We start from the raw sequence: 126,855 nt of genomic DNA, 5'->3' as shown, positions 1-126,855 counted from the left end.
TGCTCCAGACTCGGCTTAAAGCCATTGTTGTCATATAGCAACCGAGCGTCTCTAGCCAATTTCAGCTGCACAAGCTCCAAAATAACTAATCAGGCGATATTTAACTCCTAATAAGACTGTAGAGACATGTCTATAGGTAGCAGTATACAGCACTATGTTTAACTCCTAATAAGACTGTAGAGACATGTCTATAGGTAGCAGTATACAGCACTATGTTTAACTCCTAATAAGACTGTAGAGACATGTCTATAGGTAGCAGTATACAGCACTATGTTTAACTCCTAATAAGACTGTAGAGACATGCCTATAGGTAGCAGTATACAGCACTATGTTTAACTCCTAATAAGACTGTAGCAACATGTCTATAGGTAGCAGTATACAGCACTATGTTTAACTCCTAATAAGACTGTAGCAACATGTCTATAGGTAGCAGTATACAGCACTATGTTTAACTCCTAATAAGACTGTAGAGACATGTCTATAGGTAGCAGTATACAGCACTATGTTTAACTCCTAATAAGACTGTAGAGACATGTCTATAGGTAGCAGTATACAGTGCTATGTGTACCACTTCTTCATTTGGTTACAACAAAGACAAAAGTGCTTAAAATTCTAGAAAACCACAATGTTTACTACGTGTGATGCACGACGTAGCCATCTTTGAAAGTGAACTCTGGGTCCTCTGAGTTCAGACGACTTGACGAGTCGTATATATACGACCTCGGTGGCGTTCTTTTTGCAACTTCCGGTTCGTAACTCCGGAAAACAACTCGTAAATCGACTTTGGTGGACAAAAAGAACGCACCATTACGCACCATGAGAGCTTTGAGAGGGAACAAAAGCAGAGAGGTTGATAAAAGGTTGAAATGGAGGGGTGAAGGGAGAGAAATGAAAAAGAAGGTGAAAGGCGGCAGGGAGGAATGCACAGAAAGATATCAAACTCCATGAGGTTTCACACATCTGATACCATAGGTGAACTCGTTTCACCTGGGACGATTCTATCGGAGCTTTAGGGTGGCTAGGGGTGCTTTAAATGTTATTCTACTGTTTTTACTGTGCATTTTAATAAGAAAGTCTTAGGAAGACACCAACATTTATAAGAAAAAATACTTTAATGCTGAGCCAAAGGGCCATTACTACAAAGGTGAGGTGGTATTACAAATTGGATATGTTTCCACGGAAAAGCAGACATTTCCCAAATGCAGTATTAATAACTTTTGAAAATTATAGCTTTATGCAATTTTGACTAATGGCTGACGAGCGCTATTTTCTGAAAAAATGGCTCTGAATCTTTTTAGCCAACATTACTGTCTTTTGGAGGCTGAAGCGGGTTCTGTTTTTTTGTGATTCGCAATTTATTTTTTTTACATCATTTTTTGGGCTTTTCCGCCTTTATTTGATAGGACAGCTAGGTGAGAAAGAGAGGGGGGGAAGACATGCAGGAAATCGTCCCAGGTCGGATTCAAACCCTGGGCCTCTGCGTCGAGGCATAAACCTCTCAGTATATGTCCGCCCACTCTACCCACTGACCCAACCTGGCCACAATTTTTATTCACCACCCACCCAGACAAAAATCAAGAAAAGATGACACAGTTACTACAATATTCCAGACCATTCAACAAAATAGTAGCAAAGTAGACAATTAACCATAAACCTGGCCAACAATTTGGTACTTTTAAGACCCTGTGGCAGTGGCGATTTTTGACCCTTTTTAGGGGGGCTCTAGCCCCCATTCAATTTCATCTCAGCCCCCCTAAAAATTATAATAATAAAAACAAATTAATTTTATTTGTATTTTTATTTTTTAAATCAATTTTAGTGCTTCAAGTTAGAGTTTGTGAACTTGTCTGTTAGTGACAGAGGACTAACAATGACAGGTTCAAAGAATATATATATATATATATATATATATATATATATATATATATATATATATATATATATATATATATATATATATATATATATAATATCCTGTGTGGCTGTCGCCGATACTATGCATCTGTAACCCCATCAAGGAAAGTTTTATTTTCTATTTATTTATTGTTTACACCTCATTATCATTTCATTTGATTCTGGTAGTCCATAATGGGACTTTTGTATTTTTTTCATATGTTCAATATTTTGCATTTATTTTGCAAGTTATAATATTAAATTCATACATCCATTGTTATCCGGTGAAATTACTGATTGAGCAGGTGGGGTTAACACTTTTGCAAGGCACTTTATCCATGTCACATTCTCATTAGGGGCTGAGCCCCCCTAAAGGTCTGATCCTAGAATCACCCCTGGCCTGCGGGTACCCTGATTGTCTTCATACGCAGCAGCATTACTGCACAGAGAGTATCGTCCATCTACCCTCACACACACACGTACTGTATGAACCAATCACTCAGAAGAGATTTAATTGCAGTAATACCTCAATCATGAATGTTTTATACAGTGCAAAAGCCACGCTGTCCCCGCTGTTTTCGGACAAACGATGAAATCTATCAGATGTCAGATGAGGCCTTGAGGAAATCTGTACACTTTTCTTGAAGGAAAGGATCTGCGATTGGAAGCCGCCTGGATTGTTATCTGCTCTGTGATCACCCACATAAGCCCCACGTGGTTCTTTTTTAATGGGCAGAACTGGATCATTTCTGTTGGTGTAAACAGAGGAGTGGGTTGTGCATTAAAAAACTTTCATCTCTGTCGCTCACTGGGCTGTGAGTCACTGTGTCTGAGTCACATATTCTCAGCACGGCCGTGATCAAAAACAACAGACGTGCCTCCCCAGTGTCACATTTCTCAGAAATCAGCACACCGATCTTTGTATTTTGTTATAAATAGTCTGGAAGGTTACAATTAATGTGTGACATAAATATGCAGATGGGAGTGTTTGCTAACTGCAAGTAGGCTAAACCCTAGCAACACCTTTATGTCTCCACTATCTGTACAATGTGTACAGTTTTTCAGTGCTGTATATATTCTCTGACCCCATAGTTTGATATGTGGTGATTCATATATTACACTACTTTTGTGAACGTAAGACTTTAGTTAAAGCTACATTGTGTAAGAATTTCTCCCATCTAGCGGTGAAATTGTATGCGTCAACCAACTGAATATTACCAAAGAATTTCTAATAAGGGTTACGATCGGACGAAAGAGCCACATTTAGCCGTCTAGCTCCATAGAGTCCCATTCATTTTGCACTGGACCGCAATCACCCCTAGTGGAACTCTGGTGGAACTGCAAACAAATTCGGTACAATGGGGCTGAATAGGGAGTGGAAAGGCTTTCCATAGACCGGCTTTGATATTACTTTCTAGCCCTTCCTCCTACGGTGGCCGAACCCGAAATTAGCTCTTACTATCTCCATCGTTTCCATGCAGCTGTTCTAGCCACTCCAATATTAACTTTGGTCTTGTTGCTTTGCCTGTCGCGTTGTCGTTTTAATTCTCTTTTCCGCTTCCCTGGCGAGTAGTCTCCCGGCTGGCATTCATGACGGTGCCACTGAGTGTAAGAGGGCGAAATGCGGAGGTATGTCCCTCTTTGGCTAATGTATTTTGTATTTTGATTCCGAATGGCAGATTCTACGCGTACGAGAATACTTTGATTAGGTGGAAGTATTTACATATGAACGAGCACATATTTGTGAAAGAACAGTTTTTTTTTTTGCTAAGAATCAACTCACAAAATGACACAATGTAGGTTTAAGTCATTTCGAGCAACAAAATAATGTGTCCACATGAGTAAAGGTTTGTTATCATCATTCCACAAAAAAAAACAAAATTAACTTTTCAGCTTCAGGGCCTAATTATCTTATTACACATTGCTCTCGGACAAATTCCAGTCCCACTATACAGAAAGCCGAGTTTGTTCTGAACATTTTGATATACAACACATGGGGATCAGGTTATATGGAAATACCCTTAAAAGGAGAATTCATGAATTTATGTAAAAATCGAGAAAAATGTCCTTAGACCTCAGAGGGTTAACCCTTGTGTTGTGTTGTTTTTTTTCTAACCAAAATTCCCAAATATAACATGGATGTATGTTGTATGGAACCCATAACAACGTTCTTTGCAGGTAAAATTAATGATTACATTCACTGAATTTTGGGTGTTCTTTTTCAATTTTAATAACATTTGTTTTAAAACCACATCCTGATAAACTAAACCAGTCTGTGATCCACTCAACATCCTCTGATCTTAACTATTAGTCAAAATAATTCATAATTTCTGCCTTTTTCACACAAAAATTAGGTATAATGTCATATAAATTAGGTTTATTGACCATGAATTTTAAACAAAATGTTGAAAAAAGTGACAAAAACATTTTAAAAAAAGTGTCAAAAGCATAAAAAAGAGTCAAGAATGCTGAAAAAAAGCAACAAAAATAAATTTCACTTTTGACCTGGATGGACAACAAGTTCATGGTTGAAGGGAAGACAACACAAGGGTCAAACACTGATTGATAGGAATATGCAACATAAAATCACAAAACTGAAATACCAAGATTTCTGACACCCAGAAAGCCACTTCAAGACCAGGTAATAGCTCAGGACCCACGTTAAAGTCATCAGTGTGTCCGTTTGTCATTTCATTTTGCAAGCTTTTAATTAAATAAGCACAAAGCAGTTGACACAGAGTAAGGCGAGAGCTGACAGGAGGTCAACAGAAAGCAACAGGCAGTATTACCTGACGTTGGGAAACGTGAAATCAAACAGTGCACCCATGTGGCAGAACACAACACAGGCATGGAGATTTAAGGGTGAGTTGTTATTTTTTTTCCTTATATCCTCAATCGACTGTAAAATCCACATTTTAAAGCTATTAAAACATTACTTCCCGGGGCATCTTTGTCACCTTTTTCACCCTTGATGAGTTTGCATTTAATGAAATAGTTGCCTTTTCCCCACTTAGACATTATGTCCACACTACCGATGATTATTTATCTAAAATCTAAGTGTGAAGATATTTTGTTAAAGCACCAATTGTCAATCCCTCTGACTCTCCCCTCTCACTCCCCCCTCAAGCTATGTTGGAAACTGTTCCCTATCTTTTAAATAATGCACTGTATGGTGTGTTTGCCATTTTGTAGTGGTGTTCAAATTCTCCCCTATTAATTGCATTCCCGATATATACCACTATAAATTACCCACAATGCACAGCTAATTTGAGTGTGCATACTGAATGATTCTGAATGGCAGATTATAATACTTTGATTAGTTGGTGGGAGTAATTACACATGAACAAGCACATATTTGTGAAAGAACAAAGGTTTTTTTGCTAAGAATCAACAACAAAAAATGACACAATGTAGATTTAACTAATTTTAAGCAGCAAAATAATGTGTCCACATGAGTAAAAGTTTGTTTTCATCTTCACGAGATTTGAAGAATTACACACACAAAAAAAATATAAATTACTTTTCAGCTTCAGGTCCTAATTATCTCTTTAAAGCAAATTTGACCCATTTTCAAAGTTGTATATTTTAACCAAAATGCCCAAATATAACATGGATTCGTGGATGTATGTTGTATGGAACCCATAACAACGTTCTTTCAAAGTAAAATTAATGATTACATTACACAGCACAGCTAATTTGAGTGTGCATACGATGTACCCTACGTTTTAGTTCCGTATACCACAATGCAATCCGGTCGTGGTTTCCCGGTGGAGAAGAAGAAACAGCTGCCCCCGCAAAAACTGAAAAGGAAAACTGGAGCGGGCTTTCGTTTTGAAACATTGAAAATGTAACATGCAACATATAGAGTATAAAGTACAACCTTTAATATTCTCCTGAGTGCTCGGTTTGTTTAAGGGAAGTATCAGAAGTATTTCTGTTTCCGTTTGTGTACATGATGCTGGGCGCTCCGTCACACAACTAACCGGCACATCTACTGACGCAACGATATTTTCAGCGAGTGTCCGAAATCTCATTTGTGTCAGGGAACGACCAGGAGACAGACTGGAGTAGTTAAACAGAGCTTTATTTCAATGATCCAACTACAGGTAAGGTGAACGTGGATGAACTAGACATACGCGAGTGGCCAGAGCGTCGTGTAGAAACGAGACTAGACAAAGTGCACGTGTGTCTGTGCTGCTTATGTAGGTGGTTGTTGATTAGCTGCAGGTGGTGAACTGAGGATGTGGCTTGATGAGGTGGGGGTGTGTGTAATTAGGACTGAGGGGACTGGGAGCGTCTGATCTGCGTGAGTGACGAGGAGTATGAATCAATGGGAGGAGTGTGTGCTGGAGAATGAGAGAGAGAGAGAGAGAGGAGTGAGTGCTGGTGACGGTGGGACCCTGACCATTTGGTCGTTCCTTATATAGTTCACTATTTAATAGTCTCGCATTGCCAGACCTTCCTCCACAGCTCTGCGGAGGAAGGTCTGGCTAGTCCACACAGTGTTGAATGGGAGAAAAAAGCATGCTCTGGTTTTGTTAGGAAAATTATGATTGTTTTTGTTATTATCAAACAGTTTGCATAGAACGATATTATACTGAGTACTCTAAACAAGATAACATGGAGCCACTGCGTGTCCTTGTGTGAGCACGGTGTGATGCTGAGGAAAGAACATGCCCTCCCTGACTGAAGATAACAACTGACGACTTCGGCTCTGACCAGATGAAGGAGACAACATTGACTTTGTGTTATCGCTGCATATCATTAATTATAAAAATCCGATGTAGAGGGCTTCTCATCAGATATTTCTGTACTATGAGTAGTGCTGCAAACGGCTCCTTGTGTCCGCAAGTAAAAATGAATTTTGAGAGACTCTTCGGTGTTTCTGTCTATTTTTCATAATGTAATTATCCTAACAGGTTTATTGGCATTTCTTTAAACCAATCACAATCGTCTTGGGTCGTGCTCAGGGCCGGACCATAGACAGTATATAATGGACCAATAGACCCCGTTGCTCTGGACGGAGACCAGTGAAGGCTATTAGAAGCACTTTTCCGGTGATGGCCAGCTTTACTGCGCTGCCTCCAACTGAGAGAATGTGACGTGAGCAACGTGTCTGAAAGTTGGAAGTCTTCTGGTAGCTGTGCCATGAGAAATCTCAATCATTCCCAATCTTACAGATATGGAGAGTGTAGGTGGATGTAAGGAGATAACATGGGCACAGGCTAATTATTGCTAACTCTCAACTGCATTTGATACAGTCGACCACAACATATTACTTGACTGATTGGAAAACTGGGTTGGTCTTTCTGGCTCAGTACTAAAGTGGTTTGAATCCTATTTAAAGAATAGGGACTACTTTGTGTCTATAGGTAATTATACATCTGAGCATACAAATATGACGTGTGGAGTTCCCCAAGGCTCAGTTCTGGGGCCTCTTCTGTTCAACATCTACATGCTTCCACTGGCTCAGATTATGGAAAACAACAAAATAAGTTACCATAGTTATGCGGATGACACACAAATTTACTGAATATGTGCATTGAACAAATTAACGACTGGATGTGCCATAACTTTCTTAAATTAAATGAAGAAAAAACTGAGGTGGTTGTTTTTGGAGCAAAAGAGGAACGATTAAAGGTCAGCACTCAGCTTCAAACAACAATGTTAAAAACAACAGACAAAGCCAGAAATCTTGGTGTAGTCATGGACTCAGACCTGAATTTTAAAAGTCACATTAAGACAATTACAAAATCAGCCTATTATCACCTTAAAAATATATCAAGGGTTAAAGGACTTATGTCTCAGCAGGATTTGGAAAAACTTGTCCATGCTTTTATCCAGTACTGAAGTCTTTACACTGGCTTCCAGTGCCTCAAAGAATTGATTTCAAAATACTTTTGCTGGTTTACAAATCACTAAATGGTTTAGGGCCAAAATACATTACTGATCTGCTACTACACTATGACCCACCCAGACCTCTCAGGTGGTCTGGGACAGGTCTACTTGTTGTTCCCAGAGTCAGAACTAAACAAGGGGAAGCAGCGTTCAGTTTTTATGCTCCACATATCTGGAACAAACTCCCAGAAAACTGTAGGTCCGCTGCAACTCTGAGTTCTTTTAAATCCAGGCTGAAGACATATCTTTTTAATGTTGCCTTTCTTTAAATAACCTATTTTTAACTGCTCTTTCTTTAAAATTCTTATACTGCACTGTAGATTTCATTCTTGTCTTTTAATGATCTTAAATTGTTGTTAATTGTTTTAATGCTTTGAAATTGTTTTTAATTGTTTTCTAACTGTTTTTAATGTTTCATGTCTCATGTAAAGCACTTTGAATTGCCTTGTTGCTGAAATGTGCTATACAAATAAAGCTGCCTTGCCTTGCCTAACTAACATGCTAGTTAACATTAGTAATTAAACCTAAACATCTCATGTAAGTCGAAACAGCCTGCAAGCTTCTCCTGTACTATACGGTAATTCCTCTACTATGCGACAGTAAGTCACTTGGTTATGACACAATCGTTAGCTTATATTTACAAAAGCGTCTGCTACGGAGCCATAACGTGAGGTACAAGGTAATGGAGCCTTTTATACATTGTCGTGTTTCTTTGGAACTAAACAACGGACAAATAGAGTCTTCAAACATTTCTGATGTAAAGTTATTTGTAGTCAAGTGACGTAAAAAAAAAATGGCGGTCAGCGGAATGCTAATAGGAGGTGATGGCCAGTTAGCAACAAAATGGCGCCATGATGGCTCGAGTTCTGAAGCGAAGCTTAACCCCTTGGGCCGGACGGAGCCACGGTGCCTCTGCTAAATAGCCTCGGGAAGGAACTTGTTTTGGTGGAACATATGGATGTTCAAAAGTAGTTTTAGTCGTGCAACAGAAAACTCTGATCGGACAGATAGTCTAGCTAGCTGTCTGGATTTACCCTGCAGAGATCTGAGGAGCAGTTAACCATAGTCCTCACAAATCCAACGGAGGTTAGAACGCCAACACAAAGACAGAGGAAGGGGACGGACATCCGGCGGAAATTCAGGTGGCACCGGAACAATCCCTGAAATGAAACATTGATATATACTAAATATTTTTTAATAATATAGGGAATATGAGGAACAGTTTCGAGCAGTCTCTCTGCCTGCTCTGTGAATGCTCCCCCCTCCCCTCTTACCCCACGAGCCCAAGTGCAACCGCACTGCCTTCACTGTCTTTACAGTGTAGCAGTAGCATTATTATTGTCTCATAAGGACAGAAATTACTTCCTAGGGGCAGTTTATTTTGCAGTCATAGGCGTAGATTTTGGGGGGGGGATGCAGGGGATTTGTCCCCCCCAAAATTTAGAAGACGTAGATTTGTCCCCCTCAAAAAATATAAAAGACAACCCACTCTCCAAAAGACGTAAAAAGAACCATTCAGGGGGCTCAAAACATGAACGGAAAAAAAGAACAGTGTCTACATTGCTACATTGGGGGGTTGAATAACCAGACAGGAGGGTGAAAAATAAAGATAGATTTATGTAGATTTAAACTTTGGAGCTTCTGGCTTTAACAAGGTCTTATTCTCTGACAGATTTGTTGTTGAGATGTACGTTTCCTTAACAAAAACCATCCCAAAACACGTGTGATGTTTGGAATAGACCTGCAGAAAACTTTGAACAATGGTCTACAGTATGATAATAATTTCCTTTACATATATAAAGACATTTGCACTATAAATTGATACCAGAATGCCCATAAAAAGTTATGTGTTGAAACAAAACCTACGCCGTTGGTTGCAGTTATAATGTGCTACTAACCAGTGGTGTAGACTAATGTATTTTGGGTATACCTACTCTATAAATATATGGACCACAATGGACATGTATCAAAGTGGGTTGTCAATTTGAAAGTTAAGCAAAAGGTTTAATAAACGACATGATGAAAACGATAAGACAAAAAACAAATGTTATACTGCAGCTGACAGCGGACTGAAATCATGCTTCCCCTTGTGAGGGTCACAGATTTGCAGCCCTGAAATAACCTCTGTTTCAGAATTATGTTCCTTTAGGATTGTGGGTGTTTCCTTGAATGGAAACTGTCCCAGGTTAAGGACACACCTCTGATTTCAGGCTTACTCCAGGTCACAGACAAAAGGTTGTTTATCATGGTAGTGCCGATTTTATTCAATTTTACAGAGATATGCATTTCCTTTGTTCTAATCAAGTCTGGCCCAGCAGGGAGTGGCTCCCCAAAAGGTAGAAGCAACAGTTACCTTTCTTGTGGGGACAATGAGTCTTCAGTATGCTAAATGACAGACAAGACCTGATGATTCTTTAGAAGCTTGAGAAGGTGTGAGCCAGACAAATGCTAATTAGTGTAGTTATTTGATTAGATCTAGCTACAGGCTACATAAAACCAAAAGTAGCCTACATTGTTTTCGAAACATAAGCATGGTTTTAACTTTTTTATCTTCAACAGTGTCCTCCCTCAGGGAAATTTTGAGCGTCAAAGACTTCATTTCCCGCATTCTGATACACTTTAATGCACCAATTTACGGTGGAAATACCTTTATTTAGCCTATGTGAAGCAGAAAAACAGATGACAATTCAAAATATATCAAACATATAATGGAAAGTAGTATGTTGTTACATGTCACTGTGCATTTTTAAGTGGATATATGGAAATCCTGGAGCTTTCTTAGTGGGTATAGCCTAGGCCTACTGCGTATACCTGCGTATCACGTACGTATAGACTACCCGGCCAGTGTAGCGCTTATCAGTTCAATTTCTAAGCACAAACGGACATTTGGAAAAACAGAAAAATGGGTTCAAATATCCAATTTTTCACCATGACAAATCAAAAAATTGGATCTTTAACTTGTTTTTCCAATTTTCTGTTTTTATTCAGAGGATCAGAAATTTTGAAAATTACAAAATTGCATCTGGGCTCCAATTTATGGAATGCCGTTTTATTCAGAATTAAATAAATGAATGAATACATAAATAAATGAATAAATACATGAATAAATAAATAAATATGCCTTTGAAATACATCATGAAATCAATGAGGCAATAAATACAGAAATAATGAAATACATTTAATTATTTCATGGTACTTTTATTTCATAAGTCCACTTTTTTTTTATTTTATAGGCGGAACAAGGGAGAGAATACAATTGCATTGTTATTATTATTATTATATTTGAATAATTGTAGCTCAGACGCAATTTTGTAATTTTCTAAATTTCCGATCCTCTGAATAAAAACAGAAATTGGAAAAACAGTTTAAAGATCACATTTTTTTATTTGTCAAGGCGGGGGAAAAAAATGAAAAATTTGATATTGGAACCCATTTTTCTGTTTTTCCAAATGTCCGTTTGTGCTTAGAAAATTGAACTGATAAGCGTTACACTGACCCTACACCACTAACGTTAATTACACACCGACCGTCTGATAATTGCAGGCTGCTGTCACTTTAAAACATGACGCAATTCCACTAGCTAGTGCCCCACTTGGTTGGGCGAGCAGCAGCGGCAGTCTGCACTCAGGAGCAGGGAGCGGGGCTTGTCACTGCCTACGGCTCGGCCCGGGGACGTCGGTGCTTCGCTGGGCCCATCTCTCCGCCCTCAACATGGAGTTTTTAATGGGGAATCCGTTCAGCACGCCGGTGGGGCAGCGTATCGGTGAGCTGTTTTTACAACCGCCACAAATCGATACATTGTAATAACCAAATGCTTCAGTCAGGCTCAGTCACCTTTGCTGGAGTAATTACGCCGCCGACACTCACATTTCTGTCGAGCTGCTTCTATTATTTTTTATTATAATTGGTTTAAATGCACGAGCAAACAGGTATATCACGTCAATACGTTACACTATTAAATCTAAGGTGAATTTATTAAGACTGACAGAGGAGCGATAAATATAGTTTGATTGACGCGTCCGCTGAACAATGATTGGACCGGGGCGGGGTTTAGATGCTGTGAAGCTCCAACTGATTGGTTGTTATTGTGTCTGTTCTGTTAAACCTGCCAATAGCTGGGCGGGACCGAAAGTGGGCCAGATCCTACTGACCCAAATTAGATGCACGTTGTTTCAACTGTAGCTTAATGACTCACTGCACCTGTGTGTTCGGTGACCGATTTGAATAGAGAGCTAACGTTAGTCATTTAAATAAATAGATAAGCACATTAAAATATAGTTAGTAGATACTGTATTACTTATTATACAAGCTGTAGGCTACATCTTAACATAAATGATAAATACACATATGTGCTTATTACACAGATCAGACAAAGTGTACTGTGAGCCAGCTATAAGATTGTACTCCTGAGTAAACGTTAGTTACCAGCTAACGCTAGCGGTAGCTAACTAGCTAGGCGAGGCTCAAAGTTTAAAATGAAAACATAGTAAGCACCCAAAGCAAGTTCACGGCTATTTTAATGTACATAGAAAAACAGTGTAACGTTACTGTAGCAACTGTGAAGTGTTTTCTTTGTTATGCTAAGAAGAAAGTATTATTATATGGTCAGAAACATGTGCTAAGCATTAATACAATCATGTTATTAATGGTCATAAAGGCAAGCTATAAGATGTATACCGAAATAAACTGTAATTACTATGCTAAACCATTCATTTTACTCTAGTCTGCAGATTTATACTATTCAACATTGTATATTAATTTATTTTCAACAGAAAATGCAACCGGCTCCAGCCTGGAAGCTGGAGCAGAAGACTGGGCCCTCAACATGGAGATCTGCGACATGATCAACAGCTCTGAGGAAGGGTGTGTGTGTGTGTGTGTGTCTGTGTTATCTGTCAACATCAGGAACAAATCAGTCCTCTGGAGGTTACATGCCTCTCTGACTGTTGAAAATCCTCTGATTACAGACCCAGAGACGCAGTCAGAGCCTTAAAGAAAAGGATTGTGGGGAACAAGAACTTCAAGGAGGTTATGCTGGCGCTCACTGTGAGTCTCGTTCCCGCGTCACGGTTAACGCTAGAACGGATACAGCTACGACAGTTAAGTTTAGGCCCCAAAACGACTAGTTGAATTTAGGAAAAAAGATCGTGGTTTGGATTAAAACACTCCCGAGGAACAAACACGCATTTCCTGGGTTTAAGTATCCTTATTTAAAGAAACAGTTCGCACATCCAAAAATTCCCCTGTGCAGGTGTGTTGGAAAATATCATCAACATGGGAAAAATCCCGCACTTCGCACTTGCTATAGCATCACCGTTTCTTTACAGTATAACATTTTGGTCCCTCCGGACCTTCATCTAGAGCATGGGTGTCAAACTCAATTTCACTAAGGGCCACACTAGAAAATGAGAATCACATAAAGTGCCAGACATGTTTAGTTTATTGACATGCTTTTATTTAATTGAAAGTAAAAAAATGTTGACTGTATTGTTGCATGTCTCATGCAGCTTTGTCACTTACAGTTTGGTTGACAAAAGTCAGCAAAAAAGTTCCTTCATAGAGTTTTAGCAAATTTCTGAATGTTAGATAAACGTACAGGTTTCCAGCCTGAGCTGCAGGGAGAAATCAATCAGTCTTAGTTAACCCATGTTTCCATGGGTTAAAGTATCAAAATGATATTACTAGATTAGATTTTGCGACAATTTGCATAACTTCGGGTCATAGCTGTATCCCTTCTAGCCACAGCCCTTCATCACCCTCATGCTCCGCCATCACCCTGTTGACATTGTATACTTTCTTTGTCACATAGTATATTTAGCCTTTTTCCTGCTGATTGTCCACGTCTGCTTCTCACGCTAGGTGCTGGAGACGTGTGTGAAGAACTGCGGCTACAGGTTTCACGTCCTGGTGACGACGCGGGATTTTGTAGAGGGGGTTCTGGTCCGGGCGATAATCCCGAGAAACAACCCTCCATTAGTGCTGCACGACAGAGTGCTCAGCATCGTACAGGTGAGAAATAAAAGAGAGCCACGTTACATGTTTGGCAACACAGAGGCAGCATTGGATAAAAATAGAGAATTGTTGTCATGTCAGTCTTGGCGTGGTCACGTTGCTCAAATGTCTGGTTGTAATTTGTGGTTTTCTCTCGTCAAGGCGTGGGCTGATGCATTCCGTAGCTCTCCCGACCTGACGGGCGTGGTGTCCGTGTACGAAGACCTGCGACGGAAGGGACTTGAGTTCCCCATGACAGAGCTGGACGGTTACTCACCTGTCCAAGCCCCCCAAAAGGTACAGGCTTTGCTGGTGCACTCACTGCTGATATTTGGGTTTGAGCTGCAACGATTAATCGATTAGTTGTGAACTGTTAAATTAATCGACAGCTATTTTGATAATCGATTTGAGTAGTTTGAGTAGTTTTTTAAGAAAATATTCTCTGATTCCAGCTTGTGAAATGTGAATATGCTCTAGTTTCTTCTCTCCTCTGTGACAGTAAACTGAAGATCTTTGAGTTGTGGACAAAACGAGACATTTGAGGACGTCATCTTGGACTTTGGGAAACACTGATCCACATTTTAGAGACCAAACAACTAATCGATTAATCGAGAAAATAATGGACAGATGAATCCGCAATATAAATAAAATAATCGTTAGTTGCAGCCCTAATTATAATAATATAATTATAATATTCTGTATATGTGCTGTGTGTCTGATATTTTGCTGCTGCAACACCGTAATTTCCCATTTTTTTGGGATCAATACAAATCTATCTATCTATCTAATTTGGGTGCTATCATCTTTTGGTCATTCTTCTTTCGGGTCATTTCTGTGCCTTTGCTTGGCAGACTTTGCCTGGGAACGGGCCTGCTGTCACTACTCTCCCTGCTGTGCTCCTCTCTTCCAAACCTCCGCTCATCCCACCCCAGACTTCTGAGCTAAAACTGGCCCTAGAGGGAAACAATGCCTTCACTCCCAGCCAGGTGATGGCCTTGCTACACTAGAGACAATGTTTTAGTGTTTAATCACACGGTTTTCACATAAATCACTGGTCTTTTTCCATTTTGGCAAAAAAAAAAAAAATGCTGTTTCACAACTCCTGTTTGTCTCCAACAATCCTGTTTCGCCTTTTGCAAGGAGTTATTATGGCTGTATTTATTCAGGACATTGATTTTTTTTTTTTTTCAGATAAAAAAGCTGAAGACAGAGCTGGGTGTGGTGCGAACCAACCTGACTATGATGTCAGACATGATGAGTCAGCTGGATCCCGTCACGGTAAAACAAGCCGACATGGAGCTGCTGGAGGTATAACGCAACATCAACAGAAACTGGTTTTAGAGAGCTCAACAGTGACCGCCCACTTTTGGAACGGCTCTGGTTTCGGAAGGGATTTTCCTCATTCAAAGGGTCTTATCTTAATCTTCTTTTGCCCATGGGCGTGCTGTTCTTACAGGGAGGTGTGCTCAGGTGCATTCTGGGTGTGCTGGTCTTACAGGGAGGTGTGTTCAGGTGCATTCTGGTCGTGCTGGTCTTACAGGGAGGTGTGTTCAGGGGCATTCTTGGAGTATTGCTATCTTGGAACCTGGTCTAAAGTCAATAACGCAGCATTTCATTGTTATTTTAACAGAGCATTAGTAAAATGCTCCTAGGCTCGTGCACAGCACGCGCACACTATGCTTGTTACAAACACAGGGATGCACAGCAGCACACACACACACACACACACACACACACACACACACACACACAGCAGCACACACGCATGCAGAAGATTACAAATAAAAATATTACGGTGCAAATCCTCCATCATAATAGCAATGCTCCAAGGTCCAAACGCGCCTGGCATTTAAAGGGAATGGGAGATGATCTCTGATTGGTTGATTGTATGTTACGCCCAAAACACACCTCTGATTAATGAAGACACTAAGGACAACCCTTTAGAACCAGGCGCCCGGCACACAGACCCTTTTTACGCCGTCAAACTCGCAAAAGTGGATTTGGACACGCCCTAAACGCACCTGCACCAGGCGCTCCACACCGTGCGCTTAGATCGTTAAAATAGGGCCCTTTATCTCTATTGACATTTTAGAAAATGCTTATATGAAGAGTTTTGAGCCTGGAATCAAGCCAACCAGCTACGAGATGAATCGCAACCATAAAACATTTGATTCGGCTCACCAGCTGTTCACGGGTGAGGTAAACATTTCCATGGTAACAGTGAGCTCCACCTGTTATGCTTAGGATTGTGGGTAGTAAAACATGTTTTTGTTAAAGTGCTCATATTATGCTCATTGTCAGGTTCATAATTGTATTTAGAGGTTATATCAGAATAGGTTTACATGGTTTTAATTTTCAAAAAACACCATATTTTTGTTGTACTGCACATTACTGCAGCTCCTCTTTTCACCCTGTGTGTTGAGCTCTCTGTTTTAGCTACAGAGTGAGACATCTCACTTCTGTTCCATCTTTTTTGGGAGTCGCACATGCTCAGTAGCTAAGTAAGGACTACTAGCCAGTCAGAAGCAGAGCATGAGGGCGTGTCCTGACAGTACCTAGGTAAAGACTACTAGCCAGTCAGAAGCAGAGCATGAGGGCGTGTCCTGACAGTACCTAGGTAAGGACTACTAGCCAGTCAGAAGCAGAGTATGAGGGCGTGCCATGCTAGCAGCTAGGCGAGCATTATAACGTGTGTTCCAAAGTGACCACGTTGGTCTCTGAAGTAAAGGCTGGACTACAATAGAGCTGTTTGGAGCAGTTGGTGAACAGTGTTTTCAGTTGGAGGTGGTAAGTCCCTTTGGGGGGGGGGGACTTTGGGCTTTTTCACTTTGTAAACCGATAACATGCACAAAAAAAAAAGATATATAAAACAATAAAGGAAAGGGGAAAAGCCAAAAAGCATAATATGAGCATTTTAAAACAAAGTTGATTTCATACGGACTTGTGGCTTCTACTGGAACATAACCCATCTGTTCACAATCTCGTAGCTCGTGGTCTACCTCGGATGGTTTAGACATTATGGTTAAAAATCAAAAGCCTTACGGAGAAAATGAATGGGATTCTTCACTTCTGGAACCCCACTGTTGAGCTTTATTAATGTGAAGTATCTCATTCCCTTCTAGTCATGTTGAGTAACGGTGCGTTGCCCTTACCTGATCTAGTACTTTATTTATTTTGTGTTGCATCCGCCCCCTCAATCCCCCCGCCCACGCATTCTTTGTCTGATTGTGTCATTAGCAGTTATACACAGTGTGTAAGGAAATGCAAGACAGGATAGTGAAGATCGTCCCCAGACTCAGTGAGGAGAGGCTGATTGAAGAGTTGCTGGCAGCGAACGATGAGATGAACACCGCCTTCACGCGCTACCACAGGTTAACAATATTTATTCTTCTTATACTGTCTTATTTCATCTTATTTTGATCAGCGAATCAAAACCTGTTAAACCTGTCTCATGTTCCTAATTTTTGTATAATGTGTCATACTGTGGGTGGAGGCTTACATGGGTTTCTGATTCTTTAATTGTATTTTGCAAATCGTAAGCACTTTTTGCTAAATGCTTATAAAGTCCTATATAAATAAATTGTTATTAATAATGAGAAAATTTAAAAGGATTGTAATATTTTAACCGGTTGTATTTTGCCATTTGATGATATTATTTTGTTCTGGTGTTTATAGGTTTGAAAGACGAATACCAAATGGTCAAAACTCCACAGAGAAGGTAAAGAACACGGCAGTATTATTTGATTATTTGGTTGTTATTCCTAGGTAACTCAGCACTCCTAATGCTATGATATAATTGAGTCGTGGACTTTGACTTTTCGTCCCTCAGAATCACACATACGTCAACCTAGCAGACCTCGACTTGACACCAGAGTCCGTCAGCCAATCAGGGATCGCGTCAGTTACCAACGACAGCTCGTACAGCCTCTCAAAAGCTGACAGTTTGTCCAGTCAGATGGCGAGACTTAGTGAGTACCTCAGTCTTCATACATACGCCACATGTTCAGCGTACGTGTGCGTCTACGTATCCTATGCACTGGTAGCTTAACGCTGTTCTTCTCGCAGGTACAAGTGAATCCGACGACCCGTTGTCACAAAACTTCAACATCTCAACTCAACAGAGACCAAGGTACAGAAAGACCTTATGATCTTTAATTTGTAAAAGTTAAAGATAGTATTTGTTAGAATAATTATATTATCAAGAATAGACAGAGACCACTGAAGAGATATTAAATATCATTTTACTTGAGAACCCAACAAGGAGGCCTTCTCCGGCACTACAGAATAGTACAGACAATGACCTAACGAAAAGCTCTCTGCAGCTGCTTTTTATAATAAATGTAATAAATCATGATACACAGTAGATGTCGTCAATTGTTATCTTGTCAGAGTCGATGACATCTCCCCTATCTGGTCTGGGAGGGCATGTATGCCCTCAGGAACACACCGTGCTTTAGACAAGGACTCTCGTTTAGAGTATTCAGTATAATATTATTCTATGCAAACAGTTTAATAATAACAAGAGAGGAAGTATGTAAATCAAAATTTCTCTAACAGTATTTTTGGTATCAACTAAAACAGTGATTCCCATTGAGAGTAGGTTACATCAGTACTCATACTTAGAGTAGTCTATATCAGTGGTTCCCAACCTGGGGTCCGGGCACCCTTTAGGGGGGCGTCAAAGATCACAGGGGGTGCACAAGTCTTTATCTGGTTTGAGGTTGAGGTAAAAAAAAAAATATTTGCACATGTTAAACAAATTATGATAATACACTAGAATATATAATGTATACAAACGTCGGTATAAAAACTATATATTTTTGTTCTCGCTTAAAATTGGAGACAGGCTACTTAGTAGGCCAAACCTCCGGGACCTCTTAACCTGGGACCCTTGCTGTCATCAGGTCAGCTGCTAGCTGCTAGCTGCTATCATCCTCATCTTTCCTGCCGCCACGGCATCACTATTTTATGAATGAAACATGGCGGAGAAACGTAAAAAGTCCTGATAACTGATCTGTATCAAAAAAGAAAGTAAGGCTCCATCTCGACAGTTACCTCAACTTTGGTTTCAACTTTGGTACTCAGCTTTTCTTAGACATAAGTAGGGGGGGCGCCAAGGAAAAAAGGTTGGGAACCACTGGTCTATATCTACGATGTTCCACTTCCGGTATTGTTCAGGTGCCACCGGAAATTCTGCCGGATGTCCCTATTTTTCATTCCGATGTCCGTCCCCTTCCTCTGTCTCTGTGTTGGCGTTCTAACCTCCGGTGGATTTGTGAGGACTATGGTTACCTGCTCCTCAGATCTCTGCAGGGTAAATCCAGACATCTAGCTAGACTATCTGCCCAATCTGAGTTTCCTGTTGCACGACTAAAACTACTTTTGAACGTCCACATGTTCCACCAAAACAAGTTCCTTCCTGAGACTATTTAGCAGAGGCACCGCAGCTTTCCTGGGTGCTTAGCACCGCCCAAGGCAATTGTGATTAGGGCTGGGCAACGTCCGGTGCCAATTTTGATACCTCAGTTTCAATGCCGGTTCTTTAACGATACTTTTTTCGATACCATATGTTTTAAAATCCATTTCAACATCAACAAAAATCCATTAAACACAAAACTTTTATTTCCCACCTTAACTGTGAATCAAAACAGTTATCAAAATTAAAAAAATTCTGGTAACATTGCTCACTCAGAGTAACATTAATAAAACTGGTTGTGCTTTTGGATAGGGGTGACAGGACCACATACTCACGACCTGGCCAAGAAAAGCATAAGCGTGCAGGACAACATACAGTTTCACATTCAATACAATACAAGAATACAGAATACAAAAGGCTGCATCAAGTGCAGATTAAGTGAGCATTACAAAGCTGGTGCAAAGTTAGGTGTAAGTAAGACGGTGGATATGCGAAAGTGATATGATAATAGCAATACAATATACATGAACAGACAGTCTATAACACTGCTGAGATGTAGTGAAGAGTCAAACAAAATGAAACAAGAACGGTTAGAGTAAATTATGATCTAGTTAGTGTTGTTGAATCAGTAATAACGCAATATATATGAATAGGCAGTCTATGTAAATGCTGAAATGTAGAAGAGTTGATATACAGTTAGTGCAAATTGTGGTCTGGTTGGTGATATAGTTCAGAAATAACACAGTTAACCAGAATAGACAGTCTATGTAGAGATTGAATGTAGTGAAAATTCAATATACAATTAGTGGACTAGGTAGTGATGTAGATCAGAAATAACACGATATGCATGGATGGACAAAATCTATAAAATGGTGAGTCAATATACAGTTGGTGCAAAGTGTGGTCTAGATGATGATGTAGGTCAGTAATATTACAATATACATGAATAGACAGAATATATAAATGCTGAGATGTAGTAAAGAGTCAATATACAGCTAGTGCAGAATATGGTGTACAAAAATTGTAATGACAACAAAGGTTGGAGGAATGACAGTTGAGCATACCTGGGCCGATGAATAGTGCAAAAGGGCGTAAACAGAATATGATAGCAATGCAGGTGAAGATGTGCATCTCTGCAAATATAAAAATGGTACATGACTGAGGTAAGAGATTGCAGTAATGCGATAGGGGGGTGGACATGAACATGAACATATTATAAATAATAAATAAATAAACAAATGACATTGTGTACAGGCTAATATTGAACTAACTAAAATGCAAAGGAATGTAAACAAAGACTTTTTAGTGCAAACTGAATAATGACACAAACCTTTAACACTAAACTTGGTGACTGCCCTGTCAACATTGAACTAATGGAGAACTAACTTAAGTGCAAAGCAATGTCAATGAGTTGCCTTGTTGCTGAAAGGTGCTGTAGAAGTAAAGTTGCCTTGCCTTCTAACCTCAGCCTGTCAGTCAGTCCCCAGGGCACAGAAACCACCCTTGTGCCTGCTTGTCTCAGAGGAAGTGTAACGTCAACAGCACCGCGACCGCTTTTGCCTCTCCATTAATATCCTATCACAGGAAACGCTGTCTGAGTGAAGTTTTGAAAAATTGTAACCACACTTGAAACCGCTTTACCGGCATCGCCGTGACTTCAACAGAACTGCAGAGCCGACGTAGTTTGCTCGCGTTTTTCTTTCCGAGCTTGGCCCGCGTCCTACAGGTATTAAGATATTTCTGTCCGAGCCCGACCCCGACACAGTTAAAATCAAATTTTTTTCCCATACTAATGACACATGTACGTTTGTTTGTGTGAAAGCTTTTATTAAGAACTGTAGGAAGGCATTCAGAAATGTCAACAGATGAGCTCATCATTGCACACGGGGCAACAAGCGCACGTTAACACAGGCGCACACCTACATAATAAGCTGTTTTAAATTTAAAATGTTAAATGCCTTATCTCGCTGATGTGACCGAGCCCGACCTGAACCCCAACATCATTTCTAAATATCTGACCAAACCCGGCCCGTTGGGTCCTGTCGAGTTCTGACGGGCTCGGTTCGGGTATCCATCCTCTAGTCCGCACCTGTGTGTGTGTGTGTGTGTGTGTGTGTGTGTGTGTGTGTGTGTGTGTGTGTGTCGGAGCTCTGCCTCTCTGTTAATATGCAGAGAGGAGAGATAAGCTTACGTGCTCAGACGCTGTTGGAACCAAAATTTGGCACGAAAGATAGATAATTTTTTGATACTCATAGGATCGGAGTATTTCTTTCAGTGCCATAAAAGTATCGACGTTCGGTGCCCAGCCCTAGATGTGATTGGTTTAAATGCCAAGCACCTATCCCGGAATGCTGTGTGGACTAGCCAGACCCTCCTCGGCAGCGCTGTGGAGGAAGTTCTGGCATTGCGAGACTCAAATTAGAGTAACTTCCTGTATCTGTGTCACCACTTTGGGAGACTAGCGGCAGGTCCAACTGGAGAAGTGAACGTGAACACAGATTATGAGTGATTATTCCGCCTCATAGTCACCAAAGTAGATATTGGAGCCATTTTTCACAAGCCACATGTCTCCAGAAAATTCTTAAACTAAAAGGGAATTCGTTTTTTTAGACGGACACATCAGAAGGAAATGTTTGAGACCTGTTTCTGTCTCAGGACCGAAGTCTCGCCAGATCTGGCAACACAGAGAAGCTAACGTCAGCTAATGTTTGTGAAGGCCCTAACAAAACTCATTTTTTTCATGTTAAATATGGTTTTTAGCTGTGTAAATATCTAAAATATAAATATATTATACAAAATATAACTTTTCATCCATCCACACGATGTTAACTGCACTTACAAACGAGGCCACGCCCATTTAGGAGACAGGAAGTGTGTGCGCTATCTTTAGTTGTAGAGAATCTTTGGTTAAAGTTAATTAATAAACAGTTGGAATAGGTGGATAAAAGTAATAAATAAATGGTTAAAATGTCCAGCTTCTGCCACTCCCATTGGTATGTTAGCCATATAAATGCAAACATGACCAAACCAAACTTCACACTGCCAGTTCAATTATAGGAACAAATTATTGCAACACTATCCACTTTTATATGATCAATAATGTTAAATAACAGATAGAAAAGGTTGGGAACCATCGAACTAAAGAGAAGCCTGTGTGAATAACAAAGCTAATTCTGCTGATTTATTGCATCATAATGTTACAAAAACAATCTCACGCAGAGCACTCATGCAGCTTTTTCTCAGGAATGGCATTTGCAAATACGTTGATCTTTGTTTTTGAAGTTTGATCGCTCATTCCCTCTAATTCCTTTTCAAGACAGGTGCCAGTATTTCATTGTGTTAAACTGAAATGATTGGCTTACATGGCAGTTAACGAATGTACAAATGTTGTGTTCCAGCGAGCAGAGTGACGGTGCAGTGGACGGCCTGGCTCAGGCTCAGCACAGCAGACTACACAACGCTGTAACGGTGAGCAGAGATCCCGTATAACCAGGTTTTACACAGTGGAGCAGCTTTAGTCACAAGATGTATCGTCTGAGAGGAGCTTTTTCTTGTCTGTGACGTGACCTTCGGGACCTCTGGAGAAATTCAGCGTGGAAATTGCCAATTTGGCTCAGGAAACGTTTCTAGCTTTTGCAATGAAAACCCCAATGCCTTGTATCATGCTGTATGCCTCACATGCAGTGACGGACTGGCCATCTGGAATAGAGAGGTGAAGTCCCTCCCCTTCCGTTAGACCTCATGGGACCTTCATTCAGAAACAATATGAACGGTAGTGAACGGGGAGAGGCAAATTATTTTTTGATCCCGTTTGAATTTAGCCATGGATTACAAATATGATGTTCGTCAATTTAAAGGAGAGTTTTTCAACCGAAGAAAGTCTCAGTTAGCCGTAGCTTTGTCATATGACCGCTCAGTGAACCACATCTCCCGTCTCACGCAATTTACGTCACCTAGCTTGATGCTCAACTTGCTCGCTCGGTCGGAAGGCAGAGTTCCTAATTTCCAAGCTAGGTTATTGCCAAAAACAGGGCCGGTGTGTTGCAAATGCCAGGGCCGTTTTATTTTATTTTTTTATCCCAGGCCGTCACACCAACCTCAAGTCAAACAGGTTTTATGTGCAACAAAGTAACAAGCTCACTGTGGAGATATTAGGGGTGTCACGATTTAAATCAAAATGAGCTTTCAGTTCTGAAATCAGAAGAGTATTTTTTTCTCTCTCCACCACCGCCTACTTGCGCATGTAGGCGGTCAATCAATTGAAATTGATTTGAATATAAAAGGCAACAATTAAAAAAAAAAAGAGTGACAGTTACAGCTTTCTACTGATATTTTCTTTCAACTAACACAAAGTGTCTTTCGCGATGTGGTTATTGCGGCAGTTGATATGGCGGTGACGTTAGAAAATCAATATTTTGTGCAGCCCTACTGTTTATACTAATCATGTGACTTCTTACCTATGCGTATTGACCATGTGATCACTTGCCCATGAGTTATAAGAGACAGCCCAAAAGCGACCATTTTGTACTTGCCTTGATGAAGGCCTTATTGGCTGAAACGTGTAGGCATGATTTATTGACTTTATAGCCAAGAAGATATCAAAGGCTTCTTAAAACTTTACCCTCTCGATTGCTTGAGTTTCCTTTCAACCTTTTCAAACTCATACTGTTGTTGCAAAGAACCCTTCTGCCATCTGGTGGCTGCTGGTGACTGTGGCATCAACTGTTAAAAATCGAGGATTTGGAGAGTGGTGATTGAGTAAATGTGTTTGTTGCTTTTGTCTCCACAACTGTTTCCCTCTTAAATGAACTCTCTGTCTGTGCGTGAAGGACGACAGCCCGGCCTCCACCCGCAGCTCCTCACCAAAGTTAGATTGGATGATTAAAAGGGGAATGGTGCGTCTGTGTCCACAATGTGTCCTGGTTTGACATCGAATCATCACCCCCCCCACACCCTCTGTCTCTCAGTTTTGTCGTGCGGTTGCAATATACTTTTGCTGTGGTCTGGATTGCTTGTGTTTGGGTCACTTTTTGGCTTCAGGTATTGAGCTACAACGCAATGGTTTGCATGTTTTTATTTGCAGTGAGGACAATAAGATGTTTTTGGAGCATGACAATGTTTGGGTTGCACTGTCCTGATATGCTCCATCATTGTCATACCTGTCATGCTCTGCTTCCCTACGTGCTTGTTCCTTGTGTGTGTTTTTTTTTTTCCTTATGGTTTGGTAGTTACATTGTCATGTTATATAAAGTTTAACCAGCACTTCATATTTTCTTTCATAGATTCCTATCAACCAGTCCACTGTAATGGATGATATTGAGAAATGGCTGGAGTTGGATGACGAGGTAAATGGCTGAATTCCTACATTTTACTCAAAATTGATTTGATTTTACTGCAATTTTTTTCCCCGTTTATTTCTTTTACACTAAAAGACAATTCTGGTTCTTTTCAACACTTAAAGGGTAACTGGTATTTTTCTGGACCCTATTTCCCATGTTTGTGTGTCTAAGTGACTTATGGGAACAACATTTTATGAAATTAGTCCAGTATTAAGCAAGACCGCTGCAGTCGGCAGTGGCTAAACAAGCTGCAAAGTAACCCTATAGGGCACGTGTGTCAAACTCAAGGCCCGGGGGCCAAATCCGCATTTCAATTTAGGTTCACAGCAAATTTTGGCCAGACTAGTTGTGCACCACACCAAAACAATCAGGAAACCGTTTTTCCTACTGTAATTATGCGATACTGCCGTGCAGAATTTGACAGATTTGCCGAGTGAATCAGAATTCCCCCAGAAGCAGAGAGTTTTTTAATATTCGGGCTGTGAAACAGGTTGTTGTGAGTAATTTACTTTTTTTGTTAAATAAAAGCATGTCAATAAACTCAACATGTCTGGCCCTTATTGTGATTGTCATTTCCAGTGTGGCCCCTAGTGAAATTGAGTTTGACACCCCTTCTATAGGGCATTTGTGCGCCGCCAAATCCGTCTGTTAGCCTCCACTAAAAGTTCTGTTGTTGCCGCTGACAGGCTCAGATTATTATTCTAAGTGTCTGACAACATTATGGAAAGGATCCCTACAGAGATAGACCTTTTATTGAAGGCTAAGATCCTTTTTGTTTAACCAGAAACAGCCCTGAAATCGCCATCACCAAACTCACCAGACTCCATGTTTGTCCATGTATGTCTCTTCTGTCTGTGACACAGTATGATGACTTTGAGGATTCAGACGGTGTGACCAGTGAAGGTGAGGCTCTCCACACTGTTCAAACTTTTCAAAATGAGACACATTTATCAACCATTGTTTTATTTGGCATTCATGTACACCTGCAGCATCGGAGGAGTTATTGTGATCAGTGTTTCTTTTAGGATTTTTTTTTAGCAGTGGGGGCAGGTCTGAACCCCCCGCATGAAACAGAGCTGACACTTTGCTGCAACACACACAAATATATTTATTCACCTCTAGTCACACACACAATAAGGCATATTCTCAGTTGTGATTGAACTGTATTTGTTGAGTTACTATATAGGCCAACTTTGATCTTGACATATAGGCTAAGCATTCTGTAGCAAATACCAATAAACCCCACTATTAATGACATTTTCTTAATGCAGTGTCACTACTTCAGCATGTAAATAATGCACCTCAAATACAAATGTGAGCAATCGCTATTCTATCGTATCAACAGCCACGTGCAATTTAGCTCGCAGGTGAAGAACACAAACAACGAAAATCACCAGTTAACTTAATTTAAATTTGCAAGACCAGGCTTAAATGAACTGACAAGAGAAGTTAGACCAATTACAGTTCTCAAGGACGCACACACACCATCTCAACTGGCTCATCATCCGGTCAGCGTCTCTTTTTCCTTTCTCCCTTTTTTTGCCGAGTGTCCGCGCTATTCTCCGACATGCACTCTAACAATGCAGCCCTATTTCTGATACTGTTGGGGGGCCGCCACAGTCAAATCAGCATAGAGGAAACACTGGTGATAATAGATAGATAATCGAAGCGTGATCCCACCTAATCCTGCTTCCCTCCCTCTGCAGAGTTTGACAGGTTTTTGGCAGAAAGAGCGAAAGCAGCCGAGCGTCTGCCATCGGTGAGAGCTTCCCTGCAGGATCCCAACCACTCCGAGTCTTAAGCTACACCTGGTACCTGCCAAACTAACAGCACTCCCCAAGTTCTGGCGCCATCGGCTGACAAATGTAGGGATTTCTTTTAGACCAACGGAAGATTGGCACATTTGACGTGGGAATTACATCCCATATCTGGGGAAGGACGTCTTAGTTGTGTATACTGCTCTTTACTGCGGAGACTTCTTCTTGATTTTTTACTGATAATAATGCTAGTCGATGAAGGGCAGAGGTTTTTACTTGCCGTTGTTATGAGGGTTTGTCCATGTGTGGAATGCAAACATTTGCACATTTTATATGGTTACATTCCTGCTGTTAGAAAAAAAGAGAGAGAGGATATTGTTACAGGAAAACCACTTTTACAACATAGGTTATGTATTATATTGCTGTGATATAAATATATATTGTAAGACATGACGATGGGTTACAAAAGAAACATCCCCGTCAAAGAAGCAAACGCTGTTAACTTGTATGTAAGAGAAGCTCGGCTGTAACAAAATAGTTTGATGCCTCACATCTCTGAACGATGGTTTTTCCATCCAACATTCCCGTGTGAAGATGTTTGTTTAACAGGAAGTCATGACAGACCGCTGTCATCTAATAAACTGAAACTATTAACTGGAAGCCCTGCTGTTGTGCATTAAGCTTTCTTACTCTATAATCCAATTCATGGCTTTGCAGGTTTGGGTCTTTGCAGATCTTTTCTAATTCCTGTCTGTTGTTGATTGAGGTTGACTTGTAGCTTTGCTCCTGAACGTGTCATTCTACTGGAAACATGTTGCTGTGCAGGGTTTACTTAATGACAGCCAGAGGGACAGACAGTCACATTTTGTACATACTTAGGCCTCTTTCACACTGGCTGCGTGGTGTGTCCGTTTTTATTTTGGCTCCCATGGTAACAGGTTAGAGCTTGCACACTGCCTGCGGGACACGCATGTCTCAGGCGTGGCTCGGTTCGCGCCGAAAACTTTTGCATGCTAGAAATAGAATCAACGCCTATTTTTCACGCAACACGCAAGCGTGTTGGAAGAGTTTCCAGGCAACATAGAATAGGAAAGATGTTTACATATCATTTTGACACAAATACATATTAATAAATGACATTTTGATGTTTGAAAGTCTCGAGGTTTTGACATAAATGCAGATATATATGTAATTTAAAAAAAAATATATATATATATATCGATTTTCAAATATTGCACCTGTCAATACAGAAGGAAATATTCTGGAGCCTATTTTGCCGTCAATACTGCCAACGTTGTCTTTTCTGTAATCAGATCAGTATATATTTATGTTTATGTTTATGGGAAACATCCATGTGTCCAGACAAGGCTAGCAGCAGCAGCAGCGCCAAGTCAGACACCTTTCTGGTGTGGAAAGACGTAGAAAACGCCACGCAGCTGACACGCAACTTAAACGCCACGCTCACACCACGCAGCCAGTGTGAAAGAGGCCTTACTTTCCCATATATATGTTATTGTGCTGAAACACAAGCATTGTTGTTACCAATCAATTTAACATCAAATTATCAATATGTAGAGTACAGTTCCATGTTTTTAAGAGTCGCAATTCAATTCAGCTTTACTTCAGACACCCATCAGTATAAAATATGTAGAACACAACACAAACGAGACAAAAACGTTCAAAGGTATCTATACATCTTGTTTCATCCTGTTAGGGAACGATCCAAACATGATTGTCTTGCGCTTCGTGTCCTATCATCTGCTGGCTCTGACCTCTTTTAGCGGATTCTGAAAGCAGTGGCGACGTTCCGATTGGTGTAAAGGTTTAATGAGACACACAAGGATATTTATCGAACAATCCCTCTGTTTACTTAGACTACGTGAGAGTAGAAAGATAAAAGAGTAGGCCTACAGCAGGATTGGTCCAAGGTAGGTTCACACATACATCTTTAGGAAGGAAAACAACAATTTATGATAAATACAAACCGATAAGAGAGGCTTTGTTCAGAGTTTTTACAGAATGGAATGTAACAACACCTGTATTCACATCTCTCCATAGAATATATATATATATATATATATATATATATATATATATATATATATATATATCTATCCGCAGTGTAAATTGAATAGACAAAGCAAGGCAATTCATTTCACAGAGGTTAACCAGGGTCAGTTAGTGAGTGTGTGTGTGTGTATATGTATGTGTGTGTATATGTGGTATGGTTATGACAACCAAGCACAAGAAATGTGCTTTTGTAGCCTAGTTGGAAAACAATGTGCTAGTCATTTCTCTGCAGACCAAAAACATTCTGCCTCATTCATAACACCAAACATTGTCACATAGAATGACACATTGTCACATTTGGTTTTGTATTACCTGGTTTTTATCGGATAGTATTTATAGGGAAGAAAAATAATTAATTAATTCATTTTTAAACTCATATATATATATATATATATATATATATATATATATATATATATATATATATATACACATATCTGAAAAGATATACAGCATTGCTATAGTAAACTCTGAAATTTGATTGGATAAAAACAATCCACCTCACAAGTGCCCAGGTCTCTGATTGGCTCACCGCACATACGCCTACCTGCTATGTTACGTGACGCAGCTACGCCTTCGGGCTTACGTTCTGCCTTCTTGCACATTTGGTTTGACCATTGGGTTTGACACCTCAAACACGCGCTACTCCACACCGTCATGTCTCTCGGAAAAGTTGCCCGGAGTTTGGTGAAACCAGCCCGGGGTGTCGTGTGGTCCTCGGCCTCGGCGTTGAACCGGAGCTACGGCGCTGTCGCGGAAGCCAGAGCGGTGCTAGACAGCGAGCTCGACGGTATCCGAGCCGCGGGGACGTGGAAAGCGGAGAGGGTCATTACGTCAAAGCAGGGACCTCATATCAACGTGGACGGCAGCCGTAGCAGTGAGTGGTAACGTCAGTAGTTTAAAGTTGTAGCTTTCATAAGACCCAATTGCCCATAAACGCACCATGGGGTACACATTCTGGATAGAAATGTAGTTTCTAACTTAGTCGTTAGACGGTTGTAGGTTTTTCACAACCTGCACAAAACCAACGCCTTCTTTTCTTTTCCAAAACTGTTACATTATAGATGTTTTATAGGGTCTTTTACGTATTTTTACGTAAAGAATATTTCTATTCTCTGTTTATGTTCTTGACTGTTGCAGTTGGCATGCTGCCCCAGTGTTATCTTGATGAACTTGAGTCCAACTATAGTTAACTAAAGTCATGTAACGGTTTAAATGACTGAAGGACACACCTGCTCATTTCATGTTTCGCACTATTGAGTTGCTTTACAGGGCTCACTTTTACAAACATGTACAGAAAATCAACACACAACCTTTTAACAACGTACGATTCAAGCTAATCTTTAGGGCTGTGGCTCGATTGAAGAAATTCTTAGTCGACTAACACTCACTCAATTGTATCGACTAATAGATTAGTTGATTTAATCAACAGATCTGTAAATCTGCAAAAGCACCACTTTAATTATTGTGTTTACCAGAGATGTGCTCGTACGTTTCTTGGAAATAAGTCATTCAGTATGAAAAAAGCATAAAACATGACTAATGGACTAAAGAAATCTAAGTTGACTAAGACCAAAGCGACCGATTAGTCGACTAATTGACTAAGAGGGAGCAGCCCTACTAATCTCAAATAGGTCAGAACAATTTGGGTCTTAAAATGGTTTATAACATCAACAGTAAGCTTTTATGTACTTAGCTTTCATTTGCAAAAGTAAGCATACATTGTCAAATTGCAGCAGCTAATCTGTTCAGGATGAACCTTTCCCTGATTTATGAATGGTCCACTGACTTTAGGCAGTGGCCCCTCGTGTGAAACTGGCTCTGTTCAATCCATCTGAATGTCAACGCCTCAGTCCCATGCTTTGTGTTCTCTGACTCACTCTTTTGTCCTGATATGTTGGCTTTATTGTCTCGCCTTTTTGGCAAAAAAACTAAAAGACAGACACAATTTGAGTTGCTCACAGATTGTTATTGTTTTTTTTCTGATTTGTATGACTGGGCAATATATAAATATTATATCTATATCATGACATGAGACTAGATATCGTCTTAGATTTTGGATATCGTAAAATCGTAATATATTAAGTGTTGTCGTTTTCCTGGTTTTGAAGGCTGCATTAGAGTAAAGTGATGTAGTTTTCTGAACTCAACAGACTGTTCTAGCTGTTGTATTGGCCTTTACACACTTTGTCATTAAATCAACATTTCTGATGATTATTTATCAAAAATCTCATTGTGTAAATAAAATTTTGTTAAAGCACCAATTGTCAATCCTACAATATCGTCGCAATATCGACACCAAGGTATTTGGTAAAGAATATCGTGATATTTTATTTTCTCCATATCGCCCAGCCCTACTGATTTGAATTGTACTATGACCTTTTTTTTTACCTTTTGGTTTCCTGCTTTCCATCTAAACGCTGACTTTGTCTCTCTCAGGCATTTTGAATTTCTGTGCCAACAACTACCTGGGACTGTCCAGCCACCCAGAGGTGGTGCAGGCGGGGATAGATGCTCTGAAGTCATATGGTGCTGGGTTGAGCTCTGTCAGATTCATCTGTGGCACACAGGTACGACGGCTATATCAGCAGTTAAAGGAGAATCCTAGTCGATTTCAACACGTAGCTCTGTTGGTTGTAAATTTGGAGTGCTGTCAGTAGCGAGAAAAACCAAAACAATCTGTGCTGCCTATGCCATGTTATCCTCCTGCTACCGTTTTAAAGGTGCTTTTAGCCTCTTAACATGTTCGAAATGTCATTACAAGTGCCCACCCATGTGAAGTGATTCCTTCTGAGTGAAGATAGTGAATCTGACTGCAGTAGATAGATGAAAGAAATGCATAAAAGTTGTGCTTATTCAGCTCTGTTTAGTTCTGGTGTTTTGAAAATCGACTTAAATCGGAAAATAATTTTTTTTTTTTAAACCAGCCCGAGCACAAACACATGGAAAACAACATCATAAATGTTGTTGAATTGCAGCTAAATCTCACTCTGTGTACATAGGATCTACACAAAAATCTGGAGCAGAAGCTAGCAGAGTTCCATGAGAGGGAGGACTGCATCCTCTATGCTAGCTGTTTTGATGCTAACGCTGGACTGTTTGAGGTATGTCGTCCTGTTTTACACTCTACTGTCTCCATCCGGGGAAAGCCTGGGACTAGAACAGAAAGATCTCTCCTGCTGGGAGCAGTGAAGTATCCTATTACTCTTACACACAGGTTCTGTTGGGCCCGGATGATGCAGTGCTGTCTGATGAGCTAAACCACGCCTCCATCATCGATGGGATCCGACTGTGTAGAGCAAAGAGGCTGCGCTACAAACACATGGACCTCAGCGATCTGGAGAACAAGCTCAAAGAGTCTCAGGTGGGTGGGTTTTTCAGGACAGCATGGAAACAAACATTATGTCTGTGCATTTAATATTCATGCCATGGATAAAATGTCTTAGTAGTTGAACGTATGATAAGTGAGTGATATTCTGTGAGTGACCAAATATTCAAATGTACAGTGTGCGTTGACTATTTCCTTCATAAAACTGTTGGGTTCTTTGCGTAACCTAGACTGACTTTTGCCTGGTAAGTGTTAGCTTTAGTCTCAGTCTTTTAGCATATGTCAGCGTGTTCGTTTGTTGAGAAGAAGGTAAAAAAAGTCACTCCAACTTCAGATAAAAAAAATCTACAACTTCTCTCCTTCTGTTCAAGATTTATTTCCAAGCAATAAGGCAGAAAAGGGTCCAGGAATACACAGCTGTGGGCAACAGTTTGCTTTGTTCTGAAAACTCTGCAAAATGTGACCCGAATCCTTTGTCTAGACAGTTTAAATACTATTCTACTCCGGCGCGTTCTTCTCTTATTGGTCCCGGCAGGTGTCAGGTCTTTTTTGTACGTCCAATGGCTTTTTCAGACGTCTCCTGAGGAGAGGGATTCTTCTTGAAACATGATAAGCCTAGTTTTTAAATGTTGCATTAAATGTGTCAAAACTGGTTAAAAGTTCAAACTAAAAGCAAAGATATGATGTATGTTCCTTTTTTAAATCTTTGACTGGCATGTTTATCATCTGTCAAGGAGCTTCCCTGATCTTCGCACCTCTCCCAGTCGCACATCCTCTTTCTGGCCAAAGGGCTGGCAAAAAGTAGCCAAGTTCAATAGTTCAAATGGCGTCCTCTTCTGGAACTTTTCAGAAGGGAAAGCTACTGGGGGAAGGCGCTCTGATTTCTTTCTATGCTCTGTGTTAACCTTTTGTCCGTGTACTATGAGTACACTGAAGTCAAATTGAAACGTTCCATTAAATAGAAAGAAAGTCATTATTGATTGCATTTACTCAGGTCCTTGGTGTGACTTGTTTTGTTGAACTTAGGCACATGTTAACTTTTATTTTTTCTTCACACATAACATCACGTATGTAGCCATCAAGTGCATATTTAGGACCCTTTTACAATGCCAACGAATGGTGCCGGTACCTAGAGTTCCGCGTTTACCCTTCGGTCAATTCCCACTGGATGACTCGCTTCACAAGGGGTTGAAAATCACAACTTTCCCTCTTTAGCGTTTAGCGCAGTGCCATTGCAACCATAAACAACGCTGGCTTGGCCGCCTCATCCTCCCGAGCTCCATCCTCTCGTCAAAAATCGCCACGCACGGTTGCAAAAAACCAACACGGTGACCCTTGTCTTGCCAAACGCAATACTTAAAAACAGCAGTCCACAAACCACAAATGTCACGGATGCTACGTCCAGTCTTTTTACAGTCTGTGGTGTGTGCACTTTGTGGAAAAAAACTGATATTGATAAGACATAATGCTCCCCGCAACTGTCCTCATCTGAGACACGTAACGGATGTGATGGACAGAAGAGGTCACACGGGTCAGTCTCACAGCATGTTGGTTTCAGTTTCACTGTTCATTAAACCCCTATCGCCGTGGTGACGGGGTCAGATTAGGGTGACAGTAGTGATCGGACTGCGTGCGCTCCACTGACCATCAGGACTCTGTTTGGTCCTCCTCAGTCGTCTCGTATGCGCCTGGTGGTGACAGATGGGGTCTTCTCGATGGACGGAGACGTGGCTCCCCTGACAGGAATCTGTGACCTGGCGGAACAGTACGGAGCCATGGTGTTTATAGACGAATGCCACGCCACCGGTTTCCTGGGGCCCCGGGGCAGGTGGGTAAGATCCCGATTAACGCAAAAATGCAAAAAGATGCATTTCTTTTTGCTTTCTAATTCATGTTTTATTTGTAGCATACCATTAGATGAACATGCTTGTCAGCTTCGATATATTTGGTATGCCATTCCGATGTGTAGACATCTGTAATGACCAGTGTTGTAGCTCTCCAGATCGGTCTAGGTCTCAGATAAAGAGGACTTGGGATTTTATTTCAAGTCCTCATTGACAACACTTGTCAATGGAGAGAGGCCAGACTCTCTGTACAAAAATGTACCAGAGTCTGGTAGGACCAGGCTAGTGGACCAGAGTCTGGTAGGACCAGGCTAATAGACCAGAGTCTGGTAGGACCAGGCTAATCGACCAGAGTCTGGTAGGACCAGGCTAGTGTACCAGAGTCTGCTAGGACCAGGCCAATACACCAGAGTCTAGTAGGACCAGGCTAATAGACCAGAGTCTGGTAGGACCAGGCTAATAGACCAGAGTCTGGTAGGACCAGGCTAGTGTACCAGTGTCTGCTAGGACAAGGATAATGGACCAGACTCTGGTAGGACCAGGCTAATGGACCAGAGTCTGGTAGGACCAGGCTAGTGTACCAGAGTCTGGTAGGACCAGGCTAATAGACCAGAGTCTGGTAGGACCAGGCTAGTGCACCAGAGTCTGGTAGGACCAGGCTAGTGCACCAGAGTCTGGTGGGACCAGGCTAATAGACCAGAGTCTGGTAGGACCAGGCTAGTGTACCAGAGTCTGGTAGGACCAGGCTAATAGACCAGAGTCTGGTAGGACCAGGCTAATAGATCAGAGTCTGGTAGGACCAGGCTAATAGACCAGAGTCTGGTAGGACCAGGCTAGTGTACCAGAGTCTGGTAGGACCAGGCTAATGTACTAAAGTCTGGTAGGACCAGGCTAATAGACCAGAGTCTGGTGGGACCAGGCTAGTGTACCAGAGTCTGGTGGGACCAGGCTAATAGACCAGAGTCTGGTGGGACCAGGCTAGTGTACCAGAGTCTGGTGGGACCAGGCTAATAGACCAGAGTCTGGTGGGACCAGGCTAGTGTACCAGAGTCTGGTGGGGCCTTTCTCGTGATACACTCAAGGCAACAAAAGAGGTGATGAAGACAAATTTTAATTTGTTTTCTGTGGGTGTTTTTTTTTATGGGAATGTGGATCTTTCATGTCAATTTGAGGAGTGCCTTCGGTTAGCATTTTCCACCTTATATCGTGTAATGCAGTGTGGGATTTGCACTGGTCTGGTCTTGACGCTTTCTAGTTTTAGGTGGTTTTGACTACAACGCTGATAATTACAACTGTCAATGTATTGTAATAACAATTTAGTTTGATTGCATTATGAGGTGAGTAACTAATGGTGCTTCTCGCTGTGATTTTCAGAGGAACGGACGAGCTCCTGGGAGTGATGGACAGAGTTCACATTGTAAACTCCACCCTGGGGAAAGCTCTGGGAGGAGCTGCTGGTATGTCCCCGTCTGGCCTGTGACTTTGATCAGTTTTGCCTGTTTGTTGCTGCTCCTCACACATAGAGCTTTAAAGCTGCTCTAATGTTTTTTGGCCACTCCAGAGATACAAGGTCCTACAAGAGATACAAGGTCCTACAAGATGAAAACACACCTCCTGGCATATTATTGTCTTATAACGTTGTTATTAGGGCTGCAACTAACAATTCATTTTATTATTAATCTGCTGATTAGTTTCTCAATGAATCGACTGGTCTATAAAATGTCAGAAAATAGTGACAAATTTCCATTCCGGTTTCTTAAAGTCCAAGGGGATGTCTTTTAAATGTCTTGTGTGGTCCAAAAACTAAAGATATTCAGTTTAATATGGTATAAAACAGAAAATTTAAGAACTAACTAAATTACTTTTCTCAGTCAAAGCAAACAATCTAATGGTTGTAGTTGTTCCTCTGTGGACTTCTTCAGCAAGTTTTGTCTTTAAACTTTTTGCGTTTTATTTATTTATAATCTGCTCTAGCTTTTCCAACGTTTCAGACACAAAAAATTGTCCAAAATGCATATTTTTTGAAAAACCTAAATACAATAACGCACAAACCGAGGGGGAAAACACTGGAAATTACTTTAACGATTAATCGATTATCAAAATAATTGGAGATGATTTTTTTTTTTTTATGTTGATCGACAAGTTGCAGCTCTAGTTGTTATCGGGAACGTGAAACAAGCAAATAGTCGTTCCATTTACCTCGGAAGCCGGAGCTGAGAATGAGGTCACACCCGAGTTGAATGCGTTCCATTTACAAGTCAGATTTTTATTGTTTTCATTAGCTCTAGCCTCGTTAGCCATTGTTAGCAATGCCAGTTGATAATAACACATTACGCAGATGGTTTTAACAAAAAACAGCGTAACAACATGTCCACAAAAGATGGACAGAACTGTGCGTACGACTGTTTTTAGTGAGACACAAATAAGACAGAAGTGCTAATAAACTGTATGTTACTACAGCTTTCACTACTGTTGATGCCCGGGGAAGCCATGTTGGATTTTTAGCTCGGGGTACTCGGTGGTTGTCCGAGTTCCCGACCTCGGAAAAATCCGACTTCCGAGTACAACTGGAACGCCCTAAAGTGTCCCTACCTGTTGTATTTGTCCTTCAACAAAGCGCCATTATGTTACCAATCCTCAGGACGTCCCGTCCACTTTCTCTTTCAGGTGGCTACACGGTTGGCCCTAAGCCTCTCATCGACCTGCTGAGGCAGCGCTCGCGGCCCTACCTGTTCTCCAACTCCCTCCCCCCCCCGGTGGTGGGCTGCGCCATGCGGGCGGTGGAGCTGCTGCTCGCCTCCAGTGAGATTTCACAGAGCATGACAGCCAAAACCATGAGGTGCGTTTGATCTAAGGTGGGGCGGGGTTACCTGCGTTCATGTATTCGTGTGAGTCCAGATAGCCCATTTACTAGCTTCTCTGTTTTTTTACCTAAAGCTGACTTACTTTTCTGAAAGTCAGTGTATTTTATTACTAGGGTTGGGTCTGTTTTGATTTGAACAATCAATGGTTCTTATCTATTCTCAATTCCTGTTTCTTTGGGGGGTGGAGTTGAAAGAGTTGTTTTTATTTGGATTCAATGGTGATTTACAGTTTCACTGGGCTTTTTTTCAGTCAGTCAGTCAAGTTTATTTGTATTAGGGGTGTAAGAAAAAGATTAGGTAGATTGGTTTTGTCCCACTCCGCCCCTGCTTGACATTTCCAACCAGTTTGATACTAAGCCAAACACTGAACCGGTATACCCAATGTTACCACTAGATGTCCCACTTGACTCAGCCGCTCCCGATAGAGACTGATGAGAGAGATTCTAATGAGATGATAACTCAGTGGCGGTAATGCACCTCTAAGACCATGACTTTGTCCTGCAGTGTTCGTCTCTCATCTCATAGAACAATATCAATAAATATCAATATCAGTATTTCAGAATACAAATCTTAGAATGATGAAACATTTCTCACATTGACACAATTACAAAACTGAGCAGAATAGTCAGTATTGCGGTGCAATATAAACAAAAGGGCAGAAGATACAATGAAAGCCATAACAAAAAAACGACAAAAAAGAATAAATAAATAATAAAAAAAAAAGGAAAATAAATACAATGAAAATGGTAATTCTTTCATTCCTGTCTGGGGTCAGATAAACACTCATCAAACATGGAGAGCATTTTTCGATTTAATCTATTTGGAAGAATCAAACTTTTTTCAGGAAGGTTGTGAAACGTGGAATAGCTTTTAAGGAATTTGCATTTGTGTGAAAAATAATTAATTATACAATAATAATTACTTTTATTTATATAACGCCTTTCATGAAACCCACGGACCCTTTACCGATTTACTGTGGCTCAGCTTAGGGAGGTTGTAGGCCGTGGTGAACAGGTGGTCTTTTTTAAAAATGTCTAGGGATGGGCGCCTGGGTAGCTCCCCTGGTAGAGCGCGTGCCCATATACAGAGGTATACTCCTTGAAGCAGCTGCCGCAGGTTCGACTCCCCTCTCTCTCTCTCTCCACCCACTGCAAATCCACACCTTTTGCTTTGACTTTGTACGTATTCTTGCCACCGAATCCAATCAATATCCAACATGTGAAAAATGCCTGAGTTTGAACACACCATAAAGAAATAATCGGACGGAGTCCTGCAGTTTAATTTTTTTTATATTCATATCGAATTGATATTTTAAGATCATTTAGCTCATAATTCTGAGCCAGAACTTCCCGTATTTGGAAGTAGTTTGGGGAAAAATGAGGTGTAGAAGGGTTGTACAATACAGCTGATATATCGGTGCGTCAGAACTAGCACTAATGCCCTCTGGCAAAACAGATGGGCCTTTATGTTTTATTTTTTAGGTTTTATATAATATAATGTACAACGTATACTGCTTATGGAAATGACACCGCAAACACCCAGGAGGACTAACTGTAGAAATGTCTTTGTTCAGTTATTAAATGAGCTAATATTTGCACTGTCGGCACGGTTAGGCTAGGTATGAAAGGAAATAAAGGTGTCTGGCATTTTGTTTCATAACCTTGTTCTCACACACACATGCTGCCTTCAGGCCACATTATGCAAGTGTGAGCTACACTCTAGACAAAACATTAATATTAAACAAATAGAAGATATAATTTTGCGAGTCTTCCTGAATAAGTTTTTGAGAAAACACATCTGTGAAATCTGCCTTCAAGTATGGTCAGAAATGTCAAGATCGATAAACGATCTGACAGAATATTATTCATTTTGACTTATAAAGTGCACTAATGCGACATTAGGGGGTTTAATAACACAACAGGACGTCACGCAAATCATTTCAGAGACACTTGCGCCGCCGGGGCACTTTCTCTGGGCTGAATGGGCCCTTACGTTGCTATCCTTCTGTAATGATTACTGTAATTTTTACTGTAAACATTTTTCTTTCTCTGCTATCCATTAAGGTTCAGGAACAAGATGACGCAGGCTGGCTTCACCATCGCAGGCTCAGCTCACCCAATCTGCCCTGTGATGCTGGGCGACGCGCGGCTGGCCTCCCTGATGGCCGACGACATGCTGAAGCTAGGTGAGACCGCCGTGGAAACCTGACCCACTGGGCTGGGAACTTCTGAACCAGCTCATCTGGGAATACGTTCTAAAATGTGGCATTGTTTGCGCCTAGCCTTTTCATCCAGCTGTACTCTACATTGTGTCCTGATGAAGGTAATCAGGGCTCAAAATGAACACCAGCCAAATGCAAAAATATACAAATGGCTGGTAGATTTCCTTCAAAACACCAGCCAAAAAAGTAATGTTAAACTATTCAGTGGCTGGTAAAATGGGAACATTCACTAGCCATTTGGCTGGTGGACAAAAAAGTTAATTTTGCACCTTGAAGGTAATAGATTAACTTTAAAACCTGGCTCATGTAGTTCGGTTGAATCGCACTAGAGTGCCCTAACGCTCTCTCTGGGAAGTATCAGATGCTAAAGCCTAGTTCAGTCTCTCTCTCTCTCTCTCTCTCTCTCTCTCTCTCTCTCTCTCTCTCTCTCTCTCTCTCTCTCTCTCTCTCTGGGAAGTATCCAAAAGTGTGGCAGGCCCACCGACCTCCAAAAGGAGACAGTCCTGAGACAAAACATTCCCTTATCAGACAGCTTTCTACACTCCTTCAAACATAGTTGTACATCAACAGGTTTTGGTTATTAGAGACTGGCCGAATATTGTCGTTCCCTGACCTGTGACCTATGAATGACCTGATCTTGTCTAACATTCCCTTTAGTCTCATCATACCACAACATGGCCTTTCTGTAAATTCCACCACAGTCAGTTGTGATTTCAGTAGGAGTTAGATTTTTAAGTGGCATGTGGCAGCTGGAAGTGGCATGTTTTTCACCGTAAGACATAAAATATAACTTATAACGTTAAAATATAACTTAGTTCTTCACCGTAACATCTAAAATATAACTTATAACGTTAAAATATAACTTAGTTCTTCACCGTAACATCTAAAATATAACTTATAACGTTAAAATATAACTTACAACGTAACATTTCGTTAAAAAATACGTGCCACTTTCTGAAGCCGCGAGGCTATGTCTAATCGCGAGGCTACGTGACATGCGGGTTGCGTTCAAGAAAACAAGAAACGGTTGGGATTAGGAAAAGAAGAATGGGGTTAGGTTAGGGTTTACGAAAAGAACAACTGGTTGGGTTAAGGAAAAGAATAACAGGGTTAGGGTTAGGAAAACAACAAACGTGAAAAGGAAATATCAATTGCAGGGTACAAAGTCAAACGCGGGACTCGACCCATTCTCTCCTGGGTGAAAGTCCTGTGTTGTACCTCCATCCTCCACCCTGACCAACGTACCTAAACGGATTTTCGCCCTTTCATACTACTCGCTACGGCGTCAATTCATACGCAATTGCAATTGGTATACCTAAGTACCGGAAATACATGCCACTGGCACGTGCCACATGCCGCTTAAAAATCTAACTCCCTCTCTGTGATTTTTGCAATCTGCGATGCGGCAGAGCAGCAAACTGTGGCAGCTTGCAGCGTTTCTCTCGCTAGGAGTAGACAGCAGTCAAGCTCGCCGTCACTCGCATCTCCGTGGTCAAACCAGCCGCCGCTAAAGTTGGAGACAGCAGACGTAGTCACGTCACTGTCAAAACAATCTCTTGATTATTTGAATTAAATGAGCTGGTGTGTTACAGAACGTTTTTGCGTGATTGTAGTGATGCATTTTGGTACGATTGGATTTTTTTCGGTGTGAAATGAAACCGTACCAAGGGGGAAACTATAAACTAGTTTACAATATCATCAACTGACTAACTATAGGTATGAAAACACCCTTAATCACAGTTACAGTAAGTGCAGGGTTGAACTTTGACAGATTCACAGTTGACTAGTACAGTGCCTGTTCAAAACATGCCTGTTTTGGAATGGGCTGATTGCTTGGCCTGCTGTATTGCTGCTTGCAGCTTTCTCCAGAACCATTGTACTCCGAAATAACTTACAGAGGGACCCCAAAGCACTTAATAGGCCACTGTCGGCCTATTACACTACTGACTTACTGTGTACTTGTACTTCAGAGGAAAACATTTACCTCACAGAGAACGTTGCAGATTCAGATTCTACTCACAAAATACCACAATTAAAATATATTGCAATAAACTATCCAGCATTATATTGGAGTTGAAAATCTCCACCTTGAAGGACATAGTAGTAGTAGTAGTAGTAGTTCTACTAGAACATAGGGTCAGTTTCAGCAAATACGATAGAAAGTTAGTTTTATAAGTCTTACCTACTGCACCTTTTAAGTATTTGCATATAGGGTAAGCAGCAATGAGTTTTGGCAGATGATCAGTTTTTGGCCAGACACCTGCAGCTAGTGAAACCTCCAATCAATGAGCCTTGTAGGGATTCAGCAACTCCCTTGGATGTATTAAGAGAACTCTGCGCATGCGTGGGGACACACGCACAGAGACATCCCGATTTATAGATAGATTTGAATAAACCTTCTTGACTTTGTTGACTCTGTTCTTTCTCTCTTCTCGTCTCTTCCCTCCACAGGAGTGTATGTGATTGGATTCTCCTTCCCAGTCGTACCAAAAGGCAAAGCCAGGATCCGCGTTCAGATTTCGGCCGCCCACACAAACGAAGACATCGACCACTGCGTTGACTCTTTCATTCAGACGGGCAGACAGCACGGGGTCATCTCCTGAAAAAGGACAAATAAGCTGGAGTCAGAAAGATCCAGCAACCAGTACGAGTTACTGAACAACGATGAAGCGCTTGCTCTTACAGATTGTGGCGCCTGTTACTCAAGGCCTATGAATGGCGATGATGGAAATATTAGTTACATTTGTAGGTCAACAGAAGTTAATGTTATTTTTGTCTTTGCTTAGCTGAATAAAGCAAATTTGCCAACATGTAAAGGTGTTTGCATTTTAAGAAAAAGGGTTGTTCATTTCATTTATCCCACAAAAAGATTATATGAAACAATTATATTCTATTGAATCTTTTTATCTGTTGACAGATGTGTTTATTTAAGGTTAATTTTGGTATTTCTCAACCTGCAAAATGAATTTGAACCATCTTAATCATAAAAATATTTAGGAGTAATTATGGTAATTTTAAACCTGGACCCTATTTTCCATGCATTGCTGTCTAAGTAACTAATTGGAACAAAAATCTTTAATATTGGTTCATTAATGAGTGAGAACGCTCTAACCGGCAACCGTGAACCGGGTTGCAAATTGTCCGTTTCCGTCCACTAAAAGTTCTGTTTCTGCCGCTGACTGACTCAGATTATTAGTGAGTGTCTGACAACATTATGGGATGGATCTCTACAGAGATATACCTTTTAGTTAAAGAGTAAGATCCTTTTAGTTTAACATGAAACAGCCCCAAAATCACCATCACCAAACTCCACCAGACTCCATGTAAATAATCAGGACTTTTAGTGTGTATAGAGCCAGCATATCTCCACCAGACTCCATGTAAATAATCAGGACTTTTAGCGTGTATAGAGCCAGCATATCTCCACCAGACTCCATGTAAATAATCAGGACTTTTAGCGTGTATAGAGCCAGCATATCTCCACCAGACTCCATGTAAATAATCAGGACTTTTAGCGTGTATAGAGCCAGCATATCTCCACCAGACTCCATGTAAATAATCAGGACTTTTAGCGTGTATAGAGCAAGCATATCTCCACATGTAAATGGGTGAATTAAGGGTTTATTTCAACCAAACCAGAGTGGTGATTGATGTTGGAACAGTGGAAAGATGAACCAAGACGGCTTTTTGATAGTTTGATTTTGTTTCTGTGGACTTTGAATGAAGTGTGTGTTACGATGATAAAATTATTAATTTATATGGAGTCTGGTGAGTTTGGCAAATGTGATTTCGGGGCTGTTTCATGGTACTCCACAGCGCTGTAGATCTGGTATGCGAGATTACATGACAACAAACAAGTATCTAAAACTGACCTAGTTGAATATCATTTTTATTGAAACTATGCCCATTATTGTAAATACAGATTTAATCTAAATCTTGGCAAGAAAGAAAGCTCCCTTACGAAACTGTGAAAAGATATATTAAAAGGGGTAACAGTGTTTATTTTTTTCAACTGCCATTGCTTTAATTTTTTAAACAGTAAATACACTTTATAAAAAATACTATGAAGCATTCTATGAAAAATATATTCACATTTGAAAAAAATGTAGCAAGGCACATCCTGAGCAATGCCTTTTTAGTTCAAACAAAAGGTGATTTTCAAAGTTTTTGCAGTAGTTTAACGTGTTAAACATGTGTTTAATGTCCTATTCATGGTTCTTTGTGGCACGTTGTTGCTGATAGTCCACATGCTCCCTCCTCCTCCTGCTGCTGTTGTCTTTTTCGCGCCACCAGTCCTCACAAACTCCACCTTTATCCTGAAGACACGCCTCCGCAAAGCCGCTTCGACCAACAGCAACAGGCGGTGCCGGCTTCCAGCCAATCAGAGCACAGAAGAGGGGCGTTGCGAGACGCGAGTCGCGGGAAACAGACAGGAAGCGGTTCAGTTTTTGCCGCGGAACAGACTCTCCGAGCAGCTTTGTCTCTGGCGCTTTACGTCCAGCGTGTTTCTCTTTTAAAATTTAGAAAGAACTAGTCCACGGTTTCAGCTTTTCTTTCGCGCCTTGTTGTTCAGCGACCTGTTTGGTTCAACATGTCTGGCTTCGACGACCCGGGAGTGTATTACAGCGACAGCTTCGGAGGCGGAGAGGGACATGGCGTGGACGAAGGCGGACATAAGAGGATCCAGATCAAGAAACGGTTCCGCGAGTTCCTCCGGCAGTTCCGAGTGGGGACCGACCGCACCGGCTTCACCTATAAATACAGGCGAGTTAATGACAAAAGCACAGGAGCTGGGTTAAAAATGATTAAAGTTGTTAGAGGCGGGGGGTGGGTGAATCCTATTAACTAACGTTACACTGATAACAAAACAATATTGGTGTTTAAATGTCATAAACACCGACACCAATATTAAAGGATCATTCAACTAAGTTTACATGTGAAGGTTATTCATCATGAGATGTAACTACTCAGCCTGTATAAACAGTTTGTATTAAGTCTTAAGTGGATCTGGAGGAGCATTTCTTTTGTTAAAGTCTGAAAAAAATCAAATCAAAAGTCATCTCAGTTTGGCCCTGTGACTTAGAAAAAAATCCCAAGAAGGTCTGTTATACAGTGTGGAGTATAGGTATAAAAGCAGTGCAGGGATCTGAGGGAAGAAGTTGAGTTGCATTGTGGGTAGAAAAATGTCCTTGTCCCCCAACTCAGAGATTCAGAGGCAGAAAAAATTAAATGTTATGCCTTTCTTGCGTGCAAAATGTACGTCAACGATTAATGGATTATTCAAAATAGTTGGTTGTGATTTTTCTGTCGATTGATTGGCTAATCGATCAGTCGACTAATCGTTGCACTTTTAATTGTGGAAAATGTTGGATCCAGCATTTCTGGAGCTCAAAGAGTCATGATATTTTCACTCCATGTCTTTTATGAGTCTTTCGTTTTAAATAAGCGTAGCAGTAAATCAGTGGACGGGTTACTAACCAGCCGCTCCATCAAAGTAGCTACTTGTATATAACGGCATTGGCAGGTTTGGTTCATTAAATCAACCTGCAAATGCCTGCTTAACTTGTTTTGACTTAATATTAACTATGCCTTCCAAAATCTTTTGTTTTATTGTTTAACAGTCAGTGAACTAATATAGCTTCTGCATTTGATCTGATTCTATAACCTGACTCCTCCAGATGGATCGCTTCGCATTTGCTGGGCATATCCATCTGGGAACTTTCCGTTGGAGAACTTTTGGGAAGAGGCAAAAATCCTGGATAGCTGATTGGATAAACCATCTGTCTATCACCACCTATAGCCTATAAATCAACCAGTCAGATCAAACTCTTTCCTAAACCAAAGTCGGGAGAAGAGCAAAAACATGTTTTCCCATATTCTGACTAGAATCGGAGTATGACCACGTCAGGCTACCTGTTATGACCACGCTATTCATGGTTTTTCTTTTCTTTTTGAACCAGGGATGATCTGAAGAGACACTACACCCTGGGGGAGTACTGGGTGGAGGTGGAGATGGAGGACCTGGCCAGCTTTGACGAGGATCTGTCCGACTGTCTCTACAAGGTGCCGTCTGACAACCTGCCGCTGGTGAGTCTGAAACGGAAACACCGTGCCGTGGATCCCGAACCTCCACCCACAGCTTTTAACACTTGTTGTCTTCCAGTTCAGATAAGATATAGTGTTGTCCCCGAAAGGAAATGCTCTCATATACATTAGACAGGTCCCTATATAATACTCTCATATACATTAGACAGGTCCCTATATAGTAATGCTCTCATAAACATTAGACAGAACCCTATATATAGTAATACTCTCATATACATTAGACAGGTCCCTATATAGTAATACTCTCATATACATTAGACAGGTCCCTATATAATTCTCTCATATACATTAGACAGGTCCCTATATAATACTCTCATATACATTAGACAGGTCCCTATATAGTAATACTCTCATATACATTAGACAGGTCCCTATATAATTCTCTCATATACATTAGACAGGTCCCTATATAGTAATACTCTCATATACATTTGACAGGTCCCTATATAATTCTCTCATATACATTAGACAGGTCCCTATATAGTAATGCTTTCATAAACATTAGACAGAACCCTATATATAGTAATACTCTCATATACATTAGACAGGTCCCTATATAGTAATGCTCTCATAAACATTAGACAGAACCCTATATATAGTAATACTCTCATATACATTAGACAGGTCCCTATATAGTAATACTCTCATATACATTAGACAGGTACCTATATAATAATTACTGTAACTCCTCCTTTCATTGTCTTTTATTTTTTAATGGAACAACCCTTTATGTATTGCACAAAATGACATAATGCACAACTAGGGCTGGGCAATATGGAGAAAATCAAATATCACAATATTTTTGCCCAAATACCTCTATCGATACCGCAACGATATTGCAGTGTTGACTATTGGTGCTTTCTCAAAATATTTACACAATGAGATTTTTGATAATCATCAGTAATGTGGATATAATGACTAAGTGGGTAAAGGCAAATAATAGAACAGTTACAGCAGTCTGGTAAGTTCAGAAAAGTACATCACTTTACTGTAATGCAGCCTTTAAAACCAGGAAAAGACCCTTATGTCATATTACTATATCCAAAATCTAAGACGATATCAGTATAATATCGATATATTGCCCAGCTCTATGCACAACCCAAATAGCCTACATATTGCACAACTAACATATTGCACAACCCCAGTTGACCATGGAGGTTTTTGTTTTTCTGAGTAAAAAATGTAAAATTAAAACTTTTTTTATCAATGTTCTGGGGGTGCCTTTTCTGACCTTTTTTCAACATTGTTTTATCATTTTTCTTCAAGTGCTTTTTAAAATTGAATAAAACGCCAATAAAAGTAGTGACCTGATCATTTACTTTACTCGTGGAAAGCGTTTAGTGAAAATTTAGTTTTTGAGAATTTGGTTGAAAGAAAACCCAAATTTCTGATAAAGAAACTTTAAAAAAAAAAAAAAAAAAAAAAAAGGGTCAGATTAGTAGGGCTGCCACCTCTTAGTCGACTAATCGGTGGTTTTGGTCTTAGTCGACTAAGATTTCTTTAGTCGATTAGTCATTTTTTATGCATATTTATGCTTAATTACTAATTTCCAAGAAACTCATGAGCACATTTATGGTAAACACAAGATTTAAAGTGGTGCTTTTGCAGGATTAATTGTGGAGAAACTCAGTTTTACAGATGGTTAATTAACTACATTTACATTGTGCTTTTCTAGTCTTAACCACCTCTCAAAGCTCACAGCTCTGTCAATTAAATCAACTAATCGATTAGTCGACAAAATCCTATAAGTGTTAGTCGACTAAGAATGTCTTTAGTCGAGGACAGCCCTATAGATTAGAGCCGAGGGTTAACCAGACCCGTTTTGGGGCCCTGGGGTTGGGCCAGTTTCACGCAGCCTTAGTTGCCATGACGCCCCCCTCTGACAGTTTGGTCTGATTCACAGCTGGAGGAAGCGGCCAAGGAGGTTGCCGACGAGGTGACCCGGCCCCGGCCTGCAGGGGAGGAGACGGTCCAGGACGTCCAGGTCATGCTGAAGAGCGACGCACATCACGCTTCCATCCGTGGCCTCAAGGTACCTACACCCCCGGGTCTCGCACCCCTTTCCCACTGGCCAAAAAAAAAAAAAAAACAAACCCACAGACATGTGGCTTTCGTCTGCAGTGGGAACGGTTACATGAACAATATCTCGTATGAAGATAGATTGAGAAAATGAAGTTACCAGAGGTGATATGATTCAGGTGTGTAAGCTTGGACAGGCAATATCTGCTGTAACAGCTGAGCCTATCTTTCAGTTTTGGAGCAATAGAAATGAGACACGAGGGAATTCTTTAAAACTTTACCCTAGAACAAACTCGAGGCCCGCGGGCAAAATCTGGCCCCTCGCAGATTATGATCCGGCCCACATATCAATTTAGGTTCACAATACACTTTGGTTAGCCTAGTTTTTTTTTTTTTTTTTTTTGGACAATTTGTAACTTTCTCTAACATGGTTGTTACTCCAAGTTTTTGTCACTTTTTTTTTTTTGATGTTTACGGGCGCTTTTTTTCTACGATGGCTGAGGAACTTTTTCCTGACTTCTTTAGGACTTTGTGTCAACCAAACTGTAAGAGAGAAGACTATATGACACATGCAATAATACAGTCAAAGATCTTTGACTTTTTTGTTTAAATAAAAGCATATCAATGAAGTAAACATGTCTGGCCATTGATGTGATTCTTATTTTCCAGTTTGACACCCCTACCCTAGAACATGCCTGTCTGAAAAGAGAGAATTTTTTTTTTCACACTCCTCATAGAGGATTTTATATCCTGTACCAGAATTTTCAGTAAATTAACAATCGGTGTTCACTCCCAGGACCAACATTGCCTCGGTACGCACGGGTATTTCCCTTTCCAGATCCGATCAGGAGCGAGGGAAACGCGAGGAGACCCTTTTCCCGGCGCGATGCTAAGATGTGCGTGTCGGTACTTTCTGTCATCTCGGCCACCAGTTCCGCCCGCCTACCTACGTAGCTCTTTGTGTCTTGTACCCCTTTCCCATTGGTCCAAAAACCCACATACACCCACAAACCTCTGACTTTTGTTCGTCAATAGGTATGAGAATAAAGATAATGGAACATTGACTAGAAATGGTAGTTGTAGTAGTTCAGGGCACTACAGGGTGTAGCAGGGCATAGCTCAACCTAGCAGGGCACTACAGGGTGTAGCAGGGCATAGCTCGATGTAGCAGGGCACTACAGGGTGTAGCAGGGCATAGCTCGATGTAACAGGGCACTACAGGGTGTAGCAGGACATAGCTCAACGTAGCAGGGCACTACAGGGTGTAGCAGGACATAGCTCGACGTAGCAGGGCACTAAAGGGTGTAGCAGGGCATAGCTCGATGTAGCAGGGCACTACAGGGTGTAGCAGGGCATAGCTCGATGTAGCAGGGCACTACAGGGTGTAGCAGGGCATAGCTCGATGTAGCAGGGCACTACAGGGTGTAGCAGGGCATAGCTTGATGTAGCAGGGCACTACAGGGTGTAGCAGGGCATAGCTCAACGTAGCAGGGCACTACAGGGTGTAGCAGGGCATAGCTCGATGTAGCAGGGCACTACAGGGTGTAGGAGGGCATAGCTCGATGTAGCAGGGCACTACAGGGTGTAGGAGGGCATAGCTCGATGTAGCAGGGTACTACAGGGTGTAGGAGGGCATAGCTCGATGTAGCAGGGCACTACAGGGTGTAGGAGGGCATAGGGCAGCAGGGCACTACAGGGTGTAGCAGGGCATAGCTCGACGTAGCAGGGCACTACAGGGTGTAGCAGGACATAGCTCGACGTAGCAGGGCACTACAGGGTGTAGCAGGGCATAGCTCGACGTAGCAGGGCACTACAGGGTGTAGCAGGGCATAGCTCGACGTAGCAGGGCACTACAGGGTGTAGCAGGGCATAGCTCGATGTAGCAGGGCACTACAGGGTGTAGCAGGGCATAGCTCGATGTAGCAGGGCACTACAGAGTGTAACTGGGCATTACAGGGCACTACAGGATGTAGCAAGACATAGCTCGACGTAGCAGGGCACTACAGGGTGTAACTGGGCATTACAGGGCACTACAGGATGTAGCAAGACATAGCTCGACGTAGCAGGGCACTACAGGGTGTAACTGGGCATTACAGGGCACTGCAGGGTGTAACAGGGCATTACAGGGCACTACAGGGTGTTACAGGGTGTTGTAGGACATAGCAGAGCACCACAGGGCGTAGCAGGGCGTGGAGCAGGACTACGGCGACAGCTGCAACCATGATTTAGGTGCCACCCTAATCCGAGGAAAACTGCTGTGTGAAAAAAAAATCTTCTCCATAGTTATCATTGCCTGAACACTTTTTTTTTTTTTTTTTTTTTTTTCGTTTTCTGTCCCATTTGTAGTCGGAGCAGGTGTCTCGTATGGTGAAGGTGAGCGGCATCATCATCTCGGCCACGGCGGTGAGGGCCAAGGCCACCAAGGTGTGTCTGCAGTGTCGCGGCTGTCGCGGGGTCATCAACAACATCCCTCTGCCCCCGGGCCTGCAGGGCTACGCTCTGCCACGCAAGTGCAACTCGTGAGTACGGCGTCCGAGACGCCAACGGGAATCCTCCGTTACTCCTGTCCCGGCCGGGGCCTACGCTGGTGGTTTTGCCTTTTGAGATGTCATTTCTCTGAGCGTCTTCAAATGCTTCCTCCTTAAAATCAGTACAACCTAGGCCAACAGGTTATGCAAGTCAATAAACCATATCAATTAGTAAAAGTATTCAAATTGTGTCATTCGTTTAAAAAAAAAAAAAAAAAAAAAGAAAAAGTTTAAATATCAGACATGTTTTCATCACATTTGACTAAATAAACCCACAAAACATATTGTCCAAAGTTTTCTAAATGTAGAAACGTGAACAAAATATTCCTTGTTACACTTTTTAGTTTAAAAAAAATAAATATATACTCAATTTTATGAGCAGAGTGTAAAAGCGTTTTGATTCAGTTTCATCTGCAGTAGAACGGTGTCACGCGGTTCGGTACTGAACGCCACGTGAAGGAGTGGCGTCGTCTCGAGCGTGCATAAGCACGGCAATGACCTTAGCTTTCTGCTGCAAAAAGAACGAATGCTCTAGCCGTAACGTTTTTTTATTTTTATTATTTCAGACCGATTTGATCCGGATCATGTGAGTAACAACCTTCCGCGGGTTCGTTCTCTAAGAGTTTAGGATAATTGTGTCCCTGGTTTAAGTTTTATTCCCACCATCCGTTGTAGAAATATTTCTGTAATGTAGATGTGTTAATCTCAGTATTAAAGTTGTATTTCCTGTATAATGTATAGACTTGGGACACACAGACAGCTTAAGCTTTGATTACCTTCAGTTCAGGTGTGTGTGTGTGTGTGTGTGTGTGTGTGTGTGTGTGTTTATTTAAAAGGATCCCCATTAGCTGCCGCCAAGACGACAGCTAGTCTTCCTGGGGTCCAAACAATACATACAAAACGTGTATGTGAGTAATTACAATCACAATTACTCACAAAAATATCATATTAATACACATAAAAGAACAAGAAAAAATAACAATACAAAAAGTACTGATTAGAATAATGGTAAAATAATACAAAACAACATAGCACATGATACAACCACTCTCAGCCAATCCAGACGATATTATGATGTTGAAAACAAATACAGTCTTAGTCTTTTTTTTAAAACCAGTTTTTCCCCTTGATTTCCCAAACCGTGTGTGTGTGTGTGTGTGTGTGTGTGTGTGTGTGTGTGTGGGTGTGGGTGTGGGTGTGTGTGTGTGTGGTGTGTGTGTGGGTGTGTGTGAGAAATCTGGCCCGCGACAGAGGATGACTCCATCAAGGAAGAAGATAAAAAGATTAGGAATATGGTCAGACGGGGTGCACAAACTGAGTGGACCTGAACCCTGTATATTTTTGTCTGCGGCCAGGGAAACTTAGGGTCTTTTTTTTGTGTACCCACACCTGTGTTTTAACTTAAATGCTGGACTTCAGTAAACTTGCTTAACTGAACTCTTCGTCTCAGGTTGATCCTTGCGTCCTGGTGAGCTTAAGTCCGATGAAAAAAGGCGTGGGAATTAATAAATTGGAGTCAGATTTGACTTATTTTAGAGACAATTCCCTACACCGTCCAACAACCTCTTTTTATTTATTTTTTCTCTTCTCAGTGAGAATGCCGGTGCCAAGTGTCCCGTGGACCCCTACTTCATCATCCCAGACCGCTGCGTTTGCGTCGACTTCCAGACCCTCCGCCTGCAGGAATCTCCCGACGCCGTTCCTCACGGAGAGATGCCCCGCCACCTGCAGCTCTACTGCGATCGGTAAGGAGCGCACGCTCAAGGGACCGCTTTGAATTCATCTATTTTACAGTATAGGATCGTCGGCTCAGACCTCTCCTTCCTTCTCCTCCTCCTCCAGGTATCTGTGTGACCGTGTTGTCCCGGGCAACAGGGTGACCATCATGGGCATCTACTCCATCAAAAAGATGGCGGCCTTGAAGGCCAAAGGCAATGAGAAAAGTGCCGGCGTGGGCATTCGTGCGTCCTACCTGCGAGTGGTTGGCATCCAGCTGGACACCGAAGGGGCAGGTAAAGAGGAACTTCTGAATCTTCACTGGCCTCATGATTCAATTGGATTATTATTATGCTGTCAACGATTCGATATCGCGATTCATGCACCACCTCCTCAAATTTATTATATATTGCTACACGTGGTTTTCATCAACCATTTCCAGCAGTCGGATGTATCTGCTGTTAAAAAGACACTTCCTGAATGTAGCGGAGTCTGAACACAGAAGACAACAGACAAAAGGCAAAAACAGAAAAAGCGGCAAACTGAAAATCAACTAGCAATATCGGTAGGCAATAATCGATTGGCTGTCACTGCATCGATGCAGAATCATCCACCTCCGCATCGCAATGCATCGATGCAATGACTAATTTCAACACCTCTCATAAAAATACTCAGGATTCAGTTTTTACGCTCGTAAACGTGGAACTCGCCGGACCTCTCTCTGTACTTTTGAAAAAGAAATGAAAGCCTTGTTGTGTCCCAGGTCGCGGGGCCACTGGATCGGTCTCTCCGCTGGAAGAGGAGGAACTCCGAGCGCTGGCTGCTTCTCCGAACGTCTACGCCTCTCTGGCCCGCTCCGTCGCTCCCTCCATCTACGGCAGCGAAGACCTGAAGAAGGCCATCACCTGTCTGCTGTTTGGGGGTTCGAGGAAGAGGTGAGGCTGCCGTTCCAATCGGCACGGTTTGGTGTAAACCTTGTTCTTTTCAGACCAAAGACTTGTGACAAAACTAGACAGTTTTAGAACGCTGCAGGGAAAAGTTATCGCATTCTGAACCCGCTCGGCTCAAGCGTCGCCGCGACTCAGCTGGTCCGGTCTCCCAGAGGCTGGATTTGCAACGTAAGAGACGTCTCCTGTTTCCTGTTTCAACAGCCAATCGGAATCCGCTTTATTGGCCAGGTTTGCGTAAACGGACAAGGAATTTGGCTCCGATTCATCTTTGCTCTCAAAGTACAACCCTCACTTAAAGGAAAACTCCGGGCAATTTTTACGTTAATCTTGATTGCTATATGTATAGGAGTACTGCCGATAGCCAAAAAAACGAGCCGAATCGGTGCTAGCAGCTAATGCCGAGAGCTCCCACTCAGCTAAAAGGGCAGTTATGGGGGCATAAGATAAAGAGTGCCTTTGTGCCTCTTAACAGACACAAAATGCAATTAAAATGTCTGTGCAACATGAACAGGGCCATTACATGACAACAAGATGCATTTAGCAACTTAGCCATTGTTTAAATTCACCTACCCTCTTAGCTGCTAGCTGCCGTCTGGGATGAGTGAGTGTGTTCAGCCAGGCTCCGGTAATCATCATCACGCAGCAGTTCCATGTGTATTTGTAGCATATATATCCATTTTGTGTGCTGTCGTTGGTGAATATGAGTCTCTGTAGTGGCGAATTGTGTGGTAGTTTCCTTAGCCAGGCTAGCACCCCCGACCGGCATCCTTCTACTTCCTCCCCGCCTGCCTCACCTGCCGAGGCCGACGACAATCCAACAAGCGCCCACTGGTCTGGTGGAGGTCTTCCAGAAGACCTTTAAAGCCTTCGCGGCGAGAAAATTTAATTTTATTTCACCCTCACAGGTAATTGGCACTGTAGTGGTTATGACCATATTAGTAACTATGTAACTACATGGAAACGGACCAAATTATGTTTATGCCCTGTACAGTAAAATAATGTTTTAGACTGCTAGCTGTAGTCTCGCGCTGAAGTCCCGTGTGAATTCAGCTGTAGCGTGAAAAAGGTAAATGGCACCAACACTGCAGGTTGGAGGAGCGTAGTGTGTGATAAGTGACGATCGGAGGTGTTCACAAGGGAAGAAGCTTAGAGTCACGTAACTATGGAGAATACAGAAGATATTGAACACATGGAAGAGGCTTTTGAGTTTTTAGTTACATAGTCACTAATATGGTCATAACCACTACAGTGCTCAATCACCTATTTGCGCATTTGGAACCTATGATCAGATTTGAAACCAATAAAGAAACGATTCTACTGGAATCGTAATTTTTGAAACGATTCCGAGTAGGAATTGGTTCTCGATGCCCAGCCCTAGTCTCGACTGGACTTTACGTGTTCAGTAATGCTTTGGTTTGGAGGCGACCTCTAGCTCCCCCAGTAAGAGCGTGCGCCACATGTAGGCTGAGTCCTTTGCAGCGGCCCGGGTTTGAGTCCGACCTGCGGCCCTTTGCTGCGTGTCATCCCCCATCTCTCTCCCACCTTTCCTGTCTGTCCACTGTCATTAGCTGCTTTCTGACCGGAGGGATTTTTGCAGTTCCTAGAACATAACATTCCTAAAACCCTTTTTTTCTCTTGTGTTCTGACTAGACCAATTTGGGGATTTTTAAGTTCCTCTGACCGCAGTTCCTGTAACTCTTTCAGCTCCTACTTCAGGGCAGGGTCTTTTCTCTGTTCCCCTTTCCAGAATAGTGGTGGTTAGATGGCTGTGATTGTAATAACAAACAGTCCAGTTCCTATATGGCCACTGGGCCAGTGTGAATGCAAATGGCAAAACCAGTTTTTGGTAGGGCTGGACATCGAGAACCGATTCCTAATCGGAATAGTTTCAAAAATTAAGATTCCATCGCAATAGTTTCTGTATTGGAATCGTTTGGAGGATTTGGTTTCAAATCCGATCATCACTTCCCAATTTAACATGCGCAAGTTTTGGTTTCCGTAGTAGCCAGGTGCTTGTTGTGTTGCAGCCATGGAGCTCAGTAAGCAGTGCTCTAGTGTGGCTTTATTTTACGTTGAAAAAGCCCCGTCAAACTGCAACCCACCGTTGAATCAAAATAAAACTTTCCTCTTATTTGTTAAAGTAGGCATGTGACCCGTTTCAACTCCACCACTCAAAGAATCGGAATCGAGAATCGATGAGAACTGGAATCGAAAGGAAGAATCGTAATTGTTAAAATCCAAACGATGCCCAACCCTAGTTTTGGGGGAAGAGTAGTTAGTAGAACTGTTTAGAAGTGGACTGTTCCTAGATCTACGTTCCTGTAACTACTTGGTTGAAAAGCAGCTAGTCTCTAATAAAGGGGGAAAAATGCCCCAAAAATGAATCTTTAAAATAAAAAAGTAATGTTTTTGTGTCGTGTCCTTTCAGGCTGCCCGACGGTCTCACTCGGAGAGGCGACATCAACCTGCTGATGCTGGGAGATCCCGGCACCGCCAAGTCTCAGCTGCTCAAGTTTGTGGAGCGATGCTCGCCCATCGGGGTAGTTATCCCTTCTCCCCCCCACCCCCCCACTTCATCCGTCAGTGTTCTGCCAGCGCGTGGATTGGCCCCTGACGCTCTTATGTTTCCGTGTCCCGCCAGGTTTACACGTCGGGGAAAGGCAGCAGCGCGGCCGGTCTCACCGCCTCCGTGCTGAGGGACCCCAACACTCGCGGCTTCATCATGGAGGGGGGGGCCATGGTGCTGGCCGACGGCGGGGTCGTATGCATCGATGAGTTTGACAAGGTAAAAAAAACAACAAAATCTTGTGTAACAGCAGGAGGAAGTTTAACTTAACCCTCGTGTTGTCTTCCCGTCAACCTGCAACTTTTAGTTTTTCTGGCTCAAAATTTTAAACTAAAATTGGTCGACACTTTCCTCCTTTTCCCAAAGTTTATGTCACTTTTTTTCCCAATTTTTTTTGTCACTTTTTCCGATGTTTTAGCGCTTTTTTTTTTTTTTTTCTTTTGACGTTTTCTTTTTTTAATTACATTTTTAATTTTAATATTTATTTTGACATTTTGTCCATTTCTTTACTTTTATTTTAATCTTTTTTTTATTTTATTTTTTGTATCTTTTTCAAAATGCTATAAAATCGAATAAAACTCCCAATTTCAATCAAAGTAGTGAACTGATCATTTATTTTACGGAACCATCCACGTTATTTTTAAAATATTTTTGACCATGTAGCTGAAAGAAACCCACATTTTCTGATATAGAAACTTTTTGAAAACGGGTAAGATTTTCCCAGAGGTCACCAGGAGGGCTAATGTGTGTCCCAGGATTAAACAACAAAACTACTTTTGTTATTCAGATGAGAGAGGACGACAGAGTGGCCATTCATGAAGCCATGGAGCAGCAGACCATCTCCATCGCCAAGGTAACAACCCAATGTCCTTTTTGAAGAGAGAGTTGGGAAATCTTTATATGCAGAAATTCTACAGCTAGTACATGACCAAGGTGCTTGTGCGTTGAGTGCGAGTAATTCTACACTTCAAAACGTCAAGACCACCCCTGTTTAATGTACCGAGAAGTAAACGGAGCCAATTAACGCCTTGACTCCCCCGCAGGCCGGCATCACCACCACCCTAAACTCTCGCTGCTCGGTGCTGGCTGCGGCTAACTCCGTGTTTGGCCGCTGGGACGACACCAAGGGGGAGGACAACATCGACTTCATGCCCACCATCTTGTCCCGTTTCGACATGATCTTCATCATCAAAGACCACCACGACCATCAGAGAGACATGGTGAGAAGCTGGAACATGTGGTTGTTATGGCTGGAAGTTTGCTACTTTAAATCCTTTCAAGCTGCGGCAACATTATAGTTATAGGTTTACAAAGTGAAAAAGCCCAAAGTCCTACTGTCAGGGCATGCCCTCATACTCTGCTTCTGACTGGCTAGTAGTCCTTACCTAGGTACTGTCAGGGCACGCCCTCATACTCTGCTTCTGACTGGCTAGTAGTCCTTACCTAGGTACTGTCAGGGCACGCCCTCATACTCTGCTTCTGACTGGCTAGTAGTCCTTACCTAGCTACTGAGCATGTGCGACTCCCAACAAAGATGGAACAGAAGTGAAATGCCTCACTCTGTAGCTAAAACCGAGAGCTCAACACACATGGTTTTTAAACCATGTAAACCTATTCTGATATAACCGAATACAATTATGAACCTGAAGATGAGCATAATACGAGCACTTTAAACCAATCACCAATTGGGCGGGGCTAAGTGCCGGATGCAATCACGGTGCTTCTGCAAAAAGCTTCAGGAAGGAACTGGTTTTAGTGGTTCATGTATACGTTCAAAAGTAGTTTTAGTCGTGCAACAGAAAACTCCGACTGGACAGATAGTCTAGCTAGCTGTCTGCATTGAACCTGCAGATATAGTCTGCGGCAACATGCTGTTTAACGCTCCTGTCTGTTTGCAGACGCTGGCTCGTCACGTGATGAACGTTCACCTGAGCGCTCGGACGCAGACCGAAGGAGTCGAGGGCGATATTCCACTGGCCACCTTCAAGAAGTACATCGCCTACGCCAGAACGTGAGTCTCGTCTGAACTTGTATTCCCGACTACAGAAAAAGCTAGATCTTCTCCCTGTTAGGTTATTCCCACTTTTATTGGACTCATTCATGTTTTAATGTTTGTTCTGGATGTGTGCCTGCAGTAAATGCGGCCCGCGGCTGTCTGCGGCGGCTGCGGAGAAGCTGAAGAACCGATACGTGGTGATGAGGAGCGGCGCAAGGGAGCACGAAAGGGAGAGCGACAAAAGGCCCTCCATCCCCATCACTGTCAGGTACATCTATAGGCTGCATTTCACAGCTATACACAAGCAGTGAAAAATATGTTCACTAAATGAAGAAAAAAAAACTTAAGACCTTCAAGAAAAACTAAACTGAAAGTATATTGCCAGGTGAAAAACGCCTTTATAAAAATTAACGTTAAACATTTCAGATTTAGCTGTAATTTTTCACTACTAAAAAAGGAGACGCCATGAGTTTCCGTCAACTCTCATTGTGACTTGAACCACAGACAGGGTTCATACATTTTTGAAAATACCAGGAAAAGTTATGGAATTTGAAAAATGCAAATTCCAGGCCTGGAAAGGTTTTAGAAAAGTCTTGGAATTTTCACAGCATAATAATATGTGATTAGTAAATGTATTTTCACGTCGTCTTAACTTCAACGTTATATTCGGGGCGCAATATTATGAATACCGCTATGAACCACATACATTATCATTCATTTTATAGTTAAACCTCTGAGGGTCAACTTTAACACGGAGTTGTATTCTTATTGTAGAATGTCAACTGACATTTTCAGGAACATATAGTCATGGAAATTTGCCGAAAAGTATTGGTTAAAATGTGTATGAACCCTGCACAGAAAGTGGACAGACTTGATGATGGCGCTGTGCCGTAACTGCTTCACATCGGACACTAAAGTAGCGCAAAGATTAAACATTAAACATCACAGCTATTCTCCAACAATGTACAGTGCTCAGCAGAAGTTTATGAACCCATGCTAAAGTTGACAAAAAAGAGGAATCAAAAAATCATCTTTTGGAAATTAATCTTATGTATTTTAAGGAAGAACATTTATTTATTAACGATACATTATTCATTCACAAAGAAAATTGGTGTCCTTAAAGGTTGGATTTTTCCTTTTTTTTTTTTTTATTAAGGCATTAAGATCAATTTCCAAAAGATGATTTTATTTTTTTCATTCCTCTTCTTAGTCAACTTCAGCATGGGTGTATTGACTTATGCTGAGCACTGTACTTTGTACGTATATGTAGCTACATACTAGGAAAATATGCCATAACGTTGTTGAATATCTCCGTGATGATAATACTTGCCATAAATCTAAACGGATGTTAAAGTGTACTCAGTTTAGCATTTTTGCTGCTTTCAGTATTCTGGGAAAATACAACAAATGGCTTGGTGAATTTAAAACAAATGAAAGGAAATCATTCCCCATGTTCTTTTTCTGAACTGAACACTGAATTGAATATAAAAGGCAGCACTAAAAACAGAATGACATTTTAAAGTGCAGTTTTCTACTGATATTTTCTTTCATTCGCAATGTTTTATAGCACCAGTTGATCAATCAGTGACGATTAAAAAAACAATGTATTACCAAACAAACTCCTTCTACTGTAAAACTAAATTTATAAAAACTAAACCTTTCTGAAAAACTAGCAAACACTCCGAAAACCGACAAACTACAATGAAATCCAAAAGTCAAAATTAAAATAGAAACTCCTCTACGAGTTTAGCGAGACATCATAGTTTCAATGAAGACAGAATCAGGAGTGCTTTTTACGTTGCATTTAAATATAGCGGACACTTTTATCCAAAGCGACTTCCAAAAGTGTATTTAACCATGAAGGGACAAACTCAGAACAGCAAGAATCCCAGAAGTACATTTTAGTCTTTGTTAGGTGAAGGAGAGAAACTTAAATTAATTCAGAAGGTGAACAGTTTTTATTTCTCAGATTAATAGGGAAAATGGGTGTAAGAATATTGTATCTCAACAGTTTGAGTTTATTTTATTTATAAGACTAAAAAGCTCAGAAAGCTTGTGGAAAACTAATTGAAAATACAAAACCTTAAGATCCTTGTCAGTGCAGTACATTTTTTATTTATTTTTTTTAACTCCCACCTTTTTGATATTTGAGTGCCCTTCTCTGGTAACGGTTTGATGTCTGGGCTCCTTCAGGCAGCTGGAGGCCGTTGTGCGGATCGCCGAGTCCCTCGCCAAGATGAAGCTGCAGGCCGTGGCCGGAGAGGAAGAGGTGGACGAGTCCCTCCGACTCTTCCAGGTTTCCACGCTAGACGCGGCGCTGTCGGGCAGCCTTTCAGGTGTGTGTGTGTGTGTGTGTGTGTGTGTGTGTGTGTGTGTGTGTGTGTCGATGTGCAGTATCTGTGACTGGAGTGATCGGACATATTTTTAAATTTGTAAAGTGAAACTACATAAACTTGGAAAAAAACGCGAAAACCACATAAAATAGCATGGTCCCTTACAAACTCAATTAGCAGTAGGCTACAATTGACGGAGATATTGCTGGATAAACCTCAGGGTTACATGTAATATATGTACATACATGTAGTGCACTAATATCTGTAAATAAGCAATAAAACTTATGCAACAGAATTATTATTTTACATATACGTAGAAACTGCTTTGTTACCGTTGGGTTAGGCCCCTTGGCAAGTCCTGAAGCCAGTTTTTATGCAACATACAGGCAACCTACATGGCCCCTTTTTTTAAATGTGTCTGCTGTGAAGTGAAACTACATAAACGAGTAGTGGTGGTGTTGTCAGGCGGCAGGGTTGAAATATTCATAACAATTGTACATTTTGTGATAAAATCAACACATTTTTAGAAAGGCTTAAAACCTTTCTTTTTAAGAGGTTTTTGTAGACTGTTTTTTTCTTTTTTTTTATGCTTCTGTTTTGCTTTACAAATGTTTTAATATTACATTTAATGCAGATGTTACAGTACCAGTCAAAAGTTTGGAAACACTTTCTCATTGGATTCAATGGGAGAATGTGTCAAACATTTTGACTGGTACTGTAGGTTTAAATGTGAGGAAAAGATGCAGATGTCAAGGTGCTGCAGATTTGCCCGGGGGCTGCCAAAGAGGCGCTAAATATGCCTGAATGTTGCATAAAACAGATTTTATGACTCTGGATGATTGCCAAGGTGTGTTTAAGCCCATTAGATCTAATGTCAGAAGACTGATTTTCCCTCTTTATTTTTTAAGGGCGCTTTTTAAAAGCTTTTTAACTTGAAAAAAACAAACATGAAAACCACATAAAATAGCATGGTCCCTTACAAACTTCATTAGCAGTTGGCAGGGGCGTAGCACCAAATTCTGGGTCCTATAGAAAGGCAGTTTCTATGGACCCCTCCCCACATCCACAGCTATTAATTTCTTTTTGGGCCCTCCTCACATGAGGGCCCTGGGTACTCAGTCCTCAGTCCCCTTTTTCCCCCCCAGTCCGACACCCCTGGCAGTAGGCAACAATTGAGATATCGCTGGAAAACTTCAGGGTTACATAATGTATGTACATGCATGTAGTGCACTAATATCTGTATATAAGCAATACAACTTATGCAACAGAACTCGTTATTTTACATATACGCAGAAACCGCCGTTCAGTTAGGCCCTTTGGCAAGTCATGAAGCCAGTTTTTATGCAACATACAGGCATGTTTAGTGCCTTTTTTTTTTTTTTTTTTTTTTTTTTTTTTTTCTTTCAAGGGGCCAAATTTGCAGTGCCCTGGTATCTTAATATTGTCATCACATATAAACCTAGATCTGTCATATTTTTTTTTCTTCACAAAATGCATAATTATTTTTAGGGCTGTCGCTCGATAAAAAAATGTAATCGAATTAATTACACACTCTGTGATTAATTAGTCGAAATTAATCGCATACATAATTAACGGTGCCTGAACCGATACTTTTTAAGAAAGTAAGAAAAGGAAAAAAGAAGGGTACTAAACAGTCGGTGACATTAAAGAAGGGCTTGTTTATTGCTAAGGCCATATGGTCAAAATTAAATGATTTGATAATAATCTAGAACAATAACTTATTTCACTAGTAAATTGCTGTTGAACGACAAAAACAACCACCAGATGGGAAAAGGACATTTACGATAACTTCAAATGCACCACGAGGCATTAGTTTACCAGCTTCATTGAACGCACCGTCTGTGTTGTTTTTCCGACGGCAGCTGCAGATTGTTAGCCTAGAAATCTAGACCATATGTCAATGATCTCGACGCTAGTGGCAGCTGGCTTGTCAGGCTAGCAGATTGTTACATACCGGCGTTGAATCCTCTACAGTAAAACACAGTCAAATATTACACACAGCGTTAGCTGTCAGCATTTTAACAGTGTTTAATCCAGCTACTAACTAGCGGTAGGCTAACGTTAGCTGCTGTCGAGTATAGTGTTAACTAGCGTCGCGTGCAGCGGTGTTTGTTGCCTGTATCGTCCGTCTCAGAGCATCAGAGAGAAGAGCAGACATATCAGGGGCACCAGATTTCGGTAGCCAGGGTTGGCAGGAAGAAGTAACAAGTAGCTAAATGTTCCAATCAATGATCCAGGCAGCACCTTCTCGTCTCCCTCCTTCATTTTACAGTCCAATGGGGGCTAGAACGGCTGCGGGTCAAACGTCAATATGGAATGGATTAATCTGCGTTATTTTTTTTAACACATTATTTTTCACAGATTAATTAATCGAAATTAACGCGTTATTTTGACAGCCCTAATTATTATAGTTGGCTAAAAGTAGCATTAGGGGCTAAAATTGTTGTCTAAAAGTAGCGTTAGTAGCTGAAATTGTTAGCTAAAAGTAGCATCAGTGGCTGAAATTGTTAGCTGAAAGTAGCATTAGTAGCTAAAGTGGTTAGCTAAAAGTAGCGTTAGTAGCTGAAATGGTTAGCTAAAAGTAACATTAGTGGATAATTGGTTAGCTAAAAGTAGTGTTAGTAGCTGGATTGGTTAGCTAAAAGTAGCGTTAGTGGCTAAAATGGTGGTTAGCTAAAAGTAGCGTTAGTGGCTGGATTGGTTAGCTAAAAGTAGCGCTTGTAGCTAAATAGGTTAGCTAAAAGTAGCGCTTGTAGCTAAATAGGTTAGCTAAAAGTAGCGTTAGTAGCTGAAATGGTTAGCTAAAAGTAACATTAGTGGATAAATGGTTAGCTAAAAGAAGTGAATACATGGTTGAAACCTCCAGCTTCATCTCTCGTGGCTGTAGTATGAATGAAAACTTAACCAAACTAACCTTAATACTGCGAGGGTCAGTTGTACTAAAAAGAAATACTGTAACAATATCCATTGATGATTGTGTTAAATAAAACATCCAGTTGAAAATGAACACATTTGGAACCTGATGTGGGCCATACTGACAGGACATGTCTTTAAACTGGACACAGAGCAATAACTCAATATTATGAGGTTTTTTTAAAACCCCTTTTTCAAACCCATTTTGTCTCTAGGAGTGGAGGGCTTCACCTCCCAGGAGGACCAGGAAATGATCTCGCGCGTTGAGAAGCAGATGAAGAGACGCTTCGCTATCGGCTCGCAGGTGTCTGAGCACAGCATCGTCCAAGACTTCACCAAACAGGTCAGTCCGATCAAGTCAAAGCGGGGTTTCACGATGAAACGAGCCCTGTGCTTATTTAGTCTTTATAGTAGTCACTTTGTCCCTGTTTTATTTTTGACCCGTATGGTCATTCAATCTGAGAATGAACAGGCATTATTTCCCCCTCATGTTATATAGAAATACAGTGGTGCTCATAAGTTTACAAAAAAAAATCCAACCTTTAAGGACACCATTTTTCTTTGTGAATGAATAATGTATCGTACATAAATAAATGTTCTTCCTTAAAATACAGGGGGCATAAGTCAGTCCACCCCTATGTTAAATTCCCATAGAGACAGGCAGATTATTATTTTTAAAGGCCAGTTATTTCATAGATCCAGGATACTATGCATCCTGATAAAGTTCCCTTGGCCTTTGGAATTAAAATTTAAAAAAATTAAAATTTAGAGATTGGCATGGAGTATGGTGAAGGGTATGTGATGATGATGATGTGGGGGTATGGTGAAGGGTATGTGATGATGTGGGGGTATGGTGAAGGGTATGTAATGATGTGGGGGTATGGTGAAGGGTATGTGATGATGATGTGGGGGTATGGTGAAGGGTATGTGATGATGATGTGGGGGTATGGTGAAGGGTATGTGATGATGATGTGGGGGTATGGTGAAGGGTATGTGATGATGATGTGGGGGTATGGTGAAGGGTATGTGATGATGATGTGGGGGTATGGTGAAGGGTATGTGATGATGTGGGGGTATTTTAATTCCAAAGGCCAAGGGAACTTTATCAGGATGGTCTATCTCTGTAGGGATCCTTTCCATAATGTTGTCAGACACTTAAAATATTAATCGGAGTCTGTCAGCGGCAAAACGAGCACTTTTGTGTATGTAAATACAAGCTGGTCAGTTGCCCTATTAACGAACATTGGGCCTCATTCACCAACCGTTCTTACAAAGAAATGTGTTCTTAAACCCTTCTTACACACTTTTTATTATATCCAAAGGTTAATGAGTAATCGTGTTAAATAATCGTGATTTCAATATTGACCAAAATAATCGTGATTATTATTTTTTCCATAATCGAGCAGCCCTAGTGTCGCCAACAACTTCCTAAATCGACTTGATTCTGATTCACAAGGTCTCGATTTGATTCAATATCTCAATTAGATATATTTTTGTTACAATACCAATTTATCTTGGCTATGAAAGATTATCAGGGAGCTAATGCTGTAAATTGTGCAAGGAACACTCTAACCTCCTGCATTATAAAAAAAAAAAAAAATATATATATATATATATATCTATATCTCTCTCTCTCTCTCTCTCTCAATGTTAAGAATTGACCCCAAAGCTGTTGCATAGACACAGAAAAAGTGCTTTTTCCCAAAATTTCACCTGATTTAGGAGCATTATTTAGCGTGACGTGGATTCCGTAGATGGTCTAGTTTCATATGATGGCAACATCTTCACTCTAGCTTTAAAACGGAGTCTTAAAAGAGCATGTCAGGCATTTGTGCGTTGATATTGCATATGATGTATATATTTTTATTTTTTAGAGCCAGCCGTAGCCACAGCCAGTAATCTCTCTGTATTCTCCCGTGTTTGCAGAAGTATCCAGAGCACGCCATCTACAAAGTCCTCCAGCTGATGTTGAGGCGCGGCGAGCTGCAGCACCGCATGCAGAGGAAAGTGCTCTACAGAGTCAAGTAGAGCAAACCGCGCTCGCAATACGTTTCCTCGTTGTTGTTGTTGATGTAAATAGTTTTGGTCTGCCTGTCTGGGCTTTTTTTGTCCCTCGGTCGTGGAAACTGTTGGGATTGACTCAAGCTACATTTACAGTACACTGCTACGGTTTGGTTTACAAACTCCGATCTTTTGCCATGTTTCCACTTCTCATTCCCCCTGCTCCGGCGTTTCAGAGCCCCCTCAACTAGGGTTGGGCATCATTTTGGATTTTAACTATTCTGATTCTTCCTTTCGATTCCGGTTCTTATCGATTCTTTGACGGGTGGAGTTGAAACGGGTCACGTGCCTATTTTCACAAATAAGTTTTATTTTGATTCAGTGGTGGTGTGCAGTTTTACAACTTTTTCAACGTAAAATCAAGCCGGACTAGAGCGCTGCTTACTGAGGTCAACTGAAACCAAATCCTCCAAACGATCCCAATAAAACGATTGTACTGGAATCGTAATTTTTGAACAGATTTTAAGTAGTAATCTGTTTTCGATGCCCAACCGTACCCTCAACCGGAGACATTTTGGAAACCCTTCTGACCCGTTTTTTGGTTTGGAGTCTGCGGCGTTGTGTTGCAATCTCAATGGCCGCCAACGGAGGCCTATGGACACACCCCCAATATACCAGAAAGTTGATGAGATATTTTGGTTTGGGTGTTTGTTTAAACGGAGATTAGTTCTTCTCCTGGAGATAAAAACACTCGGTGCACAGAGATCACTTTTGTCTCCAAACTCCGCTGAAATATGAAGCATGGTAATGTGAATGTAGCCTCAGTAAGATCTGGATTTTCTTTTTTTTTTTTTTTTTTTTTTGCAGAATGTATACTAAAACGATAAACTGTCCCATAAACATGTTAAGTTTCTGCATGATGTGTAAAGAATTAAAGTATGTGAAATCACTTTTGTTTTCAGATCTTTTTATTCAACACAAGTCAAGTTTTTTTTTTTTTGTGCGTTTACAGATTGTTTTTATGAAGTTCATAAAAATGACAAGTGGAGAATCACGTTCCAGCTGTGATTTGATAGTTCATAGACGAGACACAAACGTCAGCGTTGATTTTTGATTTGATCTCGAACAATCGACGGCATGTTGTGAAAGAAGAAAAGGGAAACCAAACCAGATAAAAACACACAAACGTCGACACATCTATCCCATTTCACCAAAGAACACAGACAGAGCGGTTATGGATTTCCATAAATTGTGAAAAGTGATGAGTCAGATGCTATATGTGCATAACAAATGACTAAAGTAAAGTCTAAAAGGCGTAGATGCCCATTCCAATCGTGGTCAGTGCCACACATAATCCCACGGTGAACTGCATGATGGGGGTTGATGGAAACAAGCCAGTTTTGACCACGTTGCCCTCTGATTGGTCCGCTGTTTCTGTGGAGACGCTCAACATTTTCTGCAAGTCATCAAAAACCTGGAAGAGAGGGAAAGGCATAAACCTGTATCAGCCTGTCGACAGATTCGGTTCCTCTTTCATTCTGGACACTTTTTAGTCCCATGAGTCACTGACAAGACATGGACGCAGTCAGGAGTTACTGAACTTGATTATTTAATTTAAGGGTTAGGTATTTTTTTACTCATAGATTTTTGGAAAGATGTTGCACTTACTGAACAGTTGAACTAATCATTAGTTAAATCACCTCCAACTGTGAAATTTCCCTTCATACTTTTCTACTTTCCCGTTGAATTCCCCTTTACCCTCCTGTTTTTTGAGGGGCATTTATGCCTTTATTGGATATGAAAGCTGAGATATGAAAGGGGAGAGAGTGAGGGGGGGAGACATGCAGGAACACAGGTCGGACTCGAACCCTGGACCACGGATGTGCGCCCTCCCTACCAACTGAGCTAACCGGCCACGTCCTCTGAGTCAAATCTGAGCCATTTTCAAAAAGTTTCTCTATCAGAAATGTGGGTTTCTTTTAACCAAATTTTCAACAAAAAAGTCACGTGGATGGTTCGCTGCGACGCTCTTCACAAGTCAAAGAAATGATCCGTTCACTTCTTTCATTGAATTTGGATCTTTTATTCAATTTAATAAAAGAACGTTGGAAAAAAAAAGTGTCAAAAATGTCGGAAAAACATTTCAATAAATCCGATTGACTGCGCAGCCCCGGCGCTCCTCCTCTCCTTTGCTCCTTCTCTCCTCTTCTCTCCTCTCCTTCGCTACTTCTCTCCTCTCCTCTCCTTCGCTACTTCTCTCCTTCGCTCCTTCTCTCCTCCTCTTCTCTCCTTCGCTCCTTCTCTCCTCCTCTCCTCCTCTTCTCTCCTTCGCTCCTTCTCTCCTCTCCTCCTCTTCTCTCCTTCGCTCCTTCTCTCCTCTCCTCCTCTCCTCTCCTTCACTCCTTCTCTCCTCCTCTCCTCTCCTTCGCTCCTCCTCTCCTCTCCTTCGCTCCTTCTCTCCTCTCCTTCGCTCCTTCTCTCCTCTCCTCACCTTCGCTCCTCCTCTCCTCTCCTTCTCTCCTCTTCTCTCCTTCGCTCCTTCTCTCCTCTCCTTCTCTCCTCTCCTCACCTTCGCTCCTTCTCTCCTCTCCTCTCCTTCGCTCCTTCTCTCCTCTCCTTCTCTCCTCTCCTCTCCTTTGCTCCTTCTCTCCTCTCCTTCTCTCCTTCTCTCCTCACCTGGATGTTGAACTCGAAGGCGGCGACGGCCTCCTCCAGCAGCGCCGCCCTCTCGTCTGCCGTCAGCTCCACGCTGTTCATGCGGCTCCTGTACAGCTGCTTGAAGCGGTGGGGGCTGCTCACTCCGGGGAAGGAGAAGAACGAAAGCCCGTCGGAGGTGCTCAGCCCCAGAGACTTCTGGGTAATCTTCCCCAGCACTTGACCCCCTGATAGGTCGCCAAGGTAGCGAGTGTAGGCGTGGGGCAACAGCAGCTCTGGGCTCTCCTCGCCAATCTGAAAAATAGACACACGTCCGGCTGTTATTTCACAACATCTGCCCTGCAGATACAGCGTATCGCCACACAAACAAAACCTATGCTGCATCAATTCACTTTTTAGATTTTTGGGGTTTGGCCGAATACCGAACCCACTGGTTAAGATTCTGTCAAATCCAATACTGAATCCTCCTCGCATCCTCGCTCCATGAACCCAGTAAACACATGAATGAAGTAAACAGTGACTGTCCTTCCTTTGCTGTACCTGAAGTTGTTGCATTCTGGCTGCTGTCTGGAGATTCCTTCGTGCACAACTCGTATTCTTTCGGATGTTTCAGACCAGATGTTGTAACAGCGGCCATGTTGTGTATAGTTTAGGGTCCTCGCCACCACCAGACCAATCGGCATTGAACAGATTGAACATGTAGCTGGACTTGAATGGCCTTCTTTTGACTGAAAGTACTGTCAAACAACTTTTTCTGCTCACCAGTTCCATGTCCACGTTCTCACAGCCTGCTGCATTGAACGCTCCACCTACGTAAACACCTTCCCGTAATCAACGGCGCCGTCATTACGGCGACCAGCGTAGCGGGCGGGGTGCCAGCGTAGGGTTCGGTTCGCTGGGAAAACATTCTAAGATTCGGCAGAAACCAAACCTCGTCAAAAAGCCCAATATTCAGCCGAATCCGAACTTTAGGGGTGGCAGTAGCTCTGTCAGTAGGGCGTTGGGTTGGGAACTGGAGGGTCACTGGTTCAAGTCCCCATATAGACTAAAGTATGGTGGTGGACTGGTAGCTGGAGAGGTGCCAGTTCACCTCCTGGGTAGGCACTGCCAAGGAACTCTTGAGAAAGGCACCGAACCCCCAACTGCTGGGGGTGCTTTTCCATGGGCAGCCCCCCACTCTGACATCTCCCAATCTAGTCAGAATCTGAGTCTGTTACTGCTCCATTTGGCTGTGATTACGGGGCATGTTTCAACCGAAGCAGGAAAGAAAATGCTTCTGCAACCAATCAGAGCAACGGATAGACCTACATCCAATCAGAGCAACAGATAGACCTACAACCAATCAGAACCTGCGAGTCAAAGGAAGGCTTCGACAGAGCAAAGGCAGAGGCGACAGTTTCCGTGTCGTGCCGACAGGTGTCTATGGTGGCGATGTGTATCCATACGTGATCGCAGTTCTCTGTACCGCGCTGTCGATATCTTCTATAACAGACGCGATGGCCATCTTTGTTGTAAACAAATTCAACCCAAGCGCTCTTTGGTGACGTGGTTGATTCCGTTACTGTTGATCATCTGTCCATCATCGTATAAAGCCCACCCCCTGACAATCTGATTGGTCCAAACAGCTCTCTTTGGAGCATAGTTGCTCCACGACGGATCAAGACCCAACTTCCCAACCTCAAATGTTGTGGGCGGGGCTAAGTTCGGCTGGCATCCAGGCTAACCTTCAACCTGAGCAGAGCTCTAATCAGCCAGAATAAGTGAAATCACCCGTGTGGGTGTTCAGAGACGTTAACTTCTACCAACCCTAACTCTAAGTCTGGTAAGATACTTGTACTTTTACTCAAGTATTGCTTTCAAAGACTTTATACAGGACCGCTCTCCACTCACCTTTCGTAGTCTCTGTTCGTATCGGAGTGTGGCTGCGGGAACAACGACCTTCTTCCTCCAATCCGAGCCGAAGAAATGCTCCAGATCTTTTTCTAACGTTTCCAGACGGGCGAGTTCCTGCGGGAAGTATATCGGTGCAACAGCTGGATGGGAGGAATTCCTGTCCATCTCCTCTTCTAGCGCTTTGTAGATCATGTAGAGGGAACACAACAGGGCCTGACGGAAGCATGAAGGTTATTAGTATTATTTCATTTTTTTTATTCAATGCTTTTTAATACAAAACAGGCAATTTAATATCTGTTAATTCTCTCAAATTTTACAAATAATTCCAAGCACCATACAAATAAAATAACAAAAATAACAAAAATGATAAATAAAACGATAAGAAAACCATATGTGCCCTGCTACGTCCTGCTATGCCCTGCAGTGCCCTGCTACGCCATGAACTACTACAATTACTGTTTCTAGTCCTAGTCCCGTTATCTTTATTGTGACTATTATTGCCACTGTTCATCACACCCCCAACCAGCACCGTCAGACACCGCCTACCAAGAGCCTGGGTCTGTCCCAGGTTTCTCCCTAAAAGGGAGTTTTTCCTCACCACTGTCGCGCTAAATGCATGCTCTTGGTAGCCTAGAAATCTAGACCACCCTAGAGGCAGCAAATGTAATTTGCAGCCATGGTCAGTCTAGCAACTCTCCGTTGGCTTGCGAACTGGAAAAGCCAAATTCTAGCCGGGCCAATCACATCGTGTATACAGTCGGTGGGCGGGGCTTAACATAATGACAACAGAGTTGCGACGGTTCTGAATTCCCTGCTACTTGAAAACAAAGGAGATGGTCTTTGGAATCGGATTTTGGGCGCGACTCTGGAAGACTTGGAGTTCAGCTTTTCTTTGAGAAGAAGAACAAAGAACGGCACTGAAGTCATTCTTAAAAAAGGAAGATGTGTTGGGAGTTTAAAATTTAATCTATCAACTAGCGTTGCTCTGGTTGGTTGTAGTGCTATCCTATTGGTGCAGAGGGAATTTGAAAGACAATTTATAGTTGATCCCGCCCCTCGGATTGAGCCCTGCCAATGGTGAGTTCCCAGACCCAACATCTGGATGTGGGTCTGGCTTGTCAGGGTATGCTCTTGGGGGAGTACCTGGAATTGTTGGGTTTCTGTAAATTATAGAGTAGGTCTAGACCACACTCTATCTGTTAAGTGTCTTGAGATAACTCTTGTTATGATTTGATACTATAAATTAAATTGAATTGAATTGAAAGTGAATTGAACATGATGCAATAAAAAACGAAGAATATCAAATAAATCAATACATTAAAATAAGCTTACACATTCAGTAAAATGTAAGCATTTTAGGGAGCTTTGATCAATATATACTTCAAATAATCCAACAAGTCTCAAGGCACTTCTTTTTTTTCCACCTTTTATAAAAACTGTTTTATAAAAAAAGTTTATAAATGAGACACAAACGTCAGCGTTGACTTAAATTTGATCTCAAACAATCAACAATGTTGTGAAAGAAGAAAAGAGAAACAAAACCAGATACAAAACAAAAACACAAACGTCGACAAATGTATCCCATTTCACAAAAGAACAGAGAAAGGTTACGGATTTCCATAAATTGTGAAAAGTGATGAGTCAAATGCTAAATGTGCATATAAATGACAAAAGTAAAGTCTAAAAGGATTGCATGAACAAAAATATGCTGTTTTTTAAAAATTAAACCTTGTAAACCTATTCTGATATAACCTCTAAATACAATTATGAACCTGAAAATGAGCATAATATGGGCACTTTAATTTTTTAAAAAGCAAGCATGAGCATAAAGATCCACTTTTTTTCAGGCCTTTTTAAACATGGAACAGAGAGGTTTGATTGCTTCTTTCTTTTGAGCCCATACATGTGTTAAATAATGAGTTAGTTACAACGAACTGTACTTGTACGAGTCTACCTTGTACTGCGGCAGGGTGATCTGTCCCCTCTGGTAACTCAGCATCAGCTGGGTGTTTTCAGCGCGGACGTGACTGTGCTGAGTGACGGCTTTCATCTGCTCTGATAAATCCCTGAGCGCCAGAACACACACACACACACAAAAAAACAAGGACAAGATGAGTAGACGGCAACACGCACACCACATGCCTGGTCTCCCTTTGTGGTGCAGGGAATTAAATCCTCAGAAGATCCAGTTCAAAAAGAAAGGGAATGGAATTCCGGCACGCACATACAATTCTTAACCCTCCTGTTGTCTTCCCGTCGACATTTACTCTTTGTCCTTCTGGGTCTAAATTGAAAAGGATTTTTATTTTGGGCTTTTTCCAACCTTTTAGTATGCTTTTGATGCGGTTTTAAACATTTTTGTCGCTTTTTTTTTAAATTCATGGTCAACAAACCTAATTTAAATGACATTATACCTAATTTTTGAGTTAAAAAGGCAGAAATGATGTGACCGGTTGGCTCAGTTGGTAGAGCGGGCGCACGTGTGCAGAGGGTTATTCCTGGACGCAGAAGGTCCATGGTTCGACGGCATGTCTTCTCCCCTTTCATAGTGAATTTATTGGATATTCTTATCCAATAAAGGCAGAAATGCCAAAAATAAATAAATAAAAAGCAGAAATTATGAATTATTTTGACTAATAGTTAAAGTCAGAGGGTGTTGAGTGGATAATCACAGACTGGTTTATGTTCAAGTTTAGTCAGGATACTGTTTTAAAACCCTTTTTGAAATGCTGTAAAATTGAATAAAACACCCAAAATTCAATGGAAGAAATTTTAAATTTTACGTGCGAAGAATGTTGTATGACTTCCATACAACGCACATATGCATCCAAGTTATGTTTGGGCAATTTGGATGAAAGAAACCCGTAATTCTGATATAAAAAACTTTGAAAACGGGTCAAATTGGACAACACAAAATTCTTAATAATCACATAAGTACACACAGCACAACGTGGTGACATTTCATTTCTGCATTCTTAACCCACCCTATTATTAGAAGCAGTGGGCAGCTATTTTATACAGCATCCGGGGAGCAACTTAGGGTTCTGTGTCTTTCTCAGGAACACTTTGGCATTTGGCCCAGAGGAGCCTAGGATCGAACCGCCAACCTTGTGGTTATGGGTACCACTCTACCTCCGAGCCACAAGCCACCGCACACTCTCCCCTACGCATTTCCTAAGTGTGTGCGGGAGTTTTCTTTTCTTTTCTTTTTTAAATAGAACACAAAAAGGACACAATATCAGAAGGAACTACTGTATAAAAGGATAAAAATCCTAAAAAAAACAACAACATTTAACTTTAAAATCAAACAGTTCAGTCAATAAATTATAAATTATCACACCTGCCAATGTCCCCTGCAGTGTCATTTTTCCTTGCACTCTTCATGGTCTCCATCTACGCAGACTATAACGAATGTTTTAATGGTTAAATGAAAACACTTTCAATATGAATAACAATGCATTTAACAAATTTTCACCTTTTATATTTTACAGACAAGTTCTTATTTACAATGGCAGCCTGACAAGAGACAAAGCCACTTAGGGGAAGGGAGAAGGAGGTCAAATAAAATGAATATAACTTGACACACCTGTGGTAAGCTGAAGCGACGCCAGTCGTTCCCGTGAGAGTGGTCCCGTCCGCTGAGTAAACGCTCCTCTGTGTTCTCACGGCTCGCTGCTGCCTCTTTTATACAGCCCTGACGTGCGCTCTAGCTGCTGAGTCAAAGTGAAGTGGGAAGTGTGACTGCTGACTCACGTTACATAACCCACTGCTGCCGAGGCTTAAACATGACTGAGCAGATGTTTGAACATGATGGGGGAAATCTGAAAAACATGATAAGGCAGAAATCGAAAGCTCAAGTTCCTTTAGAGCCAGGTGTTCTGGCTCGTTCTGGTTAAAGGAAAAAAAAAAAAAAAAAAAAGTGATTTGATTTATTAGACAGTAACAGAAATAAATGCATAACAAGATACCATCACAGTGACATTGTACATTTATCAGAACTGTCGAGGATAACACAAGAAAGTTACAAACTTATTTCCATTGTGGTCCAAAGGGGAAATTCAGATACGCTTCTGACGTACAACGGTAGTTTTATGGATCTAAAGAAGGCCTGAGGGCCGAACCGTTGTCAGAATAAATAAATGGAGAAATGCACATGGAGCCAGAGTGTGTGACACTTTCACCTCTCAGTGATCAGCAGCACCTCACGACAGCTTTGGGCGTTATAATCACGTGTCAAACTCAAGGCCCGCGGGCCAACTGCGGCCCCTCGCAAATTTTGATCCGGCCCGCATAACAATTTAGGTTCGAAACCAAAAAAATTGTAATGACTCGATTTTGCCTACTTCGAGACCCCCACACGTGCACGTCGGCTAACCTACTTTAAAAAATGGAATCAGAATGCATTGTTTTGCTTGATTTTCTTAATTCTATGACGGCAAAGGAACTTTTTTTGGTATTTATGTGGGCCAAATGTGAAAGTATGTGAAACAGTAGCAATAAAACTGTCACTTTTTTTATTAATAAAAGCACGTCATTAAACTATACATGTCATGGCCCTTGGTGTGATTCTCACTTTCCAGTGTGGCCCCTTAGTGATAGTTTGACACCCTTGCTCTATATTAATAATAATAATGTGTACTTTATTAATCCCACAAGGGTAATATTACAATGTTTTCACTCTGTTGTTATCACACACAGGCCTGAATTACACTCACATGGTCAGTACCTATAAATGCACTAATGGAGAGATGTCAGAGTGGGGGGGCTGCCCATGATAAGGCGCCCCGAGCAGTTCGGGGTTCGGTGCCTTGCAAGAAATGTTTTTATACATTAGAGTGAAAGAAAAATGAAAATTCTGTTCCTATTTTTCTCTCTGTTTGAATTTGCTGTTTAAGAAGGTGCTGACACGCTGAATATTATGCTTCACTATGAGGAAGCCACAATAAAGTCAGTAATAACATTTTTGTATACTTTTACTCCTAAAAAAAACAAGTGCATTTAATATAAAAATCACTTTTCATACTTAAGTACAGTAAATATCATAAGACCTTTACTAGTAATATTCTGAAAGGTGACTAACTTCTAGCTATTAAAGTCATTTTCTGGTAAGAAAGTAATGTTGCTTTCAAGTACTTTATACAAGACTGACCAAAACCCCTCCATGTGGGGTGTCTAACTGCGTGTCAATCACTGCTCATGCACATGCATTCATTCTCCGTTGTGGGGGGAGGGGCTTAGGAGATCGTTTTGGGCTTTGGCGATGTTCAAATTTTTGGGCTAAGTCCTGGATCTTCACAATCCTACCTACAGCACCTTTAAGAGGGCACTGGCCACCCTTGAATCCTTGAGCCGCCACTGTGCAGTATTCTCAGTAGTTGTAGAAGTATTCAGATCTTTAAAGCAAGTAAAACTGGAAAAAAATCATTGTTAAAAAAAAAAACAGTACAAGTACAAGTAAAAAACAATCTTAAACAAACATTCAGAGGAACAATAGAAAGATTTTCCAGGTACATGCACATTCCTCATGCTCACCCAACGTCCTCTACCTGATGGTGATTAAAAGGCTTTTATCAGCAAGATACGAGCAATCGTTTGTTTAAATCGTTCAAGTAAAACATTAGATAAGTGCAAATTATGTATTGAGAATACCCTGCAATTGTGCTGAGTAATAGGCTGTGAAAAGGCCTGCTAGGCATCCTGACAACAATTAAAGTTTAAGAAAAGGCAAGATTTTGTGAAGACGATGTGTGAAATCGGTGTGCTCGCTGCTGAAAGTCAGCTCTTGAAACATTTGAAATAGTTGAAATACTGAAACATTTGTAGGTGAAGTGCTAATCGAATCACAAATGGTTTAAGTTTAGTTTAAAGTTGGACAAACACTATTCACCCTCTGTCTCCACTACTACGTTTTCATTTTGAAGCAGCGTTTTGCCCCCCGCACTGCCCCCTGGTGGTTGAAACGGGTAATTGCATTGTTTCAAAAATGAGTGGAATAAAGGTGCTTTTCCATTACATGGTACCTACTCGCCTCGCCTCGACTCTACTCGACTCTACTCGCCTCGACTCGCTGTGCGTCCGTTTTCCATTGCAGATTTTAGTATCGCCTCTGCGTGGCTGGTCGTCATAGCGACTGCCGTGGGCGTGGCTTAGTAGCTGGCTTTTCCCATTGACATATCCCCGCATATCCCCGACTCATTTCCTGGTTCTCCGTCTCCGTAAACAACTTGATATCAAAGAGATAGTTAACGTTTACGGCTCCAGATTTCCCACCGTGGTCACATATATATGACTCTAGAGCCGCTACTCGCTTTGTTTCTCTCACATATATATGACTCTAGAGTCACTACTCGCTTTGTTTCTCTCACATATATATGACTCTAGAGTCGCTACTCGCTTTGTTTCTCTCACATATATATGACTCTAGAGTCACTACTCGCTTTGTTTCTCTCACATATATATGACTCTAGAGTCACTACTCGCTTTGTTTCTCTCACATATATATGACTCTAGAGTCACTACTCGCTTTGTTTCTCTCACATATATATGACTCTAGAGTCGCTACTCACTGCGGAGATAATTGCCGTCACACTCTCACTTCTCCCTCGCTCACTAGCTCCCCACACACACACATACGGCGAGTCGACGACACACACATCACACATGCACACACCAGCGCACCAGTATAACCATCAGGCCACTTGTATGCTACGGAGAAAGCTCTGCGTGGAGCCTCCGGCAGCAAAAAAACACTGCTGGCTAAACTATTTAAAAATGCCGTCTGTCGCTAGCAATGCAGTGATCTGTGACGCCTTTTTCCGACCAATCAGCAGCCTGCAGGGTTTCACGTCACCTTCTTGGCTCGCCTCAGCTCGCTTGGAACCTCGACTGAGCAGGTACTAAAAAAAGTACCTGTTAGCAGGTACCAGGTACTTTTTTTCGTAATGGAAAACCAAAAAAGGCGAGTAGAGTCGAGGCGAGTCGAGCAGGTACCATGTAATGGAAAAGCACCATGTCCGTCCAGACCCCGGAGCTTTCAAATCAAAACGGGGGTGTTTCCAAATGTTAAAGTTATAGGGGCTCGTCAGTTCAACCCTTGTGTTATTTTCCCGTTGACCATGCAATTTTTTTTTTCTGGGTCAAAATTTTAAATAAAAACTTTTTTTTCAACATTTGTTGTTCTTTTTTGATGTTCTTGTTCTTTTTTTCCCAGTTTTTTTGTCACTTTTTTCCAATGTTCTTTTGTCATTTTTAGTATGAGGGCGTGACCCACGTTGGTCTCTGAAGTAAAGGCTGGACTACAATAGAGCTGTTTGGAGCAGTTGAGATGGTAAGTCCCTTTGGGGGGGGACTTTGGGCTTTTTCACTTTGTAAACGTATAACATGCACAAAAAAAAAGATATATAACACAATAAAGGAAAGGGGAAAAGCATAATATAAGCACTTTAAGTAAAAGTAGTAATACCACAAAGTAGAAATACTTTGTTACAAGTAAAAGTCCTGCACTCAAAACTTTACTCAAGTAAAAAAGAAAAAGTATTAGCATCGAAAACTAAACAAACTCTTTATGCAGAATGGCCGATGGCCATTTCCGAGTTATTGATGTCAAATTTTTGAATTGTAATCTATAATTTGATAGATCAATGCACGTATGATTTCAATCGTGCAGCTGGTAAAGGTGGAGCACATTATAATACTCAAGTAAAGTACCTCAAAATTGTACAGTACTTGAGTAAATGTACTTTACACCACTGGTTTATACACATAACTCATCACAACTGGTCAGATACTAGGGTTTGTTCTGTTCTATTCTATTCTATTTTATTCTATATTTTATAATCACGCCCCCTTATGCAAGCAGCTCTAGTGTGTGTTATCCAGGGGGAAGTGGGTGGGTTCTAGCCTACTGGTGAATTGCGCTTTAAGATGCAAAAGTGTAATCATGTAGCAGCCTCGACAGGTTTGATAGCCTACATGCTAAACTACAGATGCTGCGCTCGAGGGAACGACTAATATAAAAAGGTAACGTATGTTTACATGTTGGTAATGCAATTAGCCGACCTCACATCTGGTTCAGCGGGCGATGGCAGCCGCCGCATCCCCACGAGAGTACTGCAGCTTCGGCTGGAGAGTTCGTGGAGAGCCGGGGGATTCTTTCCCTGCGCCTCCCGCTGCTTCTTAGCACGTTTGCATTTATATTTCTATTTCATATCGCTAAATAAGCGGATTGGCTACATGTAACTAGTTTAACGCCATAATGATGTTAGACTGAATCTGTATATGTTCCAGAGTAGCGAGCCACAAATGTAGTCGATGTTGCCAGTTGCCTAGGCTAATCATGGCCCCCTTTCCCATGCAGGCTACAAATGAAGTCAATGATACAAGTAGTAAAATCATAGGCTATTAAAAAAAAAACAACGAACGACTCTCTATGATTTTTAAAATATATGACTGAATTAATGTAGAATTATTTTCACCACAATGGTCCCAATGGTACCACATCCATCCAAATGCATATTTGGATTTTTTGTTTTTTTCAGCGCCACCAGTGTTTTTTTAAAAAAGCCCCGAGTTTTTAAAATAACTTCAACTTTGTGTCATTTCCCCTCAGTCTCTCTGACTGGACAGGCAAATAAGTGAAGGGAAAGTTCTGTTACTGGGGAAATATCACCTTCGTTTTAAGATTAGTAAAGCTGTTTTAAGCCAAATTCCTACCCTACCCTTTTAAGTTATGAAACTTAACCCTTGTGTTGTCTTGAATCTTGACGTTTTTTGCTTTCTACAACGTTTTAAATTGTTGAATTGTCCCATTTTTTTCTCATATAAAACAAAAATTGAAAACTGGCCAATGTGACCCGAAGTCAACACAAGGGTTAAATATAGTAACATCAGACAATTTTTTTTGCCTCTTTTTGGTTGGCAGAAGTGAGAATTAGTCCCCAATATTAGTTGTGTTCAGGTTTCAGAATGAAGAAGACAGTTGGAGAACAGTTAGATCTAAAACACGATGTGGGGCTCTTGAGGATGATTTTTTTCCCTTGGTAACCATAATGTCTTTCCCAAATGATTTACAGATTTTTATGTATTCTGTTATCAAATGGCTTGAAAAAAAAGTGCATATAAACTTAACACAAAAAGTGAGGAAATTTGCGATTGGCAGATTATTTCTCTGTGGTAACAATGCTTTTTGGCAATACATATTATACCGTTGAAAAGCCTGTTTAGTTCCCTTACAAATGGTGACCCATTATTAAGGAACATTTGTGGGATGAGCAGCTGATTATGTGGGTTGCGCTCATAAAAAATGTGCCAAATCTTCTCTGCCAATGCCAAACAGCTTATTCTGCCATTGACTCGTTTGTTCAAAATAGTTGGCGATTAATTTAGTAGTTGACAACTAATCGATTAATCTTTGCAGCTCTAAAAAGTACCACGTTGCCTCATGTTCTGTCCAACAGGTTATGGATTCAAACCTTCCTTGTTTTATCCTCTTCATCTTGGTTGGCTGTGTCAAATGCTCTTCTGAATACCACCCACACAACGGCACCCGCCACTATGATTACTGCGTGCTCGGAGCCGGGCCTGCAGGACTGCAGATGGGATATTTCCTCTCCAAGGCTAAAAGAGACTACATCATCTTGGAGAGGAACTCAGGACCGGGCAGCTTCTTTAACAAGTAGGAAACTTTATGAAAGCATGTCATATGGTAATAGTCTCACATTTCCAGCTCTAGCTCCACAGCGCTGTGGAGTAACGTTAGCTTTTTGTCTCATCTGGGGTCTGATAAACAGTAAATTCATCAAAGTTAGTGTCCACAATGCTATTTTCCAATAAACTGTAGCTGTCATATTTCAAGGGACCTGCGTGAGTGCGGATTTCATGTCGCGGCTTCCGTCGCTGTTTGTCACTTTGCCTAAGATTGAGTGACAAGTAGTACTCGCCCTGTTGTTTATTTGGTTGCCATGACTTGGCGAGTGATGTCACTGTTCCAGTTGCTCACCCTAAAGGGGAGAGAGAGCGGACCACAGTTGGCTTGAGTTCAGTAGAGCAGACGGCACTGCAGAGTTGTGTAATTACGACTTTATGACTTTTCATAAACAGCTGAAAGAGCGGCGGTGTGCGGTGTACATAGTGAAGACCCTGTTATGCATCTGCCCCATTTCTGATACCGTGGCGGCAGAAATTTTACCGTGGCGGGCTGCCGCTGTAATATCAACATAGAGGAAACACTGGTAACGCAAGCTATTTAAATTAGCTGATACATGGTTAAACCTCATTGGCTCTTACTAGTGTATCTCCGTGTGTACTTCGTCCACAGCAATCCCACCAATTGCTCCCAAAACGTCCCAGTTAGAAATGAAATGCCGGAAACATTCTTTCAAAATCTTCACAATCATTCAATGAAAGAGCCAAGCAGGCCTGCCTTATTGCACGATCCTTCAAAACTTTCAGTGTGTAGCTTGCTAGTCGTTTCCTGTAGCGATGGGATTTTCAGAAAGGCAAAACACAGAGAGTAGAGGGCGAGGGGCAAAGCCTGACATTGCGCTGTCAGCTTTATCCTGGAAATCTACTTCCATTAATTCAGACTACAGTTTATGAAATGAGACAACTGTACCTGTCTATCCTCCTGAATCACCTTTGACACATGCCTTCTCTGCTCTGTTTTGTGTGTCAAGGTATCCCAGGCACAGGAAGCTCATTAGTATTAACAAGATCCACACAGGAAGGCAGAACCGAGAATTCAACTTGCGCCATGATTGGAACTCGCTGCTGAGCGACAAACCTGACCTGCTGCTCAAGAGAGTGAGCAGTGAGTTTTACCCGCCAGCTGATGCCTTCCCGCTCTATCTGTCCACGTTTGTGAAGGAGCTCGGGCTGAAGGTCCGGTATGGTGTGGACATCGGAAGGATCAGGGCAGTGCAGTCAGCCACTGGCAGAAGATACATCCTGACTGATCAACATGTGTCGGACTACACATGCAGGTAGTTTGCGTCACTGAGGCTACATTTACAATACTACCTTTTTGGTTTTTAAGGATCGTTTGTAGCCAAAAAACAATCTCCGTGCACACAAGAGTTTTAGCTCCAGTAATAATATAATAATAATAATAATAGATTTTATTTGTAATGTGCTTTACATTTGGAGCAAATCTCAAAGTGCTACAGTTAAGATCATAAAAGCATGGTAAAAACATCAATATAAAATGCAGGGTTAGTTAAAACTCAAAAGTTCTCCTAAAAAGAAATGTTTTTAGTCCTTTTTTAAAAGTCTCAATAGTTTGGGGTTCCCTCAGATGGTCGGGGAGGGCATTCCAGATCCGAGGAGCAGCAGAACAGAAAGCCCGATCACTCGTGGTGCTGAGCTTAGTCCTGGGGAGAAGGAGGCAATTTGAGTTTGTTGAACGGAGGGATTGAGTTGTACAATGGCAAAAAGACGAGGGATTTGGACCGACAACGAGGCAGAACTGTTACTGAAAGTAACACGTGGCTACAAGGCAACAACGTTGTTTCCAAAGGTTTGTGCTAGTCCAGAATACAAAGCAACCCTGGAGTTTTCAAACCAAAACTGGGGCAGCAGTGTTTGCAAATTTCTCCGTTTTAGGGGCTCGGAAGGAGGCGTAAACGTAAAGAAAGCTGTTCGTTTTTAAACCAAAGCATAGTAGTGTATATGTAGGCTAAACCTGAAAGGAAAATGTAACATTTGTTTGGATTTTGGACTGCATCGTGTTGTACTTCTGTCCTCTCTCCCTCAGCGTCCTTCTGGTAGCCACAGGTTTGTGGGTTCCTCACAAGGTAGAGTTTGTCGGTTCTGACCTGGTTGAAGGCTATGAGTCCATCTCCACTAATCCTGAGGACTACAAGGACCAGTCCGTACTGATTCTGGGCAAGGGCAACTCAGCTTTTGAAACAGCCCAGAGCATCTTGGGAAGAGCAAGTCATGTGCACATGATCAGTTCCAGCCCTGTTCGACTCGCTTGGCAAACACATTATGTTGGAGATCTCAGGTAGCGCTAAACATTCATTTCTTCCCTTATCTTTTCGGTCTTTATGATTTTGCTTTACTGGTACATTGGTGGTTCCAAACCAGATGTAGCCTCCACAGTGGATATTTACAATATTCTTTGCATACAATTGAATTGTCAGTGTTAAGGTCGTGTTGGTCATGTCTGTGTGGCAGAGGCTACTTACTTGAAATCCGTTACTTTTTTAGCTAACTATTTCAACTGTGTATCCATTACTTTTAGCTAACTCTTTGAACTTTTATCCATTACTTTAAGCTAACTTTTTAAACATTTATCCATTACTTTTAGCTATTTACACTGTTTATCTATTACTTTTAGCTAACTGTTAATCCATTACTTTTATCTATTTCAGAATTCACCACAAGTGACCTACTTTATTTTTTTTTCAGAGCTGTGAATAATGAGCTCATAGACACATATCAGCTGAAGTCCCTTGATGGGTTGTTGGAGGCACACCTGGATAAAATAGTTATCGCTCAACGAAAGGAGCAAGGCAGGACGAGGTTAGGTGAAAAGAAGAAAGAGAAGAAGGGACAGTTGTACGTGACTTTAAAGAAGTTCTTACAACATCAGAAACCGAAGAACAGCTCTGATGTGACAGGAGAAGAACTGCCAGGATATTACATCGACAACTTCTCTTTGCGGAAGCCCTACGACCGGGTGATTCGATGCCTTGGATTCCGATTCAACTTCAGCGTATTTGACAGGTATAGACTTACGAAACATGGTAGGCTTATAAAACTCAACAGTGACCGCCCACTTTTTTAAACGGCTCTTGTTCCAGAAGTGACTTTTCCCCGTTCAATATCTCCATTGACATTTCAGAAAATGCTTACATAAAGAGTTTTAAGCATGTAACTGAGCCAACCAGCTACGAGATGAATCATGACCATAAAACATTTGATTCTGGGAAAAGAACAATGGGATTTTTACTTCTGGAACCACACTGTTAGACTATATTGTACTGTGTCAACATCCATACATTAATGTAATGCCCCTCTCTTGTATCATATTACTATGTTTAAAAAGTCCAAGCTGTTTTATTTATATAATGTTCCATCTCCCTAGCTCTGCCTGCCCACCGAAAAGTGACAATGCCAAAGGGCGGTTACCGAAGGTGACAGCCTGGTATGAAGGGAAGAACACTCCTGGCTTGTTTGTGCTGGGAACTGCTGCTCACTCCAGAGACTACCGCTCGTCTGCTGGCGGCTTTGTCCATGGGTTCCGGTACACAGGTGAAAGGCCGACAGATGTTTGTTATTTTGTGCCATTTTAAAACGAACAGGCATAATTTGTTCATAGCACCCTTTCTGCCATAGCTATCACATCTTGGTATGTTTCCAAATGCAGGACATGTAGTCAATAGACCGAATCACCATGACGTGGCGCTAACACTTTTGGGTAGACAAATGGCCGTAGATTTGAATTGCGGAGATATGTGAAATCTTCAGAATATTTCTGTTGTAATTTTCTGCCGTAACTGTTAAGTTTAAAGATATATATAGTTAAAGACTGAGGCCTGACCTATCTATTGTCTCGGCTGTGCTTATTTTCTGTACTGTGTTGCCTTGCTAGCATCTGGTGTTAAACCAATCCTAGTGTTACAAACGCCAACATCTCACCGCCGGTTGGACTGACTGCTATTTTTGGTGGTGTCATTTTCTTTAGTCTGTGGCCCAACAGGTAAATTAGCTCTCTAAGTTAGCCAAAGTGTTGACGTATGAAAGCATCAAACATGCATTTTAGATGAATGAGACGAGAGAATATTCAGTTGATCCTTGTCCCCGTTTGCTCAACGCTGATAAATTGTATGTACGTGACGCAGGGGTTTTCTACCTGGAAGTTATTAATTAATGTCCTCTGACATGGGTGAATGCTCGGTTTTGGTGCTGCTGGACCTTAGCGCAGCTTTTGATACAGTGGATCACAACATCTTGCTTGAAAGACCTAAGTACTGGGTTGGTATCTCAGGGAGCACCCTAAATTGGTTCACCTATCTTTCAGATAGAAATGTTTCTGTGTCACGTGGTCTCTATTGTTCAGAAACTGCTGTCCTTTCCTATGGGGTGCTTTAGGGTTCTGTGTTAGGTCCGATTTTATTTGCATTGTATATGCTTCCCCTGGGACATATAATTAGCCAATTTGGAGATATCCGTTATCACTTCTATGCAGATGACATCCAGCTGAATGCCTCTTTTACCACGGAAGAGACTGACAAAGTGTTGGAATTGCTTAAATGTTAGACTTCCATCAAGGATGGGTTGGCAAACAACTTCCTACAGCTTAATGAAGATAAGACCAAAGTCCTTATTGTTGCACCGGACGTTACAGCTTCCAAGTTTATTCAGCTTTTGGTGTTATATTTGAAAATAATATGTATTTTGATCAACATATCAAATCAATGACCCACACATGTTTCTTTTCAATTAAGAAAGTAACTTAGAGCAGTTGTTTCTCATTCTGAGCTTGAGATGATCATTTATGGTTAAATACACTGTATTGATTTTCTGCCACAGTGCGTGCTGTACATCGTGTACTTGAACAACGTTACCATAGTAACCCGTGGCCATCGACAAAACTGTTGACAACGCAGCTGCAGTCCTGGATTCTGAAGCGGGTCGGCGAGGCTTCTGGGCCATACCAAATGTTTGAGGTGCTTGGGGACGTTATACTTCTCCGAGGGTAAGCAGATATTAGTTTGATATCACCAGTAATAGTTGGCCACTGGCCACGAGGTATTAGACGCCCAAACCAATTACTAATGCTAACAAGCAGTGCCTGAATCGACAGATAATGTATGAATTGCAATAGTCTCGCATTGCCAGATCTATCTCCACAGCGCTGTGGAGGAAGGTCTGGCTACACCACAGATACATTCTGGGATAGGAGAAAAAAAATGCTCTGGGTTGTTTGCATTTCTTTAAACCAATCACATTCTTCTTGCTAAGCTCTGGACACAGCGACGGTGGCTCTGCTAAATAGTCTCAGGAAGGAACTAGTTTTGGTGAAACATTTGCACCCCGCATAAAAAACGCCACGTACAATATTAAATTAAGTTAACTTGTTACACAATACAGCAACGTGAGCTATTTAAATTAGCTGATCCATGGTTAAACCTCATTTGCTCTTACCAGTGTATTGCCGTGTAACTTTGTCCACAGCAATCCCTAAAACGTCCCAGTTAGAGAGGAAACGCCGTAAACATATTCTTAGTAACTCTTTACAATCATTCCCCAAAAGAACCAAGCAGACCTGTCTTGTTGCACGATTTTCTTCAAAACTTGCCATTTTCAGCGTCAACCTTGCTAGCTCAAAGTTATTTGTTGTTTAAAGTAGGGCTTTGACTCCGAACTTCGTTATTCGAATATCATTTGAATATTTAAAAAAATAATGATATTCAAATGAATATTAGGCAGTCCTATTAAAGCTCCGAACTTCCTGTGGAAAGCATGCTGTTTGTGTTTAATCCAGGGTCTGACTTTTAATAAAAAGTCATGGCAGTGTGTTTTTCTTCTGAAAATATAATTGCCTGCCTATTGACATTGACTGATAAACTGCACTCTGGTGGACAGAACATATCCAACTTAAGTTTGATACGAATATAAGTCTTACTGTAGGCATTTAATGGTCAAAATATTATTAATAAATATTTGAATATTAATAAACAAACGAACTTCGAATATGATTTTTGGGCAAAAGTCAAAGCCCTAGTTTAAAGTAGCGAAGGTATTTTGAGAACGGCAACACACAGAGAGCGGAATGAGCTTTATCCTGGTAATGAATGTATTTAGTATCACTCCCTGTGTATACTGATTACATAGAATGCTGCTCTCCATAGACATAAAATCACCAAATTATGTTGCTGGAAATTACATTGCCTGACCTTTTCCACAGTAAACAGATGTACTGTACAGTGTAGTCCATTTTTTTTTTAAGCTCATCATATTTTGTTCCTTCCTTCTCTCCTTGACTCGAAGCTCTCACTGTGAATATGTGGAAGAGTTTACACTCCAGGCTTTGCCTCAGTTCTCCAATCTCTCGGGCCACGAGGTCTCAGACCATGGACTGATCGTTCTAGTCATGCAGTACGGGAAGAAGAAGATAGATTATCTGGGGCCGGAAAGGACTGAAGGAGACTGGACCAAAGCATGGAAATCCAACTTTCTGCACCCTGTTTTATACTACTATGACACACTTCCTACTGGTGAGTAGAAATACTGTCCCATTTAAAACGTGTACCTTTTAGGAGTAAACTGACTGCAGTTTTGCCAGGAAAACAAACTTGGATTGAAGGTTAATGGTTAATGTTTGTTTTCCCCAGAGGAAGAAATGAAGCTCCGTCCCTCTGGCTGGGCTTTACCGAGGCCCAAGGCAATTCATCACATGGTCGAGGACTTCCTCGCTGAATGGGATAGTCCCATATCTCACATCCAGCCTTTGCGGCGCTTCTTGGAGCACTGTGTCCAGACTGACCTCAGGGCCTTCTATGCGGGTAAAGCTGTGTGTTTTGTGCTGCATATACTATTTTTAAAATATGAATTTCACACTAATTTCTGTATTAATACAAAAAAAAAAATGTATTACACAAATGGGCCATTTATGTGACACTCCCAGCGCTGCACAACCCTGCTGCAGATAGCCAGATCGCCTGATCTATTGTGAATGATGCTTCCAAGCAACAAAGTGGACCAAGAAACTCAAGATACAGTACATTAGTTATAGTCTATATCCACGACGTTCCACCTTTGTGATTGCTCCCGTGCCACCGGAAATTCCGCCAGATGTCCCTCTTTTTCGGGCCAGATGTCCGTCCCCTTCCTCTGTCTTTGTGTTGGCGTTCTAACCTCCGGTGGATTTGTGAGGACTATGGTTAACTGCTCCTCAGATCTCTGCAGGGTAAATCCAGACAGCTAGCTAGACTATCTGTCCAATCAGAGTTTTCTGTTGCACGACTAAAACTACTTTTGAACGTCCACATGTTCCACCAAAACAAGTTCCTTCCTGAGACTATTTTGCAGAGGCACCGTGCCTCCGTCCAGCGCCTAGCAGACGATTGTGATTGGTTTAAAAAAATGCCAATAAACCAGAGCATGTTTTGTCCCATCCCGGAATGCTGTGTGGACTAGCCAGACCTTCCTCTGCAGTGCTGTGGAAGAAGGTCTGGCAATGCGAGACTACATTAGTTGTGACTAACCAGCTCGTATTACACAGTATTCTAGGAAATCCTAGAACAGCAGATTTTAGTGTGACTCATTCCTGTGTTTTCTCATGTTTTTTAGAATCATGTTTCCGCTCAGCCCTTACCCACCGAAAGCCGCCGCTGTTTTGTCAGCAAGGATACTTGAAGCGTCGGGGTGTCGCTCACAGCAAACAGCCGTGGCAGCACATTCATGACGCTGGAGTGATGCCTACTGAGCAAGATGCAGGCACATCCGTGGCTGACCCCGCATTCCCCAACTGCCTGGCACAAGCTGGAGCCTCCAAGTCCTCAGGACTGAAACTTGACTCCTGATTGTTCTTCTCAAGCGTTTTAAAGCCATGCCTATGATGCTGTTTAGGTTCCTCAAACTTGCTACCTCCTGCACCCATAATTCCCTCCTCAAAACCAAATATTTTGACAGAATACTATAACCTAAAAGTAAGACAATTTCTTCTTACAAACCCTCGTCACCAGATGTGAATGTCTAATGGTACGTGTCCACAGTGGCGTTTTTTGACTGTAGGGATCGCCCCCGCTTTCCAGGATGGGCTCTTGATGGGCTTGCGACGGGCTGTTATCAATTTCTCTTCAATGACGAGCAAAGAAAACAACCAACGACAACCACAATGGCTGAACCTGATTGGATGATTGCTTTACTCGTGGGCTGTCTGTTCCCGAAATCCTCAAAACAGACCAACATGGCGGCTCGTTTGGAAACTTTGCTTATTTTGCGAAAATAGTTCATCAAAATGTGTTTCTGAAAACATTTTATGCGAGAAAGCTGCAGTTGATGAATAAGTCTTCATTTTAGACGGTGACTTTAAAAATAATTCTGAGTTTTTGAGAGGCGAGAGTCAAGCTGGATGCCCCTGATTGGCATAAAGTTGCCTGGACCTTAACTTTATGCTAATGAGCATGAAACACTACCAGAATTCATTGCACGGCTGCTTACACAGACAATGAATGGCACAACCAAAGAGTTATTTTCCTTTCTTTATTTTGATAATGTTTAAATGTCCAAAGAAGTAAAATTATCCAGTAATTCACAAGAAATAATCAAAGATTATTGGAAAGTCTAAAAAAAAGAAAAAAAGAAGCATAACTTTGTCTATTTCCTCCTTTTTAGTAATTATATCGCAGCCCCTCTAGCTTCATCATCATCCTGCAACCTCCTGGGGACCCACTGTTTATCATTGGAGAGGCACTTTGTCCTTTGAATGTTCCTTGAATGTCATTCCTCACAAAATATGTCTATACATTATAATATGTCATTTTTATATCATGGAAATCTAGAATATATGAAGCTGTATAGGTGGTGGGTGGGTGTGTCAAAAATGATTATGCATTTTACACGATGTTACGTGATGAAACATACATTAAAGAGGAAATTCAGCCTGTTTTTTAATTCAAATACTTGTGTTTTGTGGCCTATTGTTGATTTTTCACGGTGCGCATGCGCGGCTCAACTGGTTCAGCACGGGGGCTGTTTGATTGGCTGCCCGGTTGCGTAGCTCCTATTGGACAGGAGCTAATGAACAACACGGAATCTGATTGGTCGTCATTGCACTGGGAGCTGTTGACTGTACAATGAGTGTGCATTTTACTACTTTTTTACCCGATAATGAAAAAGTGAAATAGTGGACATTTTGGTGCTGTAAAGGAAGTGTCTTCAACTGTTGAAATAGCGCATATTACTCAGGATACAAAGGCTTTAATGGGGGGAGTTTCTGCGTTGACGTGCCGTGCAATGGCCCCATGGCGTCGCTGACGGCGCAGCTGTCATATTCAAAGCTGCCCAACGTTAAAGGCGACTTTATTTCCTTTATGCTTTGGCGGTAGTACCGTAGTAAGGAACGTAGTATAAACACAACATACATATGTCACGATAAAGCATGGACGGGTGGAGCCCAATCGTTGCATCAGCCTCGGATAACGACCGCTCCAGCTCCGAGGGGGAGTACATGGTGGAGCCTGGACCCGAAGACGAAACCCGGGAGGTGTTGGACAGAGAGCAGCGGGCTAGCCTGGAGAGGATGGACCCGGGTGGCACCGCTGCTGTGGGGTTCGGGATAAGTGGGACCGGCGAGGGCAAAGTGGTGTTGGGTCGAGTCGGACAGAGAGACGACAAAGAACTCCGGTACCTGCACTTGTTATGGGAGCCGGGGCGAAGTGAGCTGGGTGGAACCGCTGGGGTGACGAGCAAGATGGGGAAGGTGACGGGGAGCAGGGCCAGGCGGCACCACAGAGTTGTCCGGAACCTCGGTCCTATGGGTAAAGACATTTATGGTAAGGGACGCGTAACATTTTCTGGTAACTTGAAAAGTCAACAAGACGTGCATGTGGTGTGGAGAGAGCTAACGTTAGCTGTTAGCTACATTTGTTTAGCTTAGGGTGACCAAACGTCCTCTTTTGCCCTGACATGTCCACTTTTTACCTACTGTCCGGGGCGTCCGGGGGGGTTTTATAAATTCATTAAAATGTCCGGTTTTCACTGTTTTTCATGGGACCATTAAGCGTGTAGTTAAATTGACTGGCACTTTGCTCAACACAATACTACGGTAGGCTACTTTGTTGTGTGACGTAATTCCCGAGAGGCTGCCTTGTGAGCGGCTCTGCGACGCGCACATACACAGGGACCAGGGCAGACAGACAGGGACCAGGGCAGACAGACAGGGACCAGGGCAGACAGACAGGGACCAGGGCAGACAGCGGAGCAGCATTACACACAAAATGCCGAAGTGTTTCCTGCTAAAGATTTCCCACCGAGTCGGTAGGACTCGCTCGCTGTCACTCTCACTTCTCCCCCGCTCTATATCACACACACACACACACACACACACACACACACACACACACACACACACACACACACACACACACACACACACACACACACACATCATCACATAAACATCAGGCCACTTACAACCATACAACAAGACTAGTGCAGCTTCACAGTTGAACTGCAAAAGAAATGTCCCACGTACCGTCCCGGTCGGGACCGGACAAGTGGGAGGCGGAGTGCACCGCCTCCCACTTGTGCAAAGTGTGCAAAGCTGGCACATGTTTCAGTGTCTTTATTATTTATGTTATTACATTGAAAAGGTATTAAGAGATATTTTGTTGAAGCTGGATTTTCTAACACAGAAGAGGTCATATTTAGAACATTATTTCATATTATTTATTTATTTTAAAAGAGAGCTGTTATTTTGTTACATGTTGTTACAGATTTTATTTTATTACAGAAGTTATTTTTGCACAATTGAGGCATAATCAAGCATGTTCATTAACCTCTGAGAATCACCACTGTCTGGATTTGTCTCGAGGCCAGGCCGAGTGTCCTCTTTTTTGGAAATCAAAATATGGTCACCCTAGTTTAGCTACAATGTATATACCTATTCAATGGATTCCATTGCTGGCCCCTTTATTAACGTCCTGTCAGTTAATAAACGTCGGTCCATTTACAATGTTTATGTTTACAACTGTGAAATGGTCAATGTGTTTAATAATATTTAGACTTCTAGGTTTGTGAGTATGGGGATTTTATACAAATGACGATGATGATGTTATGGTGACTTAAAATATAGCTATACGTATGAGTAATATAGATATACCCAAACAGGTAAAGGTAATTTAGTTATATTACAGTGTTATGCAGTGAATACCAGAAGCAAACATGTAAGTAAGCTATGTGTCAGAGTATGATGTAATGACCAAAATCTCAGTAGCTACTGGATCTAGCCTCATCTCTGATTAGCTGAGGCATAACATGTTATCCACTATGTGAAACCGCCTAGGCCAAAATGTAATACTTGACTTGCACATACAACATACCCTAGCATATACATGCATACTTTTATGCATGCACGCACAAATATACGTGAATACATTACCACAATCATCATGTAAAGCAGATCATTTAAAAGAAAGAAGTGCCATTTAAGATCTGCAGATTCTATCCATTCAAACATTTCTTACAAAAGTTAAAAGTTGAGATGTAAATTGTCTGTTCTGGGAAATACATCCTGAAACTTGCTCCCATTTATTTTGGTTTTGTTTGGGTTAAAATAAGTACTAAGAGTAATCAGTTTGTTGATATGTATGTACAAGAAGTCAAGTATTACATTTTGGCCTAGGCGGATTCTCCTAATCCATGTCCAGCGTTACGTGAGTGAAGTCTTTGTTGCTCCGATGTCATGCAATAATGACCCCATTCATCTAATCTTAAAGCATTATTTACATACTTGTCACTCTGAATCTCTTATCTCCACAGCTGTGAAAAGACTGAGGGAAGCAGCAAACAGCAATGACATCGACACAGGTAACAACAGTAGGGTGACGCAGTAAAATGGTGTGAGGGAAAGATGAAGAAAGGCTGTGTCTTGCTAATACAATTTTGTTCTTCCAGTTCGAAAGCTCCTGCAAGATGACATAGACCCCTGTGCAGCAGATGACAAGGGAAGGACAGCCCTCCATTTCTCTTCCTGCAATGGCAACGAGAGCATTGGTAGGTTGGTGATTAACGCGTTGTGACCGTGTTATAGGAAATCACATATTATGGTTTCAGTTTGAAAAGCAGTTTGTTCACCTTACTGCAAGTATTTCTGATATTCATGAATTTGTTTATACACTTCCCTTAAGTGTACGATGCATTTTAGAAACAGCGACAGTTAGTCTAAATTTGATGTTGAACATCCTTTATTTTTTGTCTGTAGTGCAATTATTGCTGAGCCACGGCGCTGACCCCAACCAGCGAGACAGTCTGGGGAATACCCCCCTCCATCTGGGTAAGAGAGAACAATCCCCATGACCCGTAAAACCTGTACCACAGTGGCCAGTAATGCATATGACTGTGGTTTCACTCTGACACACAACTATGCAGCTGCTCTAGGCTCACACCTGCTAAACATGAAAAGCTATTCTGCAGAATGACATAAAGGCAAACTAAGTTTTCGTGATGGTTTTGCATGCAACACGTTTATTTTTGCATTTTGGTTGCAACTCGCCCATTTTTACTTGTGTTTCTGCAGCGGCCTGTACCAACCATGTGCCTGTAATCACCACTTTGCTGAGAGGAGGTGAGAGCGCTGTAGATGTGTTGAATTCTGTGTGCATACATGTAACTCAGTTTCCCAATCATATACGCTACCGGTCATATAGTTTCTAAGTTTGGGGTCACTTAGAAATGTCCATTCCACTCCATTACAGACAGAATACCAGCTCAGATCAGTTTTTTAATCGGGGCAGCAGTTTTCAGATTACATTATGTTCTTACAGAATTGCAAAAGGTGGTTTCTTGTAGATGAAGACAAACATGAGCACTGATTGAGCACTGACTGTTATATGCTATTTTTTTGGTGTCCCAGTATATAATTGGATCATACACCTGTCAGCCAATCAAAACCCCCTTTTTTTGGGCTGTCTGTACATTTACCACCAAAAGATGGCTGCTTAGAACAAACATAAGCTGATTTCAATACGATTTAAGACATTCCATCAAATGTAGTTCAGGTGTGGGACTGTAATCACTTGAACGTCTGCAGTGATCCTGTACCTTACACTTCCAAAATGAATTGATGTAAACTCTAAATGTAACCATGGCAATACGGTTGTGGCAAATAAATACAAAGATAAAGTATATCGACATTGTATATCGACATATTGAGCGATTTTGCGTGATCCTGTAAGACTGTGGTTCCCAACCTTTTTGGTCTAAGGTACCCTCACAGCCCTGTCGGATGAACTCACGTACCACATTGTGCAATACAATCTTTCTCATACAATGGAACTGTCAATATTTAGGTTGGTTTGGTCAGCAATCCTACCACTAGCCTACTGGGCTATTGCTACATTGGGCGAGGCTGAATGTTTCAATCAGTTATCCATTAACGTTACTGTTAGCTAATCATTTGAACTTTTTATTCACTACGTGTGGATACCTATTTAAACTTCTGTGCTCAAGCAACAGCTCGCTCGATCCAGACTAGTTTTCACACACCTTTATATGACTGCAGTATGTAGTGTTCAGGTGTTACAGTGTTAACCCATGGGGATATATTCTTTTAATCAAGTACCCCATGTTGGGAATCACTGCTTTAAGAGATAAGATTAGATAGACTTTATAAGTAACAACACTGGGGAAATTCCCTTGTTACAGCAGCTCAAAAAAATTCACACACATCAGAATAACACAAATACACAATAGAAATAGGAAAATATACAAAAAAGTATCATAAGAAATAGAAAAACTAGAATAATAGTAAAATATATATATATATATATATATATATATATATATATATATATATATATATATATATATATATATATATATATATATATATATATATATATATATATACAGTATAAACACCTTATTATAAACAGACAGGTAAAACAGAGTTAATAAGCTCTAGTGTGATTATTATTCAATTAGAATTGAGTGTTTGTGGATTACTCTGTGTATCTGAGAGATTTGTGTTCTTATGGTGTCTGTTTAGGAGCCCGCGTGGACGCCCTCGACCGAGCAGGCAGGACCCCTCTGCATCTAGCACGCTCCAAGCTTAATATTCTGCAGGAGGGAGATTCACGCAGCTTAGAAACCCTGAGAGGGGAAGTCACACAGGTAGACAATGCATTCACTTGCCTGGCTTTAGGCCTTGGATAGATCCTGATTGTTTCGGCAGATTCATTCTTCGTTTTCAGATGGGTAGTTTTGCTGAATAGTTGTATATCTGACTTTCACCTTCGTAGATCATTCAAATGCTGAGGGAATACCTGAACTTAATGGGCCAGAGTGAAGCGAAAGAGAGGCTGGAGCACATTTCGACCCAGCTGCAGCACACGTGCACCAAAGAGCAGGTGAGACCTACATACTTAATTGATTTGAAACTGGACTTAAGGCTGTTTTATGCTCAACTCCACACAACTCTCGCTCCTACGGCGTCGTGACCCTTTCAGAGTTCTGCGTCAGTGTTGCTTTGCATCTCTGTGCATTTCACCCCCACAACGCTAGGGGGTGCGTGGTGCTAAAATGTGAATCATATTTGTTTGGCCTTTTCTTGCTTAGATTTTGTAAAAGTATTGAGAAATAGACACAGTAAAATCCATTGACCTAGTTACTGTAACCAGAAAATAAGTCTGAGGTTATTTGCGAGGTGTCTGCCAGCCAGTTTATGTTATGTTATGTTATGTTAGCAAGCAAACTTTAGCACAACTGCCCACAAAGTACTGCTTATTCAGCTAATTTCAAAACTTTACTGACATATAGCCTAGAGACTCTACAAACGGATAACCCCGTCATTGGAACCAAAATATGTCCGAGTGTATTTGCAGAACTGATGTCAGTGAACTAGCATGTTGCTACTCCCCACAGTAGGCTGCTTGAAACACCCACTATCAACACACAGGACCAGTCGACCAATCACAGTCCTTGCGGTCTGCGTCGCCTCGACACAACGTTACACATTTTTACAGGTACACGTCGAGCTATGGCGGAGGCCTCGGAGGGGGGCTCGCGGCGAAGCAGAGGGCTCTGCGGGGGTACGCCGTTGATTCGACGCAGAAGCATAAATCAGCCTTAATGTAAAATATAGATGTGTTTCAGAATGAACTTAAAGGACAATTACAGCGCAAAATGAACCTAGGGGTTAATAAGAGATGTGTACCAAGTCGACCGTTCTCTGGGACATGTTTTCATGCTAATTGAATGTATTTGTAGCTTAAAACAAGCTAAAAACAATTTGCTGTTTATACCACTAAAAAGTCTCAAAATATCACCACACTTCCACGGTAGCATAATGAGGGTCCCTACCTGTAAACCCAAGCACTGAGAACTTTGTAAGTGGACAGACAGTTTATTAAAAAGACAGTTGCGTTCTCGTATGCAGGCGCCGCTGTCTTGGGAGCTACTGTCTTTCTAAACTATCTTTTTTAATGTAGGGACCCTCATTATGCTACCGTTGAAGTGTGGTGATATTTTGTGGTGTAAAATAGCGAATTGTTTTTACTTTTCCCTGTGCCCCGAACACTAGCGTTGTAAGCTAATCAGCGGTCCGCGCTAGCTTGTTTTAAGCTACAAACCCATTTGATTAGCATGAAAACATATCCCAGAGAACAACAGAGTGGGTACACATCTGTTATTAACCCCTAGGTTTGTTTTGCGCCGGAATTGTCCTTTAATGATGAGTTAAAAATGTGTAAATGTTTTGAAACGTAAAATCTAATATAATTAAGGGTTATGAAGTTATTTGATTAAAATGTAAAATTACTAGGATTGTACGCAAGTATTTAGTTTCATTTGGTTTTGGAGGATATCTGGGTAATTCTATGGGGATTATAGGATAGGCAAAAAAAGCCTTTTATTATTGCTTTTTCGGTTATCTACGGTGGCAAATTGTGGGAAATAATTATTTCTTTCATGTACTATGTTAACTGAAATAAAATTATTCATCATCTACATATTGAATGATTCTCAGATTCGTATGCATAAAAACAAGATGAATGGTGTAACCAAACTTAAATGTATGCTTTTTAGGTTTGCATGTATTGATTGACTCTTATGCATTTACTTAGATTTCTATAACACACTGTTGTATGTTATTTTTTTGCTTCCCCCAGGTGGATGAGGTGACCGATTTATTGGCCAGTTTTACATCACTCAGTCTACAGAAACAGAATTTGGGAGATAGGTAGAAGATAAAGTGTATGGAGAGCTGAAGTCCTGCTACTTTTCTCAAGAAAGCCTCTGCATCCCCTTGGCCAGATGAGCAAATGCTGAACCATGTACTGTGCCGCTGCTTGATCTTGGAAAAAGTCATAATCACAATTATTTTGGTCAACATTGAAATCACGATTATTCAACACGATTACTACTTATTGATCTTAAAGGTCCAGTGTGTAACATGTTTAGTTGTTCATTATCAAAATCTGTGTTGCCCGTTCACGAACGTGTCCTTTTTCATAAATATTTACCTCCACCATCAATTCCAAGTATTCCTTTTGACTTGAAATTTTATATTTGCGTTCACATGAACTGGGGTAGACGCTCCATATTCATGCTCCATCTTGAAATACGTTAGCCAGTAAGAGACATACAGGACATACTGCTCCACCTTTCACGTTTTCACTGTCACATGATAAACTCACAGCTGCTGCTAATGCTGCTAATGGGTATCGTAGCTTCCCGGCCAAAACGTGATGTGCAAAATATTTTCTTTTTCTTGATTACATTGTTTTTGTGATTAATTGCACATCCACCCTAAAATCATGATGCATAGGTTTTCTGTCCATATTCCAAACTAAATATGTATCTACAGTACTACTCTACAGGACAGTAACATTTGAACACCTTGCCATTTTAACCAAGATAACGCAATATTATATTTAGTTAGCATTTACAGCTCTGATGAGTTTTTTATGGTGTGCTTGTGGCTAAGACTCATATGTAAACAACACAGACAAAAATATTCTTATCTTGGTTAAAATTAAAAGATGTGTTGGCCAGTAGTGTAGTAGATATCCATTTAGCTTATGGACAGAAAATAATATTAGATGCTATGTTTTTAGAAAAAGGATAAAAGAAACGCCTTAGGGAAATATATATTGACAACAGGACGCTAGTGGAACAGAAGCCAAGTGCAGTAGGATCTCAGCTCTCGTGTGTGTGTGTGTGTGTGTGTGTGTGTGTGTGTGTGTGTGTGTGTGTGTGTGTGTGTGTGTGTGTGTGTGTGTGTGTGTGTGTGTGTGTGTGTGTGTGTGTCTTTGTGCTGACATGTTCTCTTTTTGCCTGCCTTTATTAGCCAATTTCAACGATAATTATGAAACATATTTCTCTTGACGTGATTAAACAGTTTTCACGGTTGTATTTTTTGGTTTTCTTATCAACAGCATCCTTGTATCTCGTTGCCTTTTCTCTTGTATTGCATGTTATGTTTGTATGTGAACTGTACTGTAAAAAAATGTATTGAACTCTTGTTGGGAATGGGTATAAGAAAATTAATAAATCCATATGTTTGTCTAAATTTGTGAAATATTGTCTTTTATACAGTGCTTCAAAGATTGGTCTATCTATCTGGGTTTCCGTTTGAAATCCATTTCAACATCAACAAATTCAATTGAGTGCCTTTTGTAGTTGTCATTTTGCATACTATGATATTTCCTGTCAAGTTCAGGATTGATTTTACGGTTTCTGACCAGGATCTTATTTTTAACAGTTTTACTCTTGTGAAGCACTTTGACTTTGTTCTGTAAAAGGTGCTATATTAAATTAATGTATTATTATTATATCAGAGTTGTGTTGAATGCATTGCTAATATGGCTATTTTTCTTTCCATCGCTGATTGGCTGCAATACCAAAGCCCCTCCCCCTACGTCGAGACGTATTGTTGCTTGCCGATAATAAAAGATGGCGACCGGACCCGCGTAAATTGGAGATCCCATAGAGGTAGTAAAATTTAATAAACACAGTATTTCTTCTCTTCTTGGTGTTTATAAACAACACATGTTATCACAACGAAGGGGATGAAGATGTGAGCAGAGCTGAATGCATGTTTGCCCCATTATTTGATGCACTTGCGGCGACTGCGGCCTAGCTGAGGGTGTAAGCCTCAGGCTTTCCTCGGTCGCTTTCACCGGCTAGCTGAGGGCACGCTCAGCGAGACGTTTTCCGAGTGCTGGAAATGCTGGGAAGCCAAGGAGTCCGAGTGAATGGAGAGGGGGTGTGTTTGTGTACCTTTATGAAAGTAGGCGGGAGTTTGTTTAGCTCTTAGCTCATTTTTTGCACTCTTTTGTAGGCGACAGACCACATTATTAGTGTAATATAACGCAACTTGTATTTTTTTCCTGAAGAAGCAGCCATTCATTTCACACATTTCACGTTTACCTGCAGCTCCAGTGTTGTGCTTGGACTGCTCAGTGTAGGACTAAGGAATAGTTGTAGCAACCTAGACCCAATTAAGGTGTAATTACCTTTGTTGATGTAGTTAACGTTACAAGAGGTGAAATATAAAGGCATAATCGGCCAAGTTTTACACGTTGTCAGTGTGTAACTTAACGTTAAAACTGCTCTGGTTCATTTTTGTGCACAATGGATATAATATATTCATATCTTAATAACTTGTATTTGTTTGTTTTTCTTTGTGTTCACTTAACAGGTCAGTTAAGTCCTGCTTTATGTTGTCGGTACTGTGACAAATAAACGTGTTGACAAAGGAGGAGCCATGGCTTTTGAGGAGATCAAGAATAAAGGAGGAATGGGTAATGTCTGCATGTAGTTTTACTCTGTTTATACTATACTAGGCTTATCAAACAAACTATTTTTGCAGTTAGAAACACAATTATAACAAACACGTAGATATACGTACATAAAAGAGACCTTTCATAGTCATAGACCCAGTATTATTTCATCATACTTTTAAGTTAAGGATTTTAATAAAAAAACATTTGTTCTAGATGTGGGGATGGATGGAGACAGAGGCCTTGTAGCTGGTCGTAGCCAGAGGGAGAAGAGGAGGTCGTACAAGGATCTGTTAAGGGAGGAAGAGGAGATTGCTGCTCAGGTCCGAAAGTCTTCCAAAAAACGGCCCAAGGTAAAGTATCTGTCCACATTGACTTGACCTCACAGTTTGATATCGCAGAAAGCTTTTAAGATAGCCTGCTACTTATGGTCTTATAGCACATTTTAATATTTTAAACCAATGTGTCTATGTTTTGGTAAACGGAAAGCAATTGTGTTATCCCAAATCAGGATTCAGAATTGTTCATGCTTGGAGGGGACTCGCACAAAAAGAAGAAGAAACATAGTGATGACTACCATTACAGAGGTGAGAGCTTAAAATAATCTTTTAATTTCACCAAAAATGACTCTGGAAATGTATTAACTTTTTTTCCCCTTTTACCATCCCTGTATCAGACCATGATGGTTCAGGTCCACCTCCCCACAAGAAGAAGCACAAGTCAGCCGATCGTTCCCCTCCTCTCTCTTCCCCCTCATCCTCCCACCCGACAGACACCGCGATGGGCCTCCTGCAGGCCATCACCTCTCCACTTGCCACAGGTTCGGACCCCAGCCCCCACCTGCACAAGAAGCCCTCCTACCCACCTTTCTCCTCGCACTCCTCCAAGGACCGCAAACGTGAGAGCAGCGGCGGCGGAAGCAAAGGGAGCCACTCCTTCCCTCATTCCCGCCCTGTGTCTTCATCGTCGTCATCTTCCTCCAAGAAGCACTCCTCTTCCTCAAAGTCGTCACTTTTCCACGGCGGAGCTCCCAAAGAGGAGCCCCTGACGTTACGCGAGGCAGACGGGCTGAAGATGAAGCTCATCATGTCGCCAGAGAAAGAGGAAGGAGAGAGCTTCCCGTTCACGCCCCACTCATCCAAAGGTCGCGGAAAGAAAGAGAAGGATAGAGACCGGGTGCAGCACTCAAAGTCGCCCAAGAAGAAACTACAGCAGAGTCGAGAACCTCTGCCTGTAGTGGGGAAAGAGGTAGAAGTGGAAGGTAAGATAACTCTAAATTATGTTCCAGGGGATGCAAGTTATCTTTCTCTTAGTAAGGCTGGAATTATGCAAATCTGGGCAGCACGTAATCTACACACAGGCCTGAGGTATGGCCATGTTCACGTGTGTTTCTATTGTACTTATTGAATATAACGTACATGTATACTAAGTGTCAGGTTTAATAAACCGCTATTTAAAGAAAACATAGAAGAATCGGAAAATGATTTCAGCTCACTGACAGTGTAAAAACGTTTTTAAAAAAATGGATATACATCACCGTACATGGCAGGAACAACGATAACATGGACCATGAAATGAATTGCCTTAAATAGGTATTTAGATAAGGGGGTGGGGGAAAGAGAAAACATGTTGACATTTGGGAGGTGTGCTCTTTTCGATACTCCTTTCTCAGCGTAGGTTTGCAAAGACATTTAAGTGCAACTTCGCAGAACCCTAATTAATTCCAGCGTTAATCAATCGTTTAACATCCATATACTGTATATATCTACCGATTTAGGGTTGAGAGGTTGACAGGGTCTTTCAAGTGAAATAAAATGGTATAAATAGTACCTTACTTCACTGTTTCCTTTTTAGGATTTTTTTTTTAGCAGTGGGGGCAGATCCGAACACAATGAGGCATATTTTCAGTTGTGATTGAACTGTATATTTTGAGTTACTATATAGGCCAACTTTGATCTTGACATATAGGCTAAGCATTCTGTAGCAAATAACAATAAACCTACTATTAATTACATTATCTTAATGCAGTGTCACTACTTCAGCATGGAAATAATGCATCTCAAATACAAACGTGAGCAATCGCTATTATATTGAATCAACAGCGAAGTGCAATTTAGCTCGCAGGTGAAGAACACCAACAACGAAAATCACTAGTTAAGTTAATTTAAATTTGCAAGACCAGGCTTAAATGAACTGACAACAGAAGTTAGACCAATTACAGTTCTCAAGGACGCACACACACCATCTCAACTGGCTCATCATCCGGTCACCGTCTCTTTTTCCTTTCTCCCTTTTTCTGCCGAGTGTCCGCGCTATTCTCCGACATGCACTCTAACAATGCAGCCCTATTTCTGATACTGTTGGGGGGCCGCCACGGTCAAATCAGCATAGAGGAAACCCTGTACTTGTTAAGAACTAAACTGAATGTATGTAAGATAAATTCCGTACATCTACATGTAATTGATGCCGTGGAATTTTGGCAATTCAATAGACTAAGGACCATTGTAATAATACTAATAAGTACATCAACTTAGCTTTTACCCCTAATGCATTCCATTAATAGTTGTGGTATCAGAAACACACATTTATTTGCCAAACAAACAAGTACTAATGAGCTGCATAGTGTAGATATTATTGGTGCACCTGCAGTCTCAATGTACTTTATCACCTTAGATTATTTAGAGACCCGTGGTTTGTCTTGTTAAAGATATCCATTGCTGTCTTCTCTGTTATACAGGTCATTATGGAGGTGGCATGGGAGACGATAGCTCTTCATCTGGGGCTGAACTGGAGGCCGGTGAGCTGGTTATAGATGATTCCTACACACACCTGTCGAAAAAGAAGAAGAAGAGCAAAAAAAGCAAGAAGAAGAAGGACAAAGAAAAAGACAGAGATAAGGACAAAAGTGGAAAGGACAAGAAGCACAGCAAAGTATTTGGAGGTGAGTTTACTATTTGATAAATATATAACAAATACAGTGTAGCGTTACTGAGCATCGTTCTTTTGCTGCGTTGTTTGTAGGGTGGAGCATCGTTTTGATTTGATCAGTTCTGATTCCAGTTTTCCAGTTTTACCGGGCTTTTTCAATGTAAAATAACACCACACTTTAGAGCGCCGCTTACTGCGCTCCACGGCTGCAACACAACAGGCGCCTGGAAGTATGGAGGCCGTTACAGAAACCAAAACTCGCGTGTGTTAAATGTGGAACCGACGATCGGATTCGAAATCAAATTTTCCAAACGATTCCAATGAAAAAATTCTGCTTCTTTTTTTGCCGGCTCAGACATGACGATAGTGTGAAAAACTCCATTGCTACCTTGTTCTGATAGCTAGCCGGTTTCTTTATGTGTGCAGTGCTGTGAAGCAATTTGTTACGTTGTGAGACCCTATATCACGCCATACTTCCTGACCCTGACGAAAGTTGCAAGGGTGGTTTTTCCTCTTACAGGCGTAAGACTACCACCATTCAACCCGAAAAAAGTCATATGACTATTCCATTGACCCTGAAGCTGTTCAGTTAAGGTAAATTAAGCTAAAAAACAAAAAAACTGCCTTGTTCCCCTTTAACGTCTGTAAAAGGTGGAGGCTGGAGCCTTCAACTCTAATTTAATTTTGGATAGTTTGACCAATAATAATACTGTATTAATGGTGTAGTGTATTACACCATATTTGTTATATTTTGTTAGTATATCTGAATCGACAAAGTAACCAGTTACACTTCTTTGCAAGGTAAATTTAGTAGTACAGTGTTTTTGTCTGAAGTAGAAGCACAAAGTAAGTCAGTAGTGTACAGTGGGGTTGCATATGAAGTGCTTTGGGGTCCCTCTGCAGGTAAATTCAGGGTACAATGGTTCTGGAGAAAACTGCAAGCAGCAATACAGGACGCCAAGCAATTAGCTCGTTTTAAATAGAGTTGGGTACCAAAACCCAGATCCTCTATGGAACCGGTTCCTACGCAACCAATAGGAATCGGACCGGATTAGAACGCAAATTTCGGTTCTTCATTTTAGTGTGTCAAAAGAAATATTTTCCCTTTGTCGCTCCGAAACGGACGTAAAAATATGCCCCTCTCTCTGTAGTCCACCGTTAGCTAGCTACTGTAAATGTAGGCTACTTTGAAAATGCCATATCTTCCCCCTGGGCTCACCAAAACCGACGTAAAAGCATATTAACCATTCACTGCACGTGATCGCTAGTAAACCTATTACATCTTTGATGTCATTTTTCAGTTTTTCTAGGGTGTAAGCCACTTTTTTTACTTGTTTGACTTCAGACTGCACTACGTCTTCGTAGTCTATTTATTTGAAGAGATGTTTTCTGTTAAGTTATTTTGATGTGGGATTTGTTTTAGAAATCTAATTATTTTTTTATTTAATTTTGTTATTTAAGATAAAATACAATTCCAGTGTCACTTTTCAAAAGAGGACACATCTGTTGTTTTGCACAGTTTATATAAATAAAGGAATATTTTTCAGTCATATGTCTACAGCTCATTCTGTTAAAAATAAAAATCCTGAGAAAATCATATCATGAACTTAAAATTGTGAATGGAATCGTGAGTTGAGTGTATCGCTACATCACTACAATTGATGCAGTGTTGCAGTTGATACGATACTTTTCATCATCGTTGCTTTATCTTTGTGTGACATTCTTCAGACTCATCGCGGGTCCACAGCCACTCCCATCCCACTGTCACTCACAGCGCTGTCGGCCCGATGTACGCCATGGGCACGCCCGTCCCTCCACACCACCATCCAGGCAATGAGGGCGTGACGGAGAAGAAGAAAAAGAAAGAGGAGAAAGATCGGGAAAAGCACGAAAAGGAAAAAGATAAGGTATGATACTGACAGTGATGTTTTCTGTTGGGTTGGTAGTTAAAGTTACAAAACTGTCCAACTGGAAATTTAGTTTTGAATGTCAGTAATCTCATGTAACTGTGGGTGGGCTTGCGAAAAACACTTGTTTCATTGTTTGTGTTTCCTGCATTATTGGTTCATTTCTTTGTCCTCTCTTAGCCCAAGAAGAAGAACACATCAGCATATCAGGTGTTTTGTAGGGAGTACAGGGTCAACATCAATGCTGAACAGCCAGGACTAGGTGGGTAATATAATGACATACAGTTTAACTCTTACATATTGTCCTAATATCACTAAAATACAGAATTCAAACAATATGTCTGTATGTCTAATCTGCAGTCTTTGGTGAACTAAGCAAAAAGCTGGGGGAGGTGTGGAAGGCGATGCCAGAGAAAGACAAATTGGTAAGTTTTTTTGTCATAATTGTTGTAGAATAATTATGCATTCATGGTAATTAACTATGAGTTCCTGCACGGTTTCATTTTTATCTCAAATCGTAGGCATCTCTCCTTGATCTGCTAGCTGCCTGCCCCCTGAATACACCGTGAAAAAGCCTGGTCAGGGGTCGTAAACGTCAAATAAACACAACAAAATACTACAAACCACGTTCCAGCCAATCAACAACTCACGCTACGCAATCAACTCTGCTCACTGTGTGTCGTCGTCCAGTAATTACCGGTCATTGACCAAAAAAAAAAGTGCTGAGAACCGAAAACTCTGAGAACCGAGTGACCAGTGGAAATATTTCCCTCTGCATAATTTGAATTATGTTAAAATAAGCTAGAGTGATTTTCATACCTTTTAGTTCTAACACTTTACAATTATTTTGATTCAAGTCAGTACTTTCTACTTATTAATTTTATGAGCCAGTTTGTTTGTACTGTAGTTTGTAGTGTTTTATTTCCTCAGCCTAGCAAATGGAAAACGGGCTTATTTTAATTCTGATCGGCACGATTACAGTATGTCCATTGGTTTAATTATTTTGGCCTCTCTGCCTGTAGCTAGTAGCCTGCATTTCAATAAAAATTGTATAAATCTACATGCCTTGATGATATTATTCTTTATATATATAGCTTGCCTCACAATAGTTTTTTAAGCGCAGTACACCCGGACAATATTTGACCGAAATTATTCCTGTTTGACCAGTAAAATGAAACCTTACAGGTCAAATGACTGGACCACGTTTTTCTAGCGGAAACTCTGATCCTTGTTATGCTAGTAGATGTGGTGGTGACCTAAATGTCCCATGTTTTCTTTTTGTTTTCTCTGTGCAGGTTTGGAGGCAGAAAGCTCAATATCTGCAGCACAAACAGAACAAAGCCGAGGCCACCACGGTCAAACACAAGAGTGCCACTGAGGGCAAAAGCAAAGGTATCTTTGACTCTTAAATGAAAAATCAGGCACAAAATGAACCTAGGAGTTAATAACACGTGTGTACCGAGTCGACCGTTCTCTGGGACATGTTTTCATGCTAATCGAAAGGGACCAGTTTTAGCGCCAGCCGCTAATTAGCTTATAACGCTAGTCGTCGGGGCAGAGGCTAAAGTAAAAATAAATCTCTATTTCTACACTACTAACAAGGCTCAAAATAGCACCACACTTCCACAGTAGCATAATGCATAATGCTTGGGTTTACATGTAGGGACCCTCATTATGCTACCGTGGAAGTGTGGTGCTATTTTGAGCCTTGTTAGTAGTGTAGAAATAGAGATTTATTTTTCCTTTCCTCGTGCCCCTAAGACTAGCGTTACAAGCTAATTAGCGGTTTGCGCTAAAACTGGTCACATTCGATTGGCATGAAAACATATCCCAGAGAACAGTCGACTCGTGTTATTAACCCCCTAGGTTCATTTTGCGCCGGGTTTGTCCTTTAACAGGAACGTTTCTTCAACTGATAATGATCAGGAAGATGTAACATTTCTCAACTCTTTGTCCTCTAACTTTCAGTTCTCATAACGGTTGTCTTTAAACTGTGTTTGGTCATGAAAGTTGTAGGAACGGGAACAGCGGTGGTGTCCCCGAGCAGAGCGCCTAGCACTTTGTCCCTTTCCCCAGCACGAGTCCCAGAAGTTGACCCCATTGATGCAGCAGCTCACCTGCAGCTACTGGGAGAGTCCCTGTCTCTGATTGGGCACCGGCTACAGGAAACAGAGGCAAGTTTCCCGTCTACAGTACTGTATTCACAAGCCAGTTTGCTGTGCATTTAATTTATAATGTCTTTTTTTTTGGGGGGGGTGGGATGGCATGCAGCAAAGGGCATCAGGTCAGAGTTGAACCCAGGCCCGCTGCTTTGAGGAGTAAACCTCTATATATGGGCGCTCGCTCTACCAACTGAGCAATCCGGGCGCCCAATTTATAATTTCTATACAACAATTACAACATCTGTAGATTAATAACAACCAAAAACAGACAGAATAAAAAAGAAGCTTTGTTTTCCACTAAAGAGAGCACCACGTTTTCTATTTGAAGTGTAACATGGAGATATTTCATTACTATGAGTAGGGTTGGGTATCGTTTGTTTTTTTTGATTCTGGTGCTAAAGCTATACTTTTAAAACGGTGGCGGTGCCTGTACGACAGTTGGCGTCATTAAAGAATGACTTGTTAATTGCTAAGGCCATATGGTCAAATTTAAATAATTTATGTTAATACAATTATTTTATGTTAAACGACAAAAAAAAACAAACAATAGATGGCAGAAGGGTACTTTAAAATAACATTGAATGCACCCTGAGCTTACGAATAGCAATTGAACGCACCATTAAGTCCTGTCAGTCTTCTTTCTCCGACAACTGCGGCAGTGTCCATGAAGTGCAGCTAGTCTCCTCCGTGTCTTTAGCTGCAGACTGTTGTACGTCTCGCTGTTGAAATTCTTTCTTAGTGAAATACAGGCACACGTTAGACCGTTTAGCTGTCAGCATATTAACTGTGTTTAAACCAGCTGTTAGCTAATGGTAGGCTAACGTTTCCTGGTGCCAAGTGTAAACTTAACTGGTGTCACGTGCAGGGGTTCTTCCGTTGCCTCTAACGTCCATTGTATCCAGAGCACCAGAGAGCAGCGCAGGCGTTTAAGTGGCACCGAAATCTGCTTTGTCATTCGGCCCGGCAGATACTTGTCATTTATAGTTATATTATTAAGAGTATTTATTAGAAGGATACTCCCTTGAGATGAATCATCTGATTTCCGAGGGGGGTCCTTAGAATGGCACCAGGTTTTGGTACCCAACCCTACAATGCAGCGAGACGAGACTAAATATGTTCGTCAACAACCTTTTTTTCCACGACTAAGACGAGACGATGACGAGACTGCGCGTATGTCCAAAAACGCTGACTAAGATTAAATTAACACGCATTATTGTTGACGAAAAAAGACGAGACTAAAATGTCACAGACACAAAGGTCAGTTTAAAAGATTTTACGGGACACACCGAACAGATTTGAGGGGCGCTAGTTAACACTACACTTTGCAGCAGGTAACGTTAGCATACCATTGGCTAGTTAACACTACACTTGGCAGCAGGTAACGTTAACCTACCGTTAGCTAGTTAACACTACACTTGGCAGCATGTAACGTTAGCATACCGTTAGCTAGTTAACACTACACTTGGCAGCAGGTAACGTTAGCATACCGTTAGCTAGCAGTTGGAGTAAACACGGTTACAATGCTGACAGCTAAACGGTGTAAAGGTTTGTCTCTATTTCACCGTGTAGGATTCCAGCACGAGACGTACGACAGTCTGCAGCTGCTGTTGTCTGTCTGAAAAATAACACATGTTGCGTTCACTTGAAATACGCCTCGCCACTTTCGTGCTGCATTTATTTTAGTGTGAAATATCCCTTTCCCCATACAGTGGTTGTTTTTGTCGTTTACTGGTGAAATAAGGAAGAGGCTCAATATTTATATAACTTTATATAATTTATTTATTTTTATAACCGTTTGACTGAAATGGTTATCAGAAATAATTTATTTTAAAAAAAGACAAATGTTTTGACTAAAACTTGACTAAAATGGCGAGACTTTTAGTCAACTAAAACTTGACTAAAATACCTTGAGTTCTCTTTTGACTAAAACTTGACTAACAAGACTAAGACTAAATTAAAAATAGGTGACAAAATGAACACTAGCGCAATAAGTGAGTCATGGGACTGCTGTTCCTCTGTTTTAGGGGATGGTGGCCGTGTCCGGGAGTCTGTCCGTACTGCTGGACTCCATCTTGTGTGCCCTGGGACCGCTGACCTGTCTCACAGCGCAGATACCACAGTTAAACGGATGTCCTCGAAATGTCCTGGTAAAGTTTTAGCATTTGAAAATGTTGTATAACTGGTTTTTTTCCAGATAATCTACAGTTTTGTAAGCATTCAGTAGTTACACACTTGGCAGCAATCAGTTTTCTAACAAAGCTCTCCCTCTCTCTTTTTCTGTCAGTCAAATACGTTGGACAACATTGCCTACATCATGCCAGGGCTGTGAGGAAAGGATGATAATTCGAAGTGGAGTGTTTTTGCGTCAGACGTCAACAGATTCGACAGGAGTGTTCCCTAACAGGAGTGACTCGGACTTTAATTTAAGCGCCACTTGCTTGGCATCCGAAAACGTGGGATATTTCTAGCCTCAACGTGTTTTTACAGTGTATTTTAAAAAAAACCTTATTCTTTTAATTTTCTAATTATATTTTTTAAATCAAACATTTTACTGAACACATTGATCTTTCTTGGCATGTCAGCTTAGTTTTATTGTTACTGTACAGTGTGCTATTGTGTGAATGAGTGAGCGCTTATATGTTCTGTATGTGTGAATTACTTAAGCTGTTACCTGGGTTTGACTTTTAATTTTTTATTTTTACCGAAATGTCAAGGAACATGCAAGTCATTTGTTCATCATCAACGTAATATATTTGACAGCTGCTTAGTTTTTCTTTTACTGTGTAAAAAGGGCTGTCATGCCTTGCTGTTTTATACATTTGATATTTTACTGTGCATACAGCACATTTAGATTTTGACTGATCTGTAGAAAAGTGATAGAAAACCCCTTTAGGTAAAACCTTGTTTTAATCAGGAGCTGTTCAAACAAATCACTGTCAGGCATTTAATGAAATGGCAACATTAAAACTGTTCCCAAATTCAGCTTCCACTTTTTTTTTTATTAGGCAGTTTGATGGTTCACAACTTCGGTCCAGGCTGAAATATTTCAACAACTTTCTGGATAGATTGCCACTGTACGCTTGTTCACGATGGCCAGAGGATTAATCCTAATGGCTTTGGTGATGGCCTAGATTTTCATCTAGTTTGAAATGTTTATTTTTTAGTGAAATGTCTTAAGGGCTTTCGGATGGATTGCAATATAAATGTATAGAAATCAATGTTTCCCCTCAGAAATAATTCTAATGACATTTCCATCTGGCAAAAAGTCAACAAATCTGCCAAGTACGGCAGTGAGTGTTGCGTAATTGCAGTTTGAAAATAGTTACCGGTCTGTGGTTTGACACAAAACGTAGGCAAGCCAAAAGTTATTGTGAACCTAAATTGATATGTGGGCCAGTTCAACATTTTTGAGGGGCCGGATTTGAGTTTGGCACGTGTGATCTAGAGTCGTTATCCCCTAAAATCCAACATGGCTTCTCCGTGCATCAACCGCAGTGAAAGCTGTAGTAACATACACTTCTGTCTTATTTGTGTCTCACTAAATCAGTCGTACACATAGTGCTGTCCGTCTTTTAGCAGTGGACATGTTGCTGTGCTGTTTGTATGCACAAAAACACTGTAATGTGTTACTAATAAACTGGCATTGCTAACAATGGCTAACCTGGCTAGAACTAATGAAAATCCGACTTGTAAATGGAACACATTCAACTCGGGTGTGTGACGTCATTCGCAGCTAGGCTAGTTAGCCTAAAACTAACATTTGGATATTTATTTTGGATATGAAATGCTTGCTACAAATGTAACGTCGGACATAACGTTAGCATAGTGTCAGGGGGGTCAGCCCTATGTTCCCACAGTCCAACAGTCCCACAGCCATATGTTCCCACATTTCTAAGAATTTTTTTTCACTGAAAATTAGGCCCTATGTTCCCACATTTCTAGGACATTTTCAAAATTAGGTGTTCAGAGCTGCCAACTTTTCCCCAAACCTTGGAGTGAGATTTGGTGGGGCGAATCCAAACTTTTTCTACGTACAAAGCAAATGTCTTTGGCTCATTCAGCATCATTACTGTCAGGGTTTAAATTGTGATTTGTTATGTGGTGGGGTTCTCCCTAGGGGGGTCCGGGGGTATGCCCCCCCGGGATTTTTTTTTAAAATAAACCATTATATGGCACTTTCTGGAGAGTTTTGTGCAAAGAAATGGAGAAATCGAGTCTTACATGATATGTGCAAAACAGCTAAATTTGCATTGTTGTAGTCTCAACAGGTATTAGGGCATTTAGCATTTACATTACTGTTAATCAGTCATCACTTGATGATACACATTGTATTACCTTGTTATGATATAAGAAGTGACCCATACAATGTGCCAAACATAATGTGCTACATGGAGAGACAGCAGCATATGACAGTAGCAACAGCTGAGAAGATTTGGGTCTGTGGTGACCAGGTCCACCTCACACAAACTTCCTTCTCCCAATCTTTCTCTTTACTACTACTACAACACACACACACACACACACACACACACACACACACACACACAAATGCTTCTCAGTGTAGGGACCAGGGACCCAAAGTTAAATTAACATTGGTCTACCAAAGGGATCTACTAGGACCACTGAAATTCTAAAGAATGAGAACCACTGATTTACATTCTAATCCTTTAAAACTAAATAAATAGAAATAACCATTTTTTGGGTACCAAGGGGACTGGTGGCCAAAGACCAAATCTCATTAGATTAGGCAGTGAGGGAAAATCATTCTTCAAACAAGGCCTCTCCCCACCAAAAGGTCCAGCAGAAACTAGACTGAAAAATACCAACAGCAAGACAAAAGACACAGCATGGCTCATTTTGTGCATGTGTTATTGCCTTTCTCAAACTTGTTTTGTGCCAAGGCCCAGTAATGTTTGGCCCTTGTCCTATGTGCCCCACTTAATGTAATTCTTTTGGAAAAAGAAAGACTATTTTTTCATTTTATGAAACATTTAATGTATTATTTACAGTTACATTTAGAGAAGCACAGAGGTGAGCTTGCACAAACATCTGGACCAGTCACAGCTGCATGGCCTGGCAACCAAATGGCATCGGTTTTGTTTCCAGATTTTGTGAGGAGACATAATTTTGAGCATTAAACACTGGATTTTTAACACCTATTTCTACCCTTTTCTACATCAATTAATGCTGGAAACAATTGAAAATATATAAAAAATAAGGCCCTCGGGCATTCTGTATACTATTCTCTAGTTTAGTAGATCAACTTTTTCTAATTTAACGTCATGTCTGCTGAGTCAATAATTTACTCTTCCCTCCTCTTTTGCGTCTTTTTCTGGGGAAGTAAATCTATTTAAATGTGCATGTGGCACTTATTCATGTGAATCATACATTAAGTCATTTTAATTAATTTATAAACCCCTGGACTTCAATAGCTCAGATGTGTTACATCAGATTTTTTTACAACTTTGTGCACATTCAAAATAAACCTCCTCCCATCTGTGTTCTCCGAAATTTGGAGAGTTGTAATATAGTCTGCTGTGCATGTTGTCTCTCTGCTGATATGGTAGTATCTCATTCAGACCGTCTGACAGACACAGAGGACCATTTGGGTCTCTGGTCTCTGACAAAGTTTAGAGGCGGCTGTACGCTGCTCTTCATCAGAGGTAGAGCACGGACGCACCGCGTCACTGCCCACATCAGAGCGAGTCCACTACGATTAACTGAAGTTGCTACACTTACCAGCCGCGCTGCTCCCCTCTGAGAGAGTGGACACAAAGCGACGGACGGGTCTGTAATACTCAAAGCATACCTGAAGCCGGGGGAATGCGCCTGGGATGGCTCGTGAAGAAATGTTCTCACATTTTCGACATTTCAAAAAAAAAAAAAAAACCCTCTCACCGTCTCTGAAAGCATACCTAGTCGATCACGAGCGGCTCGACAGGTAGCTCTATAGATAAACATAAACTCATCTTTCAGGCATTTTGACCGACCGTATTGTGATATTTTCTTCCCACTATGGCCACGCCAAGACCCGCCCTTCAGTAGCATTCACACACTACTATTGGCCAGGCGTCCATGCTTACATGTACAGGGCCTAGCCCCTGACCAAACCCCTAACCCTAACCTTAACCACTCGAGGTGAAATGCCTAATCCCAACCAATCAAGCTGCTTCATAGGGCGGGTCTCGGCGTGGCCATAGTGGGATTCGTAATTTTGCGACCGGGTTGACACTTCTTTCTTTTTTTTGACCGGGTTGACACTTCAGCGTGAGAAATTGGGGGTGTGGCGTGTGAGCGTGTGAAACCAATCAAATGCGTGCGTTTCACGGCCAATGCGTGAGTGTTGGCAGCTCTGGGTGTTCCTACATGTCCCTTCAAGGGTTAGGCGAACATATGGCCTAATTTTGGAAAAAAATTCTTACAAATGTGGGAACATAGAACTGGGAACACAGGCTTTCTATTCTCCCTGCTGATTCCTCATGTCTATATCCACTTTCTTCTTCATAAAAGTTCAAGTTTTTCAGGCCGGAAGCTTATAAAAACTGAAGTCACTGGTTATTTATTGTGTTCGTAGTAAATATCACCACACGTCAGCTTTTAGGCATTTTTCTGTTGTTTGCTATAGCGGATGGAATTGACAGGAGACAATACAAGTGGATGGAGAGTTGTTTTCCCCCCTCCTGGTGGGTGTGGCTTTCAGAGTATGACGCGATGCTGAAATGATAAGAAAACTGTTGAGTCATTTTTTCCAGCGATCCCCGCGCGGTCCGCGGGCCCAGGTTTGAGACGCCCTACGTACAACAGATGGAGGTGTGTTCACTCTTTCTTAAAGTCGAGTCGAGTCCACGGGCAGGAACAAGGAAGTGTGAGCATCATCTCTGATTCAACCCTAAACTCGGCAGTAAACAGGAGCCGACATGTCAACATCTGGTAGGCTGGATCTTTGGTTTTTGAATGTTTCTGAAGAGCTGGAGGCTCTCGGTGAGAGAAGAGTCCGTCGGGGCGGCTCCCCGTGGCGCGTTTACGGTGTTTGTGTGGTTGGAGATGAACAGAGAGAGAGAGACGGTGCTGCCACCCTTTTGGAATGCGAAAGCTATATGCTACATGGATCCATGACACAGCATTTAAAACCAGATGACCAAATAAACAACAGATAGTCGATCACGTTTCGGAGTATTCAAATAACTTGTCTAATATTCGGACAACATAGGCTATAGGCCTACACTCGGTAGTACACACATTAGGCTACATAAACACAAAGTAGGCTACAGTTGCAAACTTCTGCTTGATGTATACAATTACCCACAATCCTGTTCTTCCCCCACTGACAGGACAGTTTGCCTCATTATGCTCGGATCACACACATAGACTGCTAATATTATACAGTCTATGATCACACATCAGGCCATCAAGAGCATATATCAGAGGCAACTGTGTGGGGTTAGGGTTAAATGGATTTAGATTAGAATAAAATGTTATCTCCGGAATAAGAAAGAAAAATATATTAAAATATATATTATTTTATTTTTCAGGTGTTTGGAATAGTTTAAGACAATCAAAAGCTGTGTGAGTGCATGACATGTTTTGAGAGTATAGCTCATAAAAATCAAACTAGGTGTACGTGGAAATAACATGTTTTGTGATGAAGTAGGCCTAGTGTTGTTGTATGTCTGCTTCTCACTCATATCTGAACTGAGTAGCTGCTAAATCATGTTTTTGGCTATAGGGTAGGTCATGAGGAATGAGAGGCATCAGAATAGTCTGACAACCATGGAAACTGTCACAACACCGCTCATCTTTCTTCACACGAGTTAAAGGTCCCATGACATGGTGCTCTTTGGATGCTTTTATATAGACATTAGTGGTCCCCTAATACTGTATCTGAAGTCTCTTTTATATAGACCTTAGTGGTCCCCTAATACTGTATCTGAAGTCTCTTTTATATAGACCTTAGTGGTCCCCTAATACTGGATCTGAAGTCTCTTTTATATAGACCTTAGTGGTCCCCTAATACTGTATCTGAAGTCTCTTTTATATAGACCTTAGTGGTCCCCTAATACTGTATCTGAAGTCTCTTTTATATAGACCTTAGTGGTCCCCTAATACTGTATCTAAAGTCTCTTTTATATAGACCTTAGTGGTCCCCTAATACTGTATCTGAAGTCTCTTTTATATAGACCTTAGTGGTCCCCTAATACTGTATCTGAAGTCTCTTTTATATAGACCTTAGTGGTCCCCTAATACTGTATCTGAAGTCTCTTTTTATATGGACCTTAGTGGTCTCCTAATACATGTACCCCTAGGGGGACTCTGGAGGATTGCAGGGGGTACGTAAGATTTTTTTGTAAAATGTTTTTCAGTTCCACGGCTGTAGTTACTTCTACTGTCTTTTTTTTCTCCAAGTTTGTCGCTGTTTTTGAAGTTTGTCACCTTTTTTTGAAGGTTTTGTCGTTTATTTGTACCTATTCTTGCCTTTCTTCCCCTACATTTTTCTTCTGTCTTTTTTCTTAGAAGTTTTTGTCTCTTTTTCGAAGTTTGTCGCTTATTTGAATTTTTTGTCACTTTTGTCGACCCATATTCTTGCCTTCCTTCCTTCTTCCTACCGTCTTTTTTTTCAAGGTTTTGTCGGTTTAAAAAAAAGTTTTTGTCTCCTTTTTCCACCAGCATTTAAATGTTTTCCAGTTTACTGGGCTGTCGTTTAGTAAATCTATCGCTGACATCGCTGTATTCTTCCTCTTTATAGAGACTTTTTTTTTTTTTTTTTTTTTCTACCAAAAATTATTTGCGCTGGTTAGGGGGTAGGCTACATGGCTTAAAAACACTGTTCAAAGGGGGAAAATTATTGAAAAAAGCTTGAGAACCACTGGTGTAGTCTATAATCTTTATTCTCTGTACTCCTAACTCCTAACTAATAAGTGATAAAATAATTAGGGCCCGAGCGCCGACAGCGGCGAAGGCCCTATTGAAACTGAAGGAATTCTCATTATTTTCCCGTCAAATGAATTGGCTTTTTGAGGGGCTTAATATATTCAAAAACTCACCAAATTTGGTGGTCGCATCAAGTTTTACGTATTTTAAGGGTTTTGGGAATAGGTGCACAAAAATGGCTCACTAGTGCCCCCTAGAAAGTTACGAAAATTGAGCCCCTGCAGTGCGTTTAACGTAAACTCACGAAACTTGGTACACATATGTAACATGTCAAGATGTACAACAAACTTCATTAGAGCCATACCCTAAACCAAACAGGAAGTCCGCCATTTTGAATTAAATGTTCGAAGTTAGTGCGATTTTGGCCATTTCCACATGTCGTACTTTAACAAACTCCTCCTAGAGATTTCATCCGATCAACTTCAAACTCGGTCTGTGCCATCTTAAGAAGTTAAAGATGAAAAGTTGTTAAAAGAAAAACTTTTTGTCATAGGGTGTGGCTGTGGCGGGGCGGCCATTTTGTGCGTTTCGCCGCCGAAACAGGAAGTGGGTGTAACTTGAGTGTACGTTGTCCAACTGGCTCGAAACTTTTCAGGATTCATAAGAGTCCAACCCTGAGGACAAATAAAGGCCGATATTTACTTAAAGTCATAGCGCCCCCTAGTGGCAACAGGAAGTAGGCCTAAAAGTCAAGGTGCTATACTTTAACGAACTCCTCCTAGAGATTTCATCCAATGGACCTCAAACTTGGTCTGTACCATCCCAACACCTTAACGATGAAAAGTTATTAAAAAAAAAACTTTTCATCAGACGGTGTGGGCGTGGCGGCCATTTTGAGTGTTTAGCGATGAACAAAGAAGTTGTTGTAACTTGAGTGTACTTTGTCGTATCTCACCGAAATTTCTCACGATTGAAATGCGCCTCATATGACAAACATCATCCAATTTACATGAAACTCAGAATGTGTGGTCTACATGTGATACTGAGCCGCCCCCTATAATATGACCACGCCCACTTACTCAAGCCACGCCCCCTTTCATAACATTTGAACCGTTTAGGTAACAGCAGTCAATTTCACTGTCGGTGTGATATCTTCAGATATTCCATAAAAAGGTAGACACTTCCATTGAGCTAGCTTTATTGCCGGCAACACGTTGGTAACGTTACTGGAATATTTACTCTAGTGGTATACTGCCACTCCGCGCTCTATGTAAACTCCTTATACCCAATACGAAGGAGCCCCCTACTGGTCGTAGACTGTAATAACATTCAACAGTCACTATATAACAGTTGGTAACGTGTTCGGGACGGATCAAGCATAGAAATCAACGGGAGTGGGACGGAGCCGGAGATTAAATTAAGAAATGACGCTGCAATGCAGTGAGTGCGCCCAACGATTGCGAGGCATTTCGTTTTAGAAAAGAGAACCACTTACAACTCCCAATACGTTTGTTAATTGGGAATACCGCGGGAGTCTCGATAAATGGTCACTACCTAACCCCCCCAGCAGTGAGAGACACATGGCTCTGCTCTGCAGCGCTGCATTTACACAACAACATCAGCGCAGCAGAGCAGAGGAGCTGCTCTCGCTCCCTCGGCCATCGCTGCAGCTGTACACAAACACACACACACACACACACACACACACACAGAGTCTGACAACTTTAGACAACATAGGGAATGAAACGGGAGCAGGACGGGATTCGGGAGTCTTTCTCTCGCGATTTTGCAGGACAGGATTTTTTCTTTTTTGGGGGTCACGTGATCGGGATGTGACAGGAGTATTTTTGTGGAATCGGGATGTGATGGGAGCGACCATTGATTCCTGTGTCACCCTCTAATGCACAAATGGAGAGATGTTGGAATGAGGGGGCTGTGAGTGCTGGACAGGTGCCACGAGCATTTGGGGGTTCAGTGCCTTGCTCAAGAGCACCTGGTGCCCAGGAGGCAAACTGGCACCTCTACTAGTCCACACTCCGTACTTTGGTCCTACAGGGACTTGAACCTGCAAGCGTCTGGTTCCCAACCCAACTCCCTGCACCAACTTACTGCCACGCCAAAGATGCCATAACTTAGCCTACAAATCTAGATGCAGCCTGGCGGCAGTAAATGTAATCTGCAGCCAGGGTCAGTCTAGCAACTCTCTCTGGCTTGCGAGCTGGAAAAAACAAATTCTGGTCAGGCCAATCACATTGTGTATAGAGTTGGTGGGCGGGGCTTAACAAAATGACGGGAGAGTTGCCACGGTTCTGCGTGAATTCCTTCCCTGCTACTTGAAAACAAAGAAGATGGCTGCTGCTGCTGGAGAACAGCTGTCTTTGGAATCGGCTTTGGCTGCAACTCTGGAAGACTCGGAGTTCAGCTTTTCTTTGAGAAAAGAACAAAGAACGGCTCTGAAGTCATTCTTAAAAAAGGAAGATGTGTTCGGAGTTTAAAGTTTAGTCTATCAACTAGCGTTGTTCTGGTTGGTTGTAGCGCTATCCTATTGCGTGCAGAGGGAATTTGAAAGACAACCGTATATCCCGCCCCTCGGATGGAGTCCTGTCAATGGGGAGTTCCCAGACCAAACATCTGGATGTGGGTCTGGCTTGTCAGGATAGCCATAACTCTTTGTGAATGAAATGTAGCTTTTGAGCTAATTCTGGGACTGTCCATGACTGCCTTACTGTCCCTGTTAAATAAATAAATAAATAAATTAGGGCTGTTCGATTAAAACATTTAATCGAATTAATTACATACTCTGTGATTAATTAATCAAAATTAATCGCATACATAATTAACGGTGCCTGAAACGATACTTTCTAAGAAAGTAAAAAAAGAAAAGAAAAAAGAAGGGTACTAAACAACAGTGACACAACCGGTGACATTAAAGAAGGGCTTGTTTATTGCTAAGGCCATATGGTCAAAATTAAATGATTTGATAATAATCTATAACAATAACTTATTTCACTAGTAAATTGCTGTTGAACAACAAAAAAAACCACCAGATGTGAAAAGGACATTTACAATAACTTCAAATGCACCACGAGGCTGTAGTTTACCAGTTTCATTGAACGCACCGTCTGTGTTGTTTTTCCGACGGCAGCTGCAGATTGTTAGCCTAGAAATCTAGACCATATGTCAATGATCTCGACGCTAGTGGCAGCTGGCTTGTCAGGCTAGCAGATTGTTACATACCGGCGTTGAATCCTCTACAGTAAAACACAGTCAAATATTACACCGTTTAGCGTTAGCTGTCAGCATTTTAACCGTGTTTAATCCAGCTACTAGCTAGCGGTAGGCTAACGTTAGCTGCTGTCGAGTATAGTGTTAACTAGCGTCGCGTGCAGCGGTGTTTGTGTTGCCTGTATCGTCCGTTTCAGAGCATCAGAGAGAAGAGCAGACATATCAGGGGCACCAGATTTCGGTAGCCAGGGTTGGCAGGAAGAACTAACAAGTAGCTAAATGTTCCAATCAATGATCCAGGCAGCACCTTCTCGTCTCCCTCCTTCATTTTACAGTCCAATGGGGGCTAGAACGGCTGCGGGTCAAACGTCAATATGGAATGGATTAATCTGCGTTATTTTTTCTCAGATTAATTAATCGAAATTAACACGTTATTTTGACAGCCCTAAAATAAATAAATGGAGTATACGATGAAAAGCATAATTGTGTTTCTGCTTTGTGTCTTTGCTGAGCAGAGCTGAGGCTGGTGGTGCTGGGCCGGGCGGGGGCAGGAAAGGGATCAGCAGTCCAGACCATCCTGGGCCTGCAGGACTCTCAACCCGGCACAGAGGCCGCCGTCATCCAGGAGTGCAGCAAACACAGAGGAGAGGCCGCAGGCAGACAGGTAGGACTGAACCACACACAACATCCTAACTTCACAACATCCTAACCTCACAACCTCACAACATCACAACCTCACAACATCACAACCTCACAACATCCCAACCTCACAACATCCCAACCTCACAACATCCCAACCTCACATTACAACTTTACAACTTCACAACCTCACAACCTCACAACCTCACAACATCACAACCTCACAACCTCACAACCTCACAACCTCACAACCTCCCAACCTCACAACCTCCCAACCTCACAACATCCCAACCTCACAACATCCCAACCTCACAACATCCCAACCTCACAAAATTACAACCTCACATTACAACCTCACAACATTACAACCTCACAACCTCACAACATTACAACCTCACAACATCCCAACCTCACAACCTCCCAACATCCCAACCTCCCAACATCCCAACCTCCCAACATCCCAACCTCCCAACATCCCAACCTCACAACATCCCAACCTCACAACACAACCTCACAACCTCACAACATCACAACATCACAACCTCCCAAAATAACACTGCAATGGGTTGACCTTTGTGTTGTATATAGAGATGGTCCAATACCATTTTTTGCTTCCCGATACCGATTCTGATATCTGAACTTGGGTATTGGCCGATACAGAGTACCGATCCAATACCAGTGTGTTATATATATTTTATTATGTTATAATAATTGTATACTACTCTCCCTGTATAGATGTGATATTATGTAACAGCTGTATACTACTCTCCCTGTATGGATGTGATATTATTTAACAGCTATATACTACTCTCCCTGTATGGATGTGATATTATTTAACAGCTGTATACTACTCTCCCTGTATGGCTGTGATATTATTTCTCTCTTTGTTGTCGGTCTGGCTCAGGTTAAACTCTTTGTGAAACATGAACAAACAATGAATGCCCCAGAACTTTCTTTTATTATCCAGTTTGACAGTCAGTTATAGCGGAAAAATAACATAAATAAACTACTTTAACGTAGATTTTCTTTAGGGCTTTATTACGTGGTATCGGATCGGTGCATAACCTCCAGTTCTTACAGTACCGATACCAGCATTTTAGGCAGTATTGGAACGTCTCTAGTTGTCTTCCCGTCAACCATGCAACGTTTTGTTTTTCTGGCTCAAAATTGAAAATGAAAACGTTTTGGTCGTCTTTTTTTGAAACTATTGTTGCTTTTCCCAGTGTTTTTGTCACTTTTTTGCGACGTTTTTGTCACTTTTTTCCCCAAATTCTTTGTCACTTTTTTCCAATGTATTAATCAATGTTTTCGTTGTGTTTTTTTCTGCGCTTTTGTTGACATTTTTGTTGTTTATTTCCCCACGTTTAAAATTTCTTTTTTCCTACAATTTTTTGTCAACATTCTTTAATCTTTTTTTTTTTCTCAAATGCTATAAAATTTAATAAAACGCCCAAATTCAATGAAAGTAGTGAACATTTATTTTACTTGTGAAGAGTAATGGTTGTATGGAACAGTCCACGTTATTTTTTTTTGACTATTTGGTTGAAAGAAACCCAAATTTCTGATATAGAAACTTTATGAAAACAGGTCAAATTTGAAGACGACAGGAGGAGTATCTGATGAAATGGAAGAACGGGGACACAGGCGAACGTGGCTGCAGTGTCAAAGGAAGGTGAAGAGCCTTAAACGTACGGTATACTAGCCGCATCCAAGGTGGCGCGTGCTACCAACGTCAAAATGACGAAATATCCTGCTAGCGTGAGCAGAGGTCACGCATGGCTCTTTTTTCTTTTTCCAGGGTCGTGCGACGAAGCGGAAACAGGAAGCCTGAACGAGTTTGCCGATAGAGGTGGTGCCATGACTGCAGTGATTGTAAACTCACTGGGTTAAGATGAGTTCTTTTATGGTGAATGAAAGGCTTGATCCCACCAAGTAGCTCATCCAATCTAATCGAAGTGTTGACGTCAATGCTGCTGCCAGTTCTGTTGTTATTGACCTTTTTTTTTCTTCTTCTAGTCCGTAGAAAGAGCAAAGTCGGTAGTCTTTCCTCATTAGCGCCACCACTGTTCAGAAGAAGACTGCAACTAATGTCCTCCATAACCTCCCTAACTTTATTGCAACAGCGTGCTGCGTCTGATGTCATTGTTATTGGTCTTTCGCAACAGTTCACACTGGAATCTGATATAGGCCCCATTTTAAAAGGTCATGTGAACAAAGAATCAGATCTGAGCAAAAAAAATCCTAATCCAGAACTTGCGATGTGAATGTAGCCAACATTCACATCTGTGATTATGAGCCTCTTTATCCTATATATATCCTATAATCACGCGTGTTTCCTGTTTGCTCTGGTCTCAACACATCTGGCCAAAGGACTACAGTTAAAAAATGATCCGGCTGGCTAACACTGGCACGTTTACGGAAAGGTTGATTAGTGTGTGCGTTGTCCTTTTTATAAATAAAATAAATAAAGACAATGAAATGAAACTGAGAACACAAGGTGCAATTACTCCTACTGCCTTATGTTTTTAATATAAATGTTATCAATAGATGAAGTTGCATTTGTATGCAAAATCATCATTGTTGCAATCAACCTGGACCATTTTTAAAGTTATTTGTAAAATGTGCTTAAACATATACTTAAACATGCACCTACATACATACTTACTGTCCTGCTCTGCATAAACTCCTGTCTTCCAATCTTAAAGGTGCCCTGCCACATGTATTTCATCACTTTGTGGTAATGTCTGAAGTTCTACCATGGACTCTGTAACATTTTTTGTGGAAAAAATGCCTTGGTTATCTTGTTTCAAGTCATTCTAGCGTGGCATAGAAAGCCTACAGGAAGACTCAGCTCGATTTCTGCCAGTTCTCATTAATATTCAACAAGCTAAGCTGTTTGAATCTGATTGGCTAACAGCTAGCCAATGAGAGCCTGGCTGTCAGCATCCTTTACCCAGCGCAACTGGGCGAGCTCATGAATAGTAATGAGCTCAGGCAACATGATGTTAGACTGACCAGCTTTTGTGATTGGCCTGATTTCTCAGCTTATTTCTGTTCAGTGGCTAGAGCTGACAGAGGAGGTAGCAGTTCATTTTCACATTCACCACATAACACAAACACATATGGACCTGACATATTTCAAAAAATGCAAGTAGAAAACGTTTTTGTATGGCAGGACAACTTTTTTAAACATTACTTGTCATTGAATTTTTTTTATAACAACATATCTATTTGTTGCATTAATTCAATTCAGTTTTATTTACAGTATCAAATCATAACCTAGCATAGAATTAATGTTCTTCGAAAGCATAAATAAGCATTAAAAGCAGTTGTGAAAACACTAATAACCTTGATTTTTGACCTGGACACTTTCAAATCACTTCTCAAAACCCATCTCTTTAGAATAGCCTTCACCGTATAATAGCATCACACTTAATCTACTGTTAGCTGCTGGTTTTATCATTTTTACTTGGTTTTCATGTTTTTGGTTTTATTGCTTCACCTGCTATAATTGTACTTTACAGTAGCTAAAGTAGTAAAGTGTCTTTGAGTACTTTGAAAAGAGCTGTACCCTAACCCTAACCATAACACCAGATACTGACTGGTTTTCGGACTACAAATACAGTAAAAACTGCACATTTTAGAGTGGCCTTTTATTGTGGTCAGCCTAAGTCACACCTGTGCAATAATCCTGCTGTCTAATCAGCATCTTGATATGCCACACCTGTGAGGTGGATGGATTATCTCGGCAAAGGAGAAGTGCTCACTAACACAGATTTAGACAGATTTGTGAACGATATTTGAGAGAAATAGGCCTTTTGTGTACGTAGAAAAGTCTTAGATCTTTGAGTTCCGCTCATGAAAAATGGGGGCAAAAACAAAAGTGTTGTGTTTATAATTTTGTTCAGTATATATAAATTAAATATTATTATTATTATTGTTGATTTTGTGCTTCTGCCACCTCTCGGTAGGTTGTGGTCGTCTCCTGTCCACCGTGGTTCGGCTCTGGCTGCGACCCCGAGGAACGGAGACGGCACATCTCCTCCTTTATCGCCCTGTCCAGCCCGGGGCCGCACGCCTTCCTGCTGTGTGTCCCTGTGAACCAGCCGGCCGACGCCGAGGCCAAGGCGCTGGACGTCCTGAAGGAGCTGTTCGGCCCCTCGGCGGTCAGCACCAACACCATCGTGCTCTTCACCTACACCGAGGAGCTGGCGGAGGACGAGCAGCTTGAGGAATACCTCGTCACGTGGCGCAAGGACCTCCGGGCGCTGGTGGAAAGATGCAGCGACAACTACCACACGCTGGAGACGCGCGGCGGGGAACCGGAGGAGGGGCGAGCGGTGGAGGAGCTGCTGGAGAAGGTCGAGCAGGCGGCGAGGGAGAGCGGGACGCCGCACTTCACCTGCGCTCTGTACCGCGAGGCCGAGGAAAAAATCCGAGAGAGGCAGGTCGAGATGGCGAGACAGAAGAGAGGAGAGGATTCACGACCTGAGGAAAACGTCACGGAGGAAGAAATGGCGGCAGTGCGGGACGAAGCGGAGAGGAGCGTAGCTGACTTAAATGTGAATATAGAAAGTGTTTTCCCCTCTGCAGTCTCCCCTTCGTCCCCTGCTGCCTCTTCGTCTCTCTGGGGCTTGTGGGAGAAGCTGAAAGGCTGGCTGAGGTGGCTGCCCATGATGGTGAGAGTGGAGGCCCTGCTGGGATCACTGGTCAGCCTGTTTGTGGGAGGGCAGTATGGAGGTATGATGGGGGCCACTGTGGGATCGGTGGCTACTGAGGTAGGGAGAAGAAAAGTAAAGAAAACTAAATGAGAGGCAATCTCGTGTTAATGTATTATGCATTAAAGTGCTCATATTATGCTTATTTTTCAGGTTCGTAAATGTATTTACTATAAGAATAGGTTTACATGGTTTAATTAAAAAAAAAAAAAAAACATATTTTTGTTGTACTGCACATTGCTGCAGCTCCTCTTTTCACCCTGTGTGTTGAGCTCTCTGTTTTAGCTGCAGAGTAAGGCATCGCACTTCTGTCAGCGGTCAGGACTACTAGCCAGTCAGAAGCAGAGTATGAAGGTGTGCCCTGATAGTACCTAGGTAAGGACTACTAGCCAGTCAGAAGCAGAGTATGAGGGTGTGCCCTGACAGTACCTAGGTAAGGACTACTAGCCAGTCAGAAGCAGAGTATGAGGGTGTGCCATGCTAGCAGCTAGGTGAGCATTATAACGTGTGTTACAAAGTGACCACGTTGGTCTCTGAAGTAAAGGCTGGACTACAATAGAGCTGTTTGGAGCAGTTGGTGAACAGTGTTTTCTGTTGGAGATGGTAAGTCCCTTTGGGGGGGACTTTGGGATTTTTCACTTTGTAAACCTATAACATGCACAAAAAAGATATATAACACAATAAAGGAAAGGGGAAAAGCCAAAAAGCATAATATGAGCACTTTAAGTTGCACCTTAAAGGGTAACTTTGGTATTTTTCAACCTATTTCCCCATGTTTTTTGTGTCTAAGTGACTGATGGGAACAACAATCTTTGAAATTGGTCCAGTATTAAATAAGATTGCTGCAGTTGGCAGCGGCGAAAAAAGCTGCAATGTAATGTTAATGGGCAATTGCACACCGTCAATTTCTGTTTTTGCCGCTGACAGACTCAGATTATTATTCTAAGTGTCTGACAACATTATGGAAAGGATCCCTACAGAGATAGACCTTTTAGTTTAACATGAAACATCCCAGAAATCGCCATCACCAGATCCACCAGACTCCATTTAAATTAACTGTAATTTTTTCATCATGAAACACACTTAATTCAAAGTGGACAGAAACTAAATAAAACTAAATCAAAAGCTGTCTTGGTTCATCTTTCCACTGTTCCAACAATCACCACTCTGGTTTGGTTTAAATGAACCCTTAATTCACCCATTTACATTTGCTCTATACACACTAAAAGTCCAGATTATTTACATGGACTCTGGTGGAGTTTGGTGATGGTGATTTCGGGGCTGTTTCATGTTAAACTAAAAGGATCTTATCCTTTAACTAAAAGGTCTATCTCTGTAGAGATCCTTTCATAATGTTGTCAGACACTTAGAATAATAATCTGAGCCTGTCAGCGGCAACAACAGAACTTTTAGTGGACGGAAACTGACGATGACCATTTGTCCTGTAGGGTTACATTGCACTTCACGGTTGCCGGTTACAGCGTTCTTGCTCAATACTGGACCAATTTCAAAGATATTTGTCCACATCAGTCATTTGCAAATGCATTCGAAAACAGGGTTCAGGTTGAAAAATTCAAAATTCCCCCTTTAAAGTCCCCATGTGTAACCACTGAGCACCACAGCTTATATTTTCTATTTCAGATGGGTACCACTCTCTAAGCTACGTAGCAACATTATAGCTATTTTATATATTATAGCTTTAATTTGGAGTCGTGTATCTGGACACCCGATTAACATGAGTCCAGTATTCACTCACCTTTTTAGCTCAGTTTTGTTTTTTTATCTGTACAAAGTCCTGCGGGAAATATCTGGCTCTTAATGCTAGTCTTTTAATGCATGTCTTTTTCTTTGCATGTCTGTGTGTGTTTGTGTGTGTGTGTGTGTGTGTGTGTGTGTGTGTGTGTGTGTGTGTGTGTGTGTGTGTGTGTGTGTGTGTGTGTGTGTGTGTGTGTGTGTGTGTGTGTGTGTGTGTGTGTGTGTGTGTGTGTGTGTGTGTGTGTGTGTGTGGTGGTCTACATATGGTTGAAAACACTTTAGTAAAGATAAAGCACTACTGAGAGTCCTCCACATGGTGGAGACATTGACCTTTATATTGGAGACGTTTGAAATGTTTGAGGTGAACGTATTCACTGCTTACCGAGCAAATAAAAGCTGCTGTTTGAAGTACATTCATCACTGTTATGTTTTCTTAGATCTTTAATTTAAGTAATTCATTTTTTATTTCTTTTTAACAGAGTTTGATCAAAGTTATGGAGGATTTTCTCTAATTTAAGGATGTCTAACATGTTACAAAAAGGCAAGCGTAAAGCACGAGGGCACTCCTTTGAGATTTAAGATGCTGCATTTGAATGTTTGAAAGCATGCGTTAAACATGCTGCAGAATGAAGTGCGTGGAGAAAGTTCACAAGAGGATTCATGCTGCCTGAACTCGGCTGAAAGCAGCTGTCTCGCCCCCACCATCTCTCTCTCTCTCTCTCTCTCTCTCTCTCTCTCCTCGCACAATGGCAGGTTGCGGCTTTGACGTTGATGTAATTGGTACTCTGCTAAAACCGTCAGTCATAACCCATCCTTACATCTCTCTCTATCTCTCGTTTGCTCTCCCTCTGTGTCTCTGAACTGCCAGCGGCTCTGCCTCAGGAACAGCTAGGCGTTTCCGAATGTGGGTGGTCCGGCCAGGCTGGGAGAGAGAGAGAGAGACAGAGAGAGAATTATCCCAGCTCTCATGTTTCCCTAAAAAGAGAAGGGAGGGACGGAGGGAAAGACGCGAGAGAGGAAGAGAGACTGAGTGAGAAGCAGCGAATGAGAGAGAGAGAGAGAGAGAGAGAGAGAGAGAGAGAGAGAGAGACAGAGCGAAAGTCAAAAGGCACAGAACAAGCTTTGGGACTACATCTGTCTTCCAGATGTGGCCTCCACAGTTGTCTGAAACGGGAAGAAAAAAGAAGGTTTTAAAAGTAAAGGAAAATTGGTGCTAAACAGTTTTTTATTGTCAGGGATTACACATCCAGTATAGACTACAGTATACAATCACAGCTTGACAATCCAACAGGATATGCTGCTTTTCTTTTCTTTTTTTCTCTCTCGCTTTATGAAACTGCACACTCCTTGAAGTTAATGTCTATGAATGAACACCTGTCCAAATATTATTCAGTCTTAGTGGATACACAGACAGAGAGAGAGCAAATGACGGAGTTGGCATTATATGGAGAGAAATTAATGAGAATTTCTTTGGAGGGGGATTTATTTCTTCAGGAAGATATGAACACAAAAAGATAAAACAAATAGCATAAATGAAGGCCAGTTCTATGTCAAGAGTGTCGGCCAATATCAGTTTCAGGAAGATGAGACATCATAGGGAAAAAAAAAAAAAAAAAAGATGGATGGATGGATGGAGAGAGTTTGATTTGTGCCTGTATGTATAAGCAAAGCCAAAATCTGAACAAACATGTGAGGGAATCACCAGTGAGCCATCATTAACACGCAGGCTGTAACTTCTGCTCCTCTCCCTCGGTGCAAAAATGTTGATCTAAGGGCCTTGTGGATTTGGGGGGGCATGCAAGTCCGCTGTGAGACGTGGATGCCGCAATATTTTTTTTTTTATTATTATCGCGCCCTACGGGCTGGAAAAGACCGCAAACCAAAGGAAAATAAACAAGATGACACACTTTTTCCTTATAAGCGCAGGGCCGATTCCCCTCACAGCTGGTTTACCAAACTCCATCATTACACGCTCCAAATAGTTAGCCTTAAGAGAGATAATGAGAGCATTATTTTTTAAAAACATATTCCTACTGACCTGGATCATTTCTGCAGTCACAGAGAACTTTTGAACATTCAGACTAATAGTTTAAATCGGATGATTAATGTGAACATGATAATTAACTTAAATAAAAAAAAAATGCACAGCTGTTCTGGAGTGAGAAATTACACAAAATACAGAAAAAAAAAATTAAAATTCAGTTAAATTTTATTTATATTGTCAAATCTTAAGCAATGATATCTCGACACTTTTCTACAACTCCTGACTAAAGTACAATAATAAAAAAGGGCAATGATATCCCCAACAATAGTTTTCAGTATTTAAATTAAAAAATTATCAAAAATCTGAAACCTAATTTTAATAATTGAAAATCAATATTTTTAACTTTGAAATATTTTTTTTTTTTTTTAAGTTGGTCTAAAAACAGCAGCAATATGTTAAGTTAGAAATACAGCAATGGCAATCTTCTTTATAAACCATTCATTACACTTAAGCTCAAAGTGCTTAACATTAAAGGACATGAAATATACATAAATATTCAAAAAATATATAAGCATAAACCTGAGAACGAAGCATAAACAACATTTAAAATACAGTATCAACACAACAAGACGATCTGCAAAACAAAAATCAGACAAGTGTAACCACGCACACATGCACACACACGCACACACACACACGCACGCACGCACACACACACACACACGCTGTAATTAACCATAAGCCTGAGAGAAAAGTTTTGAGATAGATAGATAGATAGATAGATACTTTATTCATCTGGGGAAATATGAGTATCCAGCAGCTCATACATACGTTTTCATTCACATAAACATGACATTTCCATATAATAAATAAAAATTTTCTAAATTCTGCTAGATTTTCATTCTGGATCATAGCTGGAAACCGTAGAGGAAAAAGAAACGGCAGATTCAGTTTCGGTCAGCTTGTTCCAGAGAGCAGGACCACAGAGAGGTACCCTGGGTACCCTGGGTATGGAAAGAGGACCTCAGAGGCCCGGATGACCTGGCAGGAATGCCCTGTATGTGGGGAACAGATGAAACCAAAAAAGACAGCCAAACAATGGGCTCCACGAGAGAGAAATTAAACACACAAATGCCATAAATCCAAAGTGTAACAATCGACCTGTAGCTATTCAAGTGGACTTGGTTAACGATGTGACCTCAGGCTGAAATCTCGGTATCTGATCCCTCTCTCTCTCTCTCTCTCTCTCTCTCTCTCTCTCTCTCTCTCTCTCTCTCTCTCTCTCTCTCTCTGGGTGTGCTCACTGCGAGCCCTCTCATCTTTTTCCCATTAGAGCTGTTTTCATGTTCCTTCTTAGCATGAGCCGCGTGTGTGGCTGCAGTTGTTTATGAAGCAATGCTTGCCCCATCCGAGTGTGTGTGTGTGTGTGTGTGTGTGTGTGTGTGTGTGTGTGTGTGTGTGTGTGTGTGTGTGTGTGTGTGTGTGTGTGTGTGTGCGTGTGCCCGCACAACATGGATTACTGCAACAAGTTGGCCAGAATATCCCAGAAAACTAATTATAGTTATAGCATGTTAAATTGTATTGATGCATGTATTAAATTAAATTGTTATAATGCACAAAATGTTGGCTTAATGTATCGTAGAACCATTTTTAAAACTCGGAGAGACAGAATATGAGATGCAAAATATAAAAGCAGCGGTTGTCAACCTTATTTTCTCCAGGCATGCCCTCACAGCGTGTCAGATTAACTCGAGTATGTTTTCATCAACTCCACCAGTCCATGTTTCAAGTGTGTGCATTTGAACTGATTTAAATGTTATCTAACACTTTTAACTTTTATCAAGTTTGCATTATACTTCTAGTGGCAGAAGCATTTATCTGTTACTCTTAGCTATTTC

The 126,855-nt window shown here is 41.3% G+C and overlaps 8 protein-coding genes across 17 annotated transcripts; 7 read left to right on the top strand and 1 right to left on the bottom strand.

Annotated features, from left to right (window-relative positions):
* Positions 1 to 5,679: 5,679 nt before the first annotated feature.
* Positions 5,680 to 26,954, top strand: tom1 (target of myb1 membrane trafficking protein). 4 transcript variants are annotated; one of them, XM_028599349.1, is made up of 15 exons: positions 5,680 to 5,999; positions 12,564 to 12,654; positions 12,759 to 12,837; positions 13,651 to 13,800; positions 13,945 to 14,079; positions 14,634 to 14,768; positions 14,974 to 15,090; positions 17,020 to 17,153; positions 17,458 to 17,500; positions 17,612 to 17,750; positions 17,848 to 17,911; positions 22,597 to 22,666; positions 24,481 to 24,543; positions 25,401 to 25,440; positions 26,244 to 26,954. In XM_028599349.1, exons 2-15 carry the CDS (start codon positions 12,617 to 12,619, stop codon positions 26,336 to 26,338), a joined length of 1,302 nt encoding a protein of 433 aa, XP_028455150.1. In that variant the 5' UTR covers positions 5,680 to 5,999; positions 12,564 to 12,616; the 3' UTR covers positions 26,339 to 26,954. The 4 variants fall into 4 exon arrangements, with proteins under 4 accessions (XP_028455150.1, XP_028455153.1, XP_028455152.1 ...); XM_028599352.1 differs by lacking the exon at positions 5,680 to 5,999 and adding an exon at positions 11,353 to 11,554; XM_028599350.1 differs by lacking the exon at positions 5,680 to 5,999 and adding an exon at positions 11,994 to 12,028.
* Positions 26,955 to 28,904: 1,950 nt separating this feature from the next.
* On the top strand, positions 28,905 to 41,437 carry gcat (glycine C-acetyltransferase). The gene is made up of 9 exons (XM_028599862.1): positions 28,905 to 29,241; positions 30,804 to 30,934; positions 31,367 to 31,468; positions 31,582 to 31,728; positions 33,366 to 33,520; positions 34,911 to 34,993; positions 36,204 to 36,375; positions 38,464 to 38,585; positions 41,073 to 41,437. The coding sequence occupies exons 1-9, from the start codon at positions 29,022 to 29,024 to the stop codon at positions 41,222 to 41,224; spliced, it is 1,284 nt and encodes a 427-aa protein (XP_028455663.1). The 5' UTR covers positions 28,905 to 29,021; the 3' UTR covers positions 41,225 to 41,437.
* Positions 41,438 to 43,008: 1,571 nt separating this feature from the next.
* On the top strand, positions 43,009 to 64,315 carry mcm5 (minichromosome maintenance complex component 5). Its single transcript, XM_028599568.1, has 16 exons — positions 43,009 to 43,385; positions 44,582 to 44,708; positions 46,630 to 46,758; positions 49,092 to 49,264; positions 50,866 to 51,018; positions 51,116 to 51,285; positions 51,753 to 51,924; positions 54,368 to 54,479; positions 54,581 to 54,724; positions 55,293 to 55,358; positions 55,549 to 55,725; positions 56,404 to 56,516; positions 56,641 to 56,769; positions 58,695 to 58,837; positions 61,984 to 62,111; positions 63,695 to 64,315. Exons 1-16 carry the CDS (start codon positions 43,213 to 43,215, stop codon positions 63,794 to 63,796), a joined length of 2,211 nt encoding a protein of 736 aa, XP_028455369.1. The 5' UTR covers positions 43,009 to 43,212; the 3' UTR covers positions 63,797 to 64,315.
* A 426-nt stretch (positions 64,316 to 64,741) lies between these two features.
* On the bottom strand, positions 64,742 to 72,056 carry hmox1a (heme oxygenase 1a). Its single transcript, XM_028599567.1, has 6 exons — positions 71,904 to 72,056; positions 71,658 to 71,719; positions 70,272 to 70,383; positions 68,315 to 68,530; positions 66,446 to 66,718; positions 64,742 to 65,243 (listed from the first exon to the last, which is right to left on the bottom strand). The coding sequence occupies exons 2-6, from the start codon at positions 71,708 to 71,710 to the stop codon at positions 65,076 to 65,078; spliced, it is 822 nt and encodes a 273-aa protein (XP_028455368.1). The 5' UTR covers positions 71,711 to 71,719; positions 71,904 to 72,056; the 3' UTR covers positions 64,742 to 65,075.
* Positions 72,057 to 76,207: 4,151 nt separating this feature from the next.
* foxred2 (FAD-dependent oxidoreductase domain containing 2) lies at positions 76,208 to 86,941 on the top strand. The gene is made up of 10 exons (XM_028599589.1): positions 76,208 to 76,336; positions 77,773 to 77,990; positions 78,991 to 79,296; positions 80,067 to 80,318; positions 80,726 to 81,043; positions 81,405 to 81,571; positions 82,853 to 83,018; positions 84,314 to 84,540; positions 84,658 to 84,828; positions 85,616 to 86,941. Exons 2-10 carry the CDS (start codon positions 77,776 to 77,778, stop codon positions 85,846 to 85,848), a joined length of 2,055 nt encoding a protein of 684 aa, XP_028455390.1. The 5' UTR covers positions 76,208 to 76,336; positions 77,773 to 77,775; the 3' UTR covers positions 85,849 to 86,941.
* Positions 86,942 to 87,076: 135 nt separating this feature from the next.
* Positions 87,077 to 94,232, top strand: ankrd54 (ankyrin repeat domain 54). The gene is made up of 8 exons (XM_028599788.1): positions 87,077 to 87,822; positions 89,810 to 89,857; positions 89,945 to 90,043; positions 90,252 to 90,323; positions 90,567 to 90,614; positions 92,037 to 92,161; positions 92,290 to 92,397; positions 94,156 to 94,232. The coding sequence occupies exons 1-8, from the start codon at positions 87,429 to 87,431 to the stop codon at positions 94,228 to 94,230; spliced, it is 969 nt and encodes a 322-aa protein (XP_028455589.1). The 5' UTR covers positions 87,077 to 87,428; the 3' UTR covers positions 94,231 to 94,232.
* A 1,647-nt stretch (positions 94,233 to 95,879) lies between these two features.
* hmgxb4a (HMG box domain containing 4a) lies at positions 95,880 to 106,750 on the top strand. Of its 7 annotated transcripts, none has more exons than XM_028600698.1 (13): positions 95,880 to 95,979; positions 96,717 to 96,792; positions 96,988 to 97,124; positions 97,283 to 97,358; positions 97,448 to 98,032; positions 99,509 to 99,712; positions 101,428 to 101,606; positions 101,787 to 101,868; positions 101,967 to 102,031; positions 102,902 to 102,998; positions 103,617 to 103,780; positions 105,793 to 105,915; positions 106,053 to 106,750. In XM_028600698.1, exons 2-13 carry the CDS (start codon positions 96,756 to 96,758, stop codon positions 106,095 to 106,097), a joined length of 1,794 nt encoding a protein of 597 aa, XP_028456499.1. In that variant the 5' UTR covers positions 95,880 to 95,979; positions 96,717 to 96,755; the 3' UTR covers positions 106,098 to 106,750. The 7 variants fall into 7 exon arrangements, with proteins under 7 accessions (XP_028456499.1, XP_028456498.1, XP_028456505.1 ...); XM_028600697.1 differs by having other exon boundaries at positions 95,880 to 95,980; positions 96,690 to 96,792; XM_028600704.1 differs by lacking the exon at positions 95,880 to 95,979 and adding an exon at positions 95,984 to 96,065 and having other exon boundaries at positions 96,718 to 96,792.
* A 3,765-nt stretch (positions 106,751 to 110,515) lies between these two features.
* si:dkeyp-69e1.8 (GTPase IMAP family member 4) lies at positions 110,516 to 121,469 on the top strand. Its single transcript, XM_028600228.1, has 3 exons — positions 110,516 to 110,698; positions 116,377 to 116,525; positions 120,472 to 121,469. The coding sequence occupies exons 1-3, from the start codon at positions 110,686 to 110,688 to the stop codon at positions 121,309 to 121,311; spliced, it is 1,002 nt and encodes a 333-aa protein (XP_028456029.1). The 5' UTR covers positions 110,516 to 110,685; the 3' UTR covers positions 121,312 to 121,469.
* Positions 121,470 to 126,855: the final 5,386 nt, after the last annotated feature.

The sequence above is a fragment of the Perca flavescens genome, chromosome 15 (assembly GCF_004354835.1).
Source record: "Perca flavescens isolate YP-PL-M2 chromosome 15, PFLA_1.0, whole genome shotgun sequence".
Lineage (NCBI taxonomy): Eukaryota > Metazoa > Chordata > Actinopteri > Perciformes > Percidae > Perca > Perca flavescens.
This window is presented reverse-complemented; position numbering and strand designations above follow the sequence as displayed.

Excerpts from the sequence above, each read along its gene's own strand:
- tom1 (XM_028599352.1), top strand. The coding sequence starts at position 11,503 with ATGGAGTTTTTAATGGGGAATCCGTTCAGCACGCCGGTGGGGCAGCGT. Across the intron at positions 17,501-17,611 it reads GTCAAAACTCCACAGAGAAG|AATCACACATACGTCAACCT; the intron begins GTAAAGAACACG and ends TTCGTCCCTCAG. Across the intron at positions 25,441-26,243 it reads AGACGGTGTGACCAGTGAAG|AGTTTGACAGGTTTTTGGCA; the intron begins GTGAGGCTCTCC and ends CTCCCTCTGCAG.
- gcat (XM_028599862.1), top strand. The coding sequence starts at position 29,022 with ATGTCTCTCGGAAAAGTTGCCCGGAGTTTGGTGAAACCAGCCCGGGGT. Across the intron at positions 34,994-36,203 it reads AGCTCTGGGAGGAGCTGCTG|GTGGCTACACGGTTGGCCCT; the intron begins GTATGTCCCCGT and ends TTTCTCTTTCAG. Across the intron at positions 36,376-38,463 it reads ATGACAGCCAAAACCATGAG|GTTCAGGAACAAGATGACGC; the intron begins GTGCGTTTGATC and ends CTATCCATTAAG.
- mcm5 (XM_028599568.1), top strand. The coding sequence starts at position 43,213 with ATGTCTGGCTTCGACGACCCGGGAGTGTATTACAGCGACAGCTTCGGA. Across the intron at positions 46,759-49,091 it reads CTTCCATCCGTGGCCTCAAG|TCGGAGCAGGTGTCTCGTAT; the intron begins GTACCTACACCC and ends TCCCATTTGTAG. Across the intron at positions 58,838-61,983 it reads GCTGTCGGGCAGCCTTTCAG|GAGTGGAGGGCTTCACCTCC; the intron begins GTGTGTGTGTGT and ends TTTTGTCTCTAG.
- hmox1a (XM_028599567.1), bottom strand. The coding sequence starts at position 71,710 with ATGGAGACCATGAAGAGTGCAAGGAAAAATGACACTGCAGGGGACATT. Across the intron at positions 68,531-70,271 it reads TCACCCTGCCGCAGTACAAG|GCCCTGTTGTGTTCCCTCTA; the intron begins GTAGACTCGTAC and ends TGCTTCCGTCAG. Across the intron at positions 65,244-66,445 it reads CCTTCGAGTTCAACATCCAG|GTTTTTGATGACTTGCAGAA; the intron begins GTGAGGAGAGAA and ends CCTCTCTTCCAG.
- foxred2 (XM_028599589.1), top strand. The coding sequence starts at position 77,776 with ATGGATTCAAACCTTCCTTGTTTTATCCTCTTCATCTTGGTTGGCTGT. Across the intron at positions 77,991-78,990 it reads CCGGGCAGCTTCTTTAACAA|GTATCCCAGGCACAGGAAGC; the intron begins GTAGGAAACTTT and ends TTGTGTGTCAAG. Across the intron at positions 84,541-84,657 it reads CTATGACACACTTCCTACTG|AGGAAGAAATGAAGCTCCGT; the intron begins GTGAGTAGAAAT and ends TGTTTTCCCCAG.
- ankrd54 (XM_028599788.1), top strand. The coding sequence starts at position 87,429 with ATGGACGGGTGGAGCCCAATCGTTGCATCAGCCTCGGATAACGACCGC. Across the intron at positions 90,044-90,251 it reads CAATGGCAACGAGAGCATTG|TGCAATTATTGCTGAGCCAC; the intron begins GTAGGTTGGTGA and ends TTTTGTCTGTAG. Across the intron at positions 92,398-94,155 it reads ACACGTGCACCAAAGAGCAG|GTGGATGAGGTGACCGATTT; the intron begins GTGAGACCTACA and ends TGCTTCCCCCAG.
- hmgxb4a (XM_028600698.1), top strand. The coding sequence starts at position 96,756 with ATGGCTTTTGAGGAGATCAAGAATAAAGGAGGAATGG. Across the intron at positions 99,713-101,427 it reads GCACAGCAAAGTATTTGGAG|ACTCATCGCGGGTCCACAGC; the intron begins GTGAGTTTACTA and ends GACATTCTTCAG. Across the intron at positions 101,607-101,786 it reads ACGAAAAGGAAAAAGATAAG|CCCAAGAAGAAGAACACATC; the intron begins GTATGATACTGA and ends GTCCTCTCTTAG.
- si:dkeyp-69e1.8 (XM_028600228.1), top strand. Across the intron at positions 116,526-120,471 it reads GAGAGGCCGCAGGCAGACAG|GTTGTGGTCGTCTCCTGTCC; the intron begins GTAGGACTGAAC and ends ACCTCTCGGTAG.